At 49.2% G+C, this 123,729-nt stretch overlaps 3 protein-coding genes across 8 annotated transcripts; 1 reads left to right on the top strand and 2 right to left on the bottom strand.

Moving 5' to 3' along the window:
• Positions 1–7,808: 7,808 nt before the first annotated feature.
• CAPN9 (calpain 9) lies at positions 7,809–41,281 on the bottom strand (the record flags this gene model as incomplete). Its single annotated transcript, XM_081123978.1, has 20 exons — positions 7,809–8,478; positions 9,319–9,377; positions 11,706–11,822; positions 14,110–14,188; positions 14,521–14,589; positions 15,519–15,583; positions 17,000–17,057; positions 17,947–18,027; positions 19,104–19,140; positions 20,754–20,962; positions 21,129–21,286; positions 22,500–22,660; positions 24,740–24,817; positions 26,873–26,958; positions 29,215–29,298; positions 30,447–30,615; positions 31,975–32,108; positions 33,071–33,189; positions 33,811–33,880; positions 41,069–41,281. The coding sequence occupies 20 exons, from the start codon at positions 41,279–41,281 to the stop codon at positions 8,452–8,454; spliced, it is 2,073 nt and encodes a 690-aa protein (XP_080980104.1). The 3' UTR covers positions 7,809–8,451.
• An 8,677-nt stretch (positions 41,282–49,958) lies between these two features.
• Positions 49,959–60,215, top strand: AGT (angiotensinogen). The gene is made up of 5 exons (XM_081124111.1): positions 49,959–50,524; positions 52,444–53,300; positions 57,401–57,668; positions 58,762–58,906; positions 59,650–60,215. Exons 2-5 carry the CDS (start codon positions 52,472–52,474, stop codon positions 59,839–59,841), a joined length of 1,434 nt encoding a protein of 477 aa, XP_080980237.1. The 5' UTR covers positions 49,959–50,524; positions 52,444–52,471; the 3' UTR covers positions 59,842–60,215.
• A 4,670-nt stretch (positions 60,216–64,885) lies between these two features.
• COG2 (component of oligomeric golgi complex 2) lies at positions 64,886–100,525 on the bottom strand. 6 transcript variants are annotated; one of them, XM_081124069.1, is made up of 19 exons: positions 100,304–100,499; positions 95,939–96,100; positions 94,044–94,109; positions 93,911–93,958; positions 91,769–91,849; positions 90,051–90,154; positions 87,573–87,681; positions 86,811–86,990; positions 85,120–85,244; positions 81,622–81,748; positions 77,916–78,055; positions 73,727–73,788; positions 72,531–72,682; positions 71,531–71,728; positions 70,625–70,697; positions 70,203–70,345; positions 68,564–68,703; positions 67,115–67,298; positions 64,886–65,565 (listed from the first exon to the last, which is right to left on the bottom strand). In XM_081124069.1, exons 6-19 carry the CDS (start codon positions 90,152–90,154, stop codon positions 65,464–65,466), a joined length of 1,839 nt encoding a protein of 612 aa, XP_080980195.1. In that variant the 5' UTR covers positions 91,769–91,849; positions 93,911–93,958; positions 94,044–94,109; positions 95,939–96,100; positions 100,304–100,499; the 3' UTR covers positions 64,886–65,463. The 6 variants fall into 6 exon arrangements, with proteins under 6 accessions (XP_080980195.1, XP_080980192.1, XP_080980194.1 ...); XM_081124066.1 differs by lacking the exon at positions 93,911–93,958 and having other exon boundaries at positions 100,304–100,525; XM_081124068.1 differs by lacking the exon at positions 93,911–93,958 and having other exon boundaries at positions 95,939–96,062; positions 100,304–100,525.
• Between the last annotated feature and the right edge of the window lie 23,204 nt (positions 100,526–123,729).

Below are 123,729 nucleotides of genomic sequence, written 5' to 3'. Positions count from 1 at the left end.
GAAGCCCACCGTGGGGGCTCCAGTCTCAGGACCTCGTCACCTGCCAAAGGCCCCATCTCCCACGCCATCCCATTGGGGGTTAGGGTTCAGCATACAAATTTGGGGAGTATGTAAACATGCATCCACAGCACCCCCCTCGTGAAACACCGGAGGGAGCTCAGCTGATGACATGAGGAACCAGAGGGGCCATCCCTGCTGAGCCCAAACACCAACCGTAGACCCCTAAGCAAAAACGGTTGCTGCCGTAAGCACTGCCTGCTGGGGCGGCGTGACGGACGGCTGGACAACTGACATGCCTTCCCACTGCCAGCCCCCTCCGCAAAGCCTGCAGTGGATTTCTGTTATGAAGAGGGCAGAAGAGAGAGGAAAAAAGCAAAATAAATTTTGCCCCATCAGTAATGCTGTGCAGAGTAGAGCGCTCCGTGACTGTTTGCGCTGATTTCTGCACTTAGTGGTAAGAAATGCACAGCTCGCATTATCTTTGGAGTCCTTGGGCCCTTTCCAAAGCACTGTCACTTCCCTTCACTCTCTCTCGATCACTGAGATGACAGATGGTGGCCATCTGGGCTGTAAGTACAAAGAGGAGCCCTGGGTGATGGCAGAGGCCCCCCTCCCCCGCCCCAACCCGGCTGCCGGAGGCTGGCAGAGCTGGGAGGACCAGAACTAAAGATAGACTTTCACACGATGCCCGGCGTCCGTCTTCCATGCCTGGGCGGTTAGTCACCCAGCGGGTGTGCGCCGTCCCCAGTCCTGGGACGGTGGGGTAACGAGAACACATATAAAGGCATCATCGCTGCTCCCAGGAGTCTAGCTGGGGAGGCAAAGTGAGCTCCAGTGTAAAACACGTTTACTGATAATCTATGTCTTACTGTCTGTGAGTCAGGCCGGAGAGTTACAGAAGGTAACAACGGAGAACAGAGGTGTGGAGCAGTGAGGAAGCCTCCAGAAGAAACAGGGAGTCTCCTTCTATGCTACTTTTTACCTCTCAGATGGAACTGTCCCAGGAGGCAAGTTAGCATTTTCCCTGTGGCTACGAGGTGGTTGGGTTGAGATAGCAAGAGCCCTCTTGTACATTTAAATTATTATAATAAGAGATACCATTTATTACACATCTCAGATGTGCCAGCTGGCATCCTGGATGTTTTATGTCATTTGATTTCTTACAGTACCTCCTGTGAGGCTGGTATTGTTATTAACCCCATTTTACAGATGGTGAAACTGAGGCTCAAGTTGGCTGAGTAACTTCTGCCAGGTCACACAGCCAGTAAGTGACCAAACTGGGATTCCAGGCCCCGTTCACCTGACTCCCAAGCACCCGCATGACCACTTTGCAGAGGCCAGATGATCCCTCCCACTTAATGAAGCGGTCATTTCCCGAAAAAGAAATCAATTTCCACGAAACATCTCTATGCTTCTTTTATAGCATCCAGTTCACTGAGCGGTGACTTCTGAGAGCTTTGTGTCCTTTCTCTTCTTGGAGCACAAAAGCTCCAAAGAGCTAATTTTCCTGAGCGTCACGCTGGCCTTGCTTTTCATATGCTTATTTGTTGCAGAGCAGAAAAATTAATGTGGTCCCTTGAACACCCAGTTTTGCTTGCCTAATGTTCTTGATCTTTTTAAAAAAAAGATAAAACCGTGTTCCCTCGTCCTCCACAGGGCTCTTGGTGCCTCATTCTGCCATTTCCATTTGGGTTGAATTGCTCAGTGCCTGTCACAGGGAGAGGGGACCTGCGGCTAAGCAACGCCAGCCCTGAGAGGGGAAACACATCTCCTCCTGGGGCCCAGCAGCCCAGCTTAGGAGGGAGTCACCTTCAAAATGTGCAAGCGGTGTGTGGGGGTGCGGGGGACGGGGGGGGAGGGGATTGGGAAGTACAAACTTCTAGCTATAAAATGGTCACGGGGATGGAAAGTACAACTGGAGGAAAAAGGGGGTTTTAACGTCCAGCCCACAGGGAAGCTTCCGGGAACCTGAGAACTGTCTAAAATGACATTCCCATCTGTGTGTGTGCATTTTCCAGAGAAAAGGGCCTGTGACTTTTTCCCCCAGATTCTCAAAGGGGTCTCTGACCAGGAAAATTAAGAACCACTATACAAGTGATCCCTGGTGTTCTTTCTCATCACTTACACTCTAGTCTAAATTACAGGCCTCTCGGTCCTGTCTGCGGGTCTCTCCCATCGACAGAGGTGTTGGCAAAATCCAGCCACGGGCAATATGACTCTGGGGGACCCTGGGGGCCGTGGCTCTGAGGGGAGGCTGGGACGGGAGGGCCTGTTGAACCGCACTTGTATTTCTTCCCCGCGTGTGGGAGACAGTCCGCTCTCCAAAGCGCTTGTTCTTTCCGAGTAATTGGACACAGATGCTCCTGTTAGAACCTCTCCTGCTCCCCATCTGCAGGCTCCGGGGCGTCTCCTCGGACAGACAGCTGGCTCCGGCGCCCACCTCCACCCTCCTGCTGTCTGGATCAGAGCTGGTCCGGCTTTGGCACCACATGTGGGGAGAAGAACCCCAGGGCCCGCTGCTGGGGGTGGAAAGTGCCACCTGTGGTATTTCACAGCCCCCTAAGTCTCTCTAGCTTCCAGATGCACCGAGAGTTCTGTGTTTTCCCCACAAAATGCTTTTTTCCCTGTTGTCTTTAGAACAGGGCAGGAATTTATAGACAGGCAGTTTGGGGCCTGGGGATTTAGCTGCACAAACCAGTCTCCGAGGAAGTGGTGCTTCTCAGACTCCCAGCCCCACACCTCCACCCTCGTGTGGGGACAGCCCTGGCCAAGCCTCGATGCCCATCAGCCACCAGGGCGTGGAGGCAGGAAAAGAAATACTTGAGTCTCTAGAGGCAAATGCTCTAAAGTGCAAAATCCCCAGGCTTTTTGGGAGAAAAAGCTCCCACTAGGGGCCTCCCCACAGGCTGCTTCTGGAAACCCAGGCCAGCCCAGTCCTGAGTCCCCCAGGCTGGGGGAAGGCCTCCCAGGCCTGCAGCATCGGGTCAGGGTCCCCAATATTATTGGGGTGCTCGTGTTTTCTATACATTTTGCTTTCCCCTCCGCCAACTTTTAGCCGGTTTGAAACAGGCCTGCCGGTTGGAATATCCTTTTGGCACAGAGGCGGTGATTTTTATTTTTCCACCGAAGGCCTCATGGTTAGTGCCCTGCCAGATGCTGAGCGGCCTCGCCAGCCAGCAATATTTTCTTGGACAGGATGAACCGGAAGGGAGGTCCGAGCTCCTGAGCTCCGTGCCACATGCTCCCCCACATCAGTGACACTGGCCTGGGCCCCGCCGAGTCACGGGAATGAGGGGGAGAGCGGAGCTTCAGAGGGAAGGAGGGAGCACGGATCCAGCCCCCCCACAGGGACACCCTTAGATTCAGGCTGGGTTTTCTCATCTCCCTCCCTGCAAAAGACCTCGATGGGACAAACTGCAAGCGTCTTGGTGCCTGGGGTCACCTGACTGGGGGAGTCATCAGTCTGATGTTGGTGAAGGGCCTTAGAGTGAGTGTGACAGGTGTGTCTGCTGCCACCTGGACACAGTGACAGTGGGTGGCCCTTCCCCCCCACCCTCACCCGCACCCACACCCACTGGGCTCTGCGTGGGCCCCTCTGATTCCTGCCTTTCCGTTTGCTGGGTCCTCAGACCTCGGCTGGGTGGAGGGGCTGCGTTTTATCCTGGAGGTTGTGGTGGGAAAAGCAAGACTTTAGATTCAAACGGACCAAGATTCAGATCTCTTGCTTTTCCACCCAGCAGAAGCCTTCTCACCTCTCCCTCCCTTCCTCCCTCCCTAATTTCTTCCTTCTGTGTCCCAGCATCAGGCTCCTTGAAACCCTGTCCCCCTAGGTCAGTTTAGGGGGACACCCTCATTTTCGTGTAAACTGTCTTTTCAACGGGCGTATCTGAATCGGTACTTTCCAAACTCAAGCCACCAGCTCTCCAGTGTCACGAAGGATCCATTCCCCTTTCCTGTCGGGGTGTTTACGCGTTCTCCAGTCTCCATGGAAACAGGCTCCCCATCCCACGTTGTTTCGTTGTTTCGTTAGCGGGACCGTTTCCCGCTCCATCCCCTGTTCGCAGCCAGCGCCCTCGGCCTCCCCCGTCCTGTGGTGACTTCTGCCCTTTTCTCACCCATCGAGCTCGAGCCTGGCCTGTCGCTTTGCTCCAGACGGTCATGAGACACTAATAAGTCACCCTCCTCTGAACCATTTGCGCCCTTTTCCAAGGACAACACTACAGCTCCTGGATTTATGGGGTGAGGGAGTGAGGCGGGGGTTGGTTTTCGTTTGTCTGGGTTACATCACGGGCAAGGCTCTGGGCAGCCCCCGGATAGGTAGAGTGTGGGGGGGGGGGGGAGACACCGGGAAACAAAATTCTCTTTCTTCCTCCTGGACAGTAAAGAGCATCCCCACACCCCGGTGAATGCACTAGGAAGCCTTGGCCTTGGCCTTGGCCTTGGCCTGGTAACATCCTCACGTATTACTTCTAACTCCTGCACTCCTGGCCCAGTTCTTTCCAAGAAAATGACCTCATCGGTCTTGGTGAAAGGCTTACTTTTCAAGTGCACAGTTCTCCTTCCAATATTTAATAGACACAGAACGCCTCGGAGCTTCCTTCTAGGTGATTTCATTCATGGTTGGCTATACGTATTGTTCCAATTCATACATGCGCCTCCATCAATCTCTCTCTGTTTCTTACAGTATTATGGAAATAAAAATACATTGGACAGTGTGTGCTGTGGCTTGGTTTGTTTTAGGAAAGCGTCAGTCTGAGAAATAAATGCCCTGTGACTTAGGAGCCCGGGCTGTGCAGCTCTGATTCTGTACCTTCCCTTGCAGGTGGAATTAGACGTTGGTGGGGGGAGCCTAGGGTGGGACATCATGTTAAAGAAAAATTGTGCAAAAGAAATATTAGCTTTGCAAAAGGTGAAGTGATATATATTTCTACCAAGTGCAGTAATAGATCAAGGTAAACATGAGATAGGATTCCTGTGAGAATCTTAATCGCACATTTTTGGGCTTTTTCAGGGACTTTTTGCCAACTGAATGCTACTCAGACAGGGCGATCTTTTAAAAATTGTAATTATCGAGTACAGCAGGCATTTTCTGTGAACTGCACTCTGATTCTTTTGTTTAGAAAAAGGGACTTACATCTCTTTCCTTTTTTAAAATATATTTTTATTGATTTTAGAGAGAAACAATGATGTGACAGAGAAACATCGATCGAGCCCACAACCTGGGTCTATGCCCTGCCCAGGAATTGAACCGGCAACCCTTTGGTGCACGGGTGCTGCTCAGCCAGCTGAGCCACACCAGCCAGGGCGCACTTTTTTTCTATGAAGGTTTTCACCACAGGGCTCACTGCTTCAGTGAAGGACCAAGATGTGCTCGGATTTTCCTGGGTGTGGAGGGCAGAATGCCATCTCCAGAGGGCACCCTGGTGCTTTCTGAGCAGCAGCGGAGCCCATGTTTCATGCCAGCAGACAGACGGTCTGTGTGCGGCCTTCACATGTCCACGAAGGCCAAGCCCATTCAGACCCTTTGAGGGACCCAGGGCCACAGGAATATGTGCTCTGGCTCCCATTTCCCTTCCTCCCCACCTGTGTTTCACAGACATTAACTGGGCATCTCCTGGGGCCAGAAGCTGTGCCAGGCACTTAGGACACACAGAAGTAGATGTGACTTGACCTCATTCCTGCCATCAAGTCACAGCCTACAGGGGACCCTTGCCGTGGGGCCGGAGAGAGCGCTGAGAAGTGACCATGGGGAGGCCGTCTTCTGAGAACCTGGCAGGTCAGCTGTGAGGGACAAGGGGCTATGCTAACACCACACAAATAAGTTGAGTTCTGGTGAGTTTAGAAGACGAAGGCGCCGAGCATGTTGAGGTGCTGAAAGGAAGGGGGAGAATGGAGTATTTCCTAGGAGCCAGGTCCTGATGTGACCCACAGAGAATCGTCTGGATGGTCTCATCTTCTCAGAACCCGGAGCTGGCCAGGAATCAGGTGCGTGACTTCTCAGGCCTGGCGGCCCACCTCGCCACCTCCCACAGCCTCTCTGTCCACCTCACTGGACACGACTGAGCCACGCTTGACTTGCCTTCAAGGTCCCAAAGTTAGAGAAGGAATAATTGCACAGAGCAAGGCAGCCCAGAGAGGTTAAGTGATGTGGGTAAGGCCACACAGCTAGCTGGAGGTAAATTCCTGACTGGAACACAGGTCCCCAGATTAATCCAATGCCATCTCCACTAAGTGATCATGCATTTGCTCCACGTGGTTCTGCTGCCTAACCTGGAAGGAGAGTGACTTTTCCTCCCAGTGGAGCTCTACGGGTCATGAGCAGATAAACTACACCCCTGGGCTCTGTCCTTCCACCCAGAGGTGCCATTCAGGTACCAAGGGGAGTCTCCCTCCCCTCTCTGCCTCCTGCTCTCCCTTTTTCTCTCTCCCTCCCTCCCCCTCCCTTTCTCTCTCCTTCCCTCCCTCTCCCAGCCCCCTTCCCTTTCAGAAAGGCATGGAGGCGCTGGGAAAGCACCCCAGGCAAGCATCAGTAGCAAGCACAGCCGCCTGCCAATTCACAGCTGTGGAGCCCACAAGGCCTTCACACTGGTACTTGGCAGGCGGCCTTGGCTCTCAGGAGAATGGTGCTTTGTTACCACAAATGATCCAGTGCATGGAACTGAGCTGGCACCAATGACCTTGGCACCCCTGCCAACCAGGTCACGTGCTCTGGTGCCTCTGAGGCCCTGGCCCAGTGCACTGCATGGCTCAACTCAACTCATATCTCAACTCAGCATTAAAATGGCCAGTCGATGTCCGAGTGGGCAGTTGAGGCAAAATCCACTGAACACAGGGGCTGCACTAAATGTCCTTGTGGTTGTTAAATGTTTAACTGTCACCTCTGGAGTCAGGGAGGGAGCATGACCTGTCTAGAGATAGACATATTTCACCCAACCAAGCTGATGTCTCTGTTACTAAAAAATAGAAATTAATAGACAGATGAACTTCCTTAGTCATGCTGAGGCTCAGCTCAAATCGAGTTTTGCTGAGTCAATGGCTAGTGCCCTAAATCAGAACTCTTGTCCTGTAAAAGATGAGTGAAGACAATTAACCTTGAAACCAAGAAGAAAACAGGCACATAGATAATCATTTTGATTGATTTAACAAAAACCAGTCCCTAAGGTAGATAGTGATTGATTTAGTATTTTATCTGCTTATTTTCTCTCTCATATCTCTACCTCTGTCTCTCACCTCATAGATTATGTATGTTTTACTAATGGCTTTATTAAGGTACAATTTCAATACGCAGAGCACTCCCATGATAAGTGTACAGACGTTCGATTTGATGCCTTTTAGTAAATGTATAGAGTTGGGCAGTCATCACCACAACCTGCTTTTAGGACTTTCCTTCGCCCAGAAAGCTCCCTCATGCCGTTGGCCGTTAACCTCCTCCGCCCCCACTTCCAGCCCCAGGTCACCCTGATCTGCCTTTTTCTCTATAAATTTGCCTTTTCTGGGAGCTTTATGAAAATGGAAAGTGGAATAAGCAGACATCAGCAGTTTCTTCTGCAGCGTTCACAATAATCCTGCATCCGCTGCTGGGTGGGCTCGGGGAAGCCCTGGGAAGTGAGGAGGGGACTTGTGCTCTGGCATCTTCAGTCCGTCCGAGTCGGGGGACAGGGATCTTCAGTCCGAGTCGGGGGACAGGGCTCAGGTGAGGCTTCTAACCGGATCTTCATGCCGACCGTTCCCCTTCCCTCCCTCTCTGCACCCTCCCCGGTGCCACCCCACTTGCCACGAGTATATGAATAAGACAAGGAGACCCAGCACTGACTGACAACATCTTGTCATTTATTTCTCATTATTCCAGCTGTGGGATTCCTGTCCGGGGTCAGGGAAGCCAGGGCCAGGCTGTCATGGTAGATGGAGAATGAAATCAGGTCTGACCTGGGCCTGGGCTCCCTGGGGAGAAAGGCTTTGGATACAAAGACTGTCTGGACTAGAAAGAAACTGTCCTAGTTGCTGGCCCTCGGAGGAGGAGCCTCACTTTGTTCCATCCTTACCCGGGAGCTTCCAGAATCCCCTGGTGTCTGCCCAGGAAGGAACCACACCGATGGTGGAGAAGATGCTTAATTAGGTCCCTGTGCCTTTCCCTTCCCATCTCAGGCCACACCCACATTTATAAGACCTTTGCTCTCTACAAAGTGTCTGAATACAGTGATTGAAGCTACATTAAAGCCACCTTGGGGCAGTCATTTCCCAAAGCAGCAGCACAGAATCAGAGGGCACAGCGGAGTCCACTCCATTCCTCCGAGATCAGGTGATGGGGGGGGGGGGGGGGGGAGAGGACAGGGTTCGGCAACGGAAAGAGAGGGAGCCCCTGGTGCGCTGGCTCTGCACCAGGAGAGTAGTGACGTTCCTAGTCCAAAAGTCAAGTCTCAGCCGGACTGGCTGCATCCCCCCAGGGAAGCCTCAGATGTTCATTGTCAGGTTGATGAACTGGGAAGGAAGGGAAAGAGAAAGAGAGGTAAGGCTGGTGAACCCGGCATTTCCCTCCCAGCCCCCGGAAGGGCCCCATTGGCTCCTAGGTTCCAGGACCTGAGATTTGAATTGAATTGGTTTGGGGCATGGCCAGCGCACTGGGGTTTAAAGTTGCCCCAAGAGCCCCGGCCAGTTTGGCTCAGTTGTTAGAGTGTCAGCCCATGGAGACTGAAGGTCTTGGGTTTGATTCTGGCCAAGGGCATGTACCGCGGTTGCAGGCTTGTCCCCAGCCCCAGTCGGGGTGCGTGTGGGAGGCAACCAATCAATGTATCTCTTCTGGTACTTTGGGTCTTTGGTGAAGAGGCCACTGAATGCCAAGCCTATCCGCTCCCCTTGCAATGTGGACAGGAGGCAACGGCCACACTTTCTTCATGCTTATTGGTGGCAAAACCTTGCAGTGAATTAGGAATCAAGGTGGGCCCAGGGGTTCCTCTCGCTTTCCTAAGAGACTAGCTTGAGTGTGAACATCTTTTTCTTTGGAATCCTGGGTGTTTTTTACAGCTGTCAGTCAGAGGAGTCATATTTATGGGGTGTGTTGTTCATGCTAAACATGAGAGAGAGTGCTAGAAAAGAAAAATGCCCCGTTTCCATTCTCAGTGTGTTTGTAATGTATCCAGGGAGCCAGGATATGCACATGGGAACATTAGTGATGAGCCAACATGATCAATTGCTAAATTATATCCCCAAAGCTAAATGTTAACCCCCTCATGCAAACACATTCGGCAAACGTTTATGGAGTGTGGTCTGAGGGCCCAGCCCTGGCTGGATCCCTGAGCGGAAGGTCGGCCTGGGTCATACCTCGTTTATGTTGAGATGAATGAACTCCTTGTCCTTCGTGCTGAGAGCCTGGAACACCCCTGGTGCGAGAGACGTGAGAAAGGCATCATTGCATGGACCGTTCCTTCAACAGGCTTAGCTTTTCCCCAGGACCAGGGCCCTCCCTGGAAGCAGGCGGAGGCGCTGCTCCACCTGGTGGCGAGCACGGATCTAGAGCACAGGCCTGACTCGGGCCCACTCGCTGAGCCTCTTGAATACAGTGATGCAGGGAGCCAGTGGCCTTCGCACCGGGTGGCACGTGCTGTCATCTACAATAACCAGCAGCTCCTGAATCCCAAACATCTCCCCTCTTAACACTTTGGGGGCTAAGATCCCTTGCAACCCATTTCTCTACTCCCGGAATTATCACACATGTACATGAAGTTTTGCATGAGTCTTGAAAACTTAGGAGTCCCTCCCTTATGAGAAGGTGAGCACTGTGGGTGCTCCCACATGTCGGAGGAGCTGGGTAGGAGGGAGACCCCGTCTGAGCCGGATGCTGCGTCTACTGCAACAACCTGAGAGAGGGACTTTGCTCTCTCGGCCTCAGTCTCCCATCTTAGCCAAAGTGGTCGAGCCAGTCACCTGGGACCTTTAGGGGGGCTTGTCATAGAATTAAAGAGACAGACTGCAACAGCCAAAGGCAGTGAGTGGATCCCAAGACAGCCAGGCAAATGTAAAAAGAGGGCCTGGGAATTTCAGCAGGGACCAGCGGTCAGGTGAGGTTAAGGACTTACTGAGAATGTTTTAAGGTATGCAAATTGCTAAAAACAAGTCTATCGTTAGAAACGAAGGGACCAAGTTCTTGAGATCTGTTATTAAATAATTCAGGGGGAAACAAGGACGTGTTGGGAAACGTATGGAAAACATTACAAGATGACAATTATTGAGGCTGGAACCACCTGGGGAATTTTTACAAATACCGACACTGTGTGTCACCCCCAGATTCTAATTTAGTTTGGCTACTGGGCAGCCTGGTCCTCAGAATTCTGAAGCTCCCCCAGAAACTGTAACGCGTGTGGCAAAGTTTGAGAAACACAGGTAGGGGGAGCATGGGAACCAATAATTATTCTTTATATTTAAGGCTTGATTAGAAATGTCTAGAACAAGAAGTTAAAAGAATCCTGGTGTAAAGCCCTAGCCTTGGTTTTCTTAAAAGTTCTCCAGGAGATGAATCTAATGTGTGGGTCCCAGGTGGATGGTGTTGAGCCTGAAGCACCTTCTACCTAATATTCCTTGATTATGAGGACAGGCCGAGCACCCCGATGGAAAGGTTGGGCCCGAGGGGACTTAGAAAGGACAAGAGCAGTTGAGAGAGAGAAGCTAGACAATCTCATAATTTCTAGGTCATTTTTGACCACCCCAAGGTAAAATGTACCTCTAACTACTAACTAACACTAACTAGCGACTGGTGACCACCTGGAGAAAGCCCAGACTCCTGGCCTGACGTCCGAAGCCCTCAGGACCTGCTCGCCTCCCTCAAGTCAGCATTAGCAGTCCAAACATATGCCTATTGGCCACCATGTACGGCCCTCCTGGAGCTCACCAGCCAGGCAGACATGCTCCCAACAAGTCATACGTGTTCTAAGGACACAGAAGGAGCAGAGGGAGCTCCAGCACTGGGGATGTGAGAGCACAGACCCGGCCTTGGCTTAGCAAGGGCCCTGAGGTCACCTGGCAGACACACTTCAGAAAACACCGACAGGACCGGCTTCATCCCTTGTGAGCCACAGTGCAAAATGGAAACAAGGGCTTTTTGATCAAAATTATGAGGAGTCAAGATGGTGACCCCAGAGTGTCAAACCAAATGTGGGCACCCTCGGGTCCCAGTGCCCGGGGCACCTGCCCAGATGGCACCCCCATGGCAGCCGCCCTGGTGCTGAGTCACGGGCCCCAAACGCACCTCATTCAGACTTAACTCTGTGACAATATGACAATAAACTGCAGACTCCAGGGACCGCCTACTCATAATCGCTCTCCTCTCTTGGGGTAACAAATCTTGTTCGAGGTAACTGGGTCAGTGTCTAGGGCTCAGGAAACAAAGGCGGGTGGAAAGGGGGAGAGAGAATCCTGATTCTGTGCTATGGTGAGATCTGACCTGAAATCGGGCCTTTCTCAGATAGGAGGCAGGACCCCACCCCCTGCCTGTTGCCCTCCCACAAAGACACCGAATGTACATAGAGAAAAGCTGTCATCACTAATGCACTGCGGGAAGGCTGGCACATTCCCACACGGCACAGACACCAGGCCCTGGCTCCCTGCGGCCCATCTTTGCCCTAATTTTTGGCAGGTTGTTTCTTATACTCCTGGAAGGTGACTGAGGCAAGGCGGCCTCTCCCCGGGCTGAGGACAGGGCCCCGGACACTTACGGCTGGCGTTTTCCAGCCGAACCAGGCAGTTGAGGAAGTCATCGAAGCTCAGCTGGAGCTCCTCGTCCGCATACCTGAGGACAATCAGCTGCAGGAGGTGGCTGCTCAGCTGAAAGCCTGCAGGGAACGTAAAGGTGACAAGGCGTCTGAGTCCCAGGGGTACAGTGGGGAGCATCTGCCAGCGGGGGGTGAGCTAATGACAGGGAGCTCCCAGACCTGGGCTGAGTGCAGTGTGACTGTGGGGGGCAGTGCAGGGGACGTCACAGCTGTGCCTTCTGAGTTGAATGAGTGCATGGCCTTGCTTTTGACGCCAGCCTCACCCATCATATCTCACTGCCTTTTCAGGAAGCCTCCTTTGGGGCAACTTAACGCTGGGCGGTGCCTGAGCCCCGCTCCCACTCCCACACCAGCCCTCCCTCTAGGTCTCTGTCTGAGCCCATGTCCAGCTGCCGTCCGGCTCCTGCTGGGCCGTGACACCTGCCGTGAGGGGATCTTTCGCAGGAGCATTTTAACCCAAACGTGTTGTGGGGCTCTAGAAACTGAGTTTCTCAAAGAATGAAATCTTACCATCGTGACAGCATGAATGGACCTACAGGGCATTATACTAAGTGAAATAAGTCAGAGAGAAAGACAAATACCATATGATCTCACTCATATGTGGAATCTAAAGCACAAAATAAAACACACTCATAGACACAGAGAACAGGCTGATGGTCTCCAGAGGGGAGGGGGCTAGGGGTTAGGTAATAAAATCGAAGGATTAAGAAGTACAAGTTGGTAGTTAGAAAATAGTCACGGGGATGTAAAGTTCAGCAGCGGAAATAGCCAATAATGTTGTGATGACTATGTAAGGTGCCGGGCGGGTCCTGGAAATATCGGGGGGATCACTTTGTAAAGTATATGATTGTCTAACCACTGTGCTGTACACCTGAGACTAATACAAAATAATATTGAATGTCAACTGTAATTGAAAATAAAATTTAAAAAGCAATCTCGTTTCTCAGCAGGGGCGCTGCAGCCCACAACAGCTGAGGGGGTACAGGGGCCCGTTCGCTCCATGCACGATGGGGTGAGAACTCCAGGCTGGAGCTGGGGCCTGAGTTTCAGCCTCATGCTGCTCCAGGGGCCATTTCTTCACTTCTCTGGACTTTGGTTTCCTCACTGGTTAAATGAGGGGTTGAGAGGAGGTAAAGTTCCTTTTAAATCAATATTTAATGTGCTGCTTTCTAACCAACGGCCTCCCCCCTGCATTTCCACGTACAGGCTCACTTTCCAGGAAACATTCAGCGTTTCCACCCGGGTCAAAGTCCACCGGGGTCTCCCTGCCTCCTGGTCCCAATTCCAGACAACAGGTGGCCAACCGGACACTGAGCACAGTTTCTGAAGCCGGCACAGGGGAGCTGGCTGCTGGCACTGCCCTGAGTCCTGGCGTCTGCTCTCTCTCGATGGCAATCCCCTCTCCCCCTCCCAAGTCAGGATGGAAAGGCCTGGCCATACCCCTTCTCTCTGCAGGGCCCCCTCTGTCCCCTGCTCCATCGTCCTGCCCTAGAAATGGGGTCCCCACCCCCTAACAATATCTGTGGCACTCTGCACATTTATAACTAATCTTGTTTTCTTCTCCCTTGCGTAGGGCCCAAGCAAGTCCTGGTCTTGTACATTCTGTCCCTTTAGCAGACCGTGACGCTGACAGTGTTTCCACCTGCTTGGTTTACCTGGGAGGGAACTAGATTACAGGCCTGGCAGGGCCCAGGGGACAGGCCTACAAAGCAGGTTTTGTGGCGGGGACCGTGGGCTGCAGTGTCCGTCCTCAGCTATGTGAGAGGACGGCTGAGCCCCAGAGACTCGGCCAGCCAGGGCAGAGACTGCCAGCGGCTCAGGACCCCCACCTGGAGCCCATCCCCTGTGCAGGAGGCTGGGTATAACCATGACTGAATCATCCACTTTGGATTCAGTCTGCTGGTGACAGAGCCAGAGACAGGGCCGCAGGTGGCTCCTCCCTGACCCAGAACCATGGGATGGGGCTTGTCCTGCCTCATCCATGGTCATCACTTCTGAAAGCAGAGGTTAGAGGTTTGGGTGCACTGTGGCTTGCCACCGATGGGTCCCATGGACTCTGCTTGACCAGAAACATCGTCCAGAGGCTGAGGGGCCTCAGGATCAGGCTAAGTCCATCCTTGGTGGGTTCAGTTTAAGGATTCCTGCCAATATCGCACCATTTCTATCAATGTTGCACAGTGGTTTGAATACCGGGGGCCCTGGTGTGAGTGAGAGGGTCCTGAGTTTGAGGTCCAGCTCTGCCACAAAATGCTATGTGTCGGGTGATCAAAGACCGGCCCCCTCCTAGGGCGGGAGAAGCAAATGCCACCCAGACAGCCCCGTGCCCATGTGCCAGGCGTTTCCTTACCCGCGGCTCTCAGGGCGGTCCGCAGCTCGTAGGAGGACATGGTGCCGGACTTGTCAGCATCGAACTGAATGAAAAGGTTCTGTGGGTGGACACAGGAGTGAGGACCACAGAGCCCCCTGAAGGCGCCTTCGATGGCAGTAACAGGGGACAGCCAGCCAGGAGGGGAGATTCCTCACAGGGGTGGGAGGCATTGGTTGGGGGGCCTCCAGAGAAAGGGGGTCCTCTTGTTTTCTTTGTCATTTGGGCAGTTGCACTGAGACACTTCGAATGATCAGAAGTAAGTGCTGGAGTCCCACCCTGCTTCCTTCCCTTTGCCCTCTGAGCGCAAACTCTCCAGCCGGGCCTTTTAAAATGCCCTCTGCTCTGGGCTCATAAGATCCCCTAGAGGCCACATGCTCACTAGTTACATACTGTCCACATCTTCAGTTTGTCCCAGAATACTTTGAATTCATCGAACTCTAGCTTCCCATTGCCACTGGTCTGTGCCCAGTGCATTAAGGAAACTGTGAGTGTGTTTCGGCCTGAGGATCCTCTGGGACCTCCCACCTGGGACTAGGGGGAGATGCAATGGGCTGGCTGGGTGACCTGGGGAACATGGATTCGGGGCATTGAGGGAGGTGATTGTGGGTGACCTGGGGAACACGGATTCAGGGCTTTGAGGGAGGTGATTGTGGGTGACTGGGGAACACAGATTCAGGGCTTTGAGGGAGGTGATTGTGGGTGACCTGGGGAACACGGATTCGGGGCATTGAGGGAGGTGATTGTGGGTGACCTGGGGAACACGGATTCGGGGCATTGAGGGAGGTGATTGTGGGTGACCTGGGGAACACGGATTCAGGGCATTGAGGGAGGTGATTGTGGGTGACCTGGGGAACACGGATTCGGGGCATTGAGGGAGGTGATTGTGGGTGACTGGGGAACACGGATTCAGGGCTTTGAGGGAGGTGATTGTGGGTGACCTGGGGAACACGGATTCGGGGCATTGAGGGAGGTGATTGTGGGTGACCTGGGGAACACGGATTCAGGGCTTTGAGGGAGGTGATTGTGGGTGACTGGGGAACACAGATTCAGGGCTTTGAGGGAGGTGATTTAATTACTATACCGTGAATCTCTGAAGAGGGGTGAGATGGCAGTGGCACCAAAAGCTTGGCAAAAACACACAAAAACTCCTTCATTCCCTTGCATGGGACCCCAAAGTAGCAACAAGATCCCCAAGTCCCTTCAAAAATATTCCCCTCCTTGGACGGTCTGTGCCTTTTGACTCTGGTCCAGTTCTGGCACCAGGGGTCTCCAGGCCTTGGTTTTTCCTGGGAAGAAAGGCTTCCTGCTAGGGAGGGGCCCCTTCCAGGAAGGTCTGCACTACAGAGAAACACTCAGCATCTACTCTGCCCACGCATCGGGAAGGATACGTCCATCAGAGAAATGATGTTCTTGCAGGAAATCAGGCTCAGCTTCTGGAACCGGATGTCCTTTTCTGAAATCACACGAGAAAGCAGAGTTCAGATCACCCCTGGAAAGATAAACCTGTTTCCATCTGGTGCAAGGCCAGCCGCGTGGTTAGCTCTGGGGCTGGGGAGGGTGGTGACCCGCTCACCCTCTTAGGATGCAGGGTGAGTAGAAGTTGATATGGCCTTTTGGGAGGAAAATTTGCAAAATATGAAAAAAGCCTTAAAAATGGGAATATCCTTCTATCCATTTATTCTAGTTTTAAGAATCCCAAGCAAAGAATTACCAGTTAAGCTTTCTGTCACCAGGTTGTTTATAATGGCAAAAAATTAGAAATGATATAAATGATCAGTGGAAAGGTATGGGCAGTAAGTTAGGTCCACATGATAGATTATCAGACAGTTCTTAAGGGTCCTGTTTTTGAAGCAGATTTAATGACCTGGGAAATTGGAGAAATCTGAACACACACACACTGCCAGGGGAGATGTAAAAGTCACTTTGGAAAATACTTGGGTATCTCGTTCAAACATTAAATATAGAGTTACCATGTAACCCAGCAATTCTCTTAGCTCCACATCCCAGAGAAATGAAAACATATGTCCACACAAATAACTCGTACACGAATGTTCATTCCTAACAGCCAAAAAGTGGCCCGAACCTACTGCCAATCGGTGGAGGGATGCAGAAATAGAGCGCCGCAGATTCATTCACACCGGAATATTGTTCAGCCGTTATAAAGAGAAATGAAACATCAGCACATGCTACGCCACGGGCGACCCTTCAACACGCTGTGCTGAAAGGCGCCAGTCAAAAAGGACCATGTCACTCCTTTCACATGAAAGGCCCAGAACGGGCACATCCATAGAAACAGAAGGTCCATGCGTGTTTGCCAGGGACCGGGGGAAGCGGCTATAGGGTTTCTTTCTGGGATCGTGAAATGCTGTAAAATTGATTGTGGTGATGGTTGCCCACCTCTGTGAACATATCAGAAACCACTGAATTGTATACTTTAAATGGGCGAATTATATCTCAAAGCTGTTATATTAAAATAAAAAATTGTATCTATAATTTAATACTAATTACGAGTATGTATATACACACAGATTACATATATGGTACACATACACAAAGACACACATATACATTAACGGTGATGAGATTATCGAGATTATGGGTGGTGAGATTACTGGTGCTTGTCAACTTTGTCATTAGGCTTTTCTGCATTTTTAGAATTTTCTACCATAAACCCGTTTTTGAAATCAGGAAGTGAGCGATGAAAGCTCTTCTTAAAGCGTGTCTAACACCAGCCCTGAGAAGCAGGCCTCTGGCTCCGAGGAGCAGGGGGGCCCAGAGAGCCGAGGAGGCCCAGGCTGTGTGCTGTCCCAGATCCTTTCCTGGGAGCCCTGGGGTCCCCAATGGGGGGGGGGGGAAGGTGAGCACTTACTCTTTTGTAGCACAGCATTTAAAACATACTCAAGCTCCTCTGCAGTCACCTCCATGTCCTGTTCAATGGAGAAAATTGCTCTTTGCAGCCCTCAGCACCTTTTTTGTGAATTTCTTCAGTTCTGAGCTTGATTTGGCTCAAGGGACAGACTGGCCCTCAAGAGCCTGCTGCAGGCCCAGGTGACTCTCCCTGGTGGCCGCAGCTGGCTGCTCACTTCTTGGGGGACCTATAGTGGGGAGACCTGCGACCAACCCAGAGAGGGCAGAGAGAACTGGGCCAGGCCCTGCACGCTTCCCAGGCCCTGAGCTAAAGCTCCCACAGGCTTCTTATGTTGGAGGACGTTTGGGTCCAAGCTCCGAGCCCCTGCACAGAGGCATCACCTGGAGGGCTTTGAAATGCCTGCACTGGGAGCACCATTTCAATCAGAAGACCAGGAGCAGGGACAGAGAAAACCCAGGGTCCCCTACAAGCAAACTGAATGACAGGGGGTGGGAATGGAGCCCAGGAGCAAAAGGACAGACTCTCTTCTCCGAGGACCTCTCCCCCCACCCCTACCCCCCACCCCCGCCCCTGCCCAGTCCTGATGTTAAGGGACAAAATACTGGTACGTGTATACAATTTAATGGTGGCCTCCTGAACAACATCGTCTTCAAACAGAGTGGAGAGAAGGCAGTGATTTCTGGGCAGAGTTCAAAGGAGCCACCTCGTGAGGCTTCCCACACTGTCTGAGCTCCCTTGGGTGCCAGGTCCCCATCAGCGGTGGTGTGAGAGGTGCGGTGGGGGTCCCTACAGGGCCTCTCGGGGTCCAGGGCTGGCCTCACTGCGCTACTAGCCCCACCATGCCTGGGCACTAAGCATCGGGGAAGCGTGCTGAGAAACACCCTGGGTTGGGGGCACCTTGGACATCCTTGGCCATCCAGGCCTGGGCAGCCACCGCTGCACCTCACCTCCCCCGCGATGCTTTCAAACAAGGCCCGGAACTGCCGCTCCTCCTCCGTCTCCTGGCCTGGTGGCGTCGGCTTCGGGGGCTGAGAATGAACCAGAGGAGCTCGCGTTGGAGCCACAAAAAGGACACTTGGTATTTGCTTTCCCATAGAAACAGTGGAAAGGAGAGGCCTGGCTGGAGCTGGCGCCACCGTGGGAGGAGCCAGGACCTCCTAACCACGTAACACATGCTGTTCAGAGGCTCCAGAAACTGGCCCTGCAGTGGCACTGGGAGCACAGTCACGGTTCCTTGTGAAGGCCCCTGGGAAGGAGTGTCTGAAGGACTTGTTAGTGGCCTCATGGACAGATGAGAGCACTACAGGAAGGGGACTCCTGATCCAATTAGCATCCAATTAGCATCCCCACCTGGGCTGTCACCACTCCCTGCCCTGCTGTTTCACACTCAGCACCCAGCACCCTGCCTGTAATCAGCTGCTCAAGCACCCGTGCTGGGGGCCAAGTCTCTGAGGGTGGAGTCTGTTCCCAGCAGGAAGCCTGTTCCCAGCGTGGGACACGGGGCCAGGAAAGAGCTCGGCAAGAGTTTGGGGTGTTTGTCTTCTTTTGTTAATACCTCGATCCAGAGAGGCATTGAGAGCAGCAGGTGTCCTGAGAGCACATCACTGCTACTCTGGGATGTCAGGCTGTTCCCGTGACACCTGAGCACCTGGGGAAAGCCTCACAGCCCTGGGACAAGCATAAAACCAGCCCCTGACCTCCCAACGCACAACACGGGAGTCGCATGGTCCCTGCGTCCACAGTGAAAGAGTCTGCCGGCCTCTCTCATTGTCTTCTTATTTCTTGTAAATTGAATACTTTTTACAGATATACCACCTCCCCCAGAGGCAGCAGCTGCCTCTCAGGGAACGAAGCGAGTCGGTAGCACAGAGGTCACTCCAAACAGAGCTTCCTACTGGGCACCTGCCTGGTCCCCATGCCGCTCCCGTTGGGCTGTTAGGAGACAGAGCCTTGCTCTGCAGGAGGTTCATTGGGATCAGGTGCTTACTTGATCGCAGGTAACCATTCCCCGACCTTTCGAGTTTTATGTGACATTTTAGTTACAAGGACAGGCTCCAGGACAGCCACTGAGTCCCCCGCTCCACAGAAACACAAAAAGGCTCACCTCAGGGAGGTCAATGTCCACATGTCCGTCCAGGTCCCTGTGGAGGCAGAAAACATGCTGACTCAGTGGTGCCTTAACCCCCTCTTTCGGATCTGCGGCGCCGAAGGGCCCGGAGGGCCTGGAAGGTCCTGTCCCATGAAGCCCCTCTTTGCAGGGCCGTTGACATTTCACAGGGTCTGCACGCTCATGCCCTGACCTCACTGACCCCTTGGCACCCAGAGCCTGCCCAGCATGAAAACAGGGGGAGGCCGCTCGGCCACCACCGAGGGGAATGTGCACATTCTGGTTTCTGGAAGGAAAAGCTAAACTGCAGTCATTCCTCTTTCCTGGATGCGCTTTAACGAGGGGTGTTTGTGAAGCATCCTGTAGAAGAGCAGAGGCCCGGGGCCCAGAGAGCCGAGCAGCCTTCATGCTCTCCGCAGGTTGTGCATCTCCAAAGGAGACCCGTGGTCATCAGAGACAGGCACTTAGCCACGGAGAGTTAATCATTCGAGGTGGGATTTTTTTGTGTGTGTTAAAGATTTTTTATTGATTTTTAGAGAAAAGGGAAGGGAGAGAGAGGGACATCTATGTGAGAGCAGAATATCGATCCGCTGCTTCTTGCACATCCCATGTACCAAAAGGTCAAAGGTTCGATTCCCAGTCAGGGCACATGCCCGGGTTGTGGGCTCGAGCCCCAGCAGAGGCGTGCAGGAGGCAGCCGATTAATGTTTCTCACATCAGCATTTTTCTCTCTCTCCCTCTCCCTTTCTCTCTCTAAAATCAATAAAAACATATTAAAAATTAAAGACATTATTGCTTCTATGTAGCTGATGAGAAAGAACCACACCTTTTGTAATCAGCTTGGGAAACCCAATGAGTCTTTACAATTGGAAGTATTCTGCATGCGCCCCATCAATCCAGTTCTATCCCACAAACAAAAGATAAAACCAGAGCAGGCTTTGTAACCAGTCGTCTCTGTCTTGTTAGCTGAGGTTGTCCTTTGCTGGGGATGAGCTGGCTTACACAGAATTAGTCGAGTTTGCCATTCTCTAAGACCCTTGCAATGTCTCCATTGGAAAAAGAAATGGATTCTCATACCTTGCACCATTTTTTACCTCTGCTGCAGAGCAACCAATGGGGAATGGGCAGCAATGGGAAATTTTTTCCCATGGAAGTAACTGATTCAAAACAATTTTGCTAAGACCCTACAAAGGAGAGGTGGCAAAAGTCAGGTATGTCCAATGGGAGGCAGTGTCACCAATATTTACTTAAACTGGAGCTGCAAGAACATGTCATTCTTAAAATTTGCCATAGCCACCCCCTTTGTCATGCAGAGACATAAGTCTGGTATCCCTAAATGTGGCTCCCACCCCAGAAGCTTCTTGGTATAAGGATCTGGGAAATGAAGGGCCCCACCCCAGAGCATCTTGCGAGCACCATTCTGGGAGCAGGTGGAGAGAGTAACTTTTTGATGGTTCCTTTGAAGAGGGGAGGAACACAACTCAAATGGAAATGTCCCCTGCTTTGCAAATGGGTTAAGAAACCCTCCTGCCTGGCTTCTCGGGTGTATCATGGAAAAGGGAAGCATGGGGCCGTGGCTCCAACGGCCTCCTAGTGACTTCTCTGTGGATGAGCCGTGTGAAAGGGATTCTTGACCCTGTCACTCACCGGGTGATGGCTTTCTTCTCCGAAAAGATCCTCAAACAGAAATCGGCTTCCTGATGGGGCTCGAAAGTGCTGGGAATCAGGATGTAGTCCCCGGGGGGCAGCTTGAACCTGTCCGAGACTTCTCGCAGGTTGATGAAGGTTTTGCTCCTGGCCTGGGAAGCGTGGTATCTGAAGAAGTCTTTGTTGAGGTGCTCCTCTTTACCTGGGCACTGCAGCGGGACAGGCGGGGGTGGTTTCTCTAGGGGGGCTGCTGGTTTGGGCTCTTTGGGCACAGTTTGAGGACTGGCCATTGAGTCTCAGGCGTGAGTGCCAAGGAGGAACCGAGAATTTAGAGCTCGGATGGTGAGCTCTGAGAAGCAGCTGGCTTCCACCCACCTGGTAAATGGCATAGCCGATGGTCAGCACGTTGGCGCCAAACCGCTTGAGTTTCCTTCGGTCCTTCTGCATCAGGGCCACGAGCAAAGTGCACTCCTCCTGCCCATTGTCTTTCTCAGTCAGGGACAACTTTATTTGCGGGTTGGTCCAAAAGGTATCTGCCATTTGAAAGAGGCAGATTATTTTTCCTCCTTTTTAAAAAAGCATGAAGGGGACACACACACACACACACACACACACACGCACCCCTGTGCAGCCTGCCCCAAACCTGAGAAAATAATTTCTCCCTCCCCGTTCCCATCACCGTCTTGCCCTACTTCCCAGACCCCCTTGAGAGCGCGGTGTTCTCTCGCTCACTGCCACCTTCTCTTGGAGCATTTCCACTATCTGTTGAACCATTTCCCTTGCAGCTTTTTAAAGACATTCTTGTGGGTCTCATTGGCTATGGTTTGTTCTAATTTTTTCCATTTGACGTGTCAAAGGGGAGACGTGCCCAGCCTGTCTGATGCTCGTGCAATTTGAGCAGAGTCGAGCTCCCTCCCAGCTCCAAGGGTGAACTCAGATGAATCCAGGCGAGGCCCTCTAGCCACAGGAATTGGAGCAAAGCTAATCCGCCCATAGCCTCCACCAGGCAGGACTGGTTCAAGGAATTCCCAATTAGAAGGAAGTTGAGGACTTTTACTTAAGCACTTTAGGATATTTTTCCCCCTCATTGATTTTTAGAGAGAGTGGAAGAGATGGAGGGAAGGAGAGAGAGAGAGAGAAACATCGATGTGAGAGAGACACAGTGGTTGGTTGCCTCCCACACGTGCCTTGACTGGGGCCTGGGGAGTGAACTGCAACCCAGGTACATGCCCTTGACTGGGAATCAAACCAGTGACTCTTTGGTTCGGGGTCCACTGGCTGACTCTCTAACTGCTGAGCCACACCGGCCAGGGCACATTGAGGAGCTCTTGCTGTGACTATAAAGACAGGCAGACTCAGGAAAAAGTCAACAGAGGAAAGAGGGCAGAACAGAGAATTACAAACACGCAGGTGGTAGATCTGTGCTTGAAGGCCACCCTACGTCTCCGAACTGTTCAATCATGTAGGACAGTAAATTCTTTTTATTGCAGGACCAGTGTGCGCTGTGTTTCCTATCATTTGTATTGGAAAATAACCTAAGTGGTAAAACAAGGGAGTTTCCCTAAGCAGTTCTCACCCAGTTTCCCGCCAGGTGGCCTCAGCCGCTTTCCCCAGTCATCCCTGAAATCCTGCACTCTAACCCCATACTTCAGGCTCTCTCTAGGGACCTGGTCCCGATCCACTGACATCCCCGGGCTGGACCGGACTCTTGGGAATGATAGAGAGAGTGACAGGCAGGCTACCAACCCAGGAAATTGCGGCAGCCCCCAGCCGTGGAGCCCCGCACCCAGCTTCCTTGGTGGACCGTCACCTCCCATTTGTGAAGAGTGTCTTCCTCCAGGGCATCAGGCGTGAGGTTGCAGATCTCTACTTTGTCGAAATGGGCCTTAAAGTCACTGAATGCCATCCTGCAACACAGTGGGGGGACCCAGTGCATTGGTGGTGATGGCGATGGCATGACTCATTCATCCATTCACTCATCCACTCATCCATTCACTCGCTCACTCATTCATTCAGTCACTCATCCCTTCACTCACTCACTCACTCACTCACTCACTCACTCACTCACTCATTCATTCATTCACTCGTCCATTCATTCATTAATTCATTCACTCTTCTAACAGTGCCTGCCCCTGTCCTCAAGGAGTGGGAAGAGTTCAGTGTGGGGGGACAGAAAACACACACAACACAAGTTAAGGAAAGAATTAGAAAGGTGAAAAGAAACCAAAGGTAAAAATGTAGGTTGATTATATGTAAGCGCTACAAAGGAAAGTCAGGTGAAGGGGGAGGGCGTAAGAGGAGGTGCTAGCAGCGGAGGGTGGGAGGGAAGGCCTCGCTGAGCAGCTGGGGAGACCCAGGGACACTCCTCTTTGCTGGGCCTCCCGTTTTGGGTTCCCTCACTTCCTCTGCCTCATTCCCCTTCCCTCGCTAGCCTGGCCTCGGGTACGGGGAGCCTCTCAAACTTTTTCCTGCTTCCTGCTCCTATCTGGCAGTCCGTGTGAGGATACTGACTCCCAACCTCAGCATGTTTTCTCTGCTAGTTTTGCTCTTTTTACGTAACTCATTAACCCAGAGTCTCTGTACTCAAAATTCAAGGTGAATTTGTGTCTAATTTCCAATTCCACAGCTCGCCAATCTCTCGAACACCCCACAGGGCTTCCACAAATTTCTTCTACTTTCGACTTCAGGGTTCCTGGGGCTGAGATGGCTGGCAGGTCACCAAAGCTGGCCCATCAGAACAGGGCTGGGGACTGCACCCCACCCTTTGTCTAGTGTGGAAGGTAAGCAGTGATGTGTTAGTTCTGGGCCAAGGCTTTTAGGAAGTGGAAATGTCCTCTCCAATCTTTCCTTTCCCTCCTCTTCTGCTGGCTTCCTGCAGATGACTTTGGGACCCCAAGGGATGTTGGAGTCACACAGTGGAAGGAACTTGGGTCCCTGAATTACTGCCTGGAGACAGTCACCGCAGAACAGGAATGGCCTCATGGACTGTTACAACGAGTGAGAAATAAACTTTATTGCATTTGCACCTTTATACATTTTGGGTCTATTTGTTATAGCAGCTAGTGCTACCCTAAGTCATTGGTCCTTGAAGTATGGAGCCACCATAACAGAATCCTAAATATGTGATATCAGCTTAGCAGCTGTGCAGGAGGTTGCAAGGAAGTATTGGAGCTGGAAAATAGACATCCGTGCCGTGAATGGCAAAATATCTGCTAGAACTCTCTTCTGTAACAATATGGAAGACAGAGCAAAGAAATGCCCACTGGGCTGTGCCCTAGGGGGAAAGAATGGAAAAGCTGAATGTGTGCTGGGTTTTGTTTGTTCTGTTTAGTAAGATATCATAAGAAAGAGATGAGCCTAGGCAAGGACTGACTGGTTGAAGCACATGAAAGGGAAGCGAGCCAGACATAGGAAAGTTGTGGTCTCGCTGGGTTGGAAGGGCCCCATGTTTCTAGACCCGAGAGGAAGAAATAAGATAGAAATAAATCTCCTAGGAATAAAGGCCGGTGACACATTTTTAGTTAAACAAAGAGATTCAGTCCAGATTCGGCACACTTCCTTCTCACGTAGGTCTATGTTTTTAGAGGCTCTCAAGGTAACTGTGTTCAGGGCCCCTGTCCTCAAGGGGAGGGGACCCTGTGAGCACCAGGCCGCCTGTCTTCAAATTCACCGCAAAACTCGGAGCTCAGAGGAGGGATGCAGGAGACCGAGGCTCCACCCCAGCTTCTCTGGGTACTATAACTCCCTTGAGGCCCAAACCTGGAGATGGGGTGAGTTCCCCAAAACATAACAGATTAAGTTCTCTGCCAGCTTGGATGCACATAAAGGATTTGAGAAAGAATTATTTGATTTACCAAAAATAAATAAGTGAAAGAAAGGAAATAAATAAAGAGAGAAAGGTGTGCTCCTGGCACCCCAGGTCCGTGGGGCACGCTCGTACCTGTTGCGTGGCTAACGCAGACATGGAAACAGAGAAGGCACCCTACCAGAACTCCCCGTCGTCCAGGGCAGTGTGACACAGGCGCTGCTGCTCCGCTGGGCCCACCGCACGCCACTCGGAGGAGCTGGGAGGAAACACAGTCAGCGTTAGGTCTCGGGTCGCGAGCAGCAGCCCCAAAGCCACCAGCCTTGGGTGGAGGAGCGCCCCTCCCAGGGAGCAGGTGTGCGGGACGCAGGGAGTGGGTCCTGGCCGGTGGGACCCGCCGGGGGTCTGGAGGCTGTGGGCAGGTGCTCCCCCAGGGCAGCGCACGGAGACAGGCCCTGAGGACTGCGACAGCCCCCCCGTGGAAGATTACCATGGGGTGGGCACAGGGCAATGAAGGGCAGGGTCGCAGAGGGACCCCAAAAGGAAGCCGCAAGTGGATTGAAATGCGTGACCTGGAGCACTTGTCGGACGTATCCTCTCGTTTATAAGCTGACACTTTGAAAAGTGATAACAACACCTTATGCTCACCCGTGATTGACACTTCGTGTACCAAGCACCTCCTTTCCCTGACCCCCCAGGAAGTCAGCTGAGACTCGTGCCCAGTCTCTGGACAAAGGGTTCAGGTGAGCAGCCTCCAAGTCCCCGCTGCTCTGTGACCTCCGCAGCCGCCTCCAGGTAGGTCAAACCGAGTCACGGGCACTGCGGCGCTATCGCCAATGTGGCTACTCACCCAGCCCCGCAGATCCTGCCCTGAGGGGTGTGCGTGGGGAGGGCGGGGCCCGGGGAGGAGCATCTCTCCAGGTCCCTGGTGCCAGGGTCCGAAGAGCAGAACTAAGAGCCACAGCTGTCTTTTCAAGCCCTTATCTAAGTGCTCACAAGCGGGGAAGGGGCTGCCGGGCTGAGCTGTGCCTTTGGCCCTGTGCTCATCACAGGCAGGATCAGAATCAGAGGTCAGGGTGGGGACGGCGCTCTGTCACCCTGAGGCTGGGTGGGAGCGGGGTGGGGGGAGCAGGCGCGATCCCAGCCTTGGTTCCTGTAAAAACGCACTTTCTTCACTTCTCGCTCTGCGTGTGTCCCGGGAGAAGGGAAAGTGGCCCTTGCTCTTTGTAGGCTGCGTTCTCCAAAGCGGGACTCTGCAGGTCTATTCACGATAGAAGCATCCCATCCATTCCAGTTTCAATATTCCCGCCCTTTCCACTTCCACCAGGAGAGGGAGTCGAGCTCTTTCCCTCCTTTGACGTTGGCCTGGTCTGGTCTGAACCGACAAGCAGTCCCCAAGTGTGTGCTGGTCCCCAGGCTGGAGCCTGGTCAATAAAGCCACCAACACACGGATGTTGGTGACCTGATGGCTTTGTCTGAGCTGAGGACAAACACCAGCTCAGTGTTATTCCAGTTCTAAGCTTGCTGCAGGGCTCCCGGGGCCCCACAAGCTGTCAGTGGGCAAGAGGGGGGGGGGGCGCAGGGGCTCCGGTGGAAGAAGGAGGGAGTGGGGGAGAGACAGCTCCAGGTGGGCCCTACCCAAGCACATGGAAACACCCTAATCCCAGCCACCTGGGCCACTTCCTAAGGGGTGAGGAGGGGACACATACCAGAGAGGCAGACCTTTCTTTTAATTGGAGGGTCAAACAAATCACCCAGGAAAACTGCTCTGTAATGGATGAATTTCCTATTCCACTTCCTCCATCTCTCTACTGGGCCACTGGGGCTCTGGCCAGTGGTCAGTGACCATTAGAAAGAGCCCCCTGGTGACCTGCTTGGCAATATTTCAGGGATTCTCACACCAAATATACTCATTGCCACCCCCCCCCCCCCCCCCGCCCCACACACACACAAAGACACTGCTTACTGGAGCTACTCATAACTGGAGGTAAAGCCTTTTACAATATCACGGGGATATGAAAAGTCCCTGTGGGAGCTCGTGTGTTCACTGACATAAATGTAATTACATGAAAGTTAAAGAGGATCTAAAGTTAAAGAGCTCTAAGGATCATCCTTGAGACTCCAGTTTGACTGCAAGGGGGCGTGAGGGCGGAAGTCAGGCACCCAGAAGCAGGACAGGGCCCTGAGTAGGAGCCAGGAGGGAACTATAGACAAACTGCTCCTCCCTCACGCTCCTGCCCAGGCCAGCCTGGCCCCGTGTGCCCTGGGAACAGCAAGAAGGGGGATCCGCCAGAGAGACAGGGCAGGGCCTGACCTGTCGCTCCAGGACCCGTTCCACTCCACTTGGCCCCAAGGGTTCCGGACTCTGATGAGCTCGGTTTTCTGGCCTCGGAAGTCTACCTAGAAGAAAAAGCACCGGGGACGTGTGAAATGACAAATTCACCCATGAGCTCCAGCCAGGCCCGGCTTTACTGAAAGCCCCTTGAGTTCCGACACTCTCAAGAAATGTCAAAACTTGTCAATTCTTCACTAGCCCCTGGAACTTTCTGATTCCTGTGGAACATAGCACCTGGCATTACAAATGATGGTATATTAATCACCTAGGACGGTGATGATGAATCTGGGAAATAAAGTAGAACTGCAGTTAACAAGTAACTGGTCCACGTGAGTCTTCAAATGAATGCGTTTTCTCTCTAGACTGGTCTCTCCCTAGAGGCAGGGTTGGGTCTTATTTTTCTGTGTTCCCGGCACCCAGCATAGCAAATGCTGCAGAGGGTTCCCAGGGAGCTATTACAGCCATGTGCACACAACGTTTCAGTCACTGACGAACCCCATATACGACGGTGGTACACACGGTGTGGCCTCGGTGTGGTAACTTATATCATCCAGGCTTGTGTGCGTGACTCGCTCTGTGAGGTTCCCGTGATGACAAAGTGCCTAATACGCACTGCTCGGAGCGCATCTCCTTTGTCAAGAGGCTCCTGACTGCACTGAGTTCCCTTCATTCTTAGCATCTTCCTCACGGATGAGATATAAGAGCAAACGCCTGCTGGGAACTTACACAGCCATAAGCCAAGGCCACTTCTCAGTCCTCTAACTGATCATGGCCTCATCCAGGTGTGATGCGAGGAGCTCTGCTGGCCACACACTGAACCCTGGTGTCAGTAAAAAAGACGCCCCGCCGGGACCTCCGCGTCCTGCCCGCAGCAGGAAAGAGGCCTGGTGCATTTTACAAAGATTTTGGGCAAAAGAGAGTGGAAGTAAAAGACTTATTCATCCACTAACTTGCCATCTTAGCCCTCAGCACACTCTGTCCTCGTGAGCTTGGCACAAATTGTATTTTTGATGTGAAAAAATAATTTGTTAGTGTAACCTCGCCAGTGCACCATTTCAGAGGTTCATTCGTTAAAATGAGCAGGGGAGGGAAAGTCCCGGTGGGCCGGGGGAGGCACGCAATCGAACAGAGCGCCATGCGAGAGGGAGGGTGTTTGTGGTGACCTGGAAGGATGTTTAGATCTAACGTTAAAAATCAGATGCCGACTCCAGGGAGTGACTGGCAGGGCCTGTGAGGGAGGCGGAGGAAAGGAGCCAAAACAAGTAGCTGCAGCTCTAAATGTCCCCTCGACTCTCTGCACTCGCGCACATGGAGAGTGTCACTCGGAGCGTGAGCACCAACAAGAGGAGACCAGGAGCGACGCGTCCAAGGGAGGCGCAGGCGAGTGGGCCAAGGCAGGCCTTTGGACTTCGCTGGACTTGAACCTGAGAAGGTGTAGCCGTGGCTTCTTTGTTCTTCCTGCTCTGCCCTTCTCTTTCCCACGTGCCCCTCAAGGAGCTGCCCTCCAAACCAGAGCCCTCACTAGGGGGCCCCAGGAACCCGCTCTGCCCTGGACAACGGCTGCGGAGAAGAGGCCTTGTGATGGCCGATTTTATGTGTCCACTCGACTGGGTCATGGGGGACACAGATGTTTGGTTACACCTTATTCTGTGAGGGTTTTAGGGTAAGATTAGCATTCGATTCAGTAGACTGAGTAAAGCAGGCGACCATCCCTGATGTCGGTGGGCCCCGTGTAATCAGTTGAAGGTCTGAGTAGAACTATAAGGTGGAAGGAGGGAGAATTTGCTCTCTCTGCCTGACTGCAGGCTGGGGCTTCGGGCCCCTTCTGCTCTTGGGCTACGACTCATACCATTGCTTCTGCTGGTTCTCGGGCCTTTGCCCATGGACTAGAACCACACCACCAGCTTTCCAGCCTCCAGATGGCAGATCACAGGCCTTCTCAGCCTCCATAACCACGTGAGCCAACTCCTCATAGTAAATCTCAGTTTCTCTCCATTTCTCCCTCTCTCTACCTCTCTCTCTCTCCTATTGGTTCTGTTTCTCTGGAGAACCCTGACTCTTACAGGACTGGAATTAGGGAAGAAAAGAAAGAAACAAAGACCTGATGGTCACACCTGCTAACCAGGCTTGGGACTGTGGTGGGATCACACGTTTCTCTCTCTCCTGCTTTGCTGTTTTGCATACCAGCCTGTCTCTTCCAATGGGACATTCTCTGAAACGTCTGAAAGTGGGTTTAAACTGTAAGGTGCTATGTGAGCATAGGGGACTAGCATTGTTGAGACTATCCTTGTACCCTGTCAACAGGGGTCCATGTCACCTACCTGGTCAATTCCCGTCACAGTGTAGGCATGACCCTTAATAAGACCAAAGGGCGTCCGGGCTTCTGATTCTGCAGAATTTCGGATCTAAAACACAAAGGAGCAGCATTGGACCCATTGTGTATGTGAAGCCTGTGCTACCCAGAGTGAGCCCTGTGACTGTCCGGGCCCCTCCAGTCCCCCAGGCGAGGACCTTGTGCCCAGGGCATATGACATGGGTACACAGGACATTCACGTGAGGGGACCCTCATTTCCACTTAGACTCTAGTGATCAGTTTACTTTTCTGCCTCCAAACAGAACAACTTGACCATCCCCATCACATAGGAGCACGAGAGAGTACATGCACCAAAGAGGCAATAAGAAGCACATGACAGTGTCACATGCAACTCATGTCACAAACTGGACGACAAAGAGGAAGCAGGTTATTTACTAGCAAAGAATAAATTTCCAAGAGGAAACAGAAAACTTGAGTAGGTTTCAAAAACACACAAGGTAAATTATATGTGTGTGCTTGTATGTAAATAAAGAGATTCTTTAAAATGTGGTTATATTTCTATCTGCTGATATGTTTGTCATGATACATGATGCAAAATAAACAAGTTTCGGAAAAGTATATAGTAAGGTTCGATTTAGTGAAATCAAGCCAGCCCACCCTGTTTGTGAACATATGTGTGTGCCCATTCATATGAGCAATGGAGAGATGTGAAGGGCACCCGCCAGGTGTCACAGGGGCGGCGCTGAGGGAGGGAGACAGAAATGTGTCTTTATTTTTTTATTTATATTTATTTTTAAATATCTTTATTGATTTCAGAGAGAGGAAGGGAGAGGGAGAGAGAGATAGAAACATCAACGATGAGAGTCATTGATCGGCTGCCTCCTGCACTCCCCCTACTGGGGATCGAGCCCGCAACCCGGGCATGTGCCCCGATCAGGAATCGAACTGTGATCTCCTGGATCACAGGTCGATGTTAACCACTGAGCCATGCCAGTTGGGCCAGAAATGTGTCTTTAGCTATCCTAGGACTATCCCACCTGATACAACAAGTATGTCTTACCTTTGTAATTTGAAAAATATTAAATAAAAGCTTTTGCTTAATTTGAAATAAATGAACATTTAATTAAAATGAATACCCTGCCCCTTCCCTCTGAAAGTCATGTTTCTCCTTGCGTGTGGCCAGGGCACCTGGCTCAGCCCTCCGGCCCTAGCACAGTGCCTGGAATGTGAGTGACTTACATCAATGGAGCAGCCCACCAGAGAGCCCCTCTGCAGGGCCTTCTCTAGAATCTCATAGAAGTTCTCTGGAGCCTCTTTAGTTGCGAAGGTCTCTGCGACACCCCCCGTGAAGTCTTCCATGGCCTCGATGGTGCTGCCCCCCTTCAGAGCCTCATAGCTCCCATTCAGCCTGTAGGGGCACAAGAAAGCCTGGAAACTGCTGCAGGGGACAAAGCAGGCCATCAGGTGGCGCCGCTCAGCCAGGCCTCCCCTAACCTTCTTAACCGTCTCCCAGGGCAGCCCGGGCTGGATGGCCTGGCCTAGAAGGAGAGTGAGAAGCAGGGATCAGAGCTGACTTGGAGCTGGAAGGAAACAAGACATCCTGAGCGCACTGTGGAGAGACAATGTGATGTGGTGCTAAAGAGCAGGGACTCTGGTCCCCGGTTGGCTGCAGGTTCAAGTTCCAGTTCCACCCCTCACAAGCTGAGTGATCTTGGGCAGACTGTTTCCTAACGTACAAAACGAGGTGAGGGTTGTGCCCTCCCTCCTAGGGCTGCTGTGAGGCTTCAGTGAGCGTGTGTCTTTCTCGTCTCACATGGAGCAGGGCCTGACCGTGAAGGTGTTGGTTGTGTGTAGACAGAGAGCCCTGGGGACTTTTCTCTGTCCTTTTGGTTTCACGTATTCCAGTCATTTCTAAAGATACGAGGTCAGCACCTTTCTCTCCTACCCGTTCCGTGAGCCTGCCTCATAGATTTGTAACACAGTTAGGTGGTGTCACCGTCTGCATTTTATCCTGGGATCATCCAAGGCTGCGGTGGCCTCTCGCTGACAAGCTGACAGCTGGAAATCGGACACTGAGGGGACCGGGGCCAAAAATGGGCATCTCGATTCTACTTATAGGAGGCACCTGAGCACATCAGATCCACAGAGACAGAAAGTAAAAGGATGGGTGCCAGGGCTGGGGGGGGGGCATTAGTGTGTAAGGGGTGCAGACTTTTAGTTTTGCTGCATGAAACAGTTCTAGAGACAATGGTGGTGATGGCTGCACAACCATGTGAATGTACTTAATGCCACTGAACGGAGCACTTAAAAATGGTCAAAATGGTAAATTTTGCCACGATTTTTAAATAAAAAATGGAAAGAAGGGAGCATTCTGAACCCGGAAAAATTTGATGTCAATAGCCACGAGGTTAACAGCCCAGATGTTTGAGCTGCAGCAGCGCTGGCGGAAGTCTGGAAGAGCAGGTGTTCTCACACATCAGCATTTCCCTCTGCTCACCCTCCTGGCTCTGCCCAAGGCCAGATTCGGGACACAGGGAGAGAAAGGGGACAAGTGTCACCACTGTGCCCGAGGTTGGGCACACCTAGGTCACGAGAGGAAAACTGTCCAGGCCTCTCCTTTCCCACCTCCGGCCCTGAGAGAGCCGCTGCAGGTGGGCCCAGGGCCACACCTGCAAACCCGAGCTCAGTCTCCCTGCTGCACAGACACTGCATGAAAAGGCGGGGACGGGGCAGGCCCCCGGCAGGGACCTGAGCACGGGGCACTCACTTGGCGTAGGCTTTTTCCAGCAGGGCGCTCCAGAACTCGCTGTGGTCGGCGGAGTGCAGGAAGACCAGGCGGTCCCTGAAGGTGGGCAGTCGGTCATCGACCACCACGTCCAGCCACTCGCTGTGCTGCCAGAACTGGAGCCCGGTGGAGCCGGGAATCAGGGCTGAGTCATGCAGCAGGTCCAGCCCCACTGGCAAGTGCTCATCATTTGCTTTCCCTCCTTGCAACCAAACTGCCCTGATGGTCTTGAGGGACCTCACAGGTGGGTTCTGTGATGGGGCCACCTGGGCCCTGTGCCGAGCATGTGACCCTACCTCCGACATAGGCTCAGAGACTTGATGTGGACCCATCATAGCCAGGGGGAGCAGGACAGGGTCACACGTGGAAACAGCACAGCACCCTGATGGCCCTTTTCTCTCTCTCTCTCTCTCCCTGGAGGACCCAGTGCCTCGCAGGGTCTGGTGGGCTCTGCGCAGCCCACTATCTGCTTCTCCCTCCCTCCCACATTCAGGCTGGGTCTCAGCTCCTTGCCCAGAGGCAGAGCCTCTAAACTGGTTTTTGGGCCATTCACACCCAGAGAGAGGCTGTAGCAAGGCAGGTGGACACTTGTGCCAGGTTTGGGCGTGAGGAGAGTGTGTGTGCATACACATGTGTTCTTACATGCTCACACCTATGTGCATGTGTTTGTGCACGTGCATGCCTCTGCATGTGTGAGAGCATGTGCGTGAGTGCGTGTTCCTTCTCACTCAGTTGGCCGAGAGCGTCCTCGGTGAGAAGAGAAGGTCGGAGGAGTAGGCGGGCGCATTTATCTGCAGCTTCGCTGGGGCGCCCTGACCTCCTGATTTGCCAAAACATCACTCCCAGTTTTGCTGCCTGCTTTCTGGGAGGATTCACCTCGGGATGCCTGCGCTGCTGGTCCAGGGCATTCAGAGGTCATCCATGACAGGGCGACGACCGGGACTCCACTGTCACACAGGTGAGAGCGAGGTTTGGGATGCTACAGCTGCACAGGTAGGGTGGCTTTCCCAGCAGCTAAAGATGTCCCTGGCATCACGCTGGACCCCAGAGAGGCAAGTCCAGGGCCGGGCCCGCTTACCTGGAAGTGGAATATCCCGGCATATCCAGGGCCGAAGCTCTGGTCCAAGGGGACGACTCTCGCCAGCGCCTTTTGGTTAAGTGTAAGGGAGGCGATGGCTGCCAAGAGCCAGCAGTCGCCTGCAAAACAGAAGTCAGAAGTCATGGTTTTCATTGCTCATCGCAGCAACTGGGAAGACTCTATTCCAGGAGATATGGGGCATCTGGATGTGGCCGTATCTTCTCTGCATTAAGAGAATGGAGAGCCCAGCTGGCGTGGCTCAGCGGTTGAGCGTCGGCCTAGGATCCAGGCAATCGAGGTTCGATTCCCGGTCAGGGCACATGCCCGGGTTGCGGGCTCGATCCCCAGCAGGGGTCGTGCAGGAGGCAGCCGATCAATGACTCTGTCATCACTGATGTTTCTCTCTCTCCCTCTCCCTTCCTCTCTCTGAAATCAATAAAATCGTATTTTTTTAAAAAAAGGAAGCCAAATATCAGACAGTTTTTAAGGGAGTCGTTCCAGACTCCTCCACACAGCCATGTGCCGGGACCACAGACACATCCACCCCCAAGAGCAAGAGTCACTGGGCTGCAATCAAGGGAGCAGCCGGGCGGGCTGAGGAGGGGCAGAGGGGCTAGCGGTGATGGTCCCCAACCCCAGGGACACAATGCTGCCCTTGCTATTATGACAGCTCAGAGGCGCCGGCCACCGCGGGCAGCCTGTCCAACCTGCCACCCTGTGCTCCATCCGCTCACACTTACCCAGCTCCCCCTGGCAGATATCGGTCCTGGTGGCCCCTCCGAGAATGAACTCTGGCTTCTCCACTATCTCCTGGAAGAGTGAGACCCGTATTCGAGTGAAGCCCGTCACACAGTGTGCCAGCCCGGCGGGCCAGGCTCAGGGTCTCTCTCCTTTATCCGAGCAGACGGCTGTTTTCCTCTACTTGACTTTTTCCTGTCACCATGAGGAGGTGAAAGGTGGCCATGCCCTTGTACCCCACAAATCTGGGCCTTCTCAGGTGGGTCACATCTCTGGGGGAAGTCCTGCCTTCTGAGCAGCCCCTCGGCTCAGTCCTCTGGCCCAAGCAGGACGTCAGCCAGGCCCTGAGGATTTCCATGGCCACTCAGGCCCTGGGTCAGGTGTGAGTGGCCCCGGGTTCAAATCCTGGCTCCCCCCTTATGTGCCTCTATGGGCTTCAAACTGCTCCTCTCAAAGAGAGGTCAGACACATTCCACAGCCTGGGGCCCAGGATTAAACCCAGGCCCCACCCAGCTTCCTTCTTTTTCAGAAAATGCATTTAGGTACAATTTTCAAATATATCTGTACTGTAGTGACATCTCTCATATAAGGTCACCAAAGTGCATTATATATGTTTTATTATATATTACACATAATAATATAAGTATTATGTGTATATAACAAAATCATTAGTGCATATAAATATGAGGTAATATAGTGCATAGGTAATGTGGAGAAATAAATATAAAACATTAACATAAAAGCATTTAAAGCAATTATACAAAATTTACGTATTCTTTCCACTGTTTGGAGGCACCAGGCTCCATTCCTGGCATTACCTACAGCAAAGAGCAAGAGAGAAAGTCTCCGCCCGGTGACTGCAGGACAGGCCATGAGCAGACGGACAGACACCTAAGTCCCTGAGGGGTAAGTGCCAGGACAGAGAGGGGTGGTGAGGGATGGGGGCTGTTTCAGTTGGAGCGATCAGGGGAGCCTCTCAGGGAAGCAGACAGTCGTGCAGGGAATCCTGTGAAGATCCCAGCAGAGGAAACAGAGAAGCATGAAACGGGGAGGGATCTGGCCATGGCAGATGCCCCATCATTAACTGGATCTGAATGCAGGGTGAGGAGGAGGCCTTCCCACCCATTTCCAGAAACTGGGACTGGGGACAGTGTGTGGGTGACACCTGGGGAGAGCTCTGCCCTGCACTGTCTCCCTCAAGCTCAACAGGACCTGCTTTCCCTCTGGTCTGGGCCCAGAGGGTCAGCGGGGGACCCGGAGAACCAGCAGGGGGGTGGCGAGTTCTTTGAAGGAAGGCCCTCCCAGGACCAAAGCTCAAGTGTAAAATGAAGGCTCTGCCTTTGCAGCCCCCCAGGGTGTGCAGCCGCCTGGAGGGTGGACACCTGGGGCATCTGTGCAGAGAGCACCATGTGGGGTTGTGGGATTTTAAGATCCCAGTAAACTCGGCCAGGAGGATTTGTGGAGAACGCTGTGCCCTCAGCTCACCGCAGACCCAGGCCTGGCAGAGGTCCCGCTGACACCCTGCATGTGGCCCTCAGTGCCTGGAGCCTCAGAGTCCCTTCATTAGATCTCCCTAGTCCCCAACGTGGTGGGAAGGAGGCAGAAGGTCAGGGAGGCAGCTCCTCTGTGCAGGCCTCCTGGCTTGCCTGTGCGGACCTCTCCCACCTATGCAATTCGGCACGGGGTGCTCTCTCCTCCCTGACCTCAGCTCCCAGGGGTGCTGCCGGAGGCTCGGGATCAGGCCAGTGGGAAGGTGAAAAACAAGAATGTGTGAGTGGTCCCTGCAGCAGCCCTCCCAGAGAGCAGAGGGGCTCTGGGCAGGCCATCTAACTCCAGGCCTCGTCCTCACCTGTCACGTGATACACAGACCAGCCTCCTCCAGCTCGGACATTCTGGACCCCTCCCAGAATCTGTATTGGAGCCCCTGCCCCAAAGGGCCCCCAGGGGTCCCCACAGCCCTTCTTGCACAGCCCAGACCTGCTCTAGGGCCCGAACAAGCCACGCTCGCCTTGCTGTGGCCACTCATTCCTGACGTGGATGGAAAATGGACTCTGAGGCTGGCAGATCCCTGCCCAGGAGCCTGTGCCAGATGCTGAGCCTCCTGCATGGAGGGGCTGTGGGCGTGGAGGACCCCTCCTCTCCCATCTCTCCTCCCCTGCCTTCTTTGGGCCTGGCCAGGCCAACTGTGCCTGCAGCTGTCACCACCTCCCAGCTCCTATCTTGCAATGGGTTGTTTTTGTCCAGGAGAGTTTTATCAAACTGCATCAAACTGTGGATCGACTGAGAAAAACACAAAAGGACAGAGCTAGTCATTCTCACCAAGTGAACACAGATTACCCATCAGGTACAAACTAGTGAAGCCCCCATTCGTTGCAGCTGACGCCCCTGTCTGTCCAGCGTTTGGGTGACACAGCGCATCCATGTGCCAGTCAGGGGTGTCCTATGTATGTGTGTGCTGAGGGGCGGCTGTGCTGTGGCGAGGCTTACACACCCGTGTGCTAAACATGTGTGGCTTGTGTAGGCATGTGGTGTATATGTGCCCACGTGTATGTCCCATTGTGGCAGGAGAGTCAGAAATTAAGGGAAATTCCTTGACAAGTGGAATAAGGGAAACTGAGACAAAATAATTAAACAAGGCCAAATAGTTTGGGCGATTTATAGGCAGCTAAGGAACCGCAAGGTTTTATCTTCCCCAACCAAGGACACTTCGGAGCAAATGATTTCCACTTTCCAGACTGTCCCGGAACAGAATGGCCCTGGTCCCTGTCTCTCTTCAAAGATGTTCTTTAAGAATGAAACTCACCAGAATACAACCCCTGACCCCTCTATACGCACATTTTGATGAATCGACATATTGAAGGACACACCTGGAAAGCTAACGAGTATTCTGTTAAGACCCTCTCCTGAGGCCAAAGAGAGATTAAAAAGCCTCAAGACAAAGGACATACAGGTACTCTTGACACAGCGAGCCCCACGCCTCGTATCTCTGCTGTCTTTCTCCTAAACTCTAAGGGACCCCGTGAGACTTGCAACCAGGGGAGCCCTGGGCAGCGGCAGCTCGTCCTGGGTTTACTCCCTGAACCAGCCTCCAAGGCCCCTTCTTCTCTGACTTTCTCTCTCCTGTTGTTCTTCTACCCTAAGCCCTTCCTTTGTTTCACTGTCTTCAGCTTTAATAAACATACTCTCAAAATCACCTGGACTTGTGCTGTGAAATCTTTCCTGCTCTAAGTCAAGAACCCACATAGTACTGGCCGCCCGAGGCAGATCTGCTCTGGGCCCAGGCCCCATCCAGTAACACCATGAGGTTTCCTGTGTACTCTGGGTGCCTGGCATTCGTGCCTGGGGGTCTTGGATACATGTGTGGGGCCCAGAAAAATGTTTGTTCCTATGAAATGCTGTTTGAGGGCTTGAGGACAAGGGTTACCTGAAACTACAGCTCTGGGACAGGAAGCTCAGAGGAGTCTTGACAAACCTGAGGTGACTGCAGCCTGCAGTGTGGGGACCCAGGTGGGAGGTGGGCCTGGGCACCACCGAGTGGTGTTCCTGGAGGACTGAGGACCCAGCGTCCTGGTCCTGAAATGTTAGCTCTCAGGGCCTGTGCTGTTCACGCTGTACACTCTGAAGGGCTCAGTCCAACACACAGACTTTTCTAGGAGTAATTAATTAAAAAGGGAAAAGCCACATTCTAACACGGTGGGAGAGGCGGGGCCCTGCTCTCGATAGCTGTGTGCTGATCGTGGCATGTCCCAGAGCTGTGGAGGTGGGGACACGAGGTGTCTCAGAGCAGCTGCCAGCCTCCGGGGGAGAGCCCACTGTGCACGGAGGCCATGGCCACTTGCCACAGTACACTCGGGCTGCCAGGAGGCCGGCAGGGGCATTGAGGGTCGGGCGGTGCCTTCAGGGACCAGATGTCCTGGGTGTGAGCTGAGAAGTGGGGGAGGGAATGGCATGGGAGAAAGCAGATGGTTTTAGGCAGACAGGGAGGCAGGGGAAAGTCGAGGCCCACACGCTTGTGAGCTGAGGAAGTCAGGCTGCAGGCCCAGGATGCAAGCCGCTGGTAGACTGCACCCACCCTGTGGCTGTCTCCCATTTCAGGCTGGGAGCCCCGCCCCCCCCCTTCAGGCTAGGAGATCCCCTCCCACACCAGCTCCAACTCATTTCGACTCTCAGACCCTCCCTCAAGGTCTGGTGCAGACCACCCTGGGGTGAGGTCACATTCTCCCCAAGTTGAGCCTGTCACCCCACCCCCATGCCAGGTCCCAGGACATCCATCTCAGTCACCTGGGCTCCCTGGAGGGCAAGGCTGGTTGCCTCCCGTGATGTCCCCTTGACTTTCCTGATTCTGGCTGCTCTTGGGTGCCACTCCCCTGACCCCAAGCTCAGCTGTGTTTGACAAGAAGGGAGGGCCTGGGAGGGCACCCGCCCCAGCCTCTCACTGGGCAGCTCACAGTTGCTGCGGGAAGAGAGGTGCTGAGCAGAAATGCAGACACAGAGGCCACAGAGGCCTTGGGGGTCACTGGAAACTGATCATTTCCCTGCCGCCCCTTCTGCCCCCAAACCTGGAGCTCAGTACTGTAAGGGGAACCTCAGCCCCCACCCCCGCAGCTTGTCCCAGATCCCCCAGAAGTCTGTAAGATACAATGCAAAGCCCGAGCCTCCCCACCCCCATTTCCCGTGGCAATGAACTGTGGGTGTCAGCTTTGATCTCGGAGGAATTCCAGTTTTGGCAAAGAGAAGGTGACTGTAGGTTGCAGGTTTAGGCTCGAAGGCAGGGCTGGCGGTGTGGAATAAAAGGACGGGGCGCCCTCGGGTGGGAAGAGGCTGGTGTGTGTTTACAGACACAGGGGTCCTGTCACACATACACCCCCCAGAACACTCCCAGGGACAGTCCCAGCTCCAGCGCGCCCCATGCTGATGCCTTCACGGGGCCACCCCACAACCCACAGCTCCTTCCCCCAGTTCTGCCCCTTCCTTGCCACAGCGTGGATCCCAAGAGCACCCCTGAGAAAAAGATCAGCGTCCCACAGGCTGATCTCGTCTGGGGCCAGAGAGAAGGTCCTTTGGCTGCTGTCAGGGAGGTGGAGGTGGCGTTTCCACCTGAAGGAAAGGGGGGCAGAGGGCAGGGCAGGGCTCCCAGAGGTGGGCTCACCCCGAGCCGGCTCCGCCAGCAACCACGCTGGGCTTTCGTGGCAGCGAGGTGTCCCCACTCCGTCCGTGTGTCAGGGAGCGCAGGGGCCCATGCTCCGGAGGCAGCCAGCAGGGCCCAGCCCTGGCGCTGCGGGGTCCGGGCCCTGTGTGGCATTAGCCTCGAGGCTCCGGTCGCTTCTTCGGCAGGTCGGGGACAGGCTGACGCCCCGCTTTCAGCGCTGCTTGAGAGCAGGTGAGATCATCCTGGGCAACAGCGAATGTTGCCCTGGCCGTAGTAACTGTTGGCTGTTGCCATAGGAACTACCTATTGGTTGTTGCCATAGTAACTGTTGGCTGTTGCCATCATTTTGAATGTGCCACATGGTGCGTGCAGCTGAGGGCACAGTGGGGGTCGGAGGAACAAGCTTCTGCTCACAGACCCCGGCTCTGGGGCAGCTCAGGGGCAGCTGCACAAACTAAACAGCATCGGTGCTGAAACAGGGACCCCCGGGGTGCTCGGGGTGCACACAGCTCCACAGGGAGCCACTGAGCAGGAGTCCGAGTTTCCCAGCAGAGAAGGGACTCCCAGGCCAATGGAGGGGCAGGGATGCTGTGGGAGCAGCGACCGTGAGACTGGGGCACGGGGTGCGAGGGCTCAGGGTACGAGGGCAGCAGGGGGAGGGGAGCCCTGCCTCACCCCGAGGCACTGCTGAGCCCCTGAGGGTGCTGGGTGGGGTGAGCCCTGGAGGAGGGGGGGGTAGGTAGGACCAGAGGCAGGGAGACCAGTTAGGAGGGAAGGAAGCTACTGGAATTTCTCAGAAGGAAGGCTCAGCTATCCCATGATAGCCTTGTCGGACCCAGGGAAACACTAGAGAATCAGAGGCAGCTTACACGGAACCAGGCAGGATGGCATGTAAGTGAGCATACGAACATATACACACATGCAAGTGCACACACACATACACACACACACACACACACACAGGAAACAGCAATAAAGAGCTCACACTGCATCAGTGACAGTGTGTGTGCACTTTGGGCTGGGCCCTGGGGGCCCAGAGGTTTTTGCGTAAAACATCAACATTATTTGAAGGTAGGGAGACAGGGAGGCGTAAGATGAGGCTCAGAGCTGATGATGAAGCTGAAGGCGATGATGACCGCGCCAGTGAGAGTAACAGCGATAAGCGCCTGCATCCATTGGAAACGTCTGTGTGCTGGACTTGGGATCCACACTGGTCATTACTGACCCACTTGACAGATGAGGAGACTGAGGCTCGGGGCAGTTAAGTGACAGACGTGACCACAGTCATAGGACGCACTAGTGACAGAGTGGGACCAGCACTCAGGTCTCACCTTTAGGTCCATCGCTCTTTGCTCCCTCCTCTTTGCCCACAGCGACCTGTCCCCATAGGAGCCGCTCCCAGGCCCGTATCCACCCCGAGGGAATGAGAGCCAGTGCTGCCCGGGCAGAGGTCAGGCCCTGACTAATCCGGCAAATATTGACTCCCTGTCCCAGGCACCAGCTGGCGGCCCTAGGGACCTGCAGCCTGTTGGGTGGGGTGGCGTGGAGGATGGAGCCTTCTGGGAAGGGAGACTCCTGGGTTGGGGAGAGAACCGTGCTTGGTGGCATTCCCTCCATCACACTTGCACTGAGCACCTGCTGAGAGTGTCCATCCCTCTGAGCATGCAGGTGAAGCCTGGCCAGAAGCCACTGAGCACTTTCCATGGGTCACCTAAGAGTCAGCACCCACTGGGGGGTTCTGAATGGCCTCCCACCACCTCTGCAGGTTTGCCTTGGGCTCCAGTAGGACATGCCTCCTGAGATTGTCCTAGAGAAAGTTTTGACCCTGCTCGCTCACTGCCTCCTGACATGACCCTCTGACTCCAGTCCAGCTTTGGTGGGAGTCAGAGAGCTGGGGTTGGGGCCCAGCCAGACGCCCTGGGTACCACTTCCCTGCATCCCCCACTTGCGGGTGTGTGTCCCCTGCAGGTCATTTCTGCCCTCGAACTGCACAGCTTCTCCACAGTAGCCTCAGCAGGTGCGCCCAAGTCAGGTGTGCACAGCCCACCCTCCAGGCCCTCCTGTCCCCGGAGCTGCACCCCCTGGCACTTCACCCCTTTCGCTGCACTCACCCCGGGCCGTTTCCACACGAAGGGGATCTGGGGCCTCTCGCTGTAGAAGAGAGAAGAGCTGTTGGCTGGGAAGTCGGGGTCCTCAAACAGAAGGCCCTTCTGCAGGCACTCCTGCCTCAGCTGCTCGAAGTTCTGGCCTGAGGAGTGGGTGCTGCGGGCGTCCCTGGGGGCCAGGTGCTCCTGGGGCCCTGGGGCCCGGTAGAGGTAAGGCATGATGCTCCCCGGCCAGCGGGCTCAGGTCGGTGACGGATGAGGAGGAGGCGATGCAAGTGCCAGTCAAGAAGGAGCCACTGAGGGGCACCTGGGCTGAGCGGCCCCAGAGCTCTACCTATTTGCCTGGGAACCTCCCTGTAGACTGAGATGGGACACACCCTGACGGCAAACTGTAGAGAGAGCCCTCTGCCCTCCCAGGGCTCCTGCAGACCCACAGGGAGCTGGGAGGCTGGGCCAGTTCCAAGCAGAGGCAGAACCCTCTGCCTAAGGCACTGGGGAGCCCCAGTGGGAAGAAGGGATTATTTTATGGGGAAAGAGAGCAAGACCCACCCTAGTCCAGGAGGTGGCAGCCACGACTGGTTTTGTCCTAAGCCAGAGGATGGCAGTTTTGCAGTTGGGGCTTAGTAATAGTATATATTACAGGGACACAGCTCTCTTACAGGCTGTCCTGTTTTGATTTAGAGGAGGGGTCGGCAGACTTTTTCTGTAAAGAGCCAGATAGTAAATATTTCCAGCTTTGTGGGCCTTAGGGTCTTTGTTGCAGCGACTCGGCTCTGTGCTTGTGGTGTGAAAGCAGGGCTGGGTGCTCTGCGCACGAAGGAGGGTGACTGTGGGCCCACAGGGCCGGATTTGGGCCAGAGCAGTTTGGTGACTCTGACCCCTGGTACGGGTGAACTCAGAAGACGTCAGCACCTCCTCCTGGGTGCAGAGGCCTCTCTCCTCCAACGTTCCTGGCAGCTGGCCTTGGGAAACATTGCAAAAAACAGACTTCGTATTAATCAAATTCCTGTCCTGTAAAACTCTGCAAATAAGATCTCACATTGAGAAGAAATCACATTTGGAGAGCGGAGGCAGTTTAATAAAGGTGTTAGCTGGTGTTCTAGGTACTCCGAGTGATTTCCATGCGATTCTCTGACTAGTGCAGTGGGCGTTGGGAGGCCAGCGGCCTGAGTGAGTGGCTGCAGTTAAAAGTCTGTGATGGATTTTTTACGTGACCTCCCGTCCCCAGGATATTCACTTAGTTCCACACACTCCTGTCCAGTGGGTCCTGCCTATTGGTTTACACGGAAGGTGTAGATATTGGAGCTGGTGACATCTGGGTGGACTCCCAGTTTCGCCTGGGTGACATTGGGCCAGGCCCAGCTGTGTCCGTGTCCTCGGTGTGAGTTAGGACACTGGGGCCTCCGAGGGCTGCGGCGGGAACAAAGCAGCTCACAGAGTCCCACCTGCAGGGTCCCGAGCTGCTGAGCCTCGTCTGCCACCACTTAAAGGCTCTCTTGTTCTGTCTCTTTGCACAACACCGGGTGGGACAAGGTAAGTTTACACTTGTGAGTACGCAAAACACAGAGTCTATTCTTGTATTGTTATTTATTAATTTTTGTATTATTTTTCCATATGAACAACTATAAACCTACTTGTGCCCCACCCTGTACAGGATTGTCTGCTAGAAATGATGGAGCTGCCATCATCCCGTGTCCCCCACCCTGTTGGAGAGTTGTTTCCAAGTGATTAAGGAGGACAGCCAGGGAGACAGGTAGGAAGACGAGGTGAGTGCCATACATTTCTGGTGACAACTGTCAGAGAATGATCACCAGCCCAGATTTCTCAGCATTTCCCCTTCAAATGCCCAGTGATGGGAAAGGACATTGATGTGAAACTCAGCACTGTGGGGTTTACTGAATGCTGGACCCTCCCCAGCTCCAGGCATTTCTGTCTTAGTCAAGCCCATTGGGAACCTTTCCAGGCCCTCAGGGGGCCTATGTTTCCCCCTGGATCTGTCCTATGGGCTGGAAGGACCAGTTTTTCTATTTAAATCCTACTTTAGTTACTAGGTAATCAGAGGGCTGCTTTGTCATTTGTTTGTCTAAAGCAGAAATGCCTCCGAGTGGGAAACACACAAGTTTATTTTGCACCCTTGCTCCCTAGGACCATTGTCCCAGTGTGGAGACCAGGAAGGCTGCTGGGACCCTGCCTGAGCCTGGCCACCTGCCCCTCCAGGTCTGCAGGAAGGAGTGCAGGTCTCCGGTGTCACCACCTGGTCAGCCTTCAAGACACCCTCCCCAAGTCCTGTTTCTTAGGAAGTGACCCCAGCTTGGGACCCAGGGCACTCAGTGCTGACCTGTCAAGCAGGTCTGATTGCCTTGGGCTTAGAACCGCCTCCTGGAGTTTCAGGGTGTCCACCCTGCCCCCCAGCCTGGAGGAGGAGCTCATTGAACCAACGCCCTAGGAAAGCAGACGCTGACCTGAGTCTCTGTTTAATTCCCCAAACCGTCGCTTCTTCTCACAATGGAAAATGGGTAGAGGGACTTCAGCCACACCATTCAGAGGCCTGGAGGGCTGCAGATCTCGTCCATGCAGCCCCTCCGGCACTGGGAAGGCCTGTGGGTTTGCTCAAGGAGCCGTGTGCATTTCTTGTTATAAGCTCTGTCTGCTTGTCACCAGCCTGGAGACATGAGCGGCTCACCATTCATCATTTTAGCTGCATTTTCCTCCCCTAAACAGAGCAGCCCACGAAAGTGAATTCTGCATTAGCTGACCCGTTCCCTGGGCTCTGGGGCCTTCCAGTTCTTTCTCTCTCTTCCATTCCCTTGGCCCACGGCGAATGCCTTTGTCCAGAGAAGTGGCTGTGTAAGCTGCAAGCCAAACGTGTCGTCTTTCTGGGCAGTGAGGTTTGAGAATCACTCCTGGGTAGGTCAGGGATGTCTCCTGCAAAACCCAAGGACAAACGCTCTGAGCCTTCACCTGGTGTGGACACTTCGTCCTAGGACTCGGGTGGGCTCCCCCTTAGAGCAGGGCAGGCTCCTCACCAGGGCTGCAAAACACACTGGCTCCCGCCCTTAAGACAGGAGCTAGTTTTGCAGCTCCGAGCCTGGCGTCACCGAAGTTAGGCTCCTAGTGTCCCCCTGGGCCCGGGAGACAGGGTGGTGCCTCCCTTCATGTTTATATTTTGAAATAAAGAGAAAGTATTTGCAGTGATACGTTTTCTAAGGCTGGTGCTCTAAGCAAAAGGCTGGGAGGGGGTTCTTTTCTTCTTCCATTTTCAACAGGGAGAGTGAAGCCTCCTTTTTTAATTCGAATGTGTCCCTGTAGGGCCCGCTGTCAGTTGGAGGCGCGAGCTGGGAGCACAGAGGAGCAGTTGCCACCGGAGACTGCTGGGGTGCCATCAGGCTCTGGTGACAGTGAGAGAGTGGCACCGGGAGGCCCGTGGGGAGCCCGGAGAGGTGGGTGCTGGGGGAACAGTGCAGGCAGAGCGCAGGCCCCAGGCCCGCGTGGGGCGCGGCTGCCTTGCCTTTCCCACGGCTGTTAGCCTGTGACCCCTTTCCCCAGCCCACGCAGAAAACCCGCCGCGGAGCAGCGGCGCTGTCGGGACTGACCGCAGCTCATGCTCCGCGGGCCAGGCTCTGCGGCAAACCCTCGCGTGGACCAAGTCGCCGAGTCCTTGCAACAACGGATTCGGCTACTGGGGATTGCGGGGAACATAAGAATGTGCCGGAGATGAGCCTGACCTTGATTAAAGAGAATATGTTTAAAGACGAATGCCTGTGCCGCCCTGGCCGGTGCGGCTCAGTGGTTAGAGCGCCGGTCAAGGGCATGCATGTACCTGGGTTGCAGGTTCAATCCCTGCCCCCTGGTCGGGGGCTGTGCAGGAGGCAACCAGTCGATGTGTCTCTCTCACATCAATGTCTCTCTCTCTCTCTCTCTCTCTCTCCCTCTCTCTCTCTCTTTCCCCCTTCCATCGCCATGTGGGTAAATGTCGCCTCTCCAGCCTGAAGTAAGAGCCCCGAGGGCTGGACAACTTCTTATACTCTACGTCTCCAAGCACAGCTAGGTTGGGCCTTCTGTGGGGTAGGTGCTCAATAATTATTCACAAAAGATGAGACTTACTGGTGCCTGAGAAGCAGATAAAACGTGTGGTTTCCTACTCGGGCGTGGCGTCTTTTGGGGGTAGAACTTTGAACCTCAGACGTCCTCCTGAGGTATTTACTTAGAGTTTCTATTTCTTCTTGAGCCTGTATTGATTGTTCAGATTAACCTAGAGAACAACCATGTCACTCATGTCCCCTGAAGTGTGACATGTCGCTCATGTCACACTTCACGGCACAGAGCTGTATGTGGTCCACTCTCTCGGCTCCCCAGGCTCCTCTGTAACTGAGGTCTGTTTCCACATGCTCAGTAAATATTCATTGACAGTTCGATGGATGGTTCAGGTTATGATCCTGGACTAGCCCAGCGAGTGTGGTTGGACATTTGCGCCCTGGGGAAGAATCTGGGATTCACAGTGGGATGCTTGGTGTTAGGAGACCGCCTCTCTGCCTGGGGCTGGGAGGCCACCCAAACGGGTTCAGGAATGAGAAGCCGTCCTGGCACCAGGCTTCCCTGACATCTCGAGCAGGGAGCTGCAACCTGTTGCGTTTTTCTCTTGCCTCAAATCTTTAGGAGGAGGAGAGAGAGAGAGTCCTTCTGGGCTTAAGGGTCATACATGAGCACCACTGGTGGGATTTTAGGGCTCTCCAAGGGCCACTGGGGTGCCAATTTCATGGGGCCTTACCAGAAAGTCCCACCATTTATCACCCACAAGGTCGAGAATGGAGATAGGAATCTTAACTACAGAAAGTCAGCATTGATGACCATCTAGGAGAGGGAGCAGAGAGGACTTCCAGATTCTTCACACATCGTTACTTGGGTGGTCCAGGGTTGGAAAACTTTTTGAGATCAAAGAATTGGTATGAATTGGAAAGACAGGGCTCGGTAAACATGGAGGCTGGGTTCCCTCCGTGAGGCCCTGTTGAGGGGGGTGGGGGATGAGACATGCCTGAAGACAGGAGGAAGAGTGAGGTGACTGACCCTGGGGGTCATCAGGAGCTTTATGGTTCAGTTTGAAGACTGTACGCAGGTGGCTTTTGGTTGAATTATGGAACAAGGCTGTTTGGAAAGGATGCTCGAAGAGACTCATTCACCCATCAGACTCCCTGTTGTTGATTAAGGATACAATAAAGTAATACAAGAAGTCAGTCGAGCTAAATGTTTTCATTTTGTTTTGTGGTTTTGAAATATTCTAAGAGCAAACCAAGTAGAGCCCTCTCCCACCTTGGCTACTAGTGTCACATCTTAGGCCAAATCCCTATGTTGAGTTAATTTCACTCTTTGTAACTGAGCCGTTTTTAAGACAGCTGGTCACTCTCTTTGTTACGATGAGCAAAGCAACTGTGGCAGGTCTTTCTCCCACGGATGTTCAGAGAGTTATTTAGCTCTGTCCACAATGACTGGCAGGAGGCTCCAGCGGTGACTGAGGAACCCCGACCTCCACTGTGTGGGGCTCTGGGTGGCAGACTTTCCCCACAGTCCTACCATGACCGGCCTCCCTGCTGTACTCTGAATCCTCCTGTCCCCCTCGTTTGCAGTAGGAAGGCACTAATATTTTCTTTTCCTAAATTTTTTTGCAATATTTTCCATAGAGGAAGAACTGATCATTAAATAAATATTTTTTTTCTAGAGCTCAGTTTTTGCAAGAGGTAGCTCCTCTGGCCCACTAGGACAACACGTCTATCATTACAACTACAGAGCTTCTTTAGAAAAAGTATGACAACATTTTCCCATTGGGACAGCAGTTCCTTATCTAAACTCACTAACTGGTGAGCGGAACTGTCCACTGTAGACTTTTCCCAACTACAATCGACAAAACAAACATGGAGTTCGGCCGCACTGGGGCCACGGTGTAAACGCAAGACAGTCTCAGTGGAGAAGTGGATTTGGAAATTGTGCATTCTGTATCTGATTTACAACAAAGAAACGGTGCCCAGGCCTGTCCAGGGTCATCCCTGAACTAGGAAAAACCCCACAAAACAAACTGAGGACACTTGAGAATGTGCGCATGGCTTGCTGCATCCGCATCGGCAGCCACCACCTCCCTCAGCCGAGGCCACCACAGCAGTCCTCAGGGCTCCACCCAGGGTGGCCCGTGATGTCTAAAAGAGCTAAAAGTGGGGAGCAGATTCTTCCTAGTGACTGGGGGTGCTGGGACTATTTTGTTTCATTTACCAGGAGTGTAAAGCCCAGGTGAGCTAACTGAGAGTGCTGTTTATTAGAAAGAAATGGGCTTTTCATAAGAAGTCCATTTTATGAATGGAACACACACCCCCGGGGAACTGTTCCATCTCTGGGCACATATGAGCAGCGATGGGGACTCAGAAGTGGTGGACAGTGACCTCATCAGAAACAACAGGACAGCGAGCTCCTCCTGCTCCCTAATTCCAGCAAGTGATGCGTTTCGCAGTCACATGTCCCACCCCAGGCGTGTTCATGGGGGACAGTCCTGAGCCAGGCAGGAAGCAGTCCCTGTGAAAAGACAAGTTTTGTCCTAGAAGCAAAAATGAAAAGCCAGTTCCTGTGTATACTCCAAGTCTGATTGCGTCACGTGCATAAATAAAGCATCTGCTGCCGTCCCTGTTTGTCTTGGTTTTGCTTTACAGTGGGGGAGTTTGTGTGTGTTTGTCCTGTGACGGCTGGCTGGGCAGGAGGTGAGAAGCCCGTTTGGTTAGACCGAGCCTCGTCTCAGCACCCACAGAGGGGATGTGGCCTTCAGGGGTCATCAGTCCAAAGGGCACCCCTGACCGATACATCGCCTCCGCTCACTCTGCAGACTGCCACGGCTGGTTCCTGGATCCAGTTCTGAGCACGGCTGTCTCCGTTTCTTTCTTGGTTCTTTCTTTGGTCTTTAGACCCTTCGGTGCTCAAGCCAACGCTCTAACCGCTGAGCCTCAGTTTCCATGGTCTTTATTTAGGGAAACTGTCCCTAACCGCCCACCATGGACGAACACACAAGCAGTAGCCCCTGTTGGAATGAAAACTGTCCTAAATCTGAACTAGGTCAAAAGGCTGTGGTCTGTTTGAGTGGCTACCCCTTCTGGGAATAATTTCCATTCTTGATTAAATGCTCTAGCAATTTTCTGATTTATTCTAATGAGTTTAAAAGCCTCTCATAAAAAATCCGCCCAGCTGATGGCCAGCCTTGGGAGTTGATTAGGGGCCTTTCACCAATCTCTAAAACATTTAAGAAGCTGTCTTTTGTTGTGTCCGACCTAACAATGGTCATTTTCTTGTTTTCCCAGTACCATGCCATTATCAAGAGAGAGATTTCTGTCTTAGCTTAGGGAGTCTCCCCCACCTTGGGACCCGTTAGAAGGAACTCTGACCTGCGCTGTAATCCCTGAAAAGCTGCTTTCAAATACAGCACAGGATGTGTAAATGTGTGACAGGCACTCAGGCCGGAGGGATTGCGAGAAGAGGTGACTTACTGAAGGACACGGATCACAGGACACGGATAGTGGACCAGGCAAGGGTGACCTGGGTCTAGGGTGGGGGTGGGAATGGCAGAGGCTGGAGGATGGAGAACCTTTGATCTGAGGACCCCAGGGAGACAGGGACCAGCCTGCCCAGGGAGGGAGGAGTTGGTCTGGGAGAGAACCTGTAAGGCCCCAGTGGGATGATGTGAGGGGTCGGGCCCAGTGAAGTGAGGAGAGCAGAGGAAGGAACTGGGGGGAGAGGCTGGGAGCCCCATGCATCTGGGTCAGCCACCCAGGGCAGCTGGCACGGGCATGGGGGTGGTAATGATTCCTCAAGAATGTTTGGGTGGAGACATCTCCACTCCAGTGGCTTTAAGCCTTTATGTCATTCAGCCCCAAAGACCTCTTTCCGATCCTAACTTCTCACTTCTCAAAATGACACCCCTGGCTCTGGAAAACCATCTCGCCCCCCTGCCCAGGCTGCTTCCTCATTCCCCATCTCTCTAGGTTCCCCTCGTATCTCCTCTCCCCATTTCTAAGTCTCCCCAGGTAAAACGTCTCCACCCAGGGCCGTGAGTTAGACTCGATGGATTTGCCTCCCTCACCTGTGTGCAGCCCAGACTCCCCCTGACCATCGGAACCGTCCCCCCGAGTCTTCACCGCTGGGTTCCACCAGAGGTTTCGAAAGACCGTCCACAACCCAGCTCCATGCTTTCCTTCCCCAAAGCTCTTGGTTAATGGTTCCATCACTGTCTCGGTCGCCTGACTTGGGGACCTTTCTCCGTCTTTCATCCAGCCTTCCTGTCACAGTGTCGTTATCAGAGTAAGTTTTTAAAAGCCCTGCTCAGGCATCTTCAATCCCTCCCTTTCGTGGCCCCGGCTTTGACCTCCAAGCGTGGTGTTCAGGCTCCAACCAGGGTCTCTCCTCTCTACGCCACTCACTTCACGTGTCCCCGTTGGGGTGACAAGTAAGTCTCATCGTGTGTGTAAACCCCAATTCCTGGAGAGTTTGGCCAGAGCTGTGTCCAGGGGAACTCTGGGGGCAGGACCAGGGAGCAGAGCGATCTTGCTGCTACACTGTCCTCCCTTCTGGCACCTGGGCCTGGGTGTCCCCAACACGATCCCACGCGTCCCCACCGCTTTGTCTCTCATACAAGCTGCTGCCTCTAAAAATCCCTCTTCAGCTTCCAAGTCCGATTTATTCTTCCTTCAGGGTTTGACTGCAATGACATTTCTCCCTGAAAGCTCCCCTGCTTGAACGGACTGTCCCTTCCCTCTGCCTGGAAGCATTTTTTGGCGCCTTTCCATCTGGCTGGACCGTTGTTAGCGTCCAGCCGGCTCCCCAGCTACACCACGAGGCTCTACAAGGTGCTTTCACTCGGGTGGCTGTTTCCACGCCTGTCAGGGAGCCTCACAGGGCTGTAGGGCCAACCAACGAGCCAGCTGCTCAGGGCTGTAGGGTCAGAAGTCACCCCAGGCCACCTGCGTGGGCACATGGCAGGGCCTCTCAGAAGCGCACCCCCAGGGGGCTCGGTCAGAGGGCTTGGTGGCTGCCCTCAGCCATCACGCTGGGTCAGAGACACCTCACACACCCACACGGGAGGCTCTGCGTTTGATGATCGTGGCCCCAGCTCGGGGGAACCTCAGTAAATGTGTAACCAGCGGCGTCCCAGCTCATTCTGTTCAGCAGCGAGTGTCCATCGATCAGCCGGACTTCCTGGAAGCTGTCCCAGCATGAGCGTCCCTCTGGTTTCCATCCCCTGGTCAGGCCTGGCTGCCTGAGCCCCCACCCCCATGGTGATGTAACCCCTCCTCCCAGTCTGGGAACTGCTCCATCCCCACCCCTCAGATATAAATAGGACCCGAGGAAGAGGCTGTCCTTATTTTGGGGACTGAAGTTGGAGGTCTTTGTTTTGGGGACTGAAGCAAAAGGTCCTTGTTTTGAAGACTGAAGCAGAAGGTAAGCTGGGAGCTCCTCCTCACACACACACCCTAAGCCCCAGCCCCTCCCGGCTCTCCCAGGGCAGCTGAGTTGTGTGCTGGGCCTAGAAGACTGGGACTCTGTGGGGAGGGGACAGACCTGCTGGAAGGTGATAGCTGACCAGCACCCAGGAGCCAGGAGCCAGGAGCCAGGGGACAGTGGTGCCCTGCGCTGCAGGGGATGTTACAGCTGAAGACCCAAAAGATGCCGCTCGCCTCCGGTCCAACCAGGCATCCAGACCTGGGCTGTTCTCCCCTCGGCCCCACCCTGGCTCCTACCAGGGACCTGACCCTTTTCGCTCTCTGCAGGGTGGTCAGTCTTCCCACTCCCCGTGAGCAGGGCTGTGTCCTCTGGGGCGGGCACAGGACCAGATTCGTGGTGGCCAGGAGTCCATCAGGTCCTCTTCCAGCCAGAAGGGACAGCCTTGCTGTGCAGGCACGGAGCTGGGGGAGGGGTGGGGTCAGGCTCAGGTGGTCCAGGGCTGTGTCCGCACAGGGCTCAGGTGAGAGGTGGCCCACGTCTCCCTGAACCCCCTAGAGCAGAGCTGTATCGGGTCCTGGGCTCAAAACCTGTACAATCAAGCTCATTACTGTCTTCTATAAATGGGACAAAGAGCAATGCCTGCCTGCCTTGCTCATGGACTAGGGTGTCAATTAAGAGCAGCAGGACATGAAAGTGCTTTCTAAACTTTCAGATAAACTCAAAAAGCAAATTCTTATTATTTTGTTCAGGAGGCATGATAGATTGGTGCTCTTATGTGTGGACTGCGGCTTCAAGGGGTCTGAGTTTGAATCCTAGTTTTGTCTCTTACTGGCTGTGTGACCTTGATCCAGTCACTAAACCTCTCTGTTCCTCTGCAAAACAACATTAATTAATTTATTTATTTAACAACTACTTATCAAGTAGCTACTATGTCCCAGGCACTTTGGGGGGGGGGGGTATGGTATATGTCAGGGAACAACCCTGCTTTCGTGGGGTTTGCATTCACATGGGAGGGCATAGGCAATAAGCACTAAAGATAATAGACAGACAAACAGAAACAGAAAAGATACAGTGGTGCAAGGCGATCGGGGCTATGGCGAAGGAAAGTAGGGCGGGGAGAGTTCAGAGTGCCCGGCGTGGAGGGACAGTTGAAGCTAGAACCGGGTGTAAAGAAAGCCGCAGCAGGAGGGGAGGGCTGTGGTAAAGATTAGAGAGGGTGATGCGGTGCCTGGGGGTGTTAAGCATTCTGTAAGTGTTAGCAGCCACCCTCACCATTTTCATGGAGCCACGGGGCCACCAGGAGCAGGGACACTGAGAAGGAGGGACTGGTGAAGAGGGAGACCAAGCTGGGGTGAGGGAGGAGAGACCCGCAGGAAGTGGGCATCAGGCCAGACACACTGCCAGGAGCACCCATGGGGCCTGGATGCCCGGCTGCCTGCTGCCTGCTGCCCGCTGCTTGCTGACCGAGACCCCTCGGGGCAGGGAGCCGATCACGGCTGAGAGCAGAGAGCAGCCCCCGCCTTGGAAATGACCCATGAAATCGCGTCACCTGAACCGTGCCTGTGCCGGTCGCCAGTGCAAAGCGGGGAGGGGGCTTGCTTACCTGCGGGGTCCACAGTTTTCCCTGATGACTCGATCTTTCTATGAGGACTATGTAGCCAGGAAGGGACATGCCCACCATTATAAAAATGCAACAGAACATGGAACAAAACCCTGCAAAAGTTCGCCTCAGCCCGTGAGCGGGCGTTTTGCGCCTGGATCATAGATGTTTTCTATGGACCTTTGAATCTATTTCTTCTTGTTGAAATTTGCAGACACGGTGGGTCTCTTCAAGCTAAAGGCTGCAGGGGGCACAGGAACAAGTCTGGCTAGAGGGCACTCAATAATCACCTCTCACCCTCCGTGAACTGTTTCAGGGTCTGCAGAAGCGAGTGCCCGTCGGAGATGCGTCCTGCGGGTGTGGGCCTGAGGGCCACCATGCTTTGTCTGCTGGCCTGGGCTGGCCTGCCCACTGCTGACCGGGTCTATATACACCCCTTCCACCTCCTTGTCTACAGCAAGAGCACCTGCGAAAAGCTGGAGAAGCCCAATGGGGAGACGCCCAAAGACCAAACCCTCACGCCTCTCCCCATTCAGAACGAGGTGCCCCCAGTAGACGAAGAGAGCCTGCGGGAGAAGCTAGTGCTGGCTGCCCAGAAGCTCCGGGGTGAAGACAAGATGCGGGTGACCATGGTGGGGATGCTCCTCAATTTCATGGGCTTCCGCATGTACAAGATGCTGACCGAGACACAGACCGACGACAGCGTGGCCATCCTCTCCCCAACGGCTCTCTTTGGCACCCTGACCTCCTTCTACCTGGGAGCTTTGGGCACCACGGCCAGCAGACTGCAGACTTTCCTGGGCGTCCCCGGGGAGGATCTCAGCTGCACCTCCCAGCTGGATGGTCACAAGGTCCTCTCGACCCTGCAGGCCATTCAGGGCCTTCTGGTCTTGCAGGACAGGGCTGGCCACCCGGCCAGGCTGCGCCTGTCCACCGTGGTGGGCCTGTTCACCAACGATGGCCTGCGCCTGAAGTGGCCTTTCGTGCAGGGCCTGGCTCCCTTCGCCCCCGTCACCCTCCCACGCTCTCTCGACCTGTCCAGGGACCCAAACCTCGCTTGTGAGCTGATCAACAGGTTCATGCAGGCCGCCACCGGGTGGAATATGGGCAGGCCCCTGAGGGAAGGCAGCCCCGACAGCTCCCTGCTCTTCAACGCTTACATCCACTTCCAAGGTAAGGCGGAGCCAGGGCGGGCTCTGCCCCCCGGCTGGTGCCAGAGGGTGGCGGCTCTCTGTCTCCATGGCCCTAATGTCCAACATCTCAGCTGAGCAGGGCTCGGCCTTGCAGGTGGGCAGGGGGGCAGACATGGCGCAGTACCTGGGGCCACCCTCAGGGAAGAAGGAGTGGCTGGCCCACTGGGCTCCTTGGATGAGGGTTGGTTGGGCGTCCGCCTGCCCACCGGCTGCCCTGTCTCTGCAGCGACTGTGCTGCCTCTTGCCACTCCCATCCTTTAATTCCCCGTGTGCAGTGAAGAGCTGCTACTGGTGAAGAAATAGAGATGCAGGGGGACAAAGTGACTTGCTCGAGATGGCCCGGCCATGAGCGGAGGGCCTGGGATCCGAACCCACATCTCCTGACCCCCACGGCCCAGCTCCTCTCTTAGAAGGGCTGGGTTTTTGTCTCTTGAGAAGGTTGAGGGTTCCTGTCTCTTGAAAGGTCACTATCCTATGTAAAAATAACAGATTTCTTTGCTTAAATCACTTTCACGTTGGGACGGCTATTAAGAAGCAACCCCCACTACTTGGGTTGCTCATTCAGTCACCCAATAATCATTGAGAACTCGCTGCCTGCGGGGTGCTGAGCTGGGCATGTCAGAGGGGCCGGGTGGGAGGGATGCATGGGCCCCGACCCCAGGTTGTTGAAGTTCAATGGGGGAGACAGATCCTGTGGGCAAATGCCTCGGCCACACAGCTGCAGGTAAAAGTCCTCCATGAAGGTGCTCCGGGAGGCTCGGAGCACTCGGAGGAGGGGTCACTGGGGAGCGGACAAAAGGCTTGGGGGTGACAAGGGGAGCAGGGCTTCCAGGAAGGTAAACCTGCGAGTCAAGGTGGCCAAGTTCAGGGTGAGGGATGAGATCAGGATGTTAGGATGAGAGAGGGCCCGTGGAAGGCAGGGCTGGAAAGATGGGTCAGGGCCAGATTTTGAGACTCGGAATGTGCTACTGGGAAGGTTAGAGTTCTTTGGTGGCAGGTGGCCAAGTGGGCAAGCGTCCTGCCCAGAGGTCGTCCCAATGACCTTTGCTGTGTGCACTGGAGACGGGAGGGTCCTTGGGAGGTTTTGCAACCGTCCAGGCAAATTCTGTGGTCGATGGGTGGGCTGGGAGTGCTGCGTCTGAGGGACATTGATGAGGGTCACTCAAGATGAGCAGCCTCTGGGGGACAGGGAGCCTAGTAAGCCAGCCCCTGAAGACAGAGCTGTGGGGGGAGAGGTTAAAGAGGCAGGACCAGTCTGATAACTTCACTCTGTAAACCTGACCCGTGAAAGGACCTCCTGCTGCCCTTGGGGCAGAAAGAAGAAGGCAGACTGGGTTGCTCGGGTCCCAGCTCCCACAGGTCACCGGAGCAGAATCCGGCACGGGGCCCTCAGCGGAGGACAGCCACCCGCGGAGGGCACAGGGGGCCGTGGGTTGGCGTGCCATCCCTAAGGGGGGCCCCGGGAGAACAGCTCACTGAGAAAGCCGTGGCCCCCACAAGGCAAAGCCAGGGAGCCACTGGTGTCAGAAATGCGGCCTCGCTTTGGAAAAGTACCTGTCCCCATGATTCCAGAGGACAGAGCTGAGGAAGGCGAGAGAGAGAAGGGGGACATGTAGGGAAAGGCAAACCTCGCCCAGGACGCAGAAATCCGAGCGCCTCCCCAGCCCGCCGTGGTCCAGCCCTCTGATCTCGCACCCTAAGCTTTCCCTGCCTCAGTGTCCATCAGATGGGGGTGCACACCCCCTTCCCGCCCTCCACAGTGTGTCCTTTATGAAATGAGCAGGCCGTGTCCCTTCGAGCTCAAGGGAGCTCCAAGTCCTCTTTTAGTCATAATGTCCTGCTACAGCGGCCTCAGTGCACAGCTGGGACAGGCAGTTTGGACACCTGTGAGCTCCAGGCACCCTTTGCCCAGCACTTCCTGTCACCTCGAGCCCACGTGCTGGCCCTGGCGGGTCCCACAACATCCGACATCCGTTGACTTAACCTTGAGAGATTTACTTAATCTCCGGACCAGGATGGTACTTTCAGATGAGAAGAGGGGAGAGGGCAGCCCCCTCGGTCCAGGTTCCAGGGTCTGTTTGTTTTAGTTTGTTGGTGGAAAAAATTTAGTACTTTTTTTCTCTCTAAATGAAAAAGTCTCCTGCTGGGCCTGGTGGTTCCTGAGGGGTGCATGGCAGGAAGGCCACCGAAGCTTCTTTTTTTAAATTGAAGTTATTGAGGTGACATTGGTTAATAAAATTATATAGGTTTTAGGTGCCTAATTCTATAATCCATCATCTGTGTAATATATTGTGTGCTCACCACCCCAAGTCAAGTCTCCGGTCACCGTTTATTCCCTTTACCGTCTTTTACCCTCTCCTACCTCCTGCCACCCCCCTTTCCCTCTGGTAATCACCACACTGTCGTCTATGAGGCTTTTGGCTTTTTCGGCTTAATCCCCTCAGCTTCTCCACCCAGCCTGCCAACCCCCCACCCCTCTGGCAGCTGTCAGTCTGTTCTCTGTGTCCATGAGTCTGTCTCTATTTTGTTCATCGGTTATTTTGTTCATTAGGTTCCACATATGAGTGAGATCGTGTGGCACTTGTCTTTCTCTGGCTGGCTTGTTTCACTGAGCACGATGCTCTCAGGTCCCTCCCTGCTGTCGGAAAGGGTAGCCCCGAAGCTCCCACACCCGTGCTCGAGCTGCTTTTGTCAACCCCCAGAGCGCTCTGGGTACAGAAGACAGGAGGTGCCAGGGCCGCTCTCCCTTCTCACAGACCCGGGACAGCAAAGCCGGGCTGCTCGCTCCTGCCAGGGAGCCTGTCCCTCCTACTCCCGCCCCGGCCCGGGGACCTGATTCAGTGAGAGGGAAGGTGACTCTTTTTAAGTCACCTCTGCTCAGCCTCCCCAGTCAGTGCCAGGGGCTGCTTGGTGATCTCTTCCTCAATTTCACTTTTCTTCCCAGAAACACCACGAATGGGCCTTTCAAGGCAAGTGGGAGGGCTGTGGGGGGCAGGGGTGTCAGTGGACGTCGGGGTAGAAGCTTGACTACCAGACCCATCACAGGGGGTGCACCCCCCAGGCCCATCACAAGGGGTGCACCCCCCTGGGCCCATCACAGGGGGTGCACCCCCCCGGGCCCATCACAGGGGGTGCACCCCCCCAGGCCCATCACAGGGGGTGCACATAGCACATCAGCTCAAACCTGCTGGGCGCAGCTGAGCCGTAGGTCTGTCCCCAGCAGCAGGGGTTCTGAGAAATGAGCCTTCATTCCTGGGGGGTGAGTCCAGCTTTCCCTCTGTGACTAAGAAAGGGAGAAGGGACTCTGGAGGACACCTTCAATCTGTCACAGCTGGTGCTGTATGAAGATCAGAAAGTGAGTGTGCACCCAGAATGTTTGGGGGCGTGAAACCACCCTGTGTGACACTACAGAGGTGCGCACATGTCATCGCACAACTGTCCTGACCCATAGGATGTACCACACCCAGAATGAACCCTGATGTAAACTGTGGACTCTGCAGGCTCATCACTGTTGGGGGGGGGTGCTGACAGTGAGGGGGGCTGTGTGTGCAGGGTAGCAGGTACATGCAAAGTCTCTGTACCTGCCTCTTAGTTCTTTCGTGAACCTAAAACTGCCCTAAAGAAGTAAACTTTATTTTAATATAAAGCACAAAACAACACAAAGTCAGCATGCTGGACCACAAGCTTCTGGCCAGAACAGATCTGGGTGCAGTTTGCCTCATCGGTTACTAGTGGGGTGGTTCCTTGAGCTCTCTGGTGTCCTTATGGGCCTTAAGTAAGGTGACAGGTCACAGTCTCAGGCTGGTGCCTGGCTGCACTGCGTCTTTGCCATCGGCCATCCCTGTTACCTGAGCAAAGTCACAATGGCTGGATTTTGCAGGAAGAGGACCTGACCAGCCCTCGGGAAAGAGCAGTGGCTCGGGTGTGCTGGGGAGGGAGGGCAGGAGCCAGGCCTTGGGGTCGGTCCCCTAGGCCTACCCAGCCCAGCCCCTGCCCCTCAGCTGGGCAGACGGCCCTCCCTGTGCCCACATGCCTGCCAACCAGGCTGACTCTTCCCTTGTTCTCTGTCTGGGTCCCCAGGCCAGATGAAGGGGTTCTCCCTGCTGCCCAGCCTCCAGGAGTTCTGGGTGGACAATACCACCTCTGTCTCCGTCCCCATGCTCTCGGGAATGGGCACCTTCCAGCACTGGAGGGACACCCGGAACAACCTCTCCATGACCCAGGTGCCCCTCAGCAAGAACGTTGGCCTGCTGCTGATCCAGCCCCACCTCGCCTCAGCCCTGGAGGAGGTTGAGGCCCTCACCTTCCAGCGTGACTTCATGACCTGGACTAAGAACCTGTCTCCCCGGTACAGCCCCTGGGGAACTGCTCGGAACCTCCCAGCTGCTCCCCTGGAAAGGGGGTGTTGTGCCGGTCCTTCTGCCCAGGGCGGGAGGGGACGTGGGGGGCATGGGGTGCTGGTGTTGGCTGAGCCCTGGGCACAGAGCAGGGACAGGCCGTGGTGGCCTCTGCTGCTCCTGCACACCCATCCTCACCTCCACCGGTCTGTTGACCGGTGCTTGGTTGGCTGATGTACCATAGTCCTGGGGCAGGAGAGGTGATTTTCCTCGGGCTTATATGAACCCCGTTTGGGGGGGTCAGAGTGCATGCCAATGCCCACTCTGAGCAGGGACCTTTCTGACACCGACCCAGACACGTAGACCATCTGCTGGGTCCTAAGTGCCTCTTGGGGGCTGACCTCCCAGAAGGGTTGGACCCCCCTGAGAGACCTGGGGGCCTTCTCGGGGAGCTTCCCTTGACTCCAGGACCCCTGGCTGGCTGCTCAGTCATTTGCCTGTCTTTCTGATGGTGATGAGAATGAAGCAGCTTTTCTCCACGGGGGCAGCAGACTTGGCCCACACGCCAGGTGCAGAGCAGGGGGCCCAGAAGTCTGCTTTAAGGGGTCAACTCTTTCATTTTTTTCTTTTGTTAATTCTCACCGATTTTTAATTCATTGATTTTTAGAGAGAGTTGGGGGGGGGGAGAGAAAGTATCCATGTGAGAGAGACACATCGATTGGTTGCCTCCTGCAGGTGCCCTGACCAGGGCTGGGGATGGAACCTGCAAACCAGGTACGTGCCCTTGACTGGGAATTGAACCCACGACCCTTCAGTGTGCCAGGTGATGCTCTAACCACTGAGCCAAACTGGCCAGGGCTCAACTATTTTTTTGTCTTTTTTTTTGTGTTGACATATGACATAAAATTTAGCATTTCAATCATTTTTAAATGTATAGTTCAGTGGCATCAAGTACATTCACATTGTGGTACAACCATCACCATCATCTCCAGCAGGGACACGTGCCAGCGGGTTTCCTGGGCCTTCAGCGAGCCCTCTGTGGGGGGCCCAGGCCTCACCGTGGGAGCCACCTGGGCCCTTCCTAACTGTGGGTCATGTCCACAGGGCCATCCACCTGACCATGCCCCAGCTGGTGCTGCGAGGGTCCTACGATCTGCAGGAACTGCTCGCCCAGGCCAAGCTGCCCACCCTGCTGGGCCCCGAGGCAAACCTGTACAAAATCAGCAGTGACAAACTCAGAGTCGGACAGGTACCGTGAGGCCCGTGCCTGACTCGGAACTGTGCATTCCCAGGGCAGGAGGTGTGATGGGAGCAACACAGAGGAAGCTTCTGGAAGGTGGTCTAGGGCAGGAGGGAGAGGAAAACATGGCCAAGTGGGTGTGCACCCAGGGTGGAAGAGATGTGACCAAAGCTTTCTGGGGCTTTCCCGAGACAGGTGGAGAGAAGCAAACCCCTCCCACCCTGTTTGTGGCTCTGCCCAGCCTGGGGTCCTCCCCAGATCCCACAGCAGTGTGGGGACTAGGAAAGTGCCCCCAAGCCAAGGGCCAGCCTTATTGGACAGCTCCTGGCTTTAGAGAAACACCCCACTGTGGACACACTGTCCCACTGCCACATGGGACAATGCAGCTGCGTGCTCTGGGCTCTGGGCTCTGGGCTCGGAGAAAGAGGGTCACTCCCAGTCCTGGCCTCAGAGACCACTGTTGGGGGGCAGAGCGCCCTGTGCTAAGTGAGCAGGATCACCCAAACGCTAGTGGGCCAGAGTGGAGGGGCCAGGGATCCCACCAGGACAGCAAGGTGGAAGGTGGAGAGGGAGATACGAGGGACACTTTAGGGAGGAGCCATCACGTTGCGCTGAGTGAGAGTCCTTGGGGACACGCCGGCACTGGGCATCCCCCCAGCAAGCTGGGACCACCCCCTGTGGGCAGCTCTGCACAGCCATCCTTGGGCCCTGCGGAGCTTGCAGGAGCCACCCCAACGCTTGCTGCTTTACAGGTGATGAACAGCATCCTGTTCGAACTCAAAGCAGACCAGGGAGAGCCGCCCGCAGAGTCTGCCCAGCAGCCGGCGGGCCCCGGGGCCCTGGAGGTGACCCTGAACCGCCCGTTCCTGTTTGCCGTCTATGACCAAGACTCCACTGCCCTCCACTTCCTGGGCCGTGTGGCCAACCCACTGAGGGTGGTGTGAGGCCGGCCTGCCCCTGCCACGGCCACTGTGGGCGAGGGCAGCAACGCACAGCAACACTAATTCGTCACCGCCGTCTTCCACTTCTTCCCCCATGAGTCAGCTTGAAGCTGGAAGGAAGCCGTTTCTCCTCGGTCCGCGTGGAGGCACCGTGCACACGAGCAGCAGAGCCTGCGGCCGAAGCAGCCTCTGCTGCTCAGGTTTATCTGGGGGAGCCGGGGGAGCTAAGACCCAGGGTGCAGCACAGGAGGCTGTTCTGGAAAGAGTTTGCACAGACATATGTGTTTGTGGAACTGATCAGTTCCCTTTTTTACGGAAACAGAAATTGGCTTTTAAAATTAAAGTATGCATTGTCCACCGCCCTGGGTTTACATGCAGCTTATCGCATGCGAGCCTATGACCCACATGGGGGGTCCACATGCCTGAGTTTTTCTTGGTTTCTCAGTTCTTCTTTCCCACAGTACTTGTGAGTTTTGAAAAACTCAAGCATCCTTATGTATGGAAGAGTGTAACACCATGGCTGATTATCCTGTGTTACTAATAAATGTCTTACAATAAGCAAAAAGGAAAAACCCTCCCTTTCACTTAGCAGAATACATGCTATTTAGCAGGCGGGACAAACGAACAGGCCTCCTAGGACTGAGCCACATTTCAGACGGCATTTCCCTGGGAGGTGCAGGCGGGCACTTTACCCTCCTTTGAAGTTGAGGGTGATGTTTGTCCTGGGCCCTCCCTTCCTAAGCGACAGTGACGACAGTGACGGGCTGTGTGACGGGCAGGTGGGCCTGAGGGGGGCCCCGCCCCCATGCAGCTGGGAAGGAAAGGGGCAGATGGCGCTTCTGCATTCGGGGACACAGAGTAAGGCTGTCCCTCCCTGCGCCTGGGGAGCGGAAGTCAGAGAAATCTTGGCACTTGAACATTCCTCCCTGCCTGTTGAGTGTCCCTGCTTGTCCTCCTCGGTGGGATTAGGTCCCCACCTGCTAAATCTGGGGCAAAGCCTGAGGAGGGGCGGGCACCCGCAGGCCACGCCGCTCACGGGTAACTGAGGATGCTGCCGAGGTGGGGGAAGCAAGTCTTCCTCCCTCCCGTACACACTGACCAGCTCAGCAGGCGAGGCGATACAGCAGCTGCCGGAGCTGAGGGGCAGGTGACAGCGGGGACCGGGGCTGGGGAGCAGCGGGGTGGGAGCGCCGACAGCCAGTTTCAGAGCTGACCGAGGGCTTTCCTGTACGTGGTTTCGTCGGCTTAGGTGGAAGTGTCCGTGTTCTGCTTGGACGGTGACTGCCCTGCGCACTGGTGCCCAGGGCTCGCCCGCCCCTCTGCTGGGCCATCGTAGCCACACTCCAAGGGATCGAGGTCAACCAGAGCGTGTGCGAGGACAGGTGGTGGGTCCGCTCCTCTCACGGAGGCCCAGGGTTGGGGTTAGGGTTTCCGACATCCTCCAAATCTCAGCTCATCCCTCACATCCCAAGCGCCCCTCTAGTCTGGAACATACATCCCTAGTTTTGGTGTCAAGGAGGTCAGCTAGTCCTTCCCACAACTGTGGGCCTGACAAGGTTTGCGACCTGCTGTGCCAGGCACCTAGGGGCACCATGGGGGGTGCTCAGAGGTGGGTTCTAGGGATGGACGGGCCGGCAGGAAGCTGAGCTCTGACATGGGCTGGAGCAAGTTTCCTCACCTCTTGTCTCCACCCCGTTACTTATAAAATGGGAAACGCTTGAATGAATGAATGAGTAGTGACCGCCATGTGGCACTCAGTCCATAGCAGGATCATGACCTCTGCCCTGTCTAGAAGTCCCGCTGCAGAGGCACAGCAGGAACGGGGGGGGGGGGGGGGGGGGCTGGATAACAGCCCCGAAGATGCCCAGGTTCTATCCCTGGAGCCTGGGACTGTGACCTTACAGGGCACGGGGGGCTTTGCAGATGGGACTAAATGAGGGACCTTGAGGTGAGGGCAGGATCCTGGATTATCTGGGTGCATCACATGCTCCTTATAAGACAGAGGCAGAGGGAGAACGGAAGACCTAGAGGAACAAGGTGACGTGATGCAGGATCGGGGAGAAAGGTGGTGCCCCACTCAGAGCTCATTTCCTTTGTAATTCCTACAAATGCAAGCGACAACGGTCCAAATATGTGCTGACTATCAGATTCGGAGCTGCTCTTCCAAGCCCCCAGCACATGCACTTCATCCAACAAGTATTCGGGTGACAGGTGATGACGCCATGTCACTGTAGGTCCATCTGTGTCACAAACGTCCCACTCTGGTGAGGGGTGTTGGTCATGGGGAGGCTGTGCGTGTGGGGCCAGGGGCATCAGGCTCCCCATCACCAACATCTCTCACCGGAGTGGGACGTCTGTGACACAGATGGACCTACACTGACATGTTGTCATCACCCAGGGTCCATCCTTTCCGTTAGTTTCACTCTTGGTGCTGAGCATTCGGAGGTGCCCACTGAGTGCCGGGCATGGGGATGCAGCAGGGAGCCCGAGTCGCCACCTGCGATGTCCTGAAGTCTCCTCGATGACATGAGATAGTGCCACTGCCACAGTGCAGCTGGAGGGAGAGAACATTAAGTTCTTAACTAGCGGGTTTCTCTACTCAGTGGGCTGCCTGGGCTTTGGCAGTTGCCAGGAGCAAAACGTTGCCAACGGACCACTGGTCTCTGTTCCCAGCTTTTCTTTAAATGGGAATTTGGGTCAGGACGTTACAAGGATACAAAATACCAACATTTTGCAGATTACTTAACAGAGAAGTATTAATTCTAAGGGTTTATTTTTCTTAAACATTTTTTCACTAAATTCTAAGTTCTCCTGGGTTGCAAAGTGTGTGTCCAATAGACAAGGCAACTATAGACAAGTTGAAGATTCCAGCACGAGACCCAGAGCCTCGGTGGCCATGGGGGGTTTCCCACGGTCCACCAAGAAAGCCGTCCAGTCGCATGCCCTTTACTGAGTTTAGAAAACCAAACGATTTTCGTTTGTTTCTCGCTTGGCAGGGAAACTGAATCTGAACAGATGCAAAGATCTTTAAAACCTTTGCATGATAGAAGCTTATAGTGGGCACAGCTCTAAACTGGGGCACCAAGACCTGCATTTGATCACCAGGTGCTGTGCCAGAGACCCTGGGGATGTCACCTGATACAGAAGACAGAAACCACGTTACCTTCTGAAGTTTGAAATGCCACAGGTGCACCCACCTCACTCCCTGGCTGCTGGGTACCAGCAGACACTGGCAAACATAAACTCCTGTGCTTGGGACCCCTTTACGATTCTTTAAAAAGTTTTAAAAAATTAGTGTTATAGTAAAAAAGTATTACTTTATCTTTAAACTTCGATTACAATTCTCCCAAGCTTAGCTTAAGTAATTACACACATTAAATAAGAGTCGTTCTGAGAAAGCCAGGGAGAAGCTTCTGGAACGTTTTGCTTTGTAACTAAAGATCTTTGTTTCTTAAGCCTAAAAACAGACATTGTGGCATCAGGACGTTGCTGTCGTCAGACAAGCTTGGAACTGTGGTGTTACTGGATGGAGCAGGGCCTGGGGCCTGATGGGTGTCAAAGAATCAACAGCTTGGGCCCTGATCCTGGATCCTCAGCTGTAGTTCCAACGCTCACACTGGGGAGGGAGAGCTGCCTAGCGGTGAACATCTGGGCTCTCCAATGATAGCCTGGGTTTAAATTCCACTTATTCGTTATCTCAACTCCTAAACTTCTGTTTCATCTACAAAATGGGACTGACAGTGGAGTGGGAAAGGGCTGATAAATTATATCCCCACCTCTGTGTTGTGAAACAAATGAGAACGCAGAGCAGCCAGGGAGGTGGGACAACACTGTGTTACTGAGGCTGGGCTGGAGGGACTGGCTCAGCCACGTGGCCGCTGAGGGAGATCTGCCCTGGGTCACCCAGCGAGGGGAGACTTGCTCCCCAGACTCACTACTGGGCTTGTTCGAGGTTCCTGTTGGGCAGAGTCTGCGGGGTTTGGAAGGCAGAGCAACACAGCACACGCACACGGGGCAGGCGGGGGCAGGTCACAGGTCACCTGTTGGCATGGGGCAGCAGGCCTCCGCTGGACCTCTTCCTTCAGCTTCCTCTACCTGGGCCAGGTGTGCGCAGCTTCAAGAAGGAAGAACTTCTGCAGGAGACCTGGAGGCAGTGACAGGTGTGCGTTTCATTCCGCCCCTGCGGTCTCGGCGTCCCGTCCACCCTCCCCTTCCCAACCGCCCCGCTGCACTGACAAGCTGAGCGAGGTCCAGCCCTTTTAAGAAACCCTTCCTGCTCCCCACCACGTGGTTTTGTTTCTCTGGCCCAACTTCCTAATACTAACTATAGCCAGACACTTACCGGTCCAGGGCAGGGCCTCCACTGCTGAGACCAGAGCACGCGCCATTCACAGGGAGATGGTCCGTCACTGCGACAGAACAGAGCTGCCTCCAGCTGTGCGGGTGGGAGGACCATGGAAGCTCCTGGTGCCCACACTGCCACTCTGGGGTTTTCCTGGGGTTCTTTTGGGCTCCCTCTCCTTCCTCTAGCTTAGCCTCGTCACGGTCCTAAAAGAGAAGTCGTTCCTGCGAACTCCCAGATCTGCCCTAACTCCGTCACTTACTCCTGTCATCTCCCCACAGCTTACCTTTGAGCAGATGCTGGAGTGAGGACATGCACAGCTAGAGGCACACGCGCCCCTGCTCCCCATCATCTCCATGCTGACAGGGCAGGTGACACCGCTATGCACAGTGCAGGGGTGTGGAAGGGTGCGGTTAGTGAGCCAACAACGTGCTCTGAATACCTCGCCCCAATAATCCCAGCTCTCTGTCCCCCACACCCGGGATTAGCTCGTCAGTAGGGACAGTGGTGGCTACTTCCACAGGCAGGGTGCTTGTTACCCTTCCACAGATGAACTCCCACACGCCTAAAGGGAGCCTCCATGATGGACACGACCCTCCCACCAAGTGTGCGAGAGGCACTGGCCCAGAGGGCAACGAGTCATCACAGGGCACGAGTGAGGAGTATTCAACTTGGGCTGATTCACAAAAAAAAGGTACGCGCGCTCTTGGCAGACACTTCTTTTATTTAGAAAATAAGTCTTCCCGACTGGCTCTGCTCCTGACAGAGAGACAGAGAGAGGTCTGGGCGAAGAGCCTGATCAGCAGCACTGTCCCCAACACCTGGTGGGAGAACGGGAACCAGCATCTTCCAGCCTCTCGGAGTCCACACATGTGCAGCCTCGGAGCAGAGCGTTTCTAGTGTGGCCACCTGCGGCCGTCCACTGCTTCTCACTGCAGGGCCGGGGAGGAAGAACACTTTCTCTAGTCGCACATATATATTTACTTTAATCATAGTTTAGAAATCAGCTCTTCCTCACTAAGATTTACAATAAAAATAAAATAATTTTCTCTGTAAACTATAGTAGAAAGTTTCAAGTGTCTTAAAAACTATCTTCCATAGAACGGAAAAAGGCTTTAGTGTCCTTTTTTGGGTGAAAGAAGACCCAAAGGTGCTCGGCGAGCTGCAAAGCATGTGGCTGGAGATCCGGTGGAAGCACTTTGCTGGAGGCTCAGGGGCTGGGAAAGCACAGAGCCACTGTCTCCGTCGGGCTCCTGTCATCTCCCCTCGGGCCCCCAGGATGCCTAGGGCTGCTCTGCTGTTGCCTGGTCCTTGGCGGCAGCAACGAGCTCTGCCAGAGCCGGGAAGCTTTTTATGTCCTTTGTCTGCAGGCCCAGCTTTTGTATCTGCAAAGGCCATGAGAACGAATTCAGTTACTGGGATTTAAACTGAATGTGAAAAAAAAAGACCCTCATAAAACATAAAAGAACATATTCACCCTTCCCTCTACTACATAACAGGGAGTTCCTTGAAGAATAGAATTTTAGAGTAAAGGATTTATTTACTGTAAAACTTTACTTTTGGGGTTAAACACTTGGCACCCCAAGAAGCCAATGTGTTCATTTACCTCCATCCATCAAATCAGAATCTAACAGAATCTGAGCCTCTTTTGTGAACTGGCCAAGAAAATTCACATTAAAAGAATTAACAAAGTGAACCATTTTTTAAGTGGAGAATTCTCAAAACAGGAGAGGCCTGTCTTAATTTTGTAACTTATCAGCAAGCAGCCGTTCCTCAGAATCTGATTAATTGAAAGTACTCTGGCACCGCAACCACTGTGAATCATTTTGGTCACCGAGAGAAGGCACACCGTGTCCCCAGTTCAGTTTAACAACAACAAAACAAAACACGCGCCATAAGGTCTGGAAAACTCTATCCTGTGTCAGTATTTGTTAGTGCCGTGGCTCGTCCTGGGGACTGGGACAAGGACTGCCTTTTCTTTCCCTGCCTTCCCTCCCAACCCTCCTTCTTTCTTTTGCTTATTTGTTCTTTAAGCTTCTGTAACAAACTTCCTTGCTTATAAGAAGACTAAGTTTCTCTTGTGAAATAAATGTGGCAATGGACTTCTGCCAGGATATGTCTCTAAATTCGCCTCAAAGTAGAGAGATTTAGATTTTCAGTGACAACCTGATGTGTAAAAGGTGGTTCTTAACAGAAAACCAAGCATCTTCTGATGGAAATGTTCCGATTTCACGTCTTTTTCTCTAGCAAAGGTCTGAGGATCTATCTTGAGGACCTTTATAAGGAAAACCTAAACAGTGTAAAGAGTCACTTTCTGAGCATCTGAAAGTTCTGAGACTCGAGGAGTCACCTCTGACTCAGAATGAAAGGCCTACATGGAATCCTTACCTGCCTCCTACGCGAGAATATGTGTGCTAATAGTCATCCATACACTACACCTCTAAAAATCTGTGTTCTACGGAACACCTACAAGGAAGTTGTGTTCGGGTGGTTTCTCAAGTACCACACTGCAAAGTCAAGGGGCGAATGCTATTCTGGTTATGCTAAGCCAAACTAATATCCCAAAGACCATGATCTAGCACAGATTTCCTATCAGGCACTTTCCGGGCAGCGGACCAAGACATGATCCCTGTGAGCGCCACTCCAGTGGGCTTGATGGACGTGAGCGCTGGTGACCACGCAGATGTCAACTGCACAAAAGATCAAGCCAACGGACTTGAAAAGCTGATTTTTGGTATTCTTCTATCTTTTCTTTCTCGTAACTCCTGGGTGCAAATATTTTGACTTCGAGTATTTTAGGGCCCTGATCCCTTTTCCCAACACAAGGGAACAGCCTCACGGCCCTCAGTGCCACCTCTGGGATCCTGTGAACCACCAGGTGGCCCTCAGAATTTGGTTTCAGAGCCCCTGGAACCGATGACGGCTCGTGGTTACCTGTTCCCCTAAGTACTCAACGTCCAAGGCCAGCTGCAGCCGGATTTTGTCGTCGTCACTCATGCCGCCAGTGCTGGACCCACCGGGGTTGGCGGGGGTGGTTTTCCGGGCTTGTTTTAGCCTTTTCAGGCTCTCTTCCATCTTCTTCACGGAGTACAGGACGTCGGACACGGTCTCATAGTACCTGGAGCACGAGAGGCATTTACAGGTGAAACACATGTTTGTGTGTAACACCAAATACACTAACTGGCATTGAGGACGAAAAAAAAGATATTTTTAAGATAAAAATTTACTTTCAATAAAAAATCAGCAATGGTAAATATTTAATGTTTCTTAAGATTGAAAGAAAAACAGGGCCTTGATTGCCTAGCACTGCATTCCCTCAGAACTTAAGAAATATATACATGGATTTTGTTCAAAATTTTAGTCCTGGACACTAGGAGAAAATCTTGGGCCAAACTGTCTTTCTTATTTCAAGAGTGACCATCTATAGCTCATTCCCCAAATGCAAGTAACAGGTTCATCTGCAATCAGTTCTAGAAACAGTTCATCTTTTAAAGAGTAAAAGCATTTCAAAATTTTAAATAAAACTAACTGGCTTTAAAATTTTCTCAATATACCATCCAAATTATAAATGAGTTACATTTTAACTTTGTTTAGAACCTGATTACTTGGCATGTTTACAAACACTATTATAATTCATTTTGACGTTCAAATTAACCCACAAATGCCACCTAACTTATAAGTAACTGAAATGAATAAAATACTATGGCAAAGTTAATAATTAAACAAAATTCAACAAAATGGAGTAACAGACTCTTTGACATAAGTCAACAGCATCTGGGGAAGAGTAGCCTGAATGAGAAATGAAGAGGTATCCAACCAGTCATTCTGAAGACTTCCCCGTCTAAGGGCTGCAGGGTTTTAAATGCCAATCCTTTATCACTTGTAATTACTATTCTCTTCCCTGATTATCATGGTCTACCCACTAGGCGACCTTTGATTATCTGGCATGACTGAGGCCATTTTGGGCTGAGAGCCGAAAAGAGAAAGGATCTTAAAGGAAAACACGTGACTGGACTTATAGAACAGTGCCTGCAGGAGATGGTACCAAGGATAGTAAAAGGGAGGTGTGCCGGGGGGGGGGGGGGGGGGTAGAATATGTCTGGGCCCCTGAAAGGTGTGTGACCTGGGAGATGCCAGGACAGTGGGAGCCCAGCCAGGCTGGCTACAGTCCCGGTAGAGCCTTGGGTGGGGTTGTGGCAAGCTCAGCTCAGCCATCCACACTGATGGGCAGAGACTCAGTGCCTGCTGCCCCCCCTTGTCCAGCCATGGAGTGACAGGATGTTCTTACCACCTTATCTACCTGCCACCCTCTGATGGTCTCAGTGATCTCTGACTCAGGGCCTGTTGAAGAAAGTCCAGAATAGTCTATGTTAGGTTACTTACTTGTGAGTGCTCTCCGAGAGCGCGCCTTCTAACCACTGCTGAATTCTCGCGTGTTTGAGCTTGTCCTTGTGACCGCTCTGAAGCTGGTAAAGGGGCTTCAGGGCACTGTCCACGTAAGAGGAAGCTGTCGTTGGCACCTCCTGCAATAATGGTGGTAGGGGTGAGAGATGCACAGAGAAAAAGAGAGTTATTCAAACCTCAAATTCAAAAGGATACTAGTGATGTGCCTTTTTTGATACACATACACCCTCCATCCCTTCCAAAAAGCAACACTAGTGCTGTCCCCAGAAAGACACCTGGAGAGCAAGAGGGAGCAGGGAGAGGCAGCAGGGAGGCAGCGTCTGGAGCCCGACTGGATCCAGGTGCTGTGCCAGCCCCTGCTGGCTTCATTCCCCAGGGCGCTGCTTCCCACCACTTCACGTCCACACCGGCCACCCAGCAATCTCATTAAATTCCGGGTCTGATTCCGTGTGTGTGGCTGGGGGGCGAGGGCAGAGCTCTGAGATGTCTCTAACGAGCTCCTGCAAGGTGATGCTAATGCCGCCGTTCGAGAAGCAGGATCTAGGGTGAGCAATGTGACTTTCCTAACCCTGGTTTCTTCATCTGTAAGGACACGAGCACCCGCTTTGCAGGACTGAGGGGAGTGGACATAAGGTGTTCAGCACAGCGTCTGCAAGCCCTCCTTCAGTAAGTACAACCCCGAGCGAGCAGAAAGGGAAAGGTGGCGGGTTACTAAAGAAAACGTAATGGGCACACAAATGAGGTCTGTCTCTCCCACTTCTAAGTGGGGGCTTCAAGTCACACCAGAAAGAGGAAATTGGGTGACAGGGCGCTCTTGCTAGAAGTGATCATTCTACTGCATGTCAGATTTTAAAACGAAAAGAGAAGGCACAAAGGAGGTCCATTCAGTCTCAGCTCAGCCACGAAAAGCCACACACTACAGCCAGAACCCCATGTCGGGCAGGCAGTGACGCCAACATCACACAGCAGAAGCTGGCCCCACATGGGCAGGTCTGCAGCAAGTCCAGGGATTTCCCCAAACTGCACAATGTCTCAGCAGATTCTCACAGTTCCTGAGAATAACTTCAGTTGTAAACTGCCTAAAACCCAACTCCACAACTGGGGGGAAAAAACAGTGGGAAAATCAAGTGAGATCTAGCAAGAATGAAGTAAGCACAAACGCATGAAAATGAGAGTTCAACTGGGAAAACTAAAACACCAGTAAAAATTAATTCCCCAAAGCACCAGTCCATAAAATCAGAAAAGAGGAGAATGCTGTATTTTTTTTTAATGCTGTTAGGATTTCTTAATGCAGCTTTTCACACCGTGTCCAGTAGAACAGGGGAAAGCAGGTACTTCCAATGACAGGATGAAGGAACAAGGTAAATTCTAATTTTTCAAATACAGACACGAGACAAAAGCTCCCCACAAAGGTATAGCACTTAAAGTCTGCACTGCCTGAGTCTGACTCCCAAGGCTCCTGACGTCCGGGAGGAGTGCGTGTCACAGACACCATTTCTTCGCCGAGACAGACTGAGTCCGTGTTGGGCTCCCCTGCGAACCTACTCCTGCCCCTCCAGCTGGGCTTTGCTGCTGTGTATCTCCCCGCCTCACAATGTTTTCGGGGAATGGTGCTGACCTTGTTGGTTCTTCGGTAAAGCCGGGGAACCTCCAGGGCACTTTTCAGGTAACTGAAGCAAGACTCACTTAAGTCTTGGACGATCCTGGCGCTCAGGGCAGGCACGCAGGCTGCCAAGGACAGCTGCGAGTCCTCCAGGGCTGCTGCTGACACACAGACTGTGCTTAGTCACTCTCTCCAGTCAGATGTGACTTTTATTTTAAATGCTGTCATAGTATTTAGACAATGTACAATAATAAAGTCAAATGACTAGAATTAGCAAAATTTCTCATTCAGGGAAGTTAAAATCATAGGCTAGAATAGAAGAACAACTAAGGACTTATAGCTAACAAGAATGATAGTTTAAATATATTCCACAGTCTCTAAAAATTTAAAATTATTTCTTATCCAAAGATTTGCTAAGTCTAAAGATTTGTTTTTACCTGAGATAGAAGAAAAATTCTTAAAGCCAATCATTTCCAGCTTTGGCTTGACTGTTTCCAAGAGTTCTGGAAGCTGAAATAAACACACACTTTACAACTCAGTTCCTTTTAAAATCAAAGGAAGGGGCACTTCCATTTGCATCTATGGTCTCTAGGATGCTCTCAATGAGTAACAAATGTAAACTCGGGACTTTAAGTAACTTGTGCTAAAAGAAAGCAAAATCCTTAATCAAACCTTCACAATAAAAGCACCCACTGTGGGAAACAGCAGTTTTGTGGCTATTAACAGACCCCGAGAATAAACATCATTTTCTATTCTGTGGCTCTTCTAAGTACCAAAAAACCTCAGATAAACACCATGTTTTTGCTCAAAGCATATGGTATTTGTTTGAGCACCACAAAATATTTAAACTTGAAGAAAGCACAATTATGTAGCAGAGCATGTAAACACAAATTTACCCACAAAGCTTTCTTAATAAGAGCAAAAACATGGGGCACACACAGAAAACAGAGGAAAAAAACTTAATAGCTCAGTACTTGCAAAGTATAGCTGAAGAGTAAATGTTACCAAGAAATATTTAGGAACTTGATGAGAAATAATTAAAACCTAACCCACTCAAGATCGTGCCTGCACAGTAAGTTGAGCTAATGAAAAACCCAGTGGAGCACAGCTTGAGCTGAGCTTGGATATTACTACCAGGAAAGCTGCACAGGCGCCAGGGTAATGCGCTCCGAGACCAGGCTGGGAGGAAGGGGGGAGAGCGCGCTGCCAGGGGAGATGCACAAGGTATTCTCTTGAGGCGCCTGGGCCCCGTGAGTCTGAGCCCCTGGGCAGATGGTGTCAGGCCTTTGCACACTCTGAGGAGACGCTGCCCTGAGCACAGGCATTCTGGGATGCTGGCTTACCTGCTCCTGAAGCCTGTCCAGGTCGGCGACCACGTACACGAGCTGAGTGCTAGTTATGGAAGCTGTGGCCTTTGTCTCGGAAGGACCACTTCCTGGGTCTTCACTGTTTCCTTGGGTAATGGAAGAGTCTTTGCTACCAGTTACCAAAGGTTTTTTAACATCCTTGGCACTTTCATTAGAGATGGGCCTGAGTAAAAGCTGCAAAAGGATTTCAATGTTTAAATACTTTTCCACCAGCAAGATACATGAGCATTTACATACGTGGGTGAGCAAGTCACTATAAAATGCCAGATGTCTAGTCTCTGTGAAGGTTACTAATGAAAGTACCACATCATCTCCAGACAGGTGTGAAGGACTCAGAGAAGCAAGGACAAACCTCAAGCCCCCGGATGTTACCCTCCCTGAACTCATGTCTAATTTCTGGAGCTTAAAAGTAACAGGCAAGCGTAAAACAATAGGTCCCTAAACCAAAGGCAAACTAATTTCTGGAACATCACAGGTTTTTAAAGATTAATTAACTAAATTAGGTAAATAATTCACTGAGTTTACTTAATAAATTTATCATAATATAATTAATATTAAAAAAATCAAAATTCACACCTCATTATTCTTCAAATAATACAAACAAAAGTGTTCTGTGCATTATGTATTGTTAGAAGGGGAAAACCAAAGAGACGTACTAGCATCAGGAAAAGAATGAAATAATCTATGTTCAAGGCAAAATAATTTATTAGAGATATAAGAATTATTGGCTAGCAAAAAAACTGCACAGCTTAGCAAGCCCAGACCTAACTAAAGAACCGTACAGCCCCACCTTGTCCCAGGAGTCACACAGCACCCGTGTCCTGGGAATTGTACAGCCCCGCTCTGTCCCAGGAGTCGCGTACAGCCCCGTTGCGTCCTGGGAACCACACAGCAGCCCCCCTCCCCGGGTCCCACTTAGCTTAACCTTAGCGCACTTAGCTTAATGTATCTTTAAAGCCACCCGACCGGCCCTCACCTCGTTGACAAACACGGAGTACCGCGCCAAAACTTGCAGGGAGAGTCTCCACAGGCGGTGTGCCAGCGACGGCAGGAACATCTGTTCCGACCAACACCTCTGAAGGCTGCTCCATGTTCTATGAGAAGCCAACAGGCAGTAAGAGCTTCCAGCTAGAGGAAGAGCACACGTGGAAGGAGTCTCAGTCAATTAAGGGCCGCAATCTAATATTCTCAATGTATAACTCGAGAGTGAAGAAAGTGGCATTCTGAAGAACTCTAGGTGGTCAGCGAAGCTGTCAGTGGAGGTGACATGCATGACCAGGTGGCCATAACCCATGTCACTATAACATCTCTCACGGCGGTGCATTTTCTGATTTTACATGATTCCACCTCCCAGGCGTTGGATAAATATTAAACATACACAGCATTCAGAAGTAACTTGTTAATACACACTTTATACAAAATCAACAAAACATGAGTCAAGGTGGCCGTCACTTGCAAGTGTTTAAACTTTGGTTTTGAATCTGTCCTGTTCCACTTGTCACCTTCTCTTCCCGAACCTGAATACACTATTTGTACAGGAAGTTAACTGCATATTAGCATTTTTGGCAAAGAGATGAAAACTAACCTTAAGGCTAGGAGAATAAAGGGCAGAAATTAGAGTGTGGCAGCCTAGACACCCATGTGGCTGTAGACACAGCCCATGTTCTGTGAGTGGCCACTAGGAATGACCACAACACAACAAGACTGCTGAGGCTGTCAGGAATGCACATGTCTGAGAAGTCTGCACACCTACCACTGCCACCTGTCCTATGTCCCAGAACTGGTGCCCAGTGCTCTAGAGGCCCCAGCCCCAGCTGTGAGTCACCCCAAGGAGGCAAGGGCAGCTCTGATCCAGGGAGGAAGCAGCTCGTAGCCTGGCGCACCAGGAGCTGTGTGCCCTTGACATGTGATATTCAGAAACAAAATGAGGTCTGCCTCCTATACTACTAAAGCAGCCTCTCAGCATCTCTACAAAGCAGGAGACTGTAGAAACCAAAACATCTTAGTTTTTTTTGTTTAAAAAAAAAAAGACGTTAAAGTCAGTCTTTGAGGTCTGACTTACTGTGACAGGAAAGGGAGAAAGGACGCTTGGGTATTAGGGTCTAGATGACTTGGTGAGCTCAATGCACTCACTCAGTGGCACCCCATCATTTACCACTTTGAGGAAGTTACCTGGAGCGTCTTCCAGTACATCTGTCAGTGCTGCTTCTAAGGATCCTGCTATTTCTCTAAATCTGGGATAGAAACAAGAGCTCAAATTAGTGTCTCTGCTGCTGCCAGATGCCTCTTCCTGTCTATCCTTCGTTCTTCCTAAGTACCAAGCCCTTCCTCTACCTGTGGGCCACGTGGGCAGCTGAGTAACAGCCCGAAGATGCCCAGGTTCTATCCCTGGAGCCTGGGACTATGACCTTACAGGGCACGGGGGGCTTTGTAGATGGGACTAAATGAGGGACCTTGAGGTGAGGGCAGGATCCTGGATTATCTGGGTACATAACGTGCTCCTTATAAGACAAAGGTGGAGGGAGAACGGAAGACCTAGAGGAACAATGTGACGTGATACAGGATCAGGGGGAAAGGCGGTGCACCAATCAGAGCTCCAGTTTCCTTTGTAATTCCTACAACAACTGCAAGTAGCAACAGTCCAAGTACGTGCTATCAGATTCAGAGCTGCTCTTCCAAACCCCTCAGCACGTGCACTTCATCCAACAAGTATTCGGGTGACAGGTGATGATGCTGTGTCACTGTAGGTCCATCTGTGTCACAAACACCCCACTCTCGTGAGGGGTGTTGGTAATGGGGAGGCTGTGCGTGTGGGGGGTCAGGGGGCCTTCAGGCTGGCTCCACAGTATGCAGAAAGCTTTCACTAAAGTGGCAGTGGCACTTAATCCTTGTTGAGGTGGCTCCTGTGGACCTGTGTCCTTGTACAGGATCTTAGGTCCCCTACAAAGATTTTACAGCAGTGTACTCTGAAGACTATTGGCTGGATCTGGGAAAGCTGTCGCCTTCTGAATGTGCAGTGCTGGGGGCACAGGCTTCTCTGTGCTGAATCAGGTCAGTGGCTGACGGACTGGGATGTCATCTGTGTGCTCAGAACTGAGGTGCTGTGAGCTGGTTTCCCACAGCTTCCTGTCTGCCCCATGGAAAGAGAGGACTCTCTGACTGCCGAGTGAAGCTTACGAAAGGCTCGGCTCTCCAAGTGGCAGTGAGAGGCACAGAAGGAAAAACTGACAGAGAAATAAGACAAGAGAAGAGAGCACTGGAGACTAGTCCCTGAATGGCAGCAAAGGAAGCAGTAACCCTGAGCACAAAGAAGAGAAGGGACAGGGATAGCTCTGCACCTGGGAAGCAAATCAGCATCAGCACCTCAACCTCAGACCCCCAACTCCAAAATTTATACAAATACAGGAGTAACCTCCAATACAGAACAAGCCTGAACAGGTGTGACTCAGTAGTGACAGAGACATGGGATGCAAAGTTGCCTGCACATTTATGATGATTCTGAAAAACCCACAGATGAGAAAGTACAAGAAACAAATGCAGCAGACTCCCGGTGTCGGGCAGTCCACACAGACATCCTTACTGTGACCAAGTGGAAGAATCTGTGAAAATAAAACTTCCTCAGTACCTAACACAGCCTTGCCGCCCCCCCCCCCCCAGCAAGCGCCTGGCATCCAGAAGTGCAGGTTATGTTGGCTTATACATCTTGGAAAATGGCAAAGGCGAGAGATGACACCTGGAGAAACCTGAAGGGTGTGCTGTAGTTTTCACATGTATGTGGAATGTCATTTTGGTCTTGATAGAAATTTGTAAGAAAGGCAACTCCAAACACAAACATGTCAAAATTCTTAAATTTGGGTTTGAGGAAAGTCTCTATAGGCATATTCTTCCATGCATGCCACAGGTCTACAAGGACACAAAAGTACCAATCTAAAAATGGAAAGGTAATAACAATAGTTACAGGTATCACTACAAAACAAGAACAGCCCTGCAGCATCAGAAACACTGTGGGGCACATCTCTGTTGTGTGCACGTGTGCTTGAGGAAGGGGAGGGAGAGAAAGCACAGTCATCCTGTGTAGATTCCACACCATCAAGGCGGAAGCAGATTCACCATGCATGGAACAGAGTATGTACAGTATATACCAGCAAACGTTCTGGGAGCATAAAATATTCTGGAAAGATTTCAACTCAAACAAACCTAAAATTTAGCCTTTGTCATTTAAGGGGTTAACACCACAGTGTCCAGGAAGCCATGGACCCAGTACAATTTGAGACTGTTTTGGTCATATATGCATTTATTTCCTTCCTATGAGAAACTAAATCCTGAACCTACTTTCAATACTCTTGTAAGAAGAGATGAAATGCAGACACAGTAGCGTGTCAGAACAGTGAGGGGACTCATGTTCACAGAATGGTGTTGGGGGCTGGGGTGTATGCACAGTCAGATGCAGGCATACACACCTACTACTAAGAATGCAATAGGGCTACTCCTCCTTAGCGACATGTCAAACAGTCCCACCCACTGGTTTTCAGGCTTCCTTTAAATGACCCTAAAGTGAGTCAGATAACAGTGCAACTCTGACCCCAGCCATGTTTGCAGAACTTTCTGTCATAATTCAGGGTAAACAATCCAACACCTGATAAAAATCAACAGGAGAGTCCTACAAAGCATTACTTGTGTTTATTTTTTAAATGGAAAAACAAATACATTGAGAACTAGTTCCGTATCTGAAAAATAATTTTTAAAAATTTCATTAATTTTAAACAAAACAGTTTACAAAGAAAAGTTAAGCAACCCCTCGTATGCTTAAGGCTAAACTTTGGTGAATGTAAAAAAGTCAGGAAACTGGCTGAGTTTCAGCATACTTCCCGGCTCAGCCACCAACTCTGAGGCCCTGGAGTGAGAAGAGCACCAGCTGAGGCAAGGCTGGGCCGTCCCTGTGGGGCTCACCTGGCAGAGCCCAGAGCTTGGGGCTGGGCACAGCTCAGGGCAGCTCCAGGACGTGGGTGACAGTGCAGGATGACTAAGCATGGGGTCATGTGGTCGGGGGCAAAGGACTAGGAAAGAGGGGTGTGCAGGCAGCAGACAGGAGGACGGGCTGTGGTGCATCTAAAGCAATCTAACTCCAGATGTGGACTACGAGAGAAATGGTCAAATCCAAACAGTATTTCTCGACTGCAGTCTTATCCTGTAAAATGATGCTTCACTGTTTTTAAACTCTGCTCATGAATCAAAAGGGCTTCTTGCCCTGGTTGGATGCTGATTATCAAATATTTCCAATGCAGTCCATGAATACCTCAGATGAACAAATCCATTTCCTACCAAAGACAAGCTACAAGATGATGTAACCCAGGAAAGTTAAGCATAAAACACAGGACTATGGCCATATGTTAAAGTGCACTGTACTAACTTTCTGAAAGCTGTGATTTCATTACTGAAGATGATTTCATACACTCGCAATCAGGGCAGGCAATTATAATCAAGGTACCCGATTCTTAACACATTTCACTCTCCTAATTCTTCCTCAGAACTCTGGGGAAAAGGGCTGCATCACAATTAACAAAAGCATCCAAAAATTTAAACAAAAAGCCTATGATTCTTTAAAAAGCATTTCAACATAATGCCAGTCTATGGAGGAACTTACCATGACCTCATTCAAGACAATCTACAAAGATGGCTGTTATCATCAATTTTTTCTAGTGGAACATATGTTGTTATGGGTTTATCATAAAGTTCCCCAAGTATTTTATAGACCACTTACTGACACAGGCGACAGCATCAGAATATCCAGAAGGAAAGTGGTACCGTTTTCAAGAAGAGAGAGAACACATGTCACAAAGATTATAAAGGAAGCCAAGGTGACAGCTAGGGTTCTCATAAACTGGAACACAGAACCAACTGCAAAGAATACCTAACGCTATACTTATGGGGATACAATGTTTGCCCTCTGAGGGCAAACAATGTTACAGACGAGCAAAACCAACAGATGTGGGACAGTCCACTATTTGAGGCAGGTGACAAGATGGGGACAATGGCAAGAAAGAGCTGTGATCTCATTCTTCCTTTCTCTCTCCCACAATGAATGAGAGGATGCGTGGGAATGAAGCTGGGCTTGGAGTCCAACTCGCTCCAAGCCTAGTGTTCTCAGCTCTCCAATTACCAAAAGATAAAGCTTGTCCTTTTTGTCATACAAGCCATAATTTTGGCAATCATGATATTTCTTGTACACTTTAAATTTTATTTCCCAAATAACAGTATGATGATCACAAAGAAGAGGCTATTAATTGGGGACAACATCCTTATCTGTTATTCAAGGTCTATTTTTAGAAAGGTGGAGGTGAGATGTGAGTAAATCACTGACCTTATTTGAAAATAAACCGGCAAGTTCCACTTATTATTGAAGCTGTGATAGGCAGGATGTGCTCTCAGTCTTTTCACACTGGCCTGTGATCCACACTGCCGTTCAAATGTTCTCACAAAATCCATACTTATGGTGTACTTCTAAAATAAGAAATAGGTGGCATTTTCATTGTACACTAACCAGAATTGGGAGCATATACTAAAAACTGTAATCCAGATAAAGGAGGTCAGCACACAGAATCAGTGTCTAGAGCTGACAGGCACCTGAAGGGATCTTCCTTCAAGGTCCCCACTTAGACAGGCAATGCCCAAAGTGGTTCCACCCCATGCTCAAGGTCTTTCGTGGCAAGTCCACCCAGAAACCCAGGTATGCTAGACCCAGTGCTCTTTAAGTGACCGTTCTCATATTCTAAGGCAGCCCTAACCCAGTCTGCTGGAGCTGGACGAGACGGTAGATTAAGCAGTATAACTTTCATCACCTCTCCAGGAGGAGAAGTGAAAAATTTTAAAATGGAAAGAACTGAACCATGTGAGTACTTACATCATTTTTATGGATGAGACAGCACAAAAAGTGAGGGGGATCTAAAAGCAACAGCTAACACTTAACATTTACCATCTACATACTGTGCTTAAAATTGTATTATTTTGTTTAACCCACAAAACTACCCTATAAAGCAACTACTATTATTATCCCCAACTCCTCCCCGCCACACAATTTAACAGATGATGTTCCCTCTTCTGTTTCGGCTCAGAATTTGCCCAAAGACAAAGTGAGGAAATAGAGGAAACAGAACCCTAGTCAGTCAGCAGAGCAAAACCAGGGCTGTTGTAAAGGGTATGCTATCCCCCAGGCTCCCAGGCTCTAGGGAGAACACTGCTGGACTTTCCACATATTCCCAATTCTGAGGGGCTCAATTCTGAGTCACCAAACCATTCACTTCAATATGCTGAGGTCTGTGCTTCGACAGAAATTTTAGTGCAGTAAACACTACAGGTTTTAAATTTCTTTTAACTGGTTCAGAGCAACACTTGTGGAATTCCCTGAGTATTGTCAGGTGTGTAGAGTTGAGACAAAGAGAGCTATTTCATCTTTTAGGATGAAATGATACCTCCGCTTATGATGGATGCTAGCAGAACACAAGAACATTTTCCTCTTCATGAGAAGCACGCCCCATTCAAGCTGAAAGCACTTCTTGAAAGAAATAGGTGCCTGCTGGAAACCATGCCCATAAACATTAAGTACTGGTTTAGAATTCTAAAGTCGAACTTCTGTCAGAAAGCTTCATTTCTGAGCTGAAACATCTCCGAGCTTAATGTGATCAATATGATTCTCTACGGAGTACAGCAAAATGTAGAGGGTCTTATTGCAAATGCTTAAGACCATTATTTCACTCTGCTTATGGTATCTATTTTTAAAAATCCTACTTTTAAAATCACAAAAATCATTGTCAATGTATGATGACATGGGGCAATTAACCAAGAGAACAGATAAGTGATATTTCTGGGACAATAAAGCTCTACCAGGCCCCAGACTCAAACCCCTCTTACCTTGTGCCTCTCTACACTTTAAAAATAATCAAATTCATCAGGCAGATTAGAAAGAGAAGCAAAGAGAACTTCTAGAAATGAAAATTAGGATAATCAAAATTGTAAACAATGTTCAGATGATAAAACAGTTTAGACACAAATTAAGGAGGAATTAGTAAACTAGAAGACAGGTCCTGAGAAATTATCCAGAATGCAGCACAGAGACAGATAAAAAAAAAATAAAACTACATTTAGGAAACATAAAGTTTTAAAGTGAGGAGGTCTCATCAGAGTTCTAGAAGGAAATAACAGAAGAATGGGAGGGAAGCACAACTGAAGAAATAATGGATAAAAATGTTCCAGGATTTATACAGGACACCAATCCTCAGATTCAGGAAATCCAATAAATCCCAAATACAATAAATAAGAAGCAGCTCATACTAGACATATTATAATAAAACAGCACACCAAAGTCAAAGAGGAGATTTTAAGAGCAGTCGGAGAAAAAAAGGCATTAACTACAAAGAAACAACAATTAGGTTAACAGCTAATTTCAAAACAGAAGTCAAAAGACAATACCTAAGTGCAGAGAATCTATTTCCAGCAAAACTACTTTTCAAATATAAAAGTGATAAGGTTATTTTCAAACAAAAACTAAGGATTTACTATAAAAAATCAAGTTTATTATCAACAGATCCTTACTAAAAAGTCTTCTAGCATGAATTTCAGGAAGAAGAAAAATGATCCAAGAAGGTAGGTCAATATCCGAGAAGGAACAGCATCCAGGGAAAAGGATTTATCACTTGTAGGAGTGATAAATGACAACTCTGGGAGGATAACCACCGTATAAAACAATAAAAATCACGCCTATTTTGCCCTGACTGGTGTTGCTCAATGGTTAGAGCACTGGCCCATGCATCGAAGGGTCACGGGTTCCACTCCCTTCAGTCAAGGGCATGTACCTGGGTTGTAGGTTTGATCCTGGGCCCTAGCTGGGTGTGTGCAGAAGGCAATGGATCGATGTGTTTCTTGCACATCGATGTTTCTCTCTCTCTCTCCCTCGTCTACTCTCTCTAAAAATCAATGGAAAAAATATCCTTAGGTGAGGATGAACAAAACAAACAAAACAAAAAAATCATGCCTATTTTTTGGGCTAAAGAAATCAAAAAAATAACATATACTATGAAATGGGGTGACTAACATTAAAGTGCTCTAAGTTTCCTATACTGTTCAAGAGGCTGAAGAACACCAGCAAACTTCAGATTCTGTAACCACTAAGGTTACTTAATATACACAGAAATAAATGGCAGAACTTCCAAATTAGTAGAGGGGAAAACACAAAATAAAGGAGCAAAACAAATTCCCCAAAAATCCAAAATACAAAGATGGTGAAAAAAGAAGGACAGAGAAGAAAAAGGCAGTGTGACGAACACGAAGTACGAAGTAAGACCCTAACGTATCAGTAACTACGGTCATTACAAATTAACAAGTTACCTAATAAACGACAAAGATTGTCATATTGAATCCAGGGAAGGAGAAGGAAGAGAGGCACCAAGAGGCTGATGAGAAGGAGAGCTGGGCGGGAATCCAGGCCACTGGCCCCAGAGCCTATCTTTCCCTATGACGCTGTACTGCCTTTAACACATCGTACGACAACAACAAAATACATAAATTTACTTTTAAAATCTAAACCGTGAAATCTTATAAATGATAATGTGATTTAAAAAAACCACAAACAAAACATTAGGGCCTCCTACTCTTTTAAACTATACAGGACTATTATACACTATATTTTTAAATCCAATCAGTAATTTTTGTTTTCCTTCAAAATTATAAAGTATACAAATTTAACTTTTCATGGACAACTGCAAAGAGATGGGCTTTTAATGGTTCTAAGATCTTTTTTTAAAAAATTAGAAAATAATGTTCATATCTAGTCACAACTGTGTCTAGGCTGAATTTTACTTTACATTCTAAAATTAAAATATTCTCATTCCCGAACGTATCGTGGACTGTTACATGGATAAAGCAATGTGTGTGTTTTAAGGTACATGTTCACTGAGCAATTCAAATTTTAATTTTTAACCAACCACAGAACCAAACCAGAAGAGACCATGACTGATTATTCTCAAGCCTCAGGTATACATCTTCAAGGGTCAAAACAAAGGAGGGAAAGGTACCTCATGAAATGCGTCAGGATCTCCAGGATTAAACAGCGAGGGCAAGTTCTCTTCTAATCCTCGTACTATTTCTGGCCAGACAGAATTCACCAAAAAATCATATCCAGGAACAGTATTGCCTTTTTCACTGTAATGTAAGAGCAAAATTGCAGTCAAATACATCATAATCTTCTACTTACAAAGAACAAAATTCCACTGTGGTGCTTTTACTAGAAGTTCCTCAGCCTAAAACTTATTTCAACTCTGTTTTTTAAAAAAACTATCAGTTTGTTTCTATACCCAAATTTCTATTTCACTCCTTGAACTCAGCCTCACCTTGAACCTGACACATTCTCTGTATCTGTCACACAGTAGAGCGGCTGCGTCAAGGAGGAGGCAAAACAATTTCCTCCCTTAAAGTAGGACACCACATCTGTACTCTGTCTTAGAAAAGGAGCAGTCTGATAGCACAAAAAAGCAATCTTTGCATTCAACCTTAATACCACTAACCCTAAAGCACTGTGTTATGCTAATTTACTAACAGCTTTGTGATTATTAAACTATCTCTAAGACTACCTCTTGTTCTAAAATTCTATGACTATGTCATGTAAAATCTTGATCACAAATCTTGTTACGAAAAACTGGTAACATTAACGTTTTCTTTTCTGGGCATGCTTTATTCTGCAACATTCAGTAAAAGGTCGGACTCTGGATTTCTAATTCACAAACTCAGAGGAGAGGCAACACTGGGATAAAAGCATGTCCACAGGTGGGGTTGGAAGAGCCGAGGAGGGTAACGAGGATGCTGCTTCCAACTAACCAAACCCACATATCGATATCTATTATATACTTTTAATCATGTAAAGACCAGTTCTATGAAGGTATCTGGGCATGGAGAGAACAAAACTGAGGATTTTAAAACTATGAATGCACATAAGAACATTAAATTATAAGATCTCCTCATCCCGAAAGTATCTAATGAAAGCCCCAAAGAGAAATTTAAACCTGCAAGATGAACAATGGAAACAGATGGCTAACCAGAAAAGTCATCCATTCTTCTTGGAAGAGAAAGCCTGAATCAGTGTCACGGGCACTGCCAATTATAAAGTGCATCGAGGGCAATGCAGGAAAAAGGAAAAGCAGGGAAACACCAAGCATCGGAAACCTAAAGGCAGGAGCTGAGCGAGGGAAGGCCAAGGGCAACCTAGAGATGGGGCTCTAAGCAAAGAAGGATGACCGACCAAGGGTACGATACAATTCCTCCCATCCTGAGGCTTCCATGCGAATCCTGCCACACTGACAACTGGGGACAAGAACTTACAGAGCTCTGAAACCTGACATCCAGGACCAGGACCAGCCTCATCAAATGTAATGGCTGGCTGTTTCACAAATGTGGCTCCTTTCATTTTATGTCATAAATTCTACTAAATTCTTACCTCTAATCCAAATGATCTAAACAGAAGTCACAAAACTAGGCTTCATCTAAAACCATGTAGGGAAAACAGAGAGAGTACTTTAGAAGTCAAGCAGTGTATTCATTACCCTACCTTTTCTTTTTAAAGAATGAAAATTCGAGACTAAATATATTGCTTACCCCATGAAAATAGAGATCTTATTTGCCTTTCTAATGCTGAAAATACTAAATTAATTAATTTTTGTTTTTGTAAATACTGGGTAGTTACTATCTTCAAGACACTGTAGCAGGAGGTGGAGGAGGTGGAGGCAGTGCAGGAGGTGAGCACACCGTAAAGATGGAAATTAGTCCTCAACAGAAGTGGAAGTGACATGTAATGGAATCCAGAGGACATGGTCAACTCTGAACGTCAGGACAAAAAGACAGTCTCTTGAAGGAAGTAGTACCTGAGCTGGATCTTCCTGTGGAGTGACGGCCAACAGAAAGGCAAAGGGAACAGGAAGGGCAATGGCCAGGAGGAGAAACACAGATGCACACGACACAGGGAGTGTTAGGAGAGGGAAATGCCACTGTGTGGCCAGAGACCAAGTGGTACTAGGAAAGTCCCACAGCAGAGACTCCACAGTGGAGAAACACGGGGCCAGACAAAAAGGACCTGAGACACTGTATCAAGAAGCCTGCTTTCCCTCTGGAAGCAATGAGAAGCCACTAAAGGCTAATGAAAAGGCAGAATATAGGAATCAGAATTCTGGCTGACTGTGACAGATGAAGGCTGCACAGAGTGGATGAATGTGGAGGCAAGGAGACCATCTGGGGAGATCCTGTTATTCTGGAGACAAGAGGACAGAGGCCTGGACTGGGACAATGGCAGTGGTGAAAGGTAATGGGGTATTTATGAAACGAAATTGGAACATCACGGAAATTAAATAAAGGAGGGAAAACTGAAAACAACTTCAAGCACCATCAGTATAAAACTTGTTGAATTTAACTGAATTGGTATTTCTAGACAGGTTATGACATTAGAATAATAGAAGGAAACCAATATTGATTTCAAACTAATTTAAGAAAAAGGGAGAGAAGGAAAGAGTTTGAGCTTTGGATTCAGAGGTGTTAAAACTGTGAATCACAGCTCCATCTCCTACAGTTTCTTCTCTGTAAAGCAAGGCTAATGACACCAACTTGCAGCACTGTGGTAACAGTTAAATAGAAACAAAGTTTTCTCGTTTTATAGTACTTCCTTCTTTTCTCTTTTTTTTTTAATGTTTTTTTAAAAATTGGATTTCAGAGAGGAATGGAGAGGGAGAGAGAGAAACATCAATGATGAGAGAGTCATTGATCGGCTGCCTCCTGCACGCCCCCTTCTGGGGATCGAGCACAAAACCTGGTTCATATCATAGGCTGACACTCAGCCACTGAGCCACACCAGCCGGGCTTTATTGTACTTCAAGGCAAGACCCTCCACCAGCAAAAAGATTAAGACTCACTGAAGTTTCAGATGGTGGTCAGCATTTTTTAGCAATAAGGTTTTTAAAAAATATACCTTTACTGATTTCAGAGATGGAGAGGGAGAGAGAAAGCTGAAACATCAATGATGGGAGAGTCGTCATTGATTGGCTGCCTCCTACACGCCCCCAACTGGGGATTGAGCCCACAACCCGGGCACGTGCCCTGACCAGGAATTGAACCCCGACCTCCTGGATCCTAGGTTGATGCTCAACCGCTGAGCCACGCCTGGCGAGGCAGCAATAAGGTATTTTTTTAATTAAGGTAGGTACATTGTTTATTTTAGAAATAAGGCTGTTGTACACCTAACAAACTACAGGACAGTGTAACATAACTTTTTTATACACTGGGAAACCAAAAAATCAATGTGACTCACTTTATTGCAATACTCGCTTTACTGCGGTGATCTAGAACCAAACCTGTGCTATCTCCCAGGCATCCTGGACCCAGGTGATACAAGTCAGCCGTATCAGCAGTACACGGCAGTGAGAAGGTGCAATCACTAAATCGAGGTGTGCTCTAGCACCCCCTTATCAGCAGTGTACTAGAGTTAGCAGGTGCAATCATTAAACGGGGTGGGCTCTAGCACAGCAGTCAAGTACCTTGAGATGGCTCCGCCTGTGACTTCTCGAAGAAGGCGGCAATGGTGGGGAACAAACTCCAGGAGTTTATTATACATAAGCTGAAGGCCATTTGGATGAGACTCAACAATCTGCTCTGTAATCACCTATTAAAAGGAATAGCATTTTTAAAAAAGCACCTAAAAAAGAAGTATGAACTATATACTACAAAGAAAACCCACCCTCCTCCTCAATGGACACATTTTCTAAACAGTAGGCAAGTAACAGCTGCATTCAAAACTAGTTGCTGGGATGAGGGTACAATTATACCCTGTGTCACACAGGCTGGGTGACAGGCTGGCCTGAGGCTGAAAAACCAGGCACATCCATCTGCTCTCCTCCTGAGCGTGAATGTAAAAGACAACGGCTGTTTACTGCCTAGACTTTGGCTTTTTCTTCCGCCATCACTCAGCTTAGGGGAAGGTTTGAGACAGAGAGGGATGGAAGACAAGACTTTACTATTAAATCACTTTATTATTTAATTTTTGTGTAAGGTTGAGAGTCCAGAGGTGAATGAGATGATAAGCATATAAATTAAGTAAAATGAAAACTGTGGCCATGGTTTCTTTAATATGCCACTGAAACATCACATTTCTTTAATTTAGCACATTAGATTCAGTCAATGAAAAACAAAGGCAAACATTAGTAACAAATATTTTCACTTATTGACAAGATCAGATAATTTGTCATTTTCACTCCCATCGAAACAGCTATGAAACACAACATGACACATAGAGAGAACGGACAGATCATCATTTTCAGTAACGCCAAGGATTACTGAAATTAATCCCTAAATTTCATTATCAATGGGATTCAATTTTCCCCCTTTAAAAGTGGAAGACTCATCCTGAAGTCAGAGTGAGTAGACACTCTGTACTTCCTGGACAGAAAGAACACCAGAAAGGTGACTGGAAGGTAGTGTGCACACACTGAGGAGGGGCTTTGTGACTTCTACCAGTCTGAACCAGATGAAACTTCCATTTTTGTATGCGTACCGGCAACTTCATACAGTACAATCTATATTCCGGCTGCAAAAGCAGAATTTACTTACTTCCTACATTGTAACTATATCCTAATAGGTGAGGGATACTCAATAGCTAAATTCTAGATTAAAGGTATTATCTGGCAACTTGTCTATAAAAGTCCTTCATTTTGACTACTCCCTCCCTCCCATCTCTCTGGCCAGGCCAACTCCTCCAAATTTTGGAAGACTTGGGCCAAATCTCAGTTCATACAGAGTTCTCTGCATGCTCCTTGACCACACACACACACACTGCAGTGTTACCATCTGCTGGACTATTCTATTCTACCCATGAGACCAGTAGTTCAAAAATACTTCTTAATAACTTTACTGACATATAATTTATATATCACAAAATTGACCTAAAAATGTTTTGATACATACTTTCTTCCTAGGCCAGATCCTCACCCCTACTAAATTAAGATGATCCCTGGGCTAGGGCATTACCAGAAAATACAAGAGAGCAAGCCTGACTCCTGGCATGCTGATTGTAACCAACAGGGAATAAAGCCTTTCTTACAACTGATACTGTAGTAAACATGGGACTCTTCAGGGAAAGATCTCTGATCTATCCTCACACCCAGTGAAGTATCAAAGGCAGAGTAGATGCTCTGTGAATGTTCATGGAATAAAGTTCTTCAGATTCACAAACCTGGTCCATGTATGGCTTCACCAGTACTTGGCCAACTAATGCCTCTGCATCCCGGGTCTTATCGATCGTGGCATAAGTCCGTAAGCAGTGACGTATTATCTCGACGTCAGAAGTCTGAAGACCTTCTAACAGGAGGCCTTCCAGGGACTGCTGCAGCATGGCTGTAATGCCGGCTATCCGCTGCGGAAAGAAAGGTAAGTAAGCAAAGCTCCAACTGATACAGTTCCTAAAAGTTCAAACATATACATAACAAATCTTTTATTCTAATAGAAGACAATACATGTAAAATTAAAATATTAACATTTCCTGAAGAGTAACCATGAATCTCTCCTCCTCCCCACAATCTCTTTATAAGTAAACCATTGTAGCATCAAAGGAGAGTTTAGACAGAATTCAGAATGAGAAAAAAAGTTATTTTCCTCTTAAGCCACAGAGTAAATCTCTCAAACATGAATTTAAACCCCAGTCAAGGGCTCTGGATAAATTAACTCTGACTGAATCAATGTGTCAAGTTACAGGAAATTCAGAATTAATTTTACTGTTACAATTCAGAGAATATGCCTGTGTCTTTACACAAAATCTATAATGCATGACACGTAGGAAGTAGGGGTCCAAAAAACAAAACAAAAAATTAAAGAAAAAATTCAAAGCTAGTTTCAAAATCCCGTAGATCAACACTTACCAGGGGCATTACTAGGTTAAACCAAAATTATTTAGCCAATTCCTAGACACCCAAGTGTGAAAATCTAAAACAACACTTACTGGTCTTACTTTGTCCAGAAGAGGCATGCCTTTGCTTTGAACAGCATGGAACTGTAACTGGTTAAATTCTGTAGCAATTCTCTCCAAAATCTGTCCAGTCAAAAGTGGGCTAGTAGAGACAATGGGAGAAATTTAATTTCCAAATTTTTTTAATTTCCAAGAGAATAATCATGTGATTAGCAATGGGGATGCTTGAGCACCCATTGTGCTAGAACTTTCTTCAGGGAGTTTTTCCACGCTCTCCTCGTTACAAGGTGAAAGCAAGGGCATCCTTTGTGCCATCCCTTTCACTACAAGCCATATGCACGGCATGTTGTAGGTGCAGTGGGGAGTTATGTGAGCTGCTGACGCTGCCTGGCCGTGGGCCACATGGCCAACAGGAGCAGGAGCTGGACTAGGTCAGTGTGGGTACAATCACCTGTTTCCACCACCTTCTCCAGGCTCTCCCATTTGTGGCCTCCACCACCTTTAACCTCCCGTCTCTCCTCCTGCCCTACCCTATTATCCACACCTTTTCTAAAATACCTCTAATACCAAATACTATTGTCTCCTCCAGAAAATAAAACTGGCCCTTGAGGAGCAATAAATAAAATATCTCAAAACAGCTTCCTTTAAATGTACATTTACCAAATGGCTGAAAGAGCTCTGGGTCCTAGGGAGAGGACATTCATTGCGTATCATCCACAAATTCTAATAATCAGTGCCCTTCTTTTTTTCTAAAACACATTATAAAGCATCACTACCAATCAAAAGGAAGTTAAAATAACAAAAGAAGAAAAGCATAAAGGCATCGAAGCACCTGCTCGGCTTTTCTGAGCCATCCTATGTCTGACAATGGCCAGTCAGTGACGGAAAACATGCAACGGCTGGTCTTGCACATTTGTAGCATCCAAACTAGTTTAGAGTTACAGTAACTGCCCAGCAGGACCAGCACAAAAGGATAATCCCTAACTCTCTCCCAAACAACCTAATGTGGATTTGTTATTTATAAATTATTTAAACATTTATTGGCCTAACAGGCATGGTATATTTACTATTCACTTACATTGCCCTGGATTTCCCTTCTCTACAGCTCAAAGTTATGGATCTGAATTAAAGAAAGGTCCTCAAAGGCGATTCTGAGCCAGAAAGAGCCTGTCTATTATGTTAAACATGGAACACTGCAAAGGAATAGTATTAGAGAAATGGAAATCACTGAGGTATTTCTATCAAAGGAACAGAGTAGGAAGGGCAAAGATGGAAAGAAGACTGGGAGGCAGGTACCATGGATGCCGAGTGAGGACACAGCTGGAAGGAGCTGTCAATGCCACAGGGAAGCAGAGCAGTTGAGACCTTTAGGCTCCCTGGACAAGGGGAACGGAAAGGCAGGAGCACACGTGCAGTGGGCTAAAGGACAAGCATGGCAGGGACTGGCCATTCATTTATACATCTTGATTATGAAAGGAAGTAGAGACCCAGGACAGGAGAATCACTTCCTTTTCGGATACCTTGTTTCTTAATCTATGTAATGAGAGATATGGAGCATATTGTCTCTAAGGTCCCTTCCAAATCTCAAATTTTGAGAAGAAATACAACATGCCTTTATAGTATAACCAAGGCTTTGAACTACAGATATATTCACCTTGGCTTCGGTTGATTTTGCAGCAGATTATCCAATATTACTCATGGAAAAATGTTAGGGCTGTCAACGTAACTTTCAGAAAGCCTCACATCAGACCCAAACAAGACACGCACGAAGGCTACTGTAGGCAGGTACTGGCTGACAGTGTCTCGGTGACTGTCAGGTAACCCTGCAGGTGGAGTCACTATTAGCCTCAGTTACAGATGGGACACAGTGAAGGACCCTGGCTCAGCTGGGATGTGCAGCAGAACCTGTGTTCCTCCCACTGTGCCATGCACTTCCCACTGCTGTTGCTACGATATTCAACTCACTCAGTCATCTACCTGGCTGACTTAAAATTCAGGCTAAGATGGTGATAAGATAGTCACAGTACGACCAAGGGAATGGTCATCTTTCTCTTTATTTCATAAGCTTTTTCTTTCCCGATTATAAATGTCAACTAAATGTGTCCCATACTGTTTCTTAATGACATAATGCTGGTTGAGGGACACCAGTGATAATACTCTGGGCATGTATTTTAAAAAAACAAAAAGATAGATGAGTGCTATCCCACACCTTGAAGATCAATGAGGACTTTGCGAGACATCAGGGAAGACAATCCCAAAGATAAACATCTCCCACTGAAAGTACTGCTGCTGATTCCCTGAAAGGTGACGTGCTGGAACTGTGGCCTAAAACCACAAGGGTTCAGAATGGGTTACAAGCTTCACCATTTCATGACTCCACTTTTCTTTAGCTACATTCAAAAACACTTAAGACAAAGGAGGATTCTCTTCTTTTTCAGAACTGAGTTCTACTAAAGCAAAAATGTAGCCTCGGTATGAAGTATTACGTGCTATTTAGTAAAAAATCGTTACCTGCGCTCTTCCAGTGTAGATGTTTCCTTAGAACTTTGCGAATTTAAGATCTTTTCAATTTTCTCAACCGATCGAATAACTTGTATAAGCCTCAACACACACATCTATAAAAATTAAAATTAAGCAAAAAAAAAAAAAAAAAGTTATGATGTTTCATCTTATCTTATTTCCTTGTGCTAAATGCAGGAAAATACAAAGCCAAAACTCAACTAAGACTATTGGGAGCATCCTACATTTTGAGTATCTATGTAACACTGAATTCCCAAGAATGCGAACCTTAACTTAGGCTTTCTGCAACAAGCATGTTTCAACATTCTACTGCAAGTTCACAGTGAAACAGAAACTAGGCTTCTCTGCTTCCCCACACTCAGTACCCTTATTCCTCCCTCCTTCCCCGTCTTAAATGAACCTCTCTACTGGTGCTTACGTTTAACTTCTTACAGCCTTTTTACTCATGTTTTAATGTATCAATTCATTAAGTACATTATTACACTACAAACACTATCAAAGAGGTTGAGGAACATTAAAAAAAACTCTCATCTTTAAAACAACAAAAAGACACAAAGTCATTCATTCAACAGTTACTGATCACCTGCTATGAACTAGATACTTGTCTAGATGGCGGGGACCTGAGTGAATGAAGCAGGAAAAACTCCCTGCTCTCATGAAGCTTCTAATCTTTTCTAGAAGCGCATTCCACTCTTGAAATCTTCAGACAAAAGCTCAGAGGACAGCTACGGAATTAAACAGAAGGTTTCTAAAATAGGCTTCTCTCCCTGACATTTTATAATATGCTAATAAACAAATTCAGAAAACACCAGGAGCACCAGGCTAGAGTAGGAGATCTTGAATCCTAATTCCAACTCTGCCACTACATCATTATGATTATAAATCAGAAAGTAAAATTAAAACATAGGTCTACATGTCTAAAATAAAATTAAAACATAGGTCCATAAAGTAAAGGCAGTGCATGAAGAGGTATACTTAAAGGGGGGAAACAAAGGAGTAAAGGTAGCAGAGAAAGAGCACAACACACCCCTGCTCTAAAACAACGCACCTGCGGCACAACACTGAAAGAATGTGCTTTAGAAAGCCCACTTACTCCCTAATCTCTGAAACACAAGTACCTTCTTTACAGGAGTGCTGAACATTTGTAAGTCTATTAAACAAACTGTAAAGTGCAGCACTGATGTCAGTTATTACTATTTCTCATTCTGGAAAAAATGAGAGATTTTAATTCTGTGTCCACTCAGGTACCTCTAAAATTCTGTCTTATCATTTCAAATAGATACCGTGTATACTGCATATATATGGAAGCTTTTGGAAAAAACACACAGTTTCATAGTACTGAAAAATATGAGAAGACAGGGAGAGAGGGCTTTTAGCTGGCATGCAGCCTAGGAAACTTAAGTTTTCTTTAAAAATATTAATACTGCCACAAATAAATTCAAGCATAAGAAGACTACAGAATTTTCTGTTTTGAAAAAATTTCATTCCTTTACCACCCCCTTTCATCAGACCAGGAGTGAGAAGACCTGAGATCCAGTTCTGGCTCTGCCGCTCACGAGCCTTGCTCAGCTACTACTCCCTAAAGATAAGAGACCGCACACTCCTCTCTGCAGAGACCTGGAAGACTGAACCAACCACATGCACGAAAGTGCCTCAGCTCCGAGGTGCTACCCAAGTTGATGTTTTAATACGGTGACACTTTACTATACCTTTTTTCCCCTAATGTCCTCTTGTTTAGACAATCGTTCATCTACTGCCCGAATTCCTTCACTGACAGATGACCTGAGACTCTTTAAAAAAATAAAGAAAATGTCCTGTAGAAATTGTTTGGTAACATTATGAAATTCACACATTTAATTCAATTCCACAGAACCAAATTAAATTTACGTATTTAATTAATTTCCAGTATCTATAGGCCAGTATTACACAGATATTGACCAAAATACAAAGTTTCAGACACAACTGCTGTTGATTTGGAGGCAAAATGACATATAAAGCTAAGTTCACACAGGATTAATGGTCAAAAGAGTAAGACTACACATACAATGAATGTCACAGATGGTCAGGGTAGAGAAGGAATGATCTGACTCAAAGTGCAGGAGGGTTTGGCAGAGGGGATGGGGCTTGAGTTCAATTCTAACACCTGTGTGGGCTGACATGGGGGCAGGGGAAAGGAACAGCAGACAACAAGGAGACACATATGACTAAGTGTGACACTCGGGCAGGGAGGCATACACCTGGTGTACTGCAGGCTTCATTTAGGAGAGTAGAAATAAAGGGGGGGGGGGGGTGGTTTAGGAGGACTTCACTCAGATAAGGTCTTTAGACCAATTTTATACATTTTGGAGAACTGAAGAATTTTTAAATGCTAATATGTCATGATGTAATGTCTGGGGAGTACCAAGAAGCAGGAAGGAACAGAAGGGCCAGGAAAAGGGAAAGGTCACAGGTGGAGAAACCTGTCCAGAAGCTAATGGATCAAGCCAAGTATGAGACAATTAGAAATTAGGTCCAAAATGAAGGTAAGGAAAACAATTACAATAAACTGGACAAATCACAAAATTCTATAGAAAGGCGGACCCATTCATTCAATAAACATTATGAAATACCTATTATTAAATGTCAGCTACTGTGGCAGCCAAAGAGGACATGGCAATGAACAAGACAGAAACACATCCCTCAACATCTTAGACTCTCACAGGAGTTTCATGAGTTGAGCTCAAAAGGGAAAGCGAGGTGTGTGGCTAACTGGGAGAGGGATGCTACAGAGGGAGCTGTAGAGAAAGGAAGGGGACATGGCGCTGGGGGTGAGAAGGCAGGACCAGAGCCTACGTGAGTAAGAGGAGTCCACCAAGGTCCAAGCAGAACTCAGCAGAGCTAATCTACCTCCAGGGAGAGAGTTTAGAGAAGAGTCAAAGGTTAATCGAGGCTGAGGCTCAGGAAACACCATAGCTACAAGGCTGGGGGAGTAAGAGCGGCACCAAAAAGAAGGCAGGGAGGCTAATGTGGGATCCAGTAAAGCCACTTCCATTCCAAGGAAAATTATTTAATAAGCTTTCGTAAAATTCAAACAAAACCTAAACATTCAAAAATAGTTGTTAGTTCAAGGCACATCTCTTTCCTGCCTACCCCTCCCTGTGGGCTTCTCCACACTGACAGTTGTTATTCTGCATTTTTTTCAGCTCTGTCCAGGCATTTCGTCTTCACTTACATTACTGACTGAGAGCCTCTATGTGCCAGGCACTGTCTGAGGGGCTAGGTGCACAGGGCCACTCAAGCTGGCGTGGTCTAGTGGTGACACACAGGAAGTGGTGGTGGAGTGCACCATATTTAAGGTAGTGCACCAGAGCTAAGGGAGATGGACGTAGGGGAGTCTGACACGGGCTGGGGGGTAGGGGAGGACAAGGCAGCCCGGCTTTCTGCTGGAAGTGATGCCCAAACTCCCCACCACTGTTCATCCTGATGGAGTCTGTGTCCAACAGCTTAGGGGTGAGGAGTCCTGTTCCCACAGCACAGATTTTCTCAGAGAAACAATAAACTGTAATGTTTATTAGGCATTACATTTATATTATCTTTCAGTTGAATTAAAAGTTAAATAGCTTCTGTGGACTGGTCTAGGAGCATTAGCACATGTAAAACACTGACTGGGAGAATACTTGTAAACTTACTACAAATTTTTAAAATATCAGCTACTTACATGTAAGTGATGTGGCATTAACAAGTTGAATTCTGAAATAGCTTACTTCCCCTCCCCTGACATTTTAAAGCTGTCTACTCTGAGAATCTGTCATACCCAAATCAAGTTGTTCTTTAGGTTGTGATATCACATGCAAAAAAACAGAATCACTTACACCTTTGTTGAAGGTGAGTGCTAGTCATGACCACTGAACAGCAGCAACCTGCCAGGTAAAAGCAATTCCTGAAGAAGGCAAACAAGCATGACATGCTTTGTGGTGGACTGTTTAATATAATTTGGGAACTTACCAGGACTTCTTCTCGTAATTGTCCCAAAGGCACAGAAAGCTGGTTGAGGGCTTTGTCCATGCCAACCTAAAGGCAAAATCATGTTGGCACAACCATCAGAGACAGGATAAGAGTGAAGTATCTGTTAATGATCAAAGCAATACTAGATGCAGGCTATTCTTTCTGAATAACTATATATTGCTAAGTAACTAGCTAAATAACAAATGTTATTTTGCCACAAATACTGCTCATAGAATATGAAAAAAATCTGTTGCTATACATGAAATAATAATATAAGGGAAGTCATAATAAATGAAAGCTTCCTTATGCACAATTTGCCTTTGGATGAAATTTTAAACGAATTTGAAACATTTTAATGGGACGTTAATACAAGTTAATGTAATGGTCTGATGGATAGGTTCTACCTTTTTCAAACATGATTATAACCTTTGAGAAAAATCCAAATTAAATAGAAGGGAAATAACATTTTGGGTGTTTCTAATCCTACTGAAACATTTATCTTAGTAGATTTCCCACAAGCAAAGATGGCTCATTAATTTTAATGCTTCTTGAAATTCCCATGGAGATAACTACTTTCTGTACTTCTTTAAACAAGTAGATTTTAAAACAAAATAAAATATGAACAAGGCAACTTTTCAAGTATCAAAACTCAAGCATTTATTTCTAAACGACTTTTTCAAACAACTGATAGGCTCATTACTAACCACTTATATTTTTATGAAACCAAGCCTCCTAGAGAGTAATACCGGCCAATGTTTCCTCAACCTGGCTTTAGCTAGCACATGTGCCTGAAAGTAAACATTTCCTTAAGAAGAGTTGATATTTACTCTTGCAAATTAGTCCAAACCAGTGAGATTTCATGGTAATCACTTGGCAAGCAACAAAAACTACTACTTTGAGCCGGGCCTGAGTGACTCAGTTGTTTGAAACTCGTCCTGGGCACCAAAAGGTTGCCAGTTAAATTCCCAGTGGGAGCACAAACAGAAAGCAACCAATCAATATTTCTCTCTCACACTGATGTATGTTTCTCTCTCCCTTCCTCTCTCACTAAGCATGTCCTTGGGTGAAGATTAAAAAAATAATAATAAAATAAAAAATAATACTTTGATGTTATCCTTTATTTTCACTCTTTATATGTTATGTGTATATGTAACTTAAGAATAAAACTATATGTAGTTATCCTTAATAACTATTCAAAAATAATCAAGCTAGAACAGTCTTAAATGAGAAAAAAATAAGAACAAAAATGTATACCAAGAAAGTTTAGTTTTTTTATTAACTAATGAGATTAGTAATCTCTTAAATTTCTGAGGGAAAAATCACCTAAAAGGTTTCTAAAATACTCAGCACTTTTAAGAATAAATCTGGTGCGGCCGGGCGTGGCTCAGTGGTTGAGCCACGCCAAATCCAGGTGATCAGGGTTCGATTCCTGGTCAGGGCACATGCCCGGGTTGTAGGCTCGGTTCCCAGTCGGGGGCGTGCAGGAGGCAGCCGGTCAATGACTCTCTCATCACTGATGTTTCTCTCTCTCTCTCCCTCTCTCTGAAATCAATAAAGATATATTTAAAAAAAAAAAAAAAAAAGGAATAAATCTGGCCTGGCTAGTGTGGCTCACTGGCTGACCATCAACCTATGATCTAGAAGATCCTGGTTTGATTCCCAGTCAGGGCACATGCCTGGGTTGAGGGCTCGATCCCCGATGGGGGGGCATGCAGGCAGCAGCCAATCAGTGACTCTCTCATCATTGATGTTTCTCTTTCTCCCTTTCCCTTCCTCTCTCTGAAATCAATAAAAGCATATTTTTTTAAAAAGAAGAAGAAACCTGAGCTGAGAAAGAAAGTGTGGGTATGGGTGTAAATATACCAACTGGTAGGAAGTGTGGATTTAAGGTTTACCAAGTTTGTGGAAAGGTTGACAAAATCGGCATAGTCCTTGTTGATGAGTTCGACCATGGCTGTCTTAAGAAGTTTATAGTAGAGTTCCAGGTCATCTCTCAGTTCCTCCAGCTGGACACGCTTCCTACAGTCAGAAACAAAATGATCGACATCGAAGTCTTCCTGAAAATAAAACCAGAGAAGCAAAAATTACTGCAGTGATACATTTTACATGTAAAAATAAAATGAGAGAAACACCCCTACTCACTTAGTAGGCTCTACTGCTCCAGGGAAAAGTACCTCCGCGTGCATGGGAGGGATGAGAGGCCTGCATACTTTATAAAGGTGCCAGGAGGACTCTGACCAAACACATTCTCTCCTGTTGCCTAAATGCTACAAGGGATTTTTTTTTTTAATTAGACGTTTTAAATAGGCTCTTCTCAAAACAGAAAAAAACTTTTCCCCTTTAAAAGTGATAAATGTCCAATGTAAAACTTTCAAAAAGGTAATTACACAATAGAGAGTAAAATATCACCCACACGCTGATGCTCTGCAGTAAGCACTTGTAATATTTTTTTCTCACTACTTAACATGGTGATTCGAATCCTTCCAGATTTTTTGAGGGTCTCTCTCTTTAAAATATAAATTACTTTTTAAAAAATTGAGGTATAATTGACATATAACATTATATTAGTTTCAGGTGAACAACATGATTCAGTATTTGTATATACTGTAAAACGACAATAAGTCATTCATCCATTACCACTCATAGTTATAAATTGTTTTCTTGTGATGAGATCTTTTAAGATTTACTCCCTTCGCAACCTTCAAATACATAATACAGTATCATTAACTATAGTCACCATGCTATAATGACAACCCCTGGACTTGTTTATCCTATTAACTAGAAGTTTGTATCATTTGACCCCTTCACTCATTTCACCCCACCACCCACCCCCACCCCAGATCCAGACTCTGGCAACCACCAATCTGTTCTCTGTACGATGAACTTGTTTTTTTTGCTTTGTTTTTTTAGATTCCACATAAAACTGATATTATAAGGCATTTGTCTTTCTCTGACTTATTTCACTTAGCATAATGCCTTCAAGCACCATGCATGTTGTTGCAAAGGGTAATATTCATTCTTTTCAACAAATGATGCTGGTACAAGTAAATATCTACAAGAAAAGGAATGAATCTGGACACCTACCTCACACCACATACAAAAATTAAACTCAAAGTGGACTAATGACATATGTAAGAGCCCACAACACGGGCATGTGCCCTGACCAGGAATCAAGATGGGGACCTCTCCGTTCACGGGACGAATCTCAACAAACTGAGCCACACCTGCTAGGGCTCAACTTAATTTCTTCAGCTAGTTAGTGGAATGATCTAGGTCTGAAGTCCTCAACTCTAGTTACATATTATGGTTACATATTAGAATCACTTTGCTTAAAGGAGTCTATTGCTAAATGCTATAAGACTAATACTAATGAAGTAACAAAAAGATATATTTACCTGATGCTTGTTGCTATCTAATGTTGAATAAAGAAGTATTATATATAATAACAACTCAAAGGGTGGAAGAGTTAACCTGAGGAGGAAGGAAAGCCTATACACTAGATGAAGAGGGGAAAGAAACTGGGTATAAATAGAAGAATGGCACTGTTATTAGCAAGATGAAGGGGTTCCCATGTGATGGCCTCTACTTTTCTGTAAAACACAAGACGAAGTCATATGCTGAGACAGAAGGGGAAGGCCATGATTTCAACAGCACATCTAGGTAAATGGGTCTAGTTCATCTTAGCATACCACTTTCTCTCTCCTACTACCAATATCTTACATCCTATTTCATCTATTAGTTAGCTATCAACCCTCTAAGGATTTTTGTACTTTAAAGCTGACAAAGCTAACAATGTGATGTCACCACCACTTTTGCCCTAAGTGATTCTCCCATCTGGCACTCCTGCCTTCTGATCGCTTACATCTTTCACAAACCTGCCCTGCTAAAGTGTATTTCTTTCTCATTAGATCTCATAAGGACCACTGAAATAACTTTTAAGTAGCCTCCTGCCACCAGTCAACTCCAATGCAACAGATATGATCATTAATTTCCTGCTTTAAACTTGACTGTAACTCCACAACGAATACTGCATCAGCACCAACCCTTCGGTGTAGTAACAAGGCCCAGGACAACCGCGACCTCACTCCATCTGCCTTCCTGGTCTCACTCCTGGACATTCTCCATACTCCAAACACTTTGTTCTAAATGCAGTTTCTTGACACCCATGTTTTTCCTATCACCATGCTGAAGAGCCAAAGCCATATCTTATCTATCCTTGTACCATCATGTCTAGATTGCTGGCTGGCACACAGTAGGTGATCGATGAATGCCTGTTTATTAAATAAGCAATTGCCACCATTGTCTTACCAGGTCCTCATCATGTTTGGCAGACTAATGACCCAGTTTCCAATCAAGTGACTGGATTTCAAGTAATCTCAACTCTCTCAATGCAAATCTGATATTTCATAACTTTCCCATAAAACCTATCCAATGGCAAAATGTGTTGAGGTGAGACACAAATGTAAAAATATATTCCCAACAGCAAGCTCTCCACCCATCCTCCTTTCTGCCATGGAACTGTAACTTATAAAACATCTCTCCCAAGGAAACACAAATTGCAGTTAACCTTTATCTCCAGGCCCCACCCAGAAAGTCAGCAACATTTTACACAGAACAGCTGTTGTATTTAGTATTTTCCTTCCACATACGAGAAGTGGGCACATTTATTAGCGCTACAAACTGTATGGCACATTCGGAGGTTTACGAGCCATGACCAAAAAAATGAAATTGCTGGCATTCCAGCCACTCCCCCAGTCTGTCCTCTCCCTGCCTCTCAGTTCTCCTGCAGAACTTATATTCCGAGACTTCTACTTTCTGAACCTGCTTCTACCGAAGGCATTCTGCCAGCTTAGGGTGAGAAAGAGAGCGCGTCAGGAAGGATACTGGTGCTAGGCCCGAAGGAGGCCTGAAGACGTCAAAACATGGACAAGTCAAGCATTTTCTGGACTCCAAGATTCCTGAAGTCAGATCGAGGGCCCTGAGCCTTTTCTCGTTTCACTGCACCTGCCGCCTGTCCCCATCGTGGACCCTCAGGTCTCCCTCTCCCCCCTGGCCTCAGGGTAGCTCCTAGCCCAGCGAGAATCAAAGGGCTTCTGCATCAGCGGGTTCCCCCTGCACTCCCTTTCACACCCCCTATTTCAGTTGCCCCTTTTATTACGGTGGCTTGGCAGGAACATCACTGCACAAGGATGAGAGTACATTGCTCCTGGGCCTAGAGAGCCCCACGTTTTAAAAACGACACGGCCGCACTGGAGAGAACCCAGAGGTAGTAGATACTTTCTTAAAAACCAGAGTTTTGGAAATGTGACCAGAACACAAATATCAAAAAGAAGACAGGCTGATTAACCTAGAAAAAGAAAGCACATATTATGGCTGGGATGCACCAAAAAAACACTGAACAAGATCATTAGACTCACGTATTCGAAATGTTAGGTGTCTGCTGAGCCAAAACTTTTTAACAACACCGAAACCAGCTACTCAGTGGTGTCAAAAACGCCCATCCTCAGAAATTAAACGCGCATGTGCTTCTTTATGTGTTAAGCGCAGACCCGCAGGGCTACACCACCGAGTAGCCAGGCAAGGTTCCTCCCGCCTCTGATCCGCCTCTTGGACGGTTCCTGATGAGCCTTTATTGCCGGCAAAATGTTTTCAGTTTATGTTTCGCGTCTGTGAGTTTATGCCCTGTAATTACCTGCACGCCCGCACACGGTTCACCTCAGCAAGAGAAGCGGGCCAACTTTAGAGAGAGAGAATGGTCTTGCAGCAAAACCCTACGGTAAGAACATTTTGATCTTTGAAGTGTCTCACGCCAGAAGCTTTAAACGAAAGTTTAGGCAAAAACTTTGCACTAAAGCGCCTTATCTTCTGACCCGATCCTGGAAAGGTGGGTTCAGAGCTTTGTTCAGGACGTAATTCCTGAGCTTCAGGTGCGAGACACTGGTCGCCAAGCTCCCTTCTGGCCGGGGGTGGGGGGAAGGGGGGTGACAATCTCCTGCACTGCACGGTACAGGTCGGGACCGACAGGGGCTTCCACTCTGAGCTCCAAACTTTCGGGCCTTTTAACTCGATAAGCACGATTAGGCAGAAGTGCTCTCTCCAGGCTGCACCGGCCAGACCTGAGGCCCAGAGACTCCCTGCGAAGCGCAGCGAGGTCCCCGCCGGGGGACGCGGGCAGAAGCCCGGGGAGAGGCCCCGGAGGGCGGAGGGCAGAGGGCGGGCTCCCCCCGGCCCGGCTCCGGGGAGCGGCGCCCGGCGCGCACCTTCATGAACACGTCCTTGTCGAAGCAGAGCGTGTCCGGCCCCGTGGGCAGGTTCATCCTGCTTTTCTCCATCCCGCCGGCCGCCGCCTCTCAGCGCCGACACGCGAGCGAGGTGAAGAAGCAGGGGGCTGCGCCCAGCGACGCGGCAGCCCCGGCCACGACCGATTTCCACGGCGCCGGACGCACCGCTTCCGCCAACATGGCAGCGCCCGCGCTGCGGCCAATCAGCGAGGGCGCCGAGGGCCGGCCTACGCCTGCGCCGCCAAGAGGGGCGCTCCGGCCTCCGCCGCCGTCGCGCCGGCGGGCGGTGCTGCCCCGTGCGGCGGAGGGTGGCACTGCAGCCCCGCACGCTCGTGCCCCGCTGCCCAGCTCCCAGGGAGACACCGCTGAGCCCCTCAGGGGACCTGCCCAGGGGCCGGCGGGGCTCCCTCCCACACCACCGTTTCCTCTGGGAAAAATTGGGGCGCAGTGCCCTTCCACAGCCTTCCCCCGAGATCGCTCCGCAGAAAGAACAGCCCTGGCTGAAGGCCGGCGCTTTGGTTCTCAGGCCTGCGCTGCAGGCTTGGGCACATCGCAGGCTCATTGCTCCAGTCGGTCCCTGTGCGCTGCCACCTGGCTGCCACCTGGCTGCCACCTGGCTTCTTAAAGCAGTGCCTCGCTGCAAAACACAGCCGACGTGGAAAACTTTTTGTGTTTGTGGTCAGTATCGGTGCAATTCCACCCCCACCCCCACCCCCCAGTTTCCCAGTTTCTCAGACTTTCTCCCTGCTCCTCGCTGCACTCATCCCGATTTTATTCCCGGATTGCCTGGCGTTTTCCCTTCCCTTGCTCTTTCTCCCACGGTTCCTTCCTCGAGCCGTGAATACCACCATAAATGGTGATCATTTATTTCTGGGGTTTTTTCTCCTTGAGACTCTGACGACTCAAACCGCAAACCTCCAGGCCTTCCCTTCACGGAGCCTTGCTTTCCTCGATGGGGTTAGGCGGTTCCTCCCAATGCTGCTTTTTAAGAAAATGTCTTTATTGATTTGAGAGAGAGCGAGGGAGAGAGAGAGACGTTGATTGGTTGCCTCCCATAGCACCCTGACCTGCGGTTGAACTGCAGCCTGGGCATGTGCCCTGACCAGGAGTCAAACCAGCACCTTTGGGTGCTCAGGACCAGCTCAACCAAGACAGCCAGACTGGCCAGGGCCTCCCAATGCTGCTTTCCCCTTGGAGAAAACATTAGCCCCTAACTGCCCCCCAAAGGAGTGGGGCAGAGGAAGACAATACCTTAAAATGAGACTCCTGTATTCAAGTTACTCCAAAGAGGAAACTGAGTCACTTTGAAAATGTGGGTATAGCCCAGCTGGTGTGGCTCAGTGGGTTGAGTGTCACCCCAATGCATCAAGAGGTCACTGGTTTTATTCCAGGTCAGGGCACATGCCCAGGTTGAGGGCTCTACTCCCAGTAGGGGGCATGCAGGAGGCAGCCAATTGTTTCTCTCTCATCCATGATGTTTCTCTCTCTTTCCCTCTCCATTCTTTCCTCTCTTAAAAAAAATCAATAAAACCATTTTTTAAAAATGTGAGTATAGAATCCAAAACAATATACTCCCTAGCATTGGGCCTGGCAAGCCTTGTTACAGAGAATATTCCCTGCCAGAGTCTAGAGAAGATGATGGATGAGAGCTGGAATCAACCCAGAAAATCAAAATAAATTATGAGAGGAGCAATTACGAAAAGCGCATCCTAGGCCGGCGTTATGTTGGTCTGGATATGGGAAATGAAAGCCTCATTGTTTATTTCTTTGGTTGTTTACTCTTATTATGAAAAATTGCCAACATTTCTAAAAGTCTGGAGGGCAGAAGGATCACCCCCTCCATGGATTCATCATCGCCAACATTTTCTGTACCTGTGTCATCTCTCCTCAGCCACGGACTGCAGGTGGCTCAGCGACAGGGAGAGAGCTGGGAGCCCCACTGGCCAGAGAGACACAGCGTGCTCTGACTGCCGCTGTTTGGACAGAGAAAGTCTGATGCAGTTTAATAAGCTAAGAGCGAACCTTTGTGTTTTACCCACAGGAAAATAGCTGTAGATTTATTTCAGATTATAAAAGTAGTGCCTGCAAAGGGTACATTCTGAAACAAAACAAAAAAGAGGTAAAGAAGTTGTAAACCATTTTTAATCTCGCCCCCAAAACGATAGCTTCTTTAACAGGTATGTTTGGTATCTTCTTCCGGATGTTTTTCTATTTTTATAAATGTGTATGTAGGTGTGTATGCACGTGTGCATATATGCGTGTGTCCATGTATATACATATACACACATTTGTATTCATACACTATATATGTACTTTTTAAATAAAAACTATATTATCCTATACTTGCTATTTTGTGGCTGTGGTACTTTGAATTTTGTTTCTTATGCCGTGAGCTGGGCCCTCCCTGGTGATGACCAGGGGTCCCCGGGATTCCTAGTGGGAGCTGTCGCTGCCAGTGGGATTCCGTGTCAGGCCTGAGTGGGGAGGACACGGGGCCCAGGCCACAAAGGAAAGGCCTCATATGTACTGAGTGCCCTTGCAATTGGGACCATGTTGACCTTAGAGATTAAGCTTCTTTAGGTCACTTACAACCTAAGACCAGTGCAGCGGCACAGGGCCCAAGTGAGGGGGGCACAGACTCCCTGTGGTGGCCACAGAAGCAGGTCAGGTAGAAACTGTTTGATTCTGAGGCCGCTGCTGAGCGCCTGAGCTGTGATCGGGAATAAACACGACCCTCGCCTTTCACCTCTTATCCAAGGGCAAAGCCTGGGGACGTGTGAAAAGCATGGGGCCCACTCTGGCTTCCACAGTGGAAGCCCAGAGCCCTGCTTCCTGCTGAGACACCACAACAAGGGATTTCCCCCAAACAAGGGCCTTGGCACACTGGGCAGTTGGAAAAAATGACAACTCCCTACTGTAGGCGCTCAAATCTCTCCTTATACATATGGCTTTTTCTTAACCTTTGGTGACATACTTAGAAAGCTAGTCCTCTCTTAAATGTGTTCTGTAATTCATCTAAATGAATTGTTACATAATTTTTTTTAAGAGAGAGGGGAAGGGAAAGGGAGAGAGAGAGAGAAACATCAATGAGAGAGAAACATCAATGAGAAACATCAATCAGCTGCCTTTTGCACGCCCCCTGCTGGGGACTGAGCCCGAAACCTGGGCCTGTGCCCTGAGCAGGAATCTGACCAGCAGCCTCTTGGTGTACGGGTCATTGCTCAACCACTGAGCCACACTAGCCGGGCTGTTATATAATTTTATAAAAGCACTCCTCTCACAGTCTTATTTTTTTAAGTGATGGGTTTATTTTTATTTTATTAAACGGTGACCTTGAGGAAGTCCCTAAACCTTGCTAAACCAGTGTCCCATTGGTAAAATGGGTGGTAAAGAGTCTCTTAGTGTTGCCAGGAACAGTAGATGAGATGATGTTTATATTAGGCCTCACCCATTGTAAGTCCACCATTGACAAAGAACTTCTGAGAACAGCTTCCCAGGGTCACCCTTACCCAAATCCTAACACCCCCTACCCTCCCTCTAAGCCTTGTCAGATGGGATGAGGCCACGGGTGGGTGTCAAGGTTGTCTGCTGCAATTATTAAATACAATTTTTAAGGCATTCAACATGGTATCGCTGAGCTTTAGTGTCCTCATGTAAAAAAAGGCAGGCTCGGATGATGTAATGTCTAGGATACTTCTAGCTTTAAAATTCCATAAATTATATTCAGATTCTAGTTTTAAAAAAATTTAAAAGCTGTTGCAGCCACTGATTAATTCAGTTACATAGGAAATGATGAGACCTACACAAACTATACCTTAGCATGAGTTTGAAATCTTACTAACAACAACAAAAATACATTTATGTTCTAAAATAGCCACTTAATCGAAGTGGCTGCATGAAAATGTCCTGCTTCTGCTCATTTTGTTTCGAAACCAGCCGTCCTGGACCATGACAGCTACGGGGTAGACCTGCAGAGGGCGCCTGGGCCTGGCCACAGGGAGCAGGCACAGTGACTGCGCTGTGACTTCACCTGGAAACACTCCCTCTGTCATTTCCTCTCTGCCAACTTTCTTCAGGAATCCTGCTCATACTCCCTAAAAAATTCTGCACTCCCACTATATTAACATCATTTTATTTTTTGTTTTCTGATGTCTTGTCACCTGGGGTTTTGCTAATTCTAGAAGGACTGCTCCTCCCAGGTTAGCCAATTCCTAGAGAGAGTGAACATTTCACCTGCGAGCACACCTTCCATAGGCCAACCAACCAACCCAGAGCCCACACCCAGCCACCTCCTCTGTGGTCCTCACACTCCAGGCCACCATCCCTTTGTTCTAATCTCCCAGGGCAGGGGCCAAGCAACCAGGGCTGCCCTGTGCCCCAGAGCCCTGGGACTATTCACACCAGCCAATCCTGAGCCTGCTGACTCCCTCCCTCCCTGTTTCTTCCACAGAAACCACAGTAAAGGCTCTGCCCATGTTTCCCCGTCTCCCTCTGCCTCCTGACCGACCCTGGTGCTTCTCCAAGTGGCACCTCATGGCAAGTTCCCTCCTATGAGTAACAAACTATCAGTAACAAACTATCTTTTCAATGGCAGTTGCAGCTGATCTATTGGCCTTCCTCTACCTAAATAATAATAAAACCCATAGTAAAACATCCACAGTGCATTCTTTCCCTGACCTTGGCCCCAGCTGTGGCCTAAGCCCTCCAGACCACCCATCACAGCATTCTGAATCAGCTTTGCACCCTACTTTCATCCTGTCCCCTGACTGGCCTGCATGAGGTGGATGCCAAAGGCTTGCTCTGTCCCCACATCCCGAAAAGAGCTTTGGACCCCGATCTCTGCACCTGCTCTCATGTCCACTGGATCTGCTAAGGCCGTGAACTCAGACTCGCTACAGCTTTGTGACTCCCACCTTTAGTGGCAGCCGTCACCCACCCTGTCAGCCTCCTCCTAGAACCGAGCCCCATCATTTCTGCTTCTGCAGTGAGGCCAAAGCCCCTTTCAAGTCTTGGGTAGAGTTTGGCTCTGCATCATTTTTTGCTTGGATGGTGAGGAAAAGCCTTCACCCCCCTTCCTATCTCTGCACTTGGCCTCTTCAGTTTGCAGGTCTGAACCCTCCGTTTGAGCTGTAAATCCCTACCCAGCCCTCTAACAGGCCCACATCATGCTCTTGAAGGACCTGCCATCTGCTTGCTGGCCTGGCAGACAGCACCCACGGATGGGTCGGCTCCCGCACACATCTCAAGACCTTCAAGTAGCCAGAAGGACAGAGGACTCAACTCGTTAGGCCATCGATGAGCCAACACCCCTCACAGACACTCAGAGCACCAAGCACAGATCCTAGGAACGTGGGCGCCCAACATCGGAGGACTTGCTCTCCATTCCTATGGCCAGAGGGAGTCACACCCCCCTGAATCCTGAGTCCACCTCTGCCCTACTTCAAGTCCACACACCACGCTTGAAGTAGCTTTCTCCAGTTCCTGGGGGCAGATGCACCGAGCCACTAAAATGCCACCTTAATGTGACAGCCCTTCACAGTTTGCAGACTTCTCCTGTCTCCTCTCACCCATGGGAAACAACTGGGAAACAGTTGTGCAGCCACACACAGCGATGGTAGATTGTACAACTATAAAAGTAAGATTTCTACATGAGTTGGCAATAAACAGGGAAGAAAAAACATTCCAATTAGCTTTTAAATACCAGTTAATTCATAATATGAAGGTGGTTTTTCTCACATGCATCCCAGGCTTTTTTCAAGATTAAAAGAGCAATGAGTCCTTTATGTAATAAGGATTATTGCTCCTTTTATTTGCATAATGATTATAGTTTACAAAGTATTTCTAAGTACATTCTCTTGTTTAACTCTCACAAAATGAATGCAAGACTGGTGCTTTATCCCATTTTATGAATGAGCACATTGAGGCCCAGAGAATTAAAGTGCTAAGCATTCTCAGTGGAGCATTCATTTTCAGGCTAATTAAAGTAGCCATGCCATCAAAGTGTGTTGAAATGAAAACCAAGGTCACTTATGGCTTCGTTACAAAGTTCCACGCTGGCTTCCTGTCTTCATTACCCTCCGACTCTGGCAATTCTGTCCCCAGGATCTTGCCCCAGCACAGTGGGCCACACACAACCTTGAAGCTCAGTCTGAGAAGATGGAGACACAGCCCACATGGAGAGGGTAGGGGAAGGGAGACACCCCTCCTGGGGCCGGGGATGGGGCTGAGGCTCGGCCAGCAGGGGAACCATCCACAGAGTGTTCCCTCATTGAGACACAGACCTTTGGGGGAAACCACACAGTAAGTACACAAAACAAACCCAGCTTGGCCGTAAAGTTGGGTGAGAAAATAATCCTAGTCTCACACTGTGCGAGTATTACCTTGTTCCTCCAGGTAAAGCCTTGTATACAGAGGGACTCAACCATTTGTCCTTTTAGTCACTCATCCATTCATTCGGGGAACACAGCTGCCAGCATCATGCTGAGGATCCACACTGCATACCTGAGTTGGGTGGCAGACCCCCCAGTGACCCCTGGGGTGGCCATGCCTCCTGAGCCCTGAAGGGGAGTGGCCCACCAGGACAGGAGCAAAGGGACAGAATGAAGACTGAAGCAATTTCCTGGAGATCCACTAGCCTTTCCTTCCCAGAACTGCTCCAAGTTCAGTTTTAGAAAGATGTTGTGTTTTGGCTCATTGCGGTGGGCAACTCCGTTACCTGTTGAGGCCGTTTCGATAGGTAGGCGGGCACCTCTACTTGCTCTGTCCACACCACAGGGCACGTCTGTTTCCCTCCGAACCTGTGGCCACCCAGAGCCTGGGTGCTGAGAGGGGTTAGGACTGAAGGAGGGGGTAAAAATTCACATTTCCCCTGGGACAAGGGGACTGGTTGCAAGGCTGATTTGCTGCATCACACAGCCCGAGGCAGTGTGGGGAGGGTGGTCGGAGGAGGGGAACACACAGCAGTTAGGGCTGGATGAGTTTCCTCCCCTTTCTATCCCCCCCCCCCCAGCTAAAGAAGAGCAGCTGAGCCTTTGGAAGTAGCAACGCCCTAAATAGAGATGAAATTTCACACATATGCTCTGCAGATTTTCAAAAGAAGAAATAATAAAGTGCTTGTGATAACAACTGGCCTTCCTTGTGTTATTTTGCAATGCCTGCTGGATTCAACTCCCCGTGGCTTCTGGGCTGCTCAAGTGAACTTGTAAACAATAATATTATTTTAATGCCCTAAGAGGCTATTGACCATCCTTGGCAGTAAGGTTGGGAAAACGGTCTTCACTCAAGTTGAGAGCAATTCCTGGTCCAATTTAAGTGTAGACAGTTTAAACAATTCTACAGTTCTAGTTGTATTAGTTTGATGGGATTGTCACAAAGCAGCAAAGACTGGGTGGTTTAAACAATAGAATTTTATTGTCTCACAATTCTAGAAGCTAGAAGTCCAAGATCAACGTGTTGGTTCCTTCTGAGGCCTTTATCCTTGGTGTATAGATGGCTATTTCTCCCTGTGTCCTCACATGGTTTCCCTCTGTGTGTGTCTGTGTCCTAGTCTTTTCTTGTAAGGACACCGGTCATGTTGGATGAAGTGGTAGATCATAATGCACCGTTGGGCTCTGGGCTGGTTCCAATTCCTTAAACATAAATACCAGGTAAAACAACAGCGTTGCCAGGCCCCTGTGAGCCTGGGCTCTGCCAGTGGTCACCATGCCACCTTGGGCAATTGGGACTTAATGCTCCTAAGAGTCAGTTTCCCTTCTGTAAAGCCTTCCTATGTTATGCGGCCATTAACATGACTAAATGCAAGAATATTTGCCTAGCCAGCCACCAAAGAAAGCACTTAGGGCAAGGGCTGAAAGAAACTTCCCTCTTCTCTTGCCTGTTAACATCTCTGTAGGTGCAATTTATCTGTGAATCTTCTGAGTGCTGTCAAAATTCCCTCCACCTCCAAAAATGCTGAGCCAGGCTGTACCAACACTGTGCAGGCAGTGTTCCCTTGAGGCCCAGCTACCATTGCTGCTCGGCAGACCATCCCAAAACACAGGGTGTCAAAGACCAGCCCCTAAGGCTGCTGACACTGTGAGCCAGGAACTCAGACAGGTACAGGAGGATGACTTGTCTCTGCTCCCGACGTCTGGGTCCCAGCTGGGAAGACTTCAGTGCTGGCCTGGAGATGCCCAGGGTGATTCCCTTGCTGACAGGTGCCCTGCTGGAAAATTCCTGTACATCTGGTACCCAGGTTGGGTGACTGGAAAGCTTGGCTTAGTGGGGGCCGTTGACAGGGGCACCTAGATATGGACCCCTCTGTGGGGTCTTGGGCTTCCCACAGCAAGTAAGCCCCAGGACTCCAAAAGCAAGTGTCCCCACGAATCAAATGAAAACAGCATTGCCATTCATGACCTGGCCATTCCTGCCATTCTATAGGTTGAAAGAGTCACAGGCTCCCTCAAATCCAAGGGGAGGAAACATAGACCCAACTCCCCACTGTGGGGAGTGTCCAAGCATTTGTGGCCATTTTTAACAAACACCACAAACCCCTTGGGCACTGGAGTGAGACACAACCACTTTGCCTGGGGGGCAGAGGAAAGAACACTCAGATGTTAATAAATTTTGCCTTCCTGTATTGGAGACTAAACGCATTGTTTTATTCCTTCTGAATGTAGGCAGGATCCTCCATCATTTTGGGCCTCAGTTTCCCCACTTAAAAAACGAAGGGATTGAAATGATAATCTTTAAAGTCATCTTGACTTTAAAAATCTAAGATTCCATCAAAATCCTACCCTTGTGATTTGCCCAGTGGAAATCGCTACAAAATTGTTTTTAAAGACTAGCTGAGCTGAATAGCACCATGGGGACCTGCCACTCACACCCCTTCAGGTCTCTGACATTCCTCTGGATGCCACTATCCCAGTGATCTGCATTACAATCCTCCCCTTACATCTCCTCGCTCAACCCAGTAAGGACTAGACCTCCAGGCCTGTCCCCCTTCACTCCCCGAGTTCTGCATCCAACAGCCAGGACCAGCCCTCTTGGAAGCATCTAAAGAGCTTTTGTGACAAAGAGAGAGGGATGCTGAAGCACACTGCCATCCCCCAGGGCAGAGGAGCCACCTAGTGTCCCTGGGACCCTGCTGGGCCCTGCCTGCTCCTGATAGGGGAGGGGGTCCCCTGCTAGGGCTGACCAGCAGGTGCCACACCCAAGAGAAGTGTTAAAAACCACCAGGGAAAATACATCTTCTTTTATTACGTAGGTGCCAATAAAATGCATATTAACAGCACAGCATATGTTATTACTTGATTCGAACACTGTATTTATCGGTTTGTGTCATGCGGTCAAACCCAAGGTTCTAAAACCCCCTTCTGTCTGACTTTTTCTGAGACGGAAAGTCCAGAAAGCGTGTTTCCTGCCTGAAATAACGCTGCTCATATGCACTTATTGTGACAAGTATAAAAATTGTCAGCATGATCATATGTCAGCCAGTTCCTGATAGTAGGTTTTGGGGGTCAAGCGCTATGATTTATACAGCTTTTTACTACCCCTTCCTTCCTTCTCAGCTCTCACTGCCCTCTGCCCCCGCCGTTAGCATCCTGTTCATAAAGGGGACAGACGGGCACCGGGAGGAGGATGCCCATCTCCCTCTCTGGTGGCCTGTCACCCTGGCCACTCTGCTCCTTCCCTCCTGCCTCGAGGCTTTTCCAGCCCAGGGCCCCCCTGCTCTCCTGGGTCTCAGGATGCAAATGTGGGGAACCCCTGCCCGGTGCAGGCCAGGCCCAGGCCCAGGCCCCGGGCCCTCAGCAGCCCCACACCCTGGCCCAGGCCCAGGCCCCGGGCCCTCAGCAGCCCCGCACCCCGGCCCAGGCCCCGGGCCCTCAGCAGCCCTGCACCCCGGCCCAGGCCCCGGGCCCTCAGCAGCCCCGCACCCTGGCCCAGGCCCAGGCCCCGGGCCCTCAGCAGCCCGCACCCCGGCGAGGCAGCGGGCTCAGGCCCCGGCTCGCCTCAGGCTCCCTCGCTCGCCAGCCGCTTCTGTTCGCACCAGATAACACGGTCAAACATGTTTTGGGCACAGTCCCAACACAATCACCCGTAATTCCTCCAGCTCCCAGTACGCAGCAGCATGCTGATTAAACATATCCACTTAATGTAAAAGGCTCATTAATATCCGGGGTGGTAAGCCCATTTCTCGGGGGTAACTGCTTGCCTTATTATTTTATTTTATTTTACTCCATTCATTCCTCTGCCCAGTTCTCATCACAAGATCTCCTCTCCACTTAATTCGGAATCCAAACCAGTGTCTGTCTTGTCAGATACACACAGTCTCAGGGAACAGCAAATCTGGGAGGGGGTCCCCCAAGCCGAACTTTTTTTTTTTTAACTCTCACCCGAGGATATTTTTCTGTTGCTTTTCCAAAGCGAGAGAGTGCCATGAGACATCTTTCATCTGATGAACATGGACTTTAGGTTTACTAAGCCCAAGAAACCACACTAAGCCTTAGCCCAATGCCAAAGTCATGCAGGATTTTGCCCAATAGTAATATGACCCTGATGGGTTGGCAGAAATCCTATGTTCCCATCGGATTACCCTGTGCCCACAACCTCTCCACCCCATGCCCTGGCACCTCCAGTGGCTACCAGCGTCTCCAGCTGTTCCAACACCTGCCTGCAGCCCCGAACAGGGCTTCCTGCACTGGCCTCCAGCACATACCCAGCAGGAGTCCTCCACTAGTGACCCAGCACTGGCCAGCATCGTTGTTGCTATGGTGACAGGCACCCATGAATACATTTAGTGAAAAATTGTCACATTTTAGCAGGTGTGCAGTGCTAGCCTGACACACCAGTACCGGCTTACAAAGTTTTCTAGTTTTCCCCAAGACTTTGCTTTCTCTCAAGACTTTTAAAATTAGGAACAAATACGTAACCGCTAAGAATACAGCTTCCCTAGCAACCGAAGAAATGCTATTCCCTCTGGTTGGGGAGATTAAAAATAACATTGCATGTGCTCCTGCAACCAACTAGAACCTTTAAATTATCTTCTGGAACATCTTCTTGGTTATTGCAGATGCCTAACTCCCTAAATCCCATCTGTCATTAAGGTAACCTCTCTAAGGCACAAGTGTAATTTGCCTGCATAGTAGAATCATTCAGGTTTCCTCTGACTACAGGGGAAAAAATTCATAGGCAGCCTGGTCCTTATGAGCAGGGCAGGACTCCCTTCCCACCCCTTTCCTGCACAATACCAGGGTTCCAGACATAACCAATTACTTGAGATTCTCTGACCAAACCATGTGCCTGCCTGCCTCCCTCCTTCCCTTCCTTTTCACATAATTAACATAACAATAAAATAAGATCTTAAGTGATCAGTTCAATCCGTTTCGACGATTGTATGTGCAGGGCAAGATACAGGTCATTTCCCTCACTCTGGAAATTTCCCTCATGCATGGGTTCCTTTCTCACCATCTACCATCCCCCAGCCCACTTTCTGACATCTGTTGCACAGATTCGTTTTGTCTATTCTGGAACTTTATAAATAGAACCATATAAAATGTATTACTTCGTGCATTTCATTGTGTGAATGTCACAATTTTAAAATCGATTTTTCTGCTGGTAGACATTTGCTCTGTTTTCAGTTTGAGATTATCATGAAACAGGCTCTTATGAATGTTTTTGCGCTAATCTCTTTGTGAACGATTGCTTTTTATTTCTCTAGGAGTGGACTTGCTCGGTCACAGGGTAGCTCTATGTCTAACTTTCCTAGAAACTGTCAGGCACTTTTCCAAACTGGTTGTACCTTTGGGCTCTTCTATCATCATACTTGAGAGCTCCAGCTATTCCACATCTTTTATGCTCAACTGCTTAAATCAGCCCTGGGCAGCTCTCACCTGGACACCCACAGGGGTCCCTAAACCCGCTGTCCTGCCTACGGCCTGGTCCCCTTCAGGTTCATCTCGGTGAAGCCGACACAGAGCTCCACCAAACACATAAATATGCACCTTCGCTGCCTGGATTCAAACTTTTTATAATGATTTCTTATCACCTACATAATAGCATCCAAGCTTCATAGCTTAGCGTATCAAGTCTCTTGTTAAAAAGCGTCCTGTTTCAGTTACATGAAACCAATTGTTTAGTATATTATTGCAGAGCTGTTAAAGGGTAAAGCTTTGCAGGGTGCAGTCGTGACTCTCATAGCAATACAAAAAGAACATGTGTCACAGTGTTTATTTTGCTCACTATTTAACTGGGAAAACACTGAGAGGCTATGACTGATTAGAAGAAAAATCCAGCCCTGGCCGGTGTGGCTCAGTTGGTTGACCAACTTCCCATGCACCTGAAGGTCGCCGGTTGGATTCCTGGTCAGGGCACATGCCCAGGCTTCGGGCTCTATCCCCAGGAGGAGGCGTGCAGGAGGCAGCCCATGGATGTTTCTCTCTCCCATGGATTTTTCTGTCTCTGTCTCCCTCTCCCTTCCTCTTTCTCTCACATCAATAAAAAAAACATATTTAAAAAATATTAAAAAGAAAAGTCCGAGGAGCAGTACATAGAGGCAATAAGGACTATTATTAACATGAATTTGCTTAGTAGATGCAAAACTGACTTCTTTTATGGTGGGAAGGAAATCAATTGTACTTCCATTGGAAAAATGTTATTTTCTTGTCTGTGGCCAAAAGTCACTTGCATTGAAATCAGCTAAACTGCTTACAATTGTTAAGTAGCCTCCCAACCGCACCCCAGAGAACAGCTTGCCCACTACTAACACCTTACATTAGTGTGGTAATTTGTTACAATTAAGGAACCACTATTGATGTATTAGCTAAAGCCCACAGTGCATTCAGATTTCCTTAGATTTTCCCTAATGATCTTTTTCTATCTGAGGACTTCTGCTGTTCTGCATTCATTGCGCCATTTCAAACATTCACTTAGCCGTGGTTCTACATATAAATGCCTAAAGATGACCTCAATCAACATTCGTATTGGCTTTATTTTCACCGGGGCTCCACCTTAGCATTTCGTAGGTATCAGCACGCCCATTATGTTGGCGAGTGAACTGACTAGAACAATGAAGTAACTTGTCCAAAGTGTCACAGCTGGTCCCTGAAACTAAAATGTAAGCCACATGCAAATGGAAGGTCCCAGGGAAAAGTGGTGCCATCTGGCCTCCTGAAGACATTTCTGACAGTTGGAGTTTTTTGTGGTTTTTTCGAGGGCTTTTTTTTTTTGGTGAGGGTGCGAGGCTCAGAAATGATCTCTGACAAGTGTGCAGTGCGAGATGCAGTCTGCATGTGGGTGTGAGTATTGAGGGTGAGCTGGGATGCAATCGTGGCTTTGGTAGTTCATTTAAATAGATCATGTTCTTTTTAAGCACATGATTATCTAACCTCTATGCTGTACACTTTAAATGAATCCAAAATAATGTTGACTGTAAACTGTGATTGAAAATTAAATTTTAATAAGTAGATAAATAAATAGATCACGATTCCCAAAAAGAGATGAGGAATAGTCACAAAAGCAGATGACATTTTCCACGAATCGAAGCTGGTTTTATGCCTCTAACAATCCTTTAGGAATACTCACCAGCTCCCGCTATCTCTTGAAGGAGACTCAGTCTGCAGGACAATCCACATGTCCCATGTCTCTATCTGAGGTCCTGAGGGACTGTAGCTTCTTGGGATCTGAGGCAAGATATTCATCTTAGGGGAGAAAGCATTTGATATTAGCCAAGCTTGTTCTTGGCATATTTTCCCCTTTGTGTGCGTTTGAAAACTCTTGGGCCAAAATATGTTATTGCTGTCGTAGCCCAGATCTTCCTAATCTCCATTTGATGGCTTGTGGTTCCAGAGAAAATCACAGGGCAATTGTAATTAGCATGCAGCTTCATCTGCATTGCAAATGAGCCCAATCCACTTTGGGTCTCCAGATATCAGGGATGGATAAATCATGCTCTTTAAATTGTAAGTGGCTGCGATGCTGGGTCTCCGGAGAGAGGGTGACGGTAAGACCCAAATGCTCTGAGCTATTCTTGGTGGCTAAGGTGTTGCCTTAAGGACTCATTACAAACCTGGAGCCATTCTCTTGGGAACATGTTGAAAGGGTCCCGAAAAGTTCATCACTGAGCTGAAAGAGCCGGGTCAGGTTATCTTAACCCTCACACAAAAGCAATGTTCTCTTTACTTAAGAAAAACACTTAGAAAAATATATCATTTACTTGTGACAGGCAGCACGCCAGAAACGCCACCAGTAGTAGTTTGATTTTAGCTAGTAATTAATTGTTGGTTTTCACCTCAGAGACCTGCCATGAGGAGAGCTGGGGTGTGAGCACTTTTCTCTGGGCCATTATAGGGCTGTTCGTGTTTATCACCGAGTCACCAAAGAGTTTCCAGTCCAACCAAAAGCTGAACTTCTGTCTCTGGCAGTAAGGCAGGCTGGGCACCCACTTTCACCCTTCTGATCGAAATGACTACATTGTTGAATAAATATTTCCTCTTACATGCGTTGTTGGATGGCACCAAAGTAAGAAATCCACAGAGTCTCAAAACAGAAAAATCTGGAACCTAGGAGCTAAGCAAGTGCAAAGCGAACCTTCACGGGGAAGGTCTCTGTTGAAAACTGGACTGTGTGGCTTCTGGTTGGATGAGCAGGTAAGTGTGAGAGGCCAAGTTCAAATCCTAGGGGACACCCTAGTTGAGGAACCTGATGTGAAATACCTGCATGAGACTGGGACCCCAAAGGGCTGTAATTTTTAGTGTGAGGGTGAACCCGAAATAAACCCTGATATGCAGAAGGTAGAGGAAGGAAACTTACCTGTCTAGACTTAGTGCTGGAAAAAAGAAAAAACATTCCCCGGAGAATACATAATTATAAATATTACATAAATTTTCAGACTAAATTAAAGCAATCTCTGCAGTCTCCAAGTACCACAAGTAGATGATTTTATTTAAAGTGGTCCCAGGTTGGTAGCAACCTTCAGGCTACCGTGAAAAAAGCAAATGGAAATCCTCTTTGAATGAACTTCACATTAGCCCACGACTCGGAGAACTTCCAGAGATAATAGTCGAAGGAAATAAGTGCCTCATAGTTCAAGTCACAAAACCCACAAGTAAATAGGTCCCATGTGTGAGAACCAGCAGAGTCAACAGACTGTGGGCAAAAAGGGGCCACATGCTAAACCTGACAAGCTCAGGGAAGCCTGCGTGGTGGCCTTGCAAACTCAGAGACTTAAGGTAACCACAAAGGGTGGTCCATAATTAAAACTTTTTAACTAAAAAGCAATTTTTGGTGGGTAGTCAGGTCCTAGGCTAGTGTCTTCCCTGACGAAGGTCAACCTTTGCCTTAGCTGAGCCTATCTATTGTCTTTTTGAATCTACGATAATATATCGTTGGAATGTCAAAGTAATTTTCCTTTCTTAGGGATCCTCAAAGCACAAGCACCACTCTGCAGAGACCACAAATCTCCTCATTGCTATTGAGTTAACTGTTGGCTGTTAACTATCCTGCAACCACCTAAATTTGATTGTAATGTATAAAACAAGGTGCAAAACTGCCATTCTCCAGCGCATTATCTCAATCCATTGAGGTTTTAGTTTCCCACAATTGTCAACAGTTTGGCTCAAAGAAACTCGCATAAATTCTTCACAGGTTTGAATGACTTCTTATGTTAATAGCCAGAAACAACGCATCCTCAAAGAGAACCTGAAATTATGAGCTAGGAGCAACAGATCACACAAAATGACCATGAAGATATTTTTTAAAAGAGCAATTAAAATTAAACAGCAATAAATAAAATGAAAACTCAGTGGATGGATTAACCAGCAGATGAGATATGGCTAAAAAGAAATTTAGTAAAATATGAAGCAAAAATATCTTCCAGACAGACAAAGAGAAACAAAATGTGAAAGAGGAGAAAGGCAACAAGGAGGCTACACTGACAATACAACATATGTCTTAACAAAGTATCACCATGAACTAGGGAAAATAAGCTGTTTTAAAAGATTATGGATGAGCCCGGCCGGTGTGGCTCAGCTGGTTGAGCGCAGGCCCGTGCAGGGGATTGTGGGCTTGATCCCCAGGAGGGGGCGTGCAGGAGGCAGCCCATCAATGTTTCTCTCTCACTGATGTTTCTCTCTCTCTCCCTCTCCCTTCCTCTCTCTGAAATCAATAAAAACATAATAGTAATAAAAAAAGACTATGGATGAAAAATTTTCCACAGTTGTGGAAGGACACCGATTTCAGATCCAAGGAACCTGGGGAGTTCCAAAATTATAGCAGATGTTATACGAGAAAGAACAGTAAGCAGAGAAATTGATGAATAGGTAGGGAAATCTGACGTACATTTGTAATACAAATAATATTTGATTTATAGGTCAAAACAGTGCAGCGTTAAAACCTGGACAACATAAAACATAAGTTGGAAGGGTGTTGGTTATTATTAAAGTTTTTGAAAGTCCTTGTATTGTACAAGAGGAAGTTCAAGAAGCTGTTTAATTTTAGTCTTTCTAAGCGACTTACATGTATTTGAAGATCTAGGGCAGCTATCATAAGACTAGAAACCAGTCTAAAAAATAGAAATGGTCAATGGCTATTTACTGCAGTGCTATGTACAAAGCGAAAGACTGAAACCAACTCGGATGCTCATCAGTAGGAGCCTGGCTGAATAAACTATGATGCACCTTTGCAGTGAAGCTCTATAAAAAAAAATAAATGAAGACAATTCTGAAACAAAGTGAACAGAAAAAAAAGAAAAAGAAATGAGTAGGTAGGAAACCATCAATCAGTCCCAAAAGACAAAAAAGCAGGAGAGAAATATAAATTTTAAAAGTGGATAAATGTAAGCATATAATAAAATTATAGTAATGAGTCCAAATCCAGTATATCAGTAACTATAATAAATGTGAATGGCACCTCCACAGGTAGGAGGGGAGAGTGTGAATCCCTGTAGGTGCTGATGACAGGAGGAGTACCTGAAACATAAGAATCGGAAATGGTCGAAAGTTCATGAATGGAAAAATATGTGCCAGGTGGATATTAACCCCCCAAAAGCTGACAACTAGACTCTAAAGAAAATAATTTTGCTAGGTATTTATTAGAGATAAAAATAATGATGGAAGTCTTAATGGATAAGAATGAATTTGTAAGAAATAGTTAACCTCAAAATACCCAAATCAGAAATGGACTTATCCAAAAGAAGAAATATAAAAACTCATTGTGTAGTGGGAGATTTAAATAATCTCTTTGTAGGTAACTGCAGCTGACAAAATATAATTGATAAATCAAGCAACCCAAACATTAGTAAGTACATAGATGATATAAATAACATTACACCTAAAAAATAAACAACCTTAGAAAACATCCTTTTTGAGCACATATAGAATGCCTTTGAAAGCTGGCCAACTTCTAGGTTATAAAACTACCCACATCAAATTTATAGGGTCGGCATCACAAATGACCACAACGCAGTTGTGTAAGAGAATATTAACAGCAATAGCACCAACAAAAACATGGGGGAAATTATACATTTCAACTTTAAAAATTAACTTCTAGCCCTGACCAGTGTGGCTCAGTGGTTAGAGTGTCAGTCTGCGCACCGAAGGGCCAAAGGTTCGATTCCTGGTCAAGGGCATGTGCCTGGGCTGCAGGTTCAATCCCCACCCGGCTCCCTCAAGGCGTGTTCGGGAGGCAACAAATCCATGTGTCTCTCTCACAACGATGTCTCTCTCTCTCTCTCTCTCTCTCTCTTCCCCTCCCTCCCTTCCACTCTCTCTAAAAAAGAATCAATGGAAAAATATCCAAAGAAAACAAAATCCTTCTAAACCACTCCCTGGTTGGTCCCTGAGGAATTATAATGGAAATAGAAAAATACTGAGACATAAAAAATAATGTTACCTATCCAACTTGTGGGCAGCCAAAACAGTAGTCTATTAGCTTAAGAATTAACCTTGGGAAAAATGAAAGTCTGTAAACTAATGAGGTAAGCATCCAATTTAACTTCAAAAACACAGTAGAGTTAATCCAGAGACAGCTGAAGAAATGACAGAGCGGACGGTAACGAGGTGAGCAAACCTGCCTGAGAAAGGGTCAGCAAACCCAAAAGGTGGCTCTTCGAAAAGGTAAAGTGAAGAGAAAAAGTTGTTGAGGTTTATTAAGAAAAAAAGACAACAAAGGCCCCAGTGAATTGTGTTGGAAAAGAAGAGGGGACACCTGCCGCTGAGATGAAATAGGTAAGAAAATATGACGACCACCTTCATGCCGATACATTTCAAAAATGAATGCGTTGGAAAAACTCCTTTAAAATGCAATTCATCGAGAAGAAATAGAAAAGATGAACCGTCTTAAAATGATTAAGGCGATTGACTCAGTAGTTTAAAAATATTCTCTCAAAGAAAACAACAACCCCAGTTGGCTTCGCCGCCAGCTTTGTGTTTTGTTTTGTTTCTCAAATTATAAGAGAAAGTTTATTTAGAGAGTTACAGAGGTAGAAGAAGTGAGCCAGCTGGGCTGCGTAGGCTCAGGAGACAAGTGACGGAGGCAGAAGGGCCCTTGGAGCTTAGGGGGGAGGAAGGCAAAGGAACCGCCCTGGGGGGGAAGGAGACTGGGGAGGGGGAGGCCAGAGCATGCTCCCGAGAGGAAGAGTGATTCAACGCCAGTTTTAGCAAACTTTTGGGAAGAAATAATTGCTTTAGCTGCCAGATACTATAAAATAATAATAATAAATCCCCAGTTCACTTTGTGAGGTTGGCATGACTTTGGCACCCAAAAGTTGATAAGAACAAGATGAGAAAGTTACCCTGTGGGTCAACCTCACTTGTGAGCGTAAATGTAAAAGACCTCAGCAGAAAAAGTGAAATCCAGCTGTATGTGGAAGGTGAATTCATCACCACCAGGAAGGCCTAATCCTGGGATTAAAAGCTTAGCTTAATATTAGAAAAGTGACCTATGAAATTCACCACAAGAATAAATTAAGGGATTCAAAACCATATAATTATATCAATAGATGCAGAAAAAAAATTGATAACATTTCATTAACCATCATGATAAAATCGCTAAGCAAACTATAATGAGAAGGAAACCTCCCTAACCTAATGAAGAGCATTTTAAAAAATGTAGAACAAACATCGTACCTAATGGCAAATTGGCAAAAGCATTTTCCTTAAGATTGAGAACAGAAGTAGTTGGCTCTCGACACTTTCATTCAACATTTTGCTGGATGTGTCAGAATGAGCAATAGGCAAGGGAAAGAAAAGATATAAATAGGTAAAAGGAGCAGTAAAACTGTCATTATTTGCTGATGGCATGATTGTATAAGTAGAGAATTTGAAAGAAGCCACCAATAAGTTATTTTAATGAATAGGAGAATTGAACAGGCTGCTATATAAAATCAGCACACAAAATTCCTCCGTGGAGGGGGGTCTATAAATAACAGCAAAGTTGCATATGCACTTACCCTTTGATGATGCGATCCTGTTTCTATTGCTCTGTCCCAGAGAAGCATATTGAGAAGCGTGGGCGAGAGTATTCACTGAAGCACTATTTGTAATAGCAAAAGCATGCAACTAACCCAATTGTCACAAGCAGGAAACTGGTTGAATAAATTAGTTGTGTGATATATCTGCGCGGTTGATGACTTGCAGTTAAACAAGGAATGAGTACCCCCTCTATATCCTGCTACGGAATATGTCCCTATATTCTGCTAAAAGCAAGGGAGGGGGTAAGTGTGTAGATTATGTTAACATTGGGTGGATATGAATATGCTGAAACGTCAGCTTATATCGAAAATAAGACAAGAAAGGATAACTTAAAAAACTAAAGCAGAATGGTCACCTCGAAGGGGAGGAAAGGGACAGGGTGAAAAAGAAAGGAATAAAAGCTAGACCTCTCTGAGTACAAGTTGTTTTGTACAGTTAAATTGAAAAATATGTAAATGCTCTACATAATTCTGAAACAAAATTACATATTCATCCCTAAACATCAAAGGCAAAATAGAATGAACCTAACTGTATAGTGAGTTGTTGGCATTGCCACATAGAGAAAATCACTCTAACTGACTTTAAAACATAGTAATTGGAGGCATTTCTAGGGAAATATACTATAAGAACTATAAATATATAATCCCATTGGTGGTCATAATATTGCTATTGGTATTATGAAGCTAATACAGAGGGGAGGGGATGCAGAGAAGCAAATAAACAATTATGTCTGTGTGGCCAGGAACTAAGATTTCAATGTCAAACATAAAATCAAAGAAATTCATGAACTCAGCCGGGCCGGTGTGGCTCAGCGGTTGAGCGCCGACCTAGGAACCAGGAGATGGGGGTTTGATTCCTGTTCAGGGCTCATGCCGGGGTTGTGGGCTCCTCGATCCCCAGCAGGGGGCGTGCAGGAGGCAGCCCATCAATGACTCTCATCATTGATGTTTCTCTCCCTCTCTCTCTCCCTTCCTCTCTCTGAAATCAATAAAGACATATTTAAAAAACACACACAAATAACAACAAAAAAATCTCTTCATTGGTCACCTTTAAGGAAACCAGGAAACGAACCCCATATTTTCTCTGTATGAACTGTTCTTCAAAGCAACCAAATAACTGATGAGAAAAACTTCCCCTTTATTACTCCTTATAAGTGAAAGAATAACATTAGAATATCGTGCATTTTGAACCCTACGGGCCATCCGTGGCCGCTAACCTCACATCAAGACAGGCAACTGGAAGTTGCGTGTCTCAGGATGGAAGCAGCATCGTGCCACCGTCTGTGAAGTCACTCCTCCCAGCCTCCCAAACACCCGAACCTGAATCAGAGCGGCCTTTAGGGCCACCATCGGATAGGTCACAGGGAGAGAGGAACGTGTGGGCAGCCCAGATGCAATGAGCAAAACCCAAACCGTGGCCAATCGTAAAGGGTCAATGACCTAGTTTCTTCAACAAATAAAACTGCATGAAAAGTGGGAAGGAGAAAAGAGAGGGTGGGGAGCAACAGCCCCCCAATTTCATGGACGTTCCAGGTTCCCTCTATCTACCTGGTCCACTCTCCTGTGGTTGGGACACGGCTGCTGAACCTCCAGCTATTGTGCCCACACCCAGGAAGGAAGAGGGGGAAAGAGCCACATTCCCCAGAGCCTTTCTTTGATTTAGGAAGGGCTGGCCTTCCAGGGACTCCCAACCGCGACCCAAGTAGGGTTAGGACTCCAGGATCCCCGGCTACAGAGGCGTGAAGGGAGATGCCTGTTTGTAACTGGGCACATGGCCTGGAGCCAACCTGGGGTTGGGCTTCTTAGGAAGAAGGGGAGAGGGGGTATTAAGCAGGCAGGCAGCCGCCTGTCTCTGGCCCAGACGGATGTATAATGTCCTAGAGACACTGTTCCATCTGACGAGACAGACAGGGGGCCGGGGCCAGACCACAGCTCACGGCTTGGAGCAAGGGGACCTTTCTGACTTGTATGGAGACCCGAGGCCGTGTTCTCCTTGGAACGGTATTAGTAGTCCAGCCAGTTTACTGTGTAACAATGTAGACAAGCACACACTGTGCGTTTCTCTTCCCCTAACCCCGATTTCTTTGATCTAATGCCATTAAACTCTAGGACTTGCCTTAAAAACCCTACAAGTTTGGCTTGCTGCTTTCTGGACACTGGTATCCATCATAGCCCGCATGTGGAGGAATTTTTCACTTTTTAGATAGGTCATAGAAAAGAAGGAGATCCCTTTACTTTTGACTTAAATATTTTCTTTCTACTTCAATAGAAGTCCTAGAATCTATAGCTATGACTAGTCAAATATCTATGTCAGAAAATGAAGCTAAAGTCAGGAAAGTTATTTCTTCATGTCTCTCCCTATCTTTCTAACCATAGAAGGAAAGGAGATTTTAAAAAAATTAACACATTTTTTAGAACTTGTTATGATTTGAATTGTGTCCCTCTCAAAAGATAGGTGGAAGTCCCTGGTCCCTGTGAATGTGATTGCATTTGGATACAGTTAAGACGAGGGCATTAGGGTGGGTCCTAATCCAACCTGACTGGCATCCTTATAAAAAGGGGACATTTGGACCCAGACGCAAAGTGCACAGGGAAGATGATGAACCAAAGGCCACGCTGTGGTGGAGGCAGAGATTGGACCGGTGCAGCTGTAAGCCAAGGACACCAAGGCCTGCCAGCCACCCCCAGGAGCCAGGGGGAATCCAGGAAGGATTCGAGGGTTCTACCGAGTGTCAGAGGGAGGTGGCCCTGCCAACACCTTCATCTCAAACTTCTAGCCTCCAGAACCAAGGGGACAATATATTTCTGTTGTTTTAAGCCACTCAGTTTGTGGTACTTGGTGACAACAGCCCTAGACAATAATATAGAGCAATCTTATGTTTATAGAAAAACTGACCAGAAAGTAGAGGGTTCCCATATATATGCACTTTTCCATATTATTAACATCTTGCATCCGTGTGATGAGCCAGTATTGATGCATTATTAACTAAAGTCCATCGATTACATTAGGATGCACTCCTTGTGTAGAACATTCTACGGTTTTTGTGTGGACCTAAATTCCCAACTTATTGGGTAAATACCAAGGAGACGATTGCTGGATCATAGGTAAGAGTATGTTTAGTTGTGTAAGAAACTGCCAGACTATCTTCCAAAGTGGCTGCACCATTCCCGCCAGCAACGAATGAGAGGTGATGTCGGTCCCCAGTCTTGACAGCATTTGGTGTTGGAGGTGTGAAGTGGGATCTCACTGTCGTGTTAATTTGCATTTTCCTAATGACATATGACATTGAGTATCTTTTCATATGTTCATTTGCCATCAGTGTATCTTCTTTGATGAAATGTCTGTTCAGATCTTTTGCTTATTAGGTCAGGTTTTTTGTTTTCTCATTTTTGAGTTTGTATATTTTGGGTGCCATTTCTTTTCAGATATGTCTTTTGCAAATATTTTTCCCCACTCTGTGGCTTGTCTTTCATTTGCTTAACAGTGTCTTTCACAGAGCAGGAGTTTTTAATTTCGATAAAGTCCAACATCGATTTGATCTAAAAAGCTATTGCCATCCCCAAGGCCAACTAGATTTTACCCTGTGATTGTCTGTGAGTTTTATAGTTTTCTGTCTTACACTTAGACCTGTGATCCATTTGGAGTTAACTGTTGCGACAAGTGTAAGATCTGTGCCTAAATTCATTCATTTGCACATACATGTTCTAAAAAGATTTTCCTTTCTCCATGGAATCGCCTGTGATCCTTTGCCAAGGGTCAGTTGGCCGCCTTGGTACCGGCCTATGGCTGTGCCCTTTACTCTGTCCCATTGATCCAGGCGTCTGCTCTTTTGCCAGGACCACACCGTCTCGAATACCGTAGCTCGTAGTAAGTCTTGAAGTCAAACAGTGTCAGTCCTCTGACTTTGTTCAAACTGTCTAGGCTTTTCTGGGTCTTTGCCTTTCCTATAAACTTTAAATT

This window comes from Miniopterus schreibersii (genome assembly GCF_964146895.1).
Source record: "Miniopterus schreibersii genome assembly, chromosome: 21".
NCBI classification, from domain to species: domain Eukaryota; kingdom Metazoa; phylum Chordata; class Mammalia; order Chiroptera; family Miniopteridae; genus Miniopterus; species Miniopterus schreibersii.
The sequence above is the reverse complement of the archived record's forward strand: the minus strand, read 5'-3'. Positions and strand labels throughout refer to the sequence as shown.

What these genes read in the sequence shown, in the direction of transcription:
- AGT (XM_081124111.1), top strand. Translation starts at nt 52,472, where the DNA reads ATGCGTCCTGCGGGTGTGGGCCTGAGGGCCACCATGCTTTGTCTGCTG. An exon ending in CGCTTACATCCACTTCCAAG is followed by an intron (nt 53,301 to 57,400) that starts GTAAGGCGGAGC and finishes CTGGGTCCCCAG; the next exon opens with GCCAGATGAAGGGGTTCTCC. An exon ending in ACAAACTCAGAGTCGGACAG is followed by an intron (nt 58,907 to 59,649) that starts GTACCGTGAGGC and finishes GCTGCTTTACAG; the next exon opens with GTGATGAACAGCATCCTGTT.
- COG2 (XM_081124064.1), bottom strand. Translation starts at nt 100,375, where the DNA reads ATGGAGAAAAGCAGGATGAACCTGCCCACGGGGCCGGACACGCTCTGC. An exon ending in ACAAGGACGTGTTCATGAAG is followed by an intron (nt 96,101 to 100,303) that starts GTGCGCGCCGGG and finishes TTTTATTTTCAG; the next exon opens with GAAGACTTCGATGTCGATCA. An exon ending in TTTACCGAAGAACCAACAAG is followed by an intron (nt 68,704 to 70,202) that starts GTCAGCACCATT and finishes CCATTATTGCAG; the next exon opens with GAGGTGCCAACGACAGCTTC.